The following is a 117,646-nucleotide window of genomic DNA, read 5'->3' as shown; positions in this document are numbered from 1 at the left end:
ATCCAATTTAAAGTCTTCATTGTAATGTTGCTTAATTTATAAATAGCCACAAATAATGCAATCACAAATCACAAATAATAATAATAATAATAATAATAATAATAATAATAGTTGAGTGCCACCACTAGAGGGCGCGCTTAGCGTTTTGTTTATGTTGTTTACTCTGATTCGCTTGGATACTGCTACGTCACCACGTTCAAGTTGAACGTGGAGTGCAGCGTGCTGTTTATTCTTCACACGCAAGTAGTAAAACTGCGCAACCAACCTTTACAACAACCATAATAATAATAATAATATGATCACTTATTTTTCTATTTTTCTTTCTTTCTTTCTTTTTTTCTTTCTTTCTTTCCACGGGACCTATTTTGGTCTCCCTCACTTTCCCCTTTAACTGTGTGACAAAATAAAGGGTGGTCCTCGGTGCCTTGTTATTACAGATGACTTTTCACCATCAGTCTTGGAAACCCTGGAGGGCAGCGCTCACCCAGGAAGACCCACATGTCAAGGAAGAGACGCGATATGAGGCTGGAGAAAAAGTGGTCTCGAAAATAAGCGGCTTTATTTCTGTTCTCGGCCACACCCCGCAGAGGAGGATAACATAATTACAGCCGCACAGGACTGTTTAGACCACATGAAGGGCAACAGAGGGGGGGCCACTGCTACTAAATTTGAGCAGGCTGGGGAGTAGGCTGGGAGGAGAAAAGCTGCAGAGAGATCATTTCCTGAGGAGCACATACACCGCCCTGCTCTAAACCAAATAAAGCACATGCAAACTTCCCAGTAGTTGCTGAAATATAGACAGTCAAGAAGGTTTCCTTAGCAAAGAATACTCATCAGGTTAATTTTATACTTTGACAGCTGTGGCCCTCAAGTATAATGGACCATCTCCAAGCATAATAGCCACTGTTTACTGTCCACCCAAGTTCACCAGTGAAATCTCTACCTTCTTCAATCACATATCCTCACTCAGCCCTAACATAATTCTGCTTGGCGATTTCAACATACTTTTTGACAATTTGAATAATTCTCTCACAAAAAGCTTCACTTCCTGTCTGGACAGTTTTGGATTACTGCAGTTTACTGACTTTCCCACGCATTCTGGACATGTTCTGGACTTGACCTGCTGTTCTGGTACTACTCCTTTCAGCTGTTCTGCATTTGATCTCCCCATCTCTGACCATAAGCTTATATCATTCAACGTCAAACTTGCATTATTCAAATCTAAACTGCCTCGCATCATATCATTCCGTAATATTAAGGACATTGACTTAACTGCTCTGAATACCGAAACCTTCCCCCATCAACTACTTATCCACTCTCGATGAACTGCTTTCCTATTATAACACTGGACTTCATAATCTTCTGTATTCCCTGGCTCCTCAGAAAACACGGACTGTCACCTTCGCTCACTCTGCTGCCTACTGCCAAATCACTTTATTTCACAAATCAAATCAATTCAACGGATGGGAACATACAGATTATTTTTTCTCTGGTTAACAAAACACCCCCCCCCCCCCCAATATTCACCAATATTCCCACTTCTCTCTCCCCTCTACACTTTCTAGCTTCAAACTTCCCTCGTTTTCCGACATATCTGACCTCATCAGGAAAGCCAAGCCATCCACTTGCCAGCTCAACCCTCTGCCAACTGGTCTCGTTAAAGCCTTGTTAAAACCTCCGTAAACTCTCTCCAACCATAATAGCCACTGTTTACTGTCCACCCAAGTTCATCAGTGAAATCTCTACCTTCTTCAATCACATATCCTCACTCAGCCCTAACATGCTTGATCACCAAACTGATTACTGCAATTATGGAATTTTTTAATACAAAGATTGACAGTATTCACCAACAGCTAGCTTACAGCACACACATACCTCACCCCTCCCCTCTCTCACACCTCTTATAACTGCCTTTGTTATGCAGATGACACCCAGCTCTACCTGTCCACCAAACCCAATTCAACCCTTACACCCACATACCTCTTTGACTCATTCATTCATTCATCTTCTGTAACTGCTTATCCTGTGAAGCTGTCATCGGGCGAGAGGCGGGGTACACCCTGGACACATGCACACCTACGGCCAATTTAGAATCACCAATTAACCTTACAAGCATGTCTCTGGATGGTGGGAGGAAGCCGGAGTACCCGGAGAGAACCCACACAGACACAGGGAGAACATGCAAACTCCCTCTCAGAACCTGGTTCTCCATCAACTTCCTCAAACTTAACAGTGGCAAAAGTGAAATTCTTCTCATTGGCATCAAAATAAAATAAACAGCTTCTCCATTGACAATTCCCCAGTCTCCCCCTCCCCCAGGTAAAGAGTCTGGGTGTCATCCTTGACACCACTCTCTCATTCCAATCTCATATTAACAATATCACCCGTTCAGCCTATTTCCATTGTTTTATTTTAACAATTATGTACGGTGACCTTGAGTGTCCTGAAAGGTGCCTATAAATAATGTATTATTATGATTATTATTATAAGACCAAGATATAAAGACATTTCCAATCCGTTCTGGAAAGGCATGGGTTACCAGGCGTTATCCTGGATGTTCACTATGGACATTTTGCCAAACAAATTAAACAAATGAGGTATCCAAAGGAGCTCTGGCTATAAAGGCAAATCGAAAGTTTGTTCGTGTTTGAAATCTGCCTGTTGTCAGGTGACAGTAGACTGTGTCACAAAGACAGCTAATTCCACTTGTTTTCAATTATTTTGCCTCTAATTAAAATTTACAGACACGTCATCGCGTAATGACACCTGTGCTCGGTTCTGATTGGCTGACATGTGTCACTTCTCAAACGGTCGAAGCGTCAAACCTCTGGCTGCCATGGCAACTAAACTTAAAATCTCTGGAAACTAAAACTAGCTTGAAAATGCGACCACAAATTTGATGTATTTTCCTGTTTTTTGTTTTTGTTTTTTACTTTTAGTAGCCTAAGTATAACTTACACTCAATTATATTATAAAAATTATATTCCAAGTTCTGTTGCTAATGAACACGTTGGAGGAAGGTTCGGTTCCTCTCCTTTAGTTTAACCAACATGTGCTAACACGTTAGCTTGTCAGTAGTGTATACTGGGAATATCAGCTTCAGTTTACATGCCTGACATGTGGGCATTTGGGTACAGAAACTGCTCGCCCCAGGCTCAGACTATTGGCTTCCAGTGTGGTGGAGACACTCCCCTTATGAACCTCCCTCTGTGCTGGAGTGATGCAGCAGCTAGCGGTCAGTAGGTGAAGGAGGGCAGCCTGCCGAGTCAGCTGCTTGGCTAACTGAGAGAGGAGTGAAGCAGAGTGGTTGGGATTTTAGGGAGGCGAGACAGAAATCGCCTGCCTCGGGATAAATATTGCTCCAGACGAGCTCCGATAGACACGGCTTGGCTAAACGTGGATCTCAACATGCGTCGAATAACGGGGAAGGCAGGAGGAGACAGTTTAATTGAGATGAGCCCGACGGACTCTTCTAACGGTGAGTAACCGGGAGCCAGGCCCGTCCTCACACTGCGGATTTATGTAAAATAACACTTAAAGTTACCCTGCATCAGTTCTTGACATTCATAGGTTCTCTAAGAAACTGAGCAAGACTAACCTTAGTGTAGTAGCCTATTCCCCAATCTTACAGCCTTCAAAATAACCTTGAAATTAGGATAAACTTTCAAATGATTACCAAATACTACAATCATTCCAGTAATAATAGCTTATTCATATTAGAAATATGTATAATTATTACAATTACTAATAACCTTAAGCCTTTCCCAGCTGACGACTAATATAAACATTTAAATCAATGTTAGGAAAGTTTCATTTTCACATATTAAAATCAATTTAGGTAACATGTGCGCAGCTGTTTTAAGAAGTGTCCACCCTGCTCATTTCCCCCCTTAACCAGCTCATACAGCGTGTCTTTATTTCCATATGACTTATACAGTAGACAGCCAGACTCTGACAGCAGCTGGCCTGCCTGCTGGAAACACCCTGTCACTTCCAGGCAGCCACTTTACCCACCAGCACAAACCCCAAATCCCTCAGTGTTCCCGGTTAGATCTGATTTTAAAACAAACATTTAGACATAGTTTTGTGCCGTGTTCACCATTTTTGGCTAGAAAAATATGCCGAGTGGAAGACGGTCCGCCCCGAATGCTTTCTAGCAATCATTATCAGCGTGAACTGATGGAAACGTGTAGTGTTACATCTGCAGCACTGAGAGCTTCACATTATAGCAGTCTAGCAGGGGCTAAAATGTGAGTGGTGACTACAAGATTATGGACTATAGTTACTGTTACCTTGGTGTGGTGTGTTTATGGTTTGTTGAGATAACAGAGGAAGCTGTGTCTTCCACACATCACACTCATAGCTGCACAGTAATACTTCTAGATTTTGATTGTATTAACATAGAAGTTTGTTTACAGAGTCTTTTAGGAACCACATGTGAACATACTGTGGGTGCTGATCACTAAGATTTTTGAGTTTGTGCTTGGATCGTGCACATTCACACTAACTTGGAAGAAGCTTATTGGGATTAGTGTTCCCCTTAACAGTGAATGTATTTGGTGTTGTGTTCTGTTATGTATACTGGCTTACTGAAACTGTCAAATTTGAAACTTGACAGGTGACCTCAGACTTCCTATCTCAGGAAATCAGACAAAGCCACAGTGTTTTAGTGACTGTGGCTTCCTTAAAATGATGGGTCGCGTTCAGTACAGCTACATATACGTGCATCTATGTTGTTTCAGTACACTAGCTATGTCTGTAGTTGCTGTTTTAGGATTCGTCAGGATTTGCCTTGTTAGATCATTTCTGTGTTGAACAGATTAACTCAGCGCTTGCTCCCTTGAGTCTGTTGCGTTGCTGTGGTAAGAGAAACAGAGATACAGAAGCAGCCTTGTGGCATTTCCACTGTGATCAGCTGCTCACTTCTGAACAAAGCCTTAACTGTTGAAGCTATTTAGTGGGAAAAGACTCTTGCCAAAGCTGACCGACTAATGTCGCACCCAGTACCGTGTCCAACTGTGTAAAAATATGCTCAGCTGCCCGAGAGGCTTTCTCATATGTTGTGAAAGAAATATATCCAAATCAAAGTCAGGATCATGTTGGTTATTTAAGATCACGAGGTTATTAAAACCTTGTAACATTAAAGGTTGGTTACATGTTTTAGCTTTATGTTTGCAGCAAACTACATTGAATACAGTTTATCTGACAGACCTGAGAGTCAAGGGATTAATGAAATTTCCCTGTCCTTCCACAACTTAAAAGATAACATGCTGTAAAGCACTAAATCAGTAAAACTAAGGTTATGAGTGTAGAAATTTACATGGAAGGCTGCGTTGAATTCTGTGCAATGCAGTTCAGCTTTTACAGTACGTGTAATTCATGTTAGTTTTGAACCACAGGTTTCAATGCTTGTTTCAGGTTAGAGTAAGAACATTTGTGTTGAGTCCAGACTAAATATAACCTCGGAGACCATCAATTAGAAACGTTGGGTTTCTATTTCAAAATGCCAGACAGACAGGCAGAAACCGTTTGCTTTATATTTTTAACTCCAACAATGGTGCAAGCAGTGCTCTGTGTTTGTCCTTCATTTCCCTACAGCCTTTCCATTTGTTTATGAAAATCTTTTCTCAGAATGTAATGCGGGAGTTTGTAATCGTATGTGACGGGCAACGAGGCAAAAGTAGAGCTTCGATGCCACAGGCACCTTGTAGTAGCACGCTAAGGGGGTTTACCACTTATCTATACCAACCTTATTTCCTGCAGTCACTCATGTAGAGGCAGAATCACGATAACATGGTCATGTATACTACTTTCATACCAACTTCTTCTTTGGCTGTTTGGTCACCCTGGCTGCCCCGAGGCACCGCTGCCACAAAATGCTGTACAAATATAGATCACAACACTGGCCTTCTGTCAGTGCTCCTTTCTTTGCTAAGGCAGCTGTTCATACTGCCACCAGCCTGCTTGTTTGAGATTCACTGTGATACTGATTATTATTTGTTATTTAACAGTTCAACAACAGTTATTTAACAGTGGCTAGAGAGAGATTATCCCTTAAGTTACTCTGTTAACATTTTTTTTAATCTTTAATTAACTGTGTTCTTTATCTTTATGTCTTGCAGATGATATAAATGGCTATGACCAACATGTCCCATCCAGCACAGGGTCGCTCCAGCAGGGACAATCATCGGTAAACACCAAAATCCTCTTCAGCCTATTCAATTTTAAATAGAATGATTTTTCTATCATTGTTATTTTTCTTACATATTTGCAGTTGCATTGGATTGGTTTGCATATATTTATTTGGATTTAAATCTATTTCAACATGTTAAATTTGTTAGCCAGACGAATGGAATATTTTAGTTTGACAGTTTTGTGTTTCCATCTCCATCTTACGTCCTCCAAACACGGTTGCAGGAAGTTCATTGTTTACACAGAAAAGGCTTTATTTAGATTTCCTTCCTTCTCTTTTCCACCTATATGTTCGTGTCCACCTCATAAAGCAGGACGCTTTGGTATGTGACAGTTTGGTTTGTGCTAGAATACGACCTACAAATGTCATGAGAGAGTTAGATTTAACTCTAATGCTCCTGTATTCTCCCCTTTCACACTGTACTTAAAGTTTCCTTTAACACCCGATGTGTGTCTAGAGACCTGTGAGTCTCTCAACTCGAGTCTGGCCTCCCTGGCCCCCTCTGACCACAGCGACAGTCCAAGGTTTGAGACACAGACCTTAGAGCAAATCAATGCTTTGACTGGGGTAAGACACCAGTCAGGGATCCAGATGCATGATTCTGTGTCTGTTTGTGTGTGTAATGTCACATCAGCTCTGAACTCAAACCCCTAACTCACCGAGACCTTGTCTGAGTGTTGTATGTTAAGTATTTTAGGACATAATCAGTAATGCAGTGTAAACATAATGCATTGGTTGCCATCATGATTTTTGCTATTTGTGAACATTTTGTTTACCTCTTTAAGGTCGCTTTAGCAGTTCTTCTTGTATGATGATGAATTTGTTGTGTTAGGCTTCCGCTCACTGTCCACTGGGTTCCTCCACAGCTATCGAGAAAGCGGGCTCTGTTCCTGAAGTTTCGTTCCAGGGTATGGCATGGTAAAACATGCTTGTGATGTGATGCAACCTTGTGCTTTATGTCCGCCTGCTAGCTGTTATTTCCTTCTTGAAGAGCGTTTGCTCGTTTGAGGCATTAGATGTTTAGAGAATAGGGCTCAGACATCAGAAAAAAATCAATACACATTTCTTGGTAGAGAGCTGTTGTTGGCTTTTGGGAAGCATGTTGTTTTCTGTAGAGATTAATGGAAACATGTTAGGATGACTTATGCGTTGGTGTGCCATGAGAGTTCATTAAAAATGGAAAAGGCATTTTCACTTGCTTTGTTCTCACCTGTGATAACTGTCTGCTTCAGTTGGGAGAAAGCAACAGCCTGCTGGTGTTACAGCATAATTAGAAGGTGCACACATGCAGACTGTCGCATGCACTCGAGACCATATTTGTGTGTGTGTTTGTTTCTGTGTGTGTATATTTTAAGTATATACAGTATATACTGTAATCGTGACCCTGCCCAGTGCTCATGACAGGACTGAACTGTGCTGCGGTTAACCTTATACTGTACTCCAGGCTTCTTCTTTTGAAAATGTGGTCTTGTTTAAACAGTGTTACACACTAATGAAAAGTGTCATCATAACTTTTTTTAACAGCAGCCAATCTTCAAGATGAACTTGCCCAGTAATCGGGCTCCATCCAGACTGGCTGAGTGTAAGATCACATCAAGGAGTTTTAAATGGGAGGCTGTTTCACATGTAGAAATGGTCTCTGTAATCGTTTTAGTCCATAAACAAGACATAAGTAAGCATTTTTAAACAAAGCTAGACAGCCGACAAGGCAAATCTTTTAAATAGAAAAGAAGAACACAGGCATATACTGCAGAAGTTGCCGTATATGCAGAATCAAACAAGTTCAACAAAAACGAGTGTCAAAATCACTGAATCCTTGAAAGTAATATTTCAAGGACCCCGTCCGTCCCTAAAGCTGGAAGGGTACTTACCTTATACCATGTTCTACATTTGCTCTCCTTCATTAAGATAAAAGCCATGTAGAAACACCCAGTAGTTAGGGGTTAACTTGTCGACGTATAGAAATCTGTGGCTGCTGCCGGCTTCAGTGGAGGCAAGACCCAGCAGATGCACTGATTCCATATGGCCGGTCTGTAATTACAGCAAATTAGAGAGTTTCTGCAGCAGCATCCCGGTTAAAGAAGGTACCCACCCTGCCATGGTCAGCATGGTCCAATCTGGTCTGGGAGGTAATCCAGACCAGTGGTTAGAGCGTATGCATAATTTGGGATGGGAAAACATGTTATACACGTTCACTGCTTTCAGTCGAGGGAACCAGGGTGGTGATGTTATTTATATATCTATACCAACCAATATGTAATTTGTGCAACATGTCTGGGACTGTTCACATGTATTTTGCATTGTACATGTGTTAATCAGATTGTTTAACTGATTAGTTTCAAATAGTCTCAGTTTTGGTTTTCTGTTGGTTCTTATCTGTCTTTTTGAAAAGGATTTTTTCATGTGGTCATGCGGCTTTTGAACTGAGGTTTTACTGGTTATCTGAAATATGTTTGAGAGATTGTTGTACAGTACAGTGATGCCACCTCCCCTTTTCTGACGCTCTGCATTTATTAGATTAGCTAGCTGGCAGCAGCTGTGCTACCCCCATGCTGATGTCATGTCCAGGACGCTCCTCTTGATTTCTCCTAGTCTCCCTCCTCCTGTCCCTCTTTTTCTCTCTTTTCGGGATGACTGTGCAAGTGAGGGCTTGTGCTGCTGGGAGGTTAGTGGATTGGTTGGAGCTCATCTGAGCGGAGAGTACAGTGGGAGTGGGAGAAGCAGTGCCTTCAGGGCTGCACTCTACTCCCGGGAGAAAAGGCAGTTTAGCTCTGTCGGGCAGCCAGCATTACTGCAGATGCATCATCACCATAAAGGGACTGGGCAATGGAGGTAAAGTGCACTTCCTTTCCTCCCTTCACCTCACAGCGTTGGACTGATGGACAAGGAAAACTCTGTCAGATTGACATTACAGTAGCCATACATGTGGCTGAGTAGGATGTTGTGGTTTTTGTTGTGCTAGAGGAACTTTCTGGAGTCCTGTGTAGGCAGCTACTGTAGTGAAGTGTAGAGGGAATATACACAGTTAATTTTAGCTTCCTGAACAGCTGAAGCAGCACTGACATCAAGCAGCCATGCCTTCTCCTCCTCTCTTTAGGCATTCCTGTGCAGTCAGGCCCGTAGCTGTCTGAGAGGCAGCCTCTGCAGGGCTAGCATTAGCTGATACACATACTTGGAATTTCTTTAGCCACAGCACCAGTGGTCTCTATGAACTCCATGATTTAAAGAAAGGCATAAACAAAAAAAAAAGTACAGTAATGTTGTAGACTTATGGCTGACTTAATACAAAGCATTCAAAGTTTCATTCTGTGACAAAACCAATTTCTTTAAAAATACTTATTCCTCATCTCTTTCAATAAATCTCTATTAAGGTGACCTCAGCAATGAAACGTCTTAGTCATAGCAGATGCCCTACATTTAGCATGGCAATTGTGTTTGGAGTGAAAATAGGTTAATCCATATTATAGTTTTGGGCAATAGTTGAGTGTGATGTGATGTGGAGGCCTTGTTCTTTAGGTTAGCCACTAAACACATAGCTTGGCTGTCTGCTCTGCTGCATTGGTGAATGCACCCCAAGGCTTGCTGATACTGTACCTGGTGTTGTGTGTGTTTAAATGGTGTGTCCTCTGTACTATCTTATTATAGATTGACAAACAACAGCACAGTAAAGACTCTGTGTTCTTCCGTGACGGAGTACGCAGGATTGATTTTGTCCTGTCCTTTGTTGACGAAAAAGATGGTGAGAGAAAACAGGTAAGAAATTATTTCTATACACAATGTATGTGTATACAAGTTGCATTTTCCCAGTTCGCTAACTGCAAACATACAGTATGTTTGTAATGTTTATGAAATGTCCTAAATTGCCTTAAATCTTAAAATATGACACAAACGGAAAGCTGATGTTATTTCCACTTCTTGATTCAAACAGTAAGAACTAGTTCATACAGGGTATAGTCAGAGTGTGTTATCAGTACACCCAAAATACCACAACACTGATAAAGATAGATAAACTTTTACTCTCAAGTGGTATCAGTAATTCTCTAAAGATATTTCCTAAGAAGATAACTTCTACATGGAGATCCACTTTCAAACTTATTTTCTTAAGTTGATCGAGCTGAAGTATTTCCATACTGTCAGTATGGAAATACTTCAACATATCTTTCTTTGGCCAGTTTCTTTTTATCAGCTGTGCAGCGCTGAAAGACTTAAGTGTTTCATACTGAGCTGATAAACCTAACGTTTGACTGTTACAACTCCTCGGCTGTGAGGACACAGACGACTCACATTTTTCCCCAGCCTCAGTCATCCGGTGAGTCAACAGTGAAACTTCTGGCATGGTCAGGAACTCGCTAATTTTTTTTTTCCACTGTCTGAGGAAGGACAAACGAGAGGCCAGTTCCTGTGATTTCTTCAGACGAGTTGTAAAATGTGGCACTAAATTTAATCCCTAACAAGGAGTTTTGTACGTCAGTTATCAATGCCAGGAATGCAGCAATCCTATTCTAAGCCCTATCTCAGAAAGCAGTACACCCCAGTGTCACTTGGTAGCTTTTTTCATACTTACTTTCAGTACCCCTTCTCATTGCCATTACTACTATTATCAAATCACGTGCACACACTTGTTTCAATTACTGTAAAGTACATTTCTAGTTGTTTTGTTGCACTTATATATCTTCTTCCTTGACTGTCTCTGTTGTTATCCTGTTTGTGTCCGACTAGATGTGCATTCTTCACTTAATTTAATCTCACATGACTTTGTTCATTTATGAAATAGTTTAATATATATATATATATTTTTACATAATTATATTTCCTAATTTTGTTGTTGTTATTATTCTTGTTCTTAAGGAAAGGAGGAAGGTATATGAGGCCAATTTGATGAAAGTTGGCCTGGAGCTGGAGACAGAAGATAAATCGGTATGAGCCCCATGTTACTGATGCATTTATGGGACTAATAATGTATTATGGCATTCAGTAATTTATCATGCGACATGCTTACTGTCACTGTATTCAGGAATCAGAGGATGGAAAGACTTATTTTGTGAAGATCCACGCTCCATGGGAAGTGCTGGCCACCTACGCAGACGTGCTGAAGATCAAGGTTCCATTCAAGGCCAACGACATCCCAGAAAACGGCGACATGCCAATGAACTGGCTGTCCACGCCTTTTCGTCTGCCGGAGCACATCATGCACCCAGAGCCAGACTATTTCACTGCTCCCTTCAGCAAGAGCAAATCCGACTTCTTCCTTATCGACAACAAAGACACGTTCTTCCCTCCTTCGACTCGCAACAGGATAGTAAGCATGCTTCTTATCTTGTTTTGGACCTTGAAATTCGAAAATTCCTTAGACCCACAAAACTGAAGTAGCTACAAACACAGCAGTTGACTTAAGATCAGATCAGTTTGCAGACATGTAGCTTGAAAAAGGTCTAACCTGCCAAAGGTTAGGCCCTTCCAATATAATAAGTTTATGTTGATTGGAAAAAATTGAACATCCACTCCATTATTGTACAACTGTTCTAAATACATTTTAAAGCCTTTAAACAATGAAATGCTAAGTTCTTTTGTTTCTCCCTCTGCCCAGGTCTACTACATCCTGTCCCGCTGTTCATACATCAGGGATGAATGTATAGATAAAGACAAGAAGGGAATTAAGAGATTGCTTAACAACGGCACCTACACTGCTGCCTTCCCTCTACATGATGTGAGCCTCCTTTAATACACGTTTGCATTACATTGCATCTTCAGTGGAATGTACTCTCATTGTTCTTGCTGTCCAACCGTAATATGTAATATGTTGTTGGGGTAGGGTCCAGCGTGATAAATACATTTGAATAAATCAATGATTGTGGCAGTGAACTATGTATTCTGGGTCCTGCAGTCTAGATACTGGACAAGATCAAAGGATGCCAACTGCGAAAGTGAGAGATTCAATCTCTACAAACACTGGGCCAGATTCTGTTGTTCCTTCAAGGAGCAGCCCCTCAACCTTGTCAGGTAAGATCTCAGACAATGTGTGTATTTACTCAACATCAACCTAGCAGCAGAATTAACGGCAAAATTTTTTACCTTTCTACAGGAAGTATTATGGAGAGAAGATAGGCATTTATTTTGCGTGGTTGGGTTTCTACACTGAGATGCTGATTTTTGCTGCAGTTGTGGGGACCATTTGTTTCATTTACGGATTCCTCACCTTTGATGACAACGAGTCAAGGTGAGTTTTACCAAGAATACTCGTCTGTTTCAGCTGTTATTTTTTATTACTCATTACTTTACTCATTACTCGTGTCCCCTACAGTAAAGAAATATGTAGTGTGGATATCGGAGGCAATATCGTCATGTGCCCACTGTGTGATAAAAAATGTACCTACTGGAAACTCAACTCGACATGCAACTCCTCGTGGGTGAGTCATTTTTGGTCATTATGATTCATGTTTTACTCACAACAATTGACATTTAAGAGTGGTTGCATATTAATGTCAACAGTTTAATTTTTCATCATCTCACAATGTTTGTAACTTGTTTTTGTTTTGTTTTTTATCAGCAATCACACCTATTTGACAATGTGGCAACTGTGTTTTTTGCCATATTCATGGGCATTTGGGGTGAGTAAACATGTCTGCTTGCCGCATTTTGATATTTTAAACTCAGTGCACCCCCTACTGGTATTTAATGCAACAACATTAATTAAGTTTTGGTTTCATCTGCTGAGGTCTGAAACCTTTGCCACCACACACATATAACAGAGTTAAATGGAGTCAAAGCAGTGGCAAAAATACATCTGAAAAACTCAACTACATGCATGAATATAGACTAAATGAAACAAATTTAAACGGACAAACAAGGTTATCATTTTGACAGGATAAACCTATTGTCTCTCTGCAGTGACGCTGTTTCTGGAGTTCTGGAAAAGGCGGCAGGCCCGTCTTGAGTATGACTGGGATCTGGTCGACTTTGAGGAGGAGCAACAGCAGCTGCAGCTTCGGCCAGAATACGAGACCAAGTGCACCAACCGCAAGCTGAACCGCATCACTCAGGTGTTTGTGTGCTCATAAAATACTAATATGTACTATGTGATACTGTTCTGATATACAGCTCTTGGTCTGTGTTGCTTCCACAAGGCTCCATTAGGCAAACATACTGAATGATAGGATTGAATTATGAATTATATATAGGTTGCACTCATTCGTAATTGCCTGAGCTAAGAAGCAGATGTTAATGGAGAGTCTTTGATGAAGAACAGATTCTGTTAAATTGACAGTGTATCTATCGGTTGCGACAGAAACACACTTGTAAAATGAGTGCTGTAATTTGCCATGACCACATCCCACCCATCTTTAGGAACAAGAGTTGGTACTTGACAGGACTGCTACAGATCTAATGGGACAATTGTTTCTGTGCTGGGCCACCGTGATCCTCTGGGTAAGGGTGGCACTCAGTGCGGAATGCCAGTTTGGTGTCGTCGGCTTAGACATTTCTGGAAGGGCTCGGAGGCACGAGATTCCTTCTGTCCCGCATTTTCCGTTTGTTTGGTGGTGGGTGCTATATTGTACATGATTTTCGCAAAAGCATGGGATCATCGGGAGGCCATGAGATGAAAGAATTGGATTTAGGCTGATACAAATACACACTGAAATTCTGATATGGCAAAGAAGCTCTGCCTTTAAAGGAACCTGTCCCTTTAGAGCTCTTTTTTCAGGATATAACAAAGGGTGACTGACTCCATGCTTTGCTTGCTTATAATTTAGGAAATGGAACCTTACTTACCCATAACAAGCAAGTGTGCACGCTCATGTCTGTCTGGAGCCACCGTCCTGTTGTGGGTGAGCAAAGTATCTTTGGTTCATTTGATGAGTTTAAAGTTAATTTTCCATCTGTTCCTCTATCCTGTGTCTTTTGTCTTTCCCATTATACTGTCCATCGTCATTACTAATATCGTGTGACCAGGGCTTGTATGTATAAAACTAAAAGAAATGGAGCTGCCTTAAAGTCTTAACACATTAAGTCAGTAAATAATTATCCATATCTACACTTTAAGAACGTGGACATTCTTCAAATTGTTATCCATTTAAAGTTTTACTCTTAACAGTTTTATGCCTACAGCCCAAATTGTATTACTGTTGTGTACTCCTGTAACATGTGACTTAGCCAATGGGAAGAATATGGTAGATTATTTTTCTTGGGGCATGTGTGCACACTTTAAGATTGACAATTAATCCTAACATTTTGTTAAAAAAAAAAAGCTTTTTGCACAAAAATTCGCTTTCACTTTTCAGTTGGTTTGGTGTTTTCACTGTGATTTTCTGTAGCTTGTAGTTGTTTTTCATGTCGTCACTGTTTTCTCTGTCCTGAAGATCTCATTGATCATTGCCTGCATCATTGGGGTCATAGCGTACCGCTTGGCGGTATATGCGTCCTTTGCTAGCATCATGAAGGACAGTTCCACAGCCAAACTGGAGGTAGTTGGCCCCTACATCACACCACAGCTGGCCACTTCTGTCACTGCCTCTTGCATCAACTTTGTCATCATTATGATCCTCAACCTCATGTATGAGAGAGTGGCTATTTGGATTACTGATATGGGTGAGGCCCTGAGAGATTACATTTCCAAAATGACTGCATTTATGTTTTATGTGTCCACATGTGTGTATATATTATGACAGTTCTTGAAACCATGAAATATATTTAAAATCCTGATGATTGTCTCTTTACTTTGTGACAGAAATCCCAAAGACCCACCTGGAGTATGAGAACAAACTGACGGTGAAGATGTTCCTCTTTCAGTTTGTCAACTACTACTCCTCCTGCTTCTACGTGGCTTTCTTTAAGGGAAAATTTGTTGGCTATCCTGGAAATTATTCTTACATGTTTGGCTCCTTTAGCAAACTGAGGAATGAAGAGGTACCAGACGTGACTACATTTTTTACATAAGTGACACATTTGAGTTCATGTTTGTTTCTGACCTGTCCTTTCTTTAACTGTATTCAGTGTGACCCTGGTGGCTGTCTGATTGAGCTGACCACCCAACTGGTGATTGTGATGACTGGTAAACAGGTCTGGGGCAACATCCAGGAAGCTCTGGTCCCGTGAGTACACACACATCACATTTCACCTAGAGACACAATACAGGTATACACAGGAGTTAAATTCAGACACTCTTTAAAGGCATTGCAATTGCAGCAACTCAAATGTGTCCACCATGAATGACACTCTGATTAATATGTTTATAAAACACTCCCTCCTAACAGCTAGCCGATTTAGCAAAGTGTGCAGAGTAATGTCAACATGCATGGGTTAACTGCGACTTAATACAAGCTAGTGCAGAATTCTGACGTGTTTTTAAGAAAATAATTTCTAGCTAACCTGGCTGCTAAGACACTGGAACAGAATATAATAATCATGTTCATTATACAAGTTCGCGTGCCACATTAGGAAGGCACACGTGTAAATAATACAGTTAATTATGCCTTTGTGTGTTTGGGTCAGATGCTTTGTTCTCTGATCTCATTTGAAGTGTTGTAAATTAAACTAAATAAGTTAGGGAAACAATTCATTGTATGTACTGTGTGTCTCCTAAAAACTGAACTGGCTCACTGTCATACTGTCATAACTTTATGGGATATCGCAACACAATAAAGTTATTAGTAACGTTACAAAGACAACCTGTACTTTTGATCCTTTTGAAACGACCACTGATGAACAGCCCCACTATTTATAGCTGTAATCATCTTACCATCGGTCATTTATAAATGCAGATATGAGCTGTACTCTGTGTACAGTCCAATAGGGCCTCCAGAGTGGCAGTCAGAGGAGGAATAATGTTTCAAGAAAGCTCTCTGTTGCCCCCTTGTGTCCTTCAGGTGGCTGATGAACTGGTGGGGCAGTAGGAAGGCACGAAGTCACCCAGAGAGTCTGTACAGCCGCTGGGAGCAGGACCACGACCTGCAGGGCTTTGGACAGCTGGGCCTCTTCTATGAATACCTGGAGATGGGTAAACATTCAGTACATAGCACTCACTCACACACTTGAAGAGACTTGAATCTTAGGATGAAATAAACAAATATGCTTTAAACTGTTTGTGGTTCCAACCAAGTAAATATAATTTCAGCCTCAGTAGAAGAATCCTATGTATTTCACGTGAGCTAGATAGATAGATAGATAGATAGATAGATAGAGCTGGCATCCTGCAGATGGTGCTATTTTCATTGATCTGCCTCTCACAAACACCTCTCCTCTCTATGTCATCCAGTGATCCAGTTTGGTTTCATCACACTGTTCGTCGCCTCCTTCCCGTTGGCACCTCTGCTGGCACTTATCAACAACATCATTGAGATCAGAGTAGACGCCTGGAAGCTCACCACCCAGTACAGACGTCCTGTAGCAGCCAAGGCCCACAGCATAGGAGCCTGGGAGGAAATACTCAGTGGAATTGCTGTACTCTCCGTTGTCACAAATGTGAGTAGTACCGGACTTTGCTCATTATAGTGCGTCAGATATATTGTGTTAATTTTGCTAACCATCAGCTTTTATCATCTTCTTTTTTTTTTTTTTTTTTAACCCCTTGCTCCTAGGCGTTCATTGTGGCCTTCACCTCTGATATGATCCCTCGGCTAGTGTACATGTACGCCTACCAGCCAAAGGGTGAGCTGAGTATGAAAGGGTACATCAACAACAGCCTCTCTGTGTTTAACATCTCTGGGTTCCTAGAGCCCAACAGGCCAGAGGAGAGCCCTCTCTGGTTCGACAGCTCCATCACTGAATGCAGGTATGTGAGACTTAAAAAAATCACTGTAGATATAGAGCAAGTTTCCCCTTCTATGTTAAAAACACTGTTGTGTTACAAGTAAAATACTTTCTGGTTGGGTTGTGGATGCATTTAATGTAGCGATTTGAGATAATGTAACCTATTGTCCCCCTCCAAAGTATCTTTGAAACTGTATCCCTCTAATAATGAACAGAAATCTCAGCATAGGTCCAATGAGCAACGGTAACACACCTGTGTGTGTTTGCAGGTCCTTTAATCCCCAATAAATCAACATATTATATAAGTTTATCATGTATTCTGCATAAATATAGTGGTAACTTGTATGATGTTGTCTGCACCATGGTACCAGAGTAAATATTTTGTTCTCCGTGTGACTGAATGGCAATGAACAAAGCTTGAATTTTCGACAAAGGTCTGTTTAAATATCTGCATGAAACTGAATTATTTTATACATCGTTGCTGTTTAGGTATCGAGATTACCGCTACCCTCCTGGACATGAGAAGCAGTACTCCCACAATATGCAGTTCTGGCATATTTTGGCTGCCAAACTGGCTTTCATCATCATCATGGAGGTAAATCCAGAATCACCAACACTTACTGACCATTTGAACTGAGATTCACATATTTACCCTGTGTAGCAGTGGGTTGTTGTATTCATAGAAATGCATCTTCTCCCACACACGATCAAATATAAATGGAGTGCATGCAGAGCTTCTGCTCCAGTTATTTCATTGAAATCATCCAGTTGTGACTAAAACAAAGGCAACTGGCCCTCTTTAGTTTCCATGAAGATGTTTGGACACTAATCCAAGTGGCTTCTGCAATTTTAGGTTTTCATTAAGAACATCTATGGGTGGTGACCAATCACCTGAGACTTATATGACTAGGCTGCAATCACGAATCACAATAATCCGCTGCAATTTGAGGAAGTTGTTCAGATCAACCTGGGTTGTGTCGTCTTTTTCACAATTAGTGGGTCTCTAACAACCCATAAGCGGCCATAAACTCTCCAGACTTGAAGTGTAAAAGAGGGGAGAACCTTTTATGGACACATTTTACAACTGTGTTATAAGTGGCTGATAAGTGATGTTTTGGGTTGCCTGTCTGTTTGAAGAAGGGTTCTCCAGTCTTTCGTCTCTGTCTAAATCCTCTACTCACAGGCCAGTACTGAGTAGTTAAAAGACCCTAGTCGTTGTGAACAAAACTCAAACAGTCCAGTTGTTTTTTGGACATACCGTGACCTGGATGACTGAGAATCTTCACAGACACATCTGATCGCGTCTTCTTCCTCCACAGCATGTTGTGTTCCTGGTCAAATTCTTCGTGGCCTGGATGATTCCTGATGTTCCCTCGGACGTGAGAGCTCGAATCAAGAGAGAGCGCTACCTGGTCCAGGAGCATCTCCACAACTACGAGGTGGAGAAGCTGAAGATCCAGCTCAGCCAACATGGCAACGATGAGTGTACCTGCACGCCTATGATCTATCCTTCTCTACCCACACACGAGGTGCTGTCAGAGTGCCTCTAGCACAACGAGCTGCTGGTCAATCAGTTGGACACGGTGATGTAGATTTCCCTGCTTGCGTATTCTAACACTGACCGTCACTTTGCTGTGTTGCCTCAGTTGTTTGTTTAGTACGGACGACCTTAATTAAAATGCAAGAGGTGTACTCAGTTCACAGCCACCCCTCTCCTGCTAACCTGCTGATAGTGGAAGGTCACACAGGTGGTAGTCTCCATGCATGTTGAAACTTTGAGACACTTGAATTTAGACGTCAGTCTCATATTTATGTTGTGATTATAGTGCTAATGATAATCAAAATGTGCTGTAAGGAAAGAAAGGGGAAATCTTATACACTGTGTCTAAACCAGGCGGCTTGCTCTTGTTTTAAGACAGGACTATTTATTTTAAGTGCCACTATGAGTAACCAAAGACTGGATGCCTTAATATATCACACGCTGGTCATTGAGTCTGCCGGTAAATAATATATAGTATCAGTTAATGAGAGTTTGCTTATTCTTTAGGGCTTGAATACGTCCCTTGTTTGTAGATATGAATCTACAAACACAATTTGTAGCTCAGACTGTGCTTGTAAAAGAACAAGCGATGAAGGAAAACATTGATTCCTTCCTGGTTGGTTGATCTTCATCGCTTGTCCTTTTACAAGCACAGTTTGGACTACAAACCGTAACTGTGCTGTGTTTGTAGATATATGAAGGGTTCCAGTGTCAATGTTAAACTCTATTACAAATGTGATCTTTGTTTATTTGGGTCCATTCACAACACAGATCTAACTAAATTTTAACAAATAATATTCCTTCCTCCACTGGCTGTTAAGAGGCCTGGATATATTTTGTTATAGTCTCATAACAGTCCAACCGTTTCCACTGGCCAAAACCTGACACGTGAAGTAGTTTTTCTTTTTTTTTTTTATGAAGAGAAATCTGTGCTGCTGTGAGTAAGGTCAGATACCTGTCCTGCTGTGGCCAGTTGTTCAGTGGCAGAAGCAGCAGCTGGTGCGTGTTGACTGTGAGTCTGGTTCCTGGAGATGAGAGGAGAAAGCCCTGAGAGAGTGAAGAGATCCCTTTTTAATGGGCCTGTGTTTACCAACACGTCAGTGCTAATGAAAGCCTGCCCCCACCTACTGAACTATGTTTGCTCCATTACACAAAGCACATCACCCATCACCTAGTTCTTGTGCGTCTGGTTTCCTCTGCTGTGTCTGTGTAGAGAAGGAAAGATAAACATTCTTTTACGTTATTTTGCACAAAGTACTTAACGCAACATGACTACCAAGACATAAACATGCCAAAGGAATTGTTGTCATGACACTAGGTATTCATAATCAGTGTTTTGAAGAGGACCTTTGTTCATTTCAGTGGCACAAGAGTCGCACTGTGAGGAAGAAGGAGTTCTAGTTTTGATGTTTATACATCAGCAAAGAGACAAGATGTAGCTTTTGTTTAAAAATATATGAAGGACATTTCACATGTATTAGGTCACCTTCCATATAAATATGTGTGAAGTATGAGTTCTTGATATGTGTAAATTTACAGTAGAGTAGCCGACTGGTTGTGCTACAGACTCTGACATATGAATCTGTGTTGAAGTTGTATTTAGATGTGACCATCAAAGACCAGTTCCTGTTGGCCTTATTTATAGCCCGCGTTCAGATGAACTAATGCCTGTTGATGCCTTAATACATGCAAAAGTATGTGGATTCTGTTCTATTACCCTGTATTTCTCTTTAAGGCTCACTTTTTTTCTTGATTATATTTTGTCACACTTTAGTAATTATATTTAATTTCACTATGTGTATGGAGGGGAAAAGGTGAACTTGTTGACTGTATGCCTACATGTTAAAATTTCATGTTTGTATTCATTTTGTTCTGTCATTTTTTTAATTCTTCTACTATCCAAATATGTAACACTCCAAGTCTCCAAAATAAAGTACCACTTCAACTTGATCGGCTGTGTGAGTTGCTTGGACCACCGGCTCCTTTCCTGAGGACATGAAAGTTGCTGTTCACGGAACAGATGGTCGGAGAGAACACTGATAGCTATTCAGTGTTTGTTCACACTGGTGGGTGTGTTTTACACCAAACTATGTTGGAATGGTTGTTTCGCTTGGCACAGCGCTGATGCCACTGTGACAAAGACATGGGCAACACTCTGGTCCAGGTAGGTCGTAAGGGCTCGGTTGTATTTTACACATGTCTATCAGGTTTGGATGAATCAACCAAAGAAAAACTTTTCATGCTGTTATATGGGCTAATCATGGCAAAACGAGATTTGATGAGCAGATGTTCTGTGAGGATGAATGCATGTCAGTGTCTTTTCTGTAATCGTTTTTGTGTACTGGAGGCATTGAAGCATCTGTAACTAGATCAGTCACTGTTTTTGGTAAAAAAATTATATTTCTACGTGGCAAATAATTTACTAGTAGGTGTAGTAGAGTAATAGAAAACCAACAGTCATGACATGCATGCTGCTGATTCTGTGTAACTGAATCATTAATTGAAAGGGTCCTGTTCAGAATAATAGCAGTGTCAATTAGTGAGGTCCTTCATTCTGTGGAAAAAAAAACAGGTGTCAAACTGGTGGCTGTTATTTAAGGATGCAGGCAGCAAATGTTGTACATGCTGGTTATAGTGAATCTTTCTCTGAAAATCTGCGTAAAATGGGTGGTTCCAGACATTGCTCTACACGTTTTGATTAAATAGTTGATTAAAGGGGGGGGGGGGGGGGGGGACATATAGGTGTAGAAAATGATAGGCTACTTAGCTAAAATGATCTCATATGCTTTAAAATGGCAACCAAAACCAGAAAGACGTGGAAGAAAACGTAATATTACCAACAGAACAGATCTAGGAATAGCCAACATGGCAAAGACTCAACCAATGATCCATCCCTGGGAGATCAAAGACGGTCTAAAGTTACCTGTGAGTACCGCAACAATTAGGAAACACCCTATATGAAGTCAAGCTATCGGCAAGAAGCCCACGCAAAGTCCCATTTTTGCAAAACCACGTGCTGAAGAGGTTGCAACTCACCAAAGAACGCATCGACTGGCCTGAAGAGAAATGGGGTAACATTTTGCAGACTAATGAAAGCAAGATTGTTCTTTTGGGGTCTAGGGACCGCAGGCAGTTTATCAGACGACCCCCACCCAAACACTGAATTCAAGTCACAGTGTAAAGCATGGTGGCGGAAGCATCATGATATGGGGATGTTTCTTGCACTATGGAGTCGGGCCTATTTAGACAGTTTGAATATATCAAAATACTTGAAGAGACCATGTTGCCTTGGGCCAAGGAGGAAATGCCCTTGAAATGTGTGTTTCAACAAGACAAAGACCCCAGCAAGGGTCCATCTTGATTCCAGACCAGCATGATAAATGTTATGGTGTGGCCAGCCCAATCCCTGCCCTTTAATCCAATAGAAAACTTGTGTGGGGACATCAAAAATGCTGTTTCTGAGGCAAAACCAAGAAATGCAAGAGGAATTGTGGAATGTAGTTCAGTCGTCCTGGGCTGGTATACCTGTTCACGGGTGCAAGAAGTTGGTCGACTCCATGCAACACAGATCTGAAGTGGTTCTCAGAAACAGTGGTTATAGGACTAAATATTAGTTCACTGATACAGAGGACAGTTAAATCTTTAAGCATTTTACAGTTCAAACAGTAAATGTATGTAGTTTGTAAAGAAAAATGCAGACGCTGCTATTTTTTCAACAGACCAATATTCCTTTTTCTTCACTTTCTGTAAAGTAATAACAGATTTGATAAATGTTTCTTCATGTATTGATTTAGAATAGAATGTGCAATGTTCCCAACACATTTGCGTGTATGGAAATAAAAGCTATTATAAAGATTTTGAGCTTTACTCACTTTTTTAAACACACTGGTATTATTCTGAACACTGCTCTGCTTATCAAAACTCCAAACTGAACTTCTGTGGTCATCCAGCCCCCAGAGCAAGCCTTCTGCGACCTGGACACGCACCAAGCTTTACCTGTGGTCCAGCTCTACATGATGCCCTCCTTCTTCCTGGCCGTGCTCATCCTCGGGCTTCCCCTCAACCTGCTCTGCCTGTGGATTTTCTACCACCGCCTGCGTCGATGGAGCCGCAGCACGGTGCTCCTCTTCAACCTGACCCTGGCTGACACCTCCTGGCTGCTGGCCTTGCCTCTCCTCATCCACTACCACCTGGATCGGCTGTACTGGAGGCTGGGGCTGCCGCTCTGCACGGCCGTGAGGGTGCTCTACCACAACTACTTCTATCTCAGCATCTTCTTCGTCACGTGCGTCAGTCTGGACCGATACCTGGCCATCGTGCACCCGCTGCGCTCTCTGGTGCTGCTGGGCCGGAGGCAGACCTGCCTGCTGTGTGCGGCGGTCTGGATCTTGGCTCTGGTCCTCAGCGTACCTGTTGCCACATTGACTCTGATCCAGACGTGCCCTGCGAGCAACCACACCGTGTGTACCCTGTACATGCTGCTAAGTAAGACTGAGGAGAGCCTCCCGTACTCCCTTGCATCCTCCGTTATCGGCTTTCTCTTCCCGCTGCTCTCCATCTGCTACTGCGGCTTGCACAGCGTCAGGGAGCTGCGCCGCCGGCCTGATCCCTTCCACAAGCGCCTGCGGCTCCGGAGGCTGCTGAGCGCGGTGCTGGTCTTATTTGCATTGTTCTACCTGCCCTACCACCTGAGCCGCAACGCCGCCATCGTGATGCGGACCGTGTACCCCGACCGCCCCGGCTCTTGGAGGCCTGCTGACTTCGCCTTCGCCACGGAGATGTGCTTGTGCAGCCTCATCACCTGCGTCAACCCGCTCTTAAGCTGCATCATGTGCCGCCACTTCAGGAATGAGTTTCTGGGTACTTTCGCGCTCATGCTCCCCCAGTGTCCATGCGTGCGGGTGGACTCACTAACATCTAAACGGAGCCGGGTGACAAGGCAGGGGATGTCCACAGTCACACCTGAGTGCGCGCTGCCTGCACCCTAATGATCTGCACAAATCTAAACTGACAATGTACTTTAACTGTCATCATAAAACTGTACAGAAAACATCTTTGTTTAATCATCTATAATTCGGATATAATTAATAAATACACTGTGAAGAACAATGGCTTCCTGTCTCCTCATTTTATCAGTTGAGGTTATCTTCCTTACACAACACTGCCTCTGCGTGGTTGCCTGCATCCTGTACTACAGTCTGGTTCCACATGCGTGACTCAAGCCTTTCTTTTTAATAAAACAAATAAAATTAGTCCCAGTTTATTCAATTCGCTGGAAGCAAAGCTTTTCGCAGATTCGTCGGTGTATTTCTTTAACATAGACTCTGGAGGTTAAACTAAAACCGAGAAATATCCAGATGTAAACGCGCTGTAAACCCGGGGATCACCGCTTTGTCCCCGCTGAAACGAGTGGAAATATACGTGGCCGGAGTTCATCCTGAAATCCTTTTCTCGCACCAGTTAGAAATTAGTGAACGAGAGAGGCCATGAAGCTGGCGTGTGCGGCCGCCGACAGATTTTTAAGCAGTAATTGAATTAGAGGAGAGGAGCGGTGGGCGCGGAGGGAGGAGGGGCGCTGCACGGAGCTGCTGACAGGTAGATGAGCTGCGCGCTGTCCGCGGTGCTGAAACCTCCTCCGGCTGCTGCCACACCGGAGATCCTCACCTCAGGTTAGACCGGAGCTCCCCTAACCCGCACCGGCTGAAGGTTTCTTTTCTTCCCAAAGATTATACCGAAAACAACCTCCAACTTCTCATTTGCTGATTTTCTTATCGCTGACTGGATCTTAAGATGGCACTGCACGGATTAACATTGCGCAAGGCAAAAGCGGAGTTATTTGACTGCTGTTTTGTGACTGTAGAAGCAGCCCTTTCAGACTGAACGCCTCTTTCTCCATTTTCTGGGCTCATCCTTTTTTTTTTTCAGACTTCTTCTTTCTGGACATCGAGGTGCTTTTTTTTTGTTTGTGCTTCAGAGAAAGAGGCGCGTTGTTTGGATTAACATTTTAACAATATGCTCATGAATGCTGCACTTGCATATGCCATAGTATTATAGTTTATTTTAAACAGCAATTTGGATATGGAGCCAGGCAAGGAGAAAGCTCTCCCTACCTCTAAAGAGGGGATAAAACAAATCGCAGGAAAGGCCCTGGGGAGTCTGTACAGGTAAGATTTATTTCATTTCTTTTAATAACGGGGTTACGTCTGTTCTGATCAATTAAAGCAGAAGACACCCACACGATGGGGTGATCCACAAAACGTGCCTTGGCTTTAAATGCGCTTATTGCTGAATTACAACCGAACGAAAGGGGGGGAAATCTCTTCTTTATGGGATGAATCACGGACGGGATGCTGAAAGCAGAGTCGTGTGGCCCGAATATTTAAGGATCAGATATTTCCCTGGAGGATGGTCCCCTCCACCAGCAGCTGTGGGTGTTTTTTAATAATTAATGAAACAGAACGCGTCGTGACACAAGGTCGGAGGATATCTATTACCTTATGTATCCATCTGTATTAACGCAAGATCGATGAACTTCCTATCAATTGACTTCCTATATTCTTTATAATCACTAAGAAATCACAAAATGCCCACAGATCAGACATTTACAGCAGGGAAGCTGCATGCAGTGGAACATGAAAGCTGATTTTTTTTTAAAAGCTCATTAGAAATGCAAATAAATATCAAGACAGCAAAAAACGAAATTTCTACGAATAATCTTTAAAATCTACATATTTTATATGACCTTTTGTGCAAGTCTTATTCGTTAATTCTTCGGGGCCTGCTGCAATGGTTTCCGGTTGATTTTCATTCTAAACTGCAACACAGAAAACGTGACTCAAAGCTGCAAAACAAAAAAAAGAAAAGAAAAGAAAGAAAGAAATCTGTTGGTTTCATTTAAGCTATGGCAGGCCTGCTATCTGCTATTTGACCGGATGAGGCCTTCACATTCCGATGTTTAGATTTATTTTTTTTTTTTCCAGATTAACCTCAAATTCCTCCGAAGAAATTTCGAGTGGGATTTGGGACAGAATTCCAGCGCCACATTTATGAGAGCTAATTAAAAAAATAAAAAAAGGGGAGTTAAAAAAAAAACAAAAAAAAACTGAGTCTAAACACGGGATGATGCTGATAATGCTGCAATGCGGTATGAAGGTCATTTTCTCTTCGGTTCACAGCCTGCAAATGTCTTTCAGTGAGGAACGGAAAAAAAAAAAAAAAAAAAAGAGACGTTTTGACTTTGTGAAGAATGTGCAGGCATTCAGGGGCCTGCGCCAGATTTAAAGCGTAAAACGGAGACATTGTCAAGGCCTGAGGTTGAACATGAAATGAAAGACGATTCCCTTTGTAGCGTAAAGCCTTAAATATGTGCATGGATTATTACATAAGATTTAATTATGTAGTTCAAATGTAAAAATCTATTAAATCTGATTTTTAACGATAAATACCCAGAGTCCTCTTTTATCTAAAAGCATCCAAATCTACCTGATGTTTGATTCTTTGCATCCAACTATGAATTTATCCTCTAAATAATAAAAAGAAGAAGAAGTGTTATATAATCGGCTTGTCGTGCAGGAGGATCGAAAAGCGGCAGCAAACAGGTGAGGCGATCGAGCTGACGGAGGATGGGAGACCCAGGGAGGACCAGGAGCGGAAGACGCCCCTGTGCGACTGCACATGCTTCGGGCTTCCGCGCCGGTACATCATCGCGATGCTGAGCGGGCTCGGCTTCTGCATCTCCTTCGGTATCCGGTGTAACTTGGGTGTGGCCATCGTCAGCATGGTCAATAACAGCACAATCCATCAAAACGGAAAGATCATCATCAAAGAGGTGCCCGTAAACCACGCCCCCTTTTCTTTAAACACCAGGAGCCCGCATGTCTGATGGGGGGCCGAGGGCCAAGAGCCACTAAACTGGTCGATAGATTTAAGTGGTTAAATACACCTGGAGAAATTAGTAGCACTTTTAAAAAAATCATTTCAAGTGAAATTATTGTAGTTAGAAACAAATTGGTTAATGTCATTTTATTTTTATTTGAACATTTTTAGATGGATTTTCTTTTTACGAGTTGATCGATCCACTCATGGGCTATTTATTTATTAATGTCCCTGCCAACACATTTCAATGTAATTTAACGATGTAAATTAAGAGTTTTCCCAAACATTTCCACTTAGAAAATAAGTATTTACTGCGATCATTTCCAGGAGTTACTCTTACGATTTTAAAAGTAACCGTCTTTATTTTGATTTGTCTGAAAGAAAGCGAAATTCAACTGGGACCCAGAGACTGTGGGGATGATTCACGGATCCTTCTTCTGGGGCTACATAGTTACGCAGATTCCCGGAGGGTACATCTCCTCCAGATTGGCTGCAAACAGGTACATTCAGTCGAGATTGGTTTTAAGATATCGGTTTTAATATCGGCCTTATTCTTGTACGTATTTATTGGTGTGTTATTCCGACATGAATGCATGTCGGACTTGGAGAAAGGAAACCGGCTGATGAACTGGGGATTTGGCTGATGGCCGCCAGGCGTGCCTCCTCCTGTTAATGAGCTCCCATGGGACGACCATGTCTAATCCTTTATGTTGAGAGGCATGGCAACCGCACTAGCCAAAAGCCCTGTGTGAGATCTGGTTCTAAGTAAAGGCTGCAGCATGACTTCAGCGACATCTACACCACATTAGTTCACCAGCAGCTGATTCGTCACAAAGGAGCAGAGCAAATAAGTCTGTAAAAAACTGGGGATGAAATCCAAACTTTAAAAAACAGATCTATTTAAGAGGGCAGTGTAAATACAACAGCTCCAAACGAGGAGGTTCAAAGCAGCATGAAGTGTGGGATAAGATCACAGCACGAGTCTTTATTAAATGAACATTATAGGGCTGTTAAAGTGTCCTTTTACGAGAGGGATGGAGTCTAAATAAGATGCAAATCTTTGAAGAGCTCCATCATGCCAAGTCAGCTGAGCCCACTGACGCCTTCTGCTGCAAACACCTCCTCTCCTCACTCCCCTAGAAACTGAACAGCCTGCTGTGTGTATGTGTGGCGCCCAATTAAAACCAGTCTATCTCCATTATCAGAGTCTATTCTTACACTGTACAACGTTGTGTGAGATCCGCTTTAATGCCCTCGCTGAACCTGCAGTTGATCGACGTTGCTGCCGTGTTTTGTTCTGCACAGGATGATTTTGCTCCGGTGATAATTTGACAAATAAACCCAACACACACTGTTTATGCAGAGTTTTCGGGGCTGCCATCGTGCTGACATCCATCCTGAACATGTTCATTCCCACCGCTGCCCGGTCACACTATGGATGTGTCATCTTTGTGAGGATATTACAAGGTTTGGTGGAGGTACTGATGCACGTTTTACTCCTTTTCTTTTTTTTTACATCAGGTTTTGACCTTTAAAAGACTCAAAAACAATGCTTCATTATCAATCCAAGAGCTGAACTTGAACCCCTGATAAAACTGTACTGACAGTCTCGTTTTGCAGAAAAATCCTCTGCTCGAATAGCCCTCCTGCTTTCTCTTTGCACTAGAAAATGGGGCCCATTATGAAGGAGCTCCATTCATTGCACTGTACACAGATTAGCACACAATCAGCACACAACATGAAACCCTGAATAGCAGAGCTCGTGTGTGTCCGTCTGCCTCGCTGAAACTGTGCAGTGCTCGCATAAAGACAGATTGAACAAAAGAGATAAAAAGCACTTGATGCAGGCGGATCCCACAGCTCAAGAAGAGGCACGATTTCATAGAGGGAGGGATGCTATTATCAGACTGAAGGTCATCCTCTTTTGTTATTTTGTTTGGCTGCATACTGCCGTTTCAATGGCAGCTCATGACCATTGAGAGAGCGCAAGCCGCCCGCGTACAGCGCCTCGACTTATTACAACAAATTAAACATTAGCATTTCAGGGTGTCTCCCACTGCAAGCCTCAGCAATTTGTGTCTATCAATAGTTGATTGTATGCCACTTAGTGCGTAATGAAGATTTAATGGGAGCAATTCAGTTTTTTTTTTCCATGAAGTGGGTAGTCCGCTTGAATTTGCTCTGACTCACACCTATGCCATTACTCTCTATTAGAAAGGTCAGCTGTAACGCATGTCAGTTTGTTTGTTATTAACTGCAATTTGTCACGTAAGTCTTTGGCAAATAAGAAGAGACTGCGTCAGTCAAGCGGGATATAACTGCGTTATGCAAATTCTATTGAGTGGAAGTGGAAAAATATACGTGTGCACTGATGAAATTAGCAGATGAAGCACCCTGTGTGATTGCAACATGACAGAAATATGTTGAAGTTGGTGGGAAATGACCTTTGTCAGGTGACACTGCGAGTCTAATATCATTTGTTAATGTGCAGGGAGTGACTTACCCAGCTTGCCATGGGATCTGGAGTAAATGGGCTCCGCCGCTGGAAAGAAGTCGCCTGGCCACCATCTCCTTTTGTGGTACAAAAAGCAGCACACACACAGTTGTTCTGTGAGGGAAAAAAACAAACAACATTGGCTCATTAGTGTTGTACAGATTTCCTCATCACATTACACTGAAAAGCAGGTTTAGGATTACGCAGTATTGTCCCTAAAATTTTTCTTAACGTGTATTGAACAGATTTGTAACCAAAGACGTTTGTGGGGGCAACACTCCTCTCTGGGTAAACAGCCGGGGATGCCTTTCTGCTTAGTCGTAATAGTTTGTCTTGTACAGGATCCTATGCTGGTGCAGTGATAGCCATGCCTCTGGCTGGGATCCTGGTCCAGTACACAGGATGGTCCTCGGTCTTCTATGTGTACGGTGAGTGTTGATGTTGATGAATGAGACATTTGAAAGAAGAACTAACATGGTCTCTTTCTTTTTAATGAAATTACTTAAGCAATAAATCGCATTCTTGTTCATATCAGTACAATTTGGATGTTGCCTTAGTTAATGTTGACAAACTGTTGACAGATCATGTTGAGTCAGGCCACTACATTCAACATACAAATTTGAATTCCTCTTAAATATCTTCCAGGTTGGAAAAATAAATCAGTTTCTTCAAACTCTTCAATTACACTTCATTATACCGATACTGAGTGAAATATTTAAACAAGGAAGTTATGGTTATATGCATTTTCTGTTTCACTTTGTGCACATTAATGTATTGTAGTATTGTTAAAAAGTTCTGCACGTCTTTGCGTCCATTGGTTCATAAACTGACTTTGATTTGTTCAGGAACCTTCGGGATAATCTGGTACATGTTCTGGATTCTGGTGTCATATGAAAGCCCGGCGGAGCACCCGACCATCACCGAAGAGGAGCGGCGTTACATCGAGGAGAGCATCGGTGAAAGTGCCCAGCTCATGGGCGCGATGGAAGTGAGCGTTCAGTCCGTATCGATTTATGACGCCACGCCAGGTAGTACAGCATCCAGCTGATTCTCTGTTTGTCATGAATAATTAACAGAAATACAAGACCCCCTGGAGGAAATTCTTCTCCTCCATGCCCGTCTATGCAATCATCGTGGCCAACTTCTGCAGAAGCTGGACCTTTTATCTGCTTCTCATCAGCCAGCCCGCTTACTTTGAAGAGGTGTTTGGCTTTGAGATCAGCAAGGTAAATAAATATATCCCTCACAGTGCCTGTTATTAGAGCTAAAAATATCTTAAAACAGCATCTGGTCTGATTTTCAAGATTTCATTTTTTGTCACCACTCAGGTTCTCTGAGGTTTGTGTTAAATGCAAATGAAGAATCTTCCTGATAACTAAACTCGCTCTCATATTTGCATGCTGTTTTACCATTAAATCCCTGCAGTCTAAAATCATATCTTTAATCTTGTAGGCTAAACATTTTATTCCTGTTCGTATTGTTTCTTATTTGGCGAAGGACAAAACAATTAAAGCGACTATCACCCAATATGAAGCGGCTGCTGGTACTGACGAACTTACAGAGAATGATCACTGAATTTGTAACTTCCTTCAGCTTTATGGCACAAGTTATACGTTAAATTATATTTTCATTCACTCTCATCAGTTTTGGCTACAGCTGTATAGAGCTTAAAACCTGTAAACCAGCTCAGCACCAGACACACACAGTTAGTAACTGACTGATGAGCACAGTGGAGCATGTAGCAGCTAAAGACCCAGATCAGGAAGTGGTGGAGACCAAAAAAAGAGACAAAAGCAAGCATATTTAGGATCTCTAAGTATCTGGTTACTACTTGCCACATAAACTTAATAGATGATAATATGTCACTGTTGTATTTATAACTTTTTGTTTGTTAAAGCGCCCTAGTATGAAGCAGTGCAACGGTCATAGATGTCTCATATCTCAGTGTGTGCTTCTGTTTTGTTCCTGGTGTTACTGCATTTTACGTCCCTGTAGTAATCAAAACTACATTGCAGTTGGACTGGACACTCCCTCCACAATATGATGCAGTTTAAAGATTGACCAAACGAGACTTGGTATCAATAAAACTTCATCCATTGTGCTGTCCTCGACCAGGACACTGAATTTCAGAATCGCCGCATCTAAAATGAAGCAGCATATTATAGTGTAAAGAAAAAGTTGAACTCTATTAGATGATTTATCTTGGAATCATATTTGTGCAATATGAAAATATTTAATAGGCATCATTACTGAATTTTATAAACTAATCAAGGTTTAGAAAAAAAAAAATGTGAACAACACAACCTTGTGATGACTTGGAGTAGAAAGTGCTGTGGTTTGGTAATTTTATCTTCCCTCCTAAATGGATGTGTCAACAGTATCCAGTAAATCCAAAAATATGCCAATCTTTGTGAGTGTGTGTGTGAAACATGACTCAAGCTGGTCTGACAGGTGTAATTCAGTGTCGGGATGAGATTCTGTTATTACTCAGGTGAATCATTGCTCACATGTGATGCCGGCGGGCCATTTGTTATCAGACTGAAAAAAAGAAAACAACACTCTGTAGCTGTGAGATTTTCTTTGTAGCTGTGTTTCAGACAAGTATTTGTTGGTTTCTCAGGTTGGAATAGTGTCGGCTCTCCCTCACTTGGTCATGACGATCATCGTGCCTTTAGGAGGCCAGCTAGCCGACTACCTGCGGACCCACAACATCATGTCCACCACTACGGTCCGCAAAATCATGAACTGCGGAGGTGAGGCTGCGTTCGTCAGCTTTCTGTAGAGCCATTATTAAAATGTTCTTCCCTGTTAACCCGTGACCTGTTGTTTTCAGGGTTTGGCATGGAGGCCACTCTCTTGTTAGTGGTCGGTTACTCTCACAGTAAGGGGGTGGCCATCTCTTTCTTAATCCTGGCGGTGGGTTTTAGTGGATTTGCAATATCAGGTGAGTCTCAGAACAATGGGTTCTTCTTCAAATTCTCCATTCATAAGAGCTCCAGACTGAGAGTTTTGACTTTTTTTTTTTTGCCGTAGGTTTCAACGTGAACCATCTGGACATCGCTCCTCGCTATGCCAGCATCCTCATGGGCATATCCAACGGTGTGGGTACCCTGTCAGGGATGGTCTGCCCTCTTATAGTGGGAGCAATGACAAAGAACAAGGTGAGTTGTTCCTGAACGTTAATACAATCCAGACTGATTCGTTTTAAAGACCCCGAAGACTTGATATATATCACTTGATATTAAGATGTTTCTAATTACGAAGGTTTGACTGGTATTTAGCTCCATTTTATCTCAGTCCATGGTATTTAATTCTTTTTTATTTTTTCTCATGAAGAACAACCATATCAGTTGTTTTAGCTAGTATCTAAAAACGATGTTTAAACTGAAGTGGTGAAATTGTAGTAATTATGAAAGAAGCAAAGACGCAGGGGTGATTCTATGATTTTTTTAAAATGCGGTGGCAGAGGGGAGACCGAGAACCAAACAGAGGGGGCCCATGGGAAATCAGAAAAAAAAAAAATCTATCAGAAATAACTGCAGAGTTGAAAATTGTCTCATTTGACACATCTTCTGTCTCCTGTGATTTTGCTTTGCTCCTTAATACAAGTGGTACCACACAGAAAGTGTAGTACCGTACAACGTTTGTAATGAATAACTGCTTTGCATGACAACTAAGACAACTACATTTTATTCTAATTTAATTTTACTGAAAAATTTAAAAAAAAAATCACAATGCAGTGCGTGCTTATGTATGTTCTCTGCACATATTCCTAAATATGTATAACAGAATATGAACATACCACGAACAGAGATGCAGTTGACAGTGCTGTGATCCAATGGTGTTGCGTCACCCCTAGACATGCGAAGAGAAAACCAGGTTCAATTCTGATTTGGAGGAGGTTGGGGAGGATGAACGGGTCAGCAAAATATCAGAAGCAGACTACCGTTTGTGTTTTGTTTTTAAAGTGTGACCACAGTCGTTTCTCATTCATGGCTGTAACCAGGAGGGCAAAGGTCCTGCAACATAAATGTATAAGTAGTCATTGTAACCCAAACCCAAAGGTCTAATCATATATTAATCATTAAATGGTCATTTGGAAGACAAGAGGCATAATGTCTTTCTAAAGGACTGTGCTTTTCAATGCATTTAGATAACAATGTTACAAAATCATGATCAGTTGATAAATGATAATAAATCTATATAAGAACTCCTGGTAAGAAGCTGACTGAGAAAACAAGTTCTTCAAGGCCTTCAGAAACTGACTCACCCTGGCTACGCTTTTCTGTTCCTAGACCCGGGAAGAGTGGCAGTATGTCTTCCTTATTGCTTCCCTTGTGCATTACGGAGGCGTGGTCTTTTATGGGCTCTTTGCGTCTGGGGAGAAACAGCCATGGGCCGACCCTGAAGAAACCAGCGAAGAGAAGTGCGGCTTCATAGACGAGGATGAGCTGGCCGAGGAGACGGGAGACATCACGCAGAGTTACGGCGCGATGGGCGGCCCGGCTAAAGGCTACGGGGCCACGGCGCAGCTCAACGGAGGCTGGGTCCAGGACTGGGATAAGACGGAGGAATATGTGCAGGAGCCAGCGGGAAAGATATACTCTGAGCGTGGCTACTCTTAAAACCAGACAGTCGTGGTGAGTCTGCCTACAAACAAAAAGAAAACAGACTCTCCACCACAGATTGCACAAATAAGCATTATATTAGATATTTAAATCCATTCTGTGTGTTCAAATAAAACTAGATTCAAAAGCCAATGTAAAGAAATAGTTAATTGCAAAGCAGAACAATCCTCATTAGAGTCTCACATTTGTCATCACATCTACATACGGTAGGGCTTCACTTAACAGACAGTGGTTGCAAAGAAAACTGCAGACCTATGTTGTACTACTTAGGCGCCACAACCTCATCAATCTACTTGAACAACATGAGCCAGATAACACTGCAGTTGACCATCATATAGGGTCTTTCTCTGAAATACCACCTCTGATTGCACTGAAACTACTAAGTATTCTAAAAACCAGATTCTGTTTCTCAAGCGTGTTTTCTGTACTGTACATACCTGTATACTGTTTCTGTGAGACTATTGTGGATTTTGGGTCGTTGATCTGTGTTAACATTAATATAAAAAGGCCATATTTTTCATGGACAGTACCTCTTCAGGGAGACGTCTGCTTGCAAAAAAGGTCTTCTCGAGCGAGGCCTGTAACACACTATAAGACAAAAATAGCGTGAGTGAAGTTGAACCGTAGAGTTTTAGTGTGTGTTTGTTGCATGAATTTGCTCTGATCAATGTTTCCGATGCAGTCGCCTCACAGTCACTGATAGTCTCATACAGCCTACCGCTTTCTTCTTAGATAAGTGTCTTCTGCCATTATAAATAATAATAATAATAATAATAATAATATGATGAAACTTTCAATAATCAGGTTCTGGACGTGACGTGAGACAAATCAAAAAGAGAAAAAAAAAAAAAGGTTTGAAGGCAACTGCTCAGAAGGCATTGTTTATTGATGTTTGGTGTGCACTGCAATAAATTCTGTGTACCAGCCGCCACCCATCACATTCTGTTTTGTAACGTAACACTGGCTTGCTGTAACTGTAATTGTTTTGGAGTCATGTGATGATCAACATTAAGGTGTGTGTTTTGACAAATTGCTAGTGTCTGGAGAACCCAGTTTTTAGTGCCCATCGCGCAGGAGATTACTGTTGCATTTTGACAGCGAGGAATGCAGTGCCGTGTATGAACAACCAGGTTTCGTGATCTCTTGGTGTCCCCTCGGTTGTCGTCATTGTCACCCAGAGTACTTTATTGACACATTGATATCGTCACATTTGAGTGGACTGCAAGAATTTAATAGATGGCTCTTCCACCTGACGTCTTCATTTTGCTATTTAAACACTTTTTCTTCATTTGCTGTATGAAATCTGCAAGGATGTTTAAAAATATATGAATATTTAAGAATGTTTAAGACGACCAAAAGATGCTATTACGGCTTTGTGCCTGAAGTAAAAAAGATAAATGTGATTTTATGGCTTCTAATATTGTGTTTAATGAAGAGGATGTTGATGTCAAAAAAGTGTTATAAAAATACTCATATCATTTTATAAAAAAATATATATATATCAAAAAAAAAAGGTCACAATTTTGTCATTTTTATCTTGTGTGTTGATGATCGGTATCTCACCGGTTAACCACCTTCTCCAGTCACAAACATCTCCCAGTCTCTCCACGTTCCTCATTAGTAAATCAATGGCCGACGTCTCTGGAGTCCAGGTGACCCGGCGTCCTGGTAATTGGTAAAAGGAGAGAGGAACAGTAACGTTAACGCTATTACCCGACTTGACACCGCTACAAACCAGGACTATTGTCTGCCTACGCAAAGACTTAGATTCTAATATGCAGCGATAAAGCTGCTGCCGAGGTGTCGTGTAGGTGTGTAAGAAGTGTGATGAATCTGTTAAACGTCGCAGCAGCACCTCAGGAAAAATGAGGATCAGATGTTTCACTAAAAAAAGAAACAGAGCGAGAATGGAAGGTGTTTAAGGAGGAAGACGCGTACCGGTTCTCTTGTCTGCACGTCTGGGGTCAGCGGTGTTGCCTGTAACACGTTCCACTATTGACCCAGCTCCTTCATTAAGTCCAATCACATGACAGATCAATAATGTTTAACTCCTGAATTCATTAGCGTTCAAAACATAAATGCTCCGACTGAAGGTTTAAACTCAAATTAAAGGTGCTGATGACCTGGAGGATCACGTGGCTTTAGTACGTATCATTGTACTTTTTAACATTGGACTAAAGAACAATCGCACACATGGTATTAAAAGGGTGGCATACACTGTGAGAACGGCCAATAAGCTCTGTACACAGTTCATTTCCATTTTAGGTTGAGGTTTTACGCATCAACTGCACTAAAGGCAACCTGAAACGACAAGAAAGTTATTCAGCTGTCAGTCTTAGCTGATAAAAGTCAAGCAAAATAAGAGATTGTGAAAAAGAGAATTGTGATAAAAATATATATAATACATATATATACAAATATAAATAATACATAGCACTTTAAATGAACTATGCCCTACAATCAATATGCCCCATACATTGACATTTTGATGTCTAAATCCCATATGCATAGAGGATATTTTAAATGGGTTTGCTGAAATGACAATTAACAGATATGAAACTATATGCAAACCAATTTGATTATGGATTAACGGTTTACATCAGTTTATGAAGTGAATACGTGTTCTGCATGTGCTAAAATATAAATATAAACGTTTCCCTCCATGCTGTATCACACGTTCAGAGATGGAGGCCTTACAACAGTTAAAGCTGATGTCAGAGGTGTTGACAGTGAACCAGAGAGGTGATATTACCGTCTGTGGCTGCTCTGTGCTTCTCTGCAGCGTGTCCAACACATCGCTCTGCAGGCTGACTAACCCAATCAGGGAGGTGGTAAATAATTCAGGGGGAAAAAAAAAATGGCGTCCATCGCCGTGCATCGCTCCGGGCTCCTTCCTAGGAGCGTGGTGGTGTGTAAAACTCTGGATACATCAAAGATTTTTTTATTCTCGTTGAGCCTACTCAGCCTCTGCATGTGGGAATGAGTCATGTGGGGCAGATACCAAATATAAGAGCGATACAGTCCATCGTGTGTTGACCAGCTTCTCCTCTCGCAGCAGTACAGGTTGAATATGTGCTGTAAAAACCTCTGCAGCCTCCTGCTTAAGAAGCCTTTGCGGCTCCCCTCTTACCTAAGGGAAATGATAGACAGGCATTAGGTTTATAGGGGTGGGGGTTAAGGTGTCGACCACTGGTTTTACGCACATGATGGACAGTTACCTTTGACTGATGGTTGGCTCACAGGAAGCAGCCTTGTGTCTGAATCATCCCCAGTAGCAGCAGTGGCAGCGATTACAATAAATCTCAGTTTCTCCCCTGATGAGCTGCCCAGCTGAGGAGGGAAGCCATTGGCCCGGCTCCTCGGCTCACATGTTAATTTGACAGAAAACACGATCGTGTCACCACTCGCGTGGAACATGTTTTCTCATGCCTAACCAGCCGGAGTGGTCATGGCTGTTACCCCGGTGAAGCGCCCGTTAGGAAGCACGGTAATTGGGCAAAAATCTGGTGTCAACATTTCATTCATAGGCGTAATTTCCCTCAGTTCAACCTGCCTGTAACATGGGCCTTTTGTACTTTTGCTGCATCTCAGACTCAAGTCATTGTGCTGGTTGTGTAATCCTGAGGATGAGTGAAGGGAGATCGAGTAGTTGTCGGGCTGTGGGGCAGGTGCAGTTTGGCTCCGGGGGGACTGTAATAGGATGAGGCCCAGCCAGAATGAGTGTTTGATGACGGGGCTGCACGCCTCCCCAGAGACTCTGCCCGCATACAATTATCCTCCTGATCCTTCCTCGTCTGTCTACTCTGCAGCCCAAAATGTCCGCAGAAATCTATGCACATTGTTGCCTCAATATCCTTTAATTTAAAATGTAAAAATTCCACTCCCCCATATGCTAAAACATCAAGTAATTATAAGGTAAAATTCAAAGCAGCATAGGAGTAATTACTGTTTTATGACACCCGCCAGCACGACATTACACCTCCTCGGGGCAGATGAATTTACACACACACCTCCTTCTCCCTCCCTTGTTAATTGCTTTATTAATGGAGAGGAGAGCTTGCCGGCCCAAAAATTGGATTCACCACAAAATAACATGCTACACTTCACCGGCCTGCGCCCACCGCTGCACATGTGAAAGGGGAAATTAATTTTAAAAGATTGATCCAAGCTGACTCCTAAACCCATTCCCTGCTCTACATCTCCATCTTGTTCAGCTTCTACCAACATCAGCTATCGTCGCGTTCATGCGCTGATTTTCCACCAGACTAGGATTTTCCATCATCCACCGCTGTAAAAACAAGAGAAACAGTGGATGCCGACTTTTTCAGACCTGCCGTAAATCTGAGATGAGGACTGAATCAGAGGAAGGAGATTGCTACAATCAATTGGTTTTCCTCCTCTGAGCCACCAGCTTCCTACAGTTGCATGTGAGGTAATGTGTCACAGGCCCCCTTCCCCCATATCAGATTACACTGACAGCTTCATACATGCTCACATCGTATCGCACACAAACAAAGGATGATAAGATTTTACATGATGCTCTCAGTGTTGGCGACAGCACTGAGAGCTCTGAGGGAAATCTAGATAAGAGAATGATGTGATGATCAGCAGAAAATGCAAAAACATTTCGCTCTTTGAATTTTGATCTTCTTTCCCGTGTATGTAAGAGAATTTGTACGAGGTGCTGATTATCTTCTCAAGTAATGAATTTACTTGTTGTGTCCAATATGTAATCATCATTTCCTGTGTAATCTTTTCCAGCAATAAGATATTTAGCTCAAAATAATGTTGAAATATTTGATTTAAAATACTGTTAAGACCAGAAAAGGGCAATGTTTTACTTTTAAAGTTTACTTTTTGTTTAAGTTAAACAAACTAAGATACTCTCCTCAAAACACAGAAATGTACCTGCAGCTACAGCATCTGACTTGAGCGTCTGACGGTGCAGTTTTCGTGGGATGTCATGCAGAGGACGATGAGGATATCGTCTTCACCACCTGCACCCACATTTGATATTACTATAAGAACACTATGCACGTTCACTGCAGCAAACCAAATGAAGGCCTCTGTTGCTCCCTGCACGTCTGATCGCCAGCGTGCTCCGAGTGGGACACAGGTGTGCGGCGGGGTCCTCCCGTCTCTGTGTTCCGTCACCGGGGCCACATAAGGGCCAGGCTGGAGCGGCTTAGGCACGTGCCGAGGGAGGGCTCTACCCGCCCACACCCACCCCCCCCGGAGGACTCCCTATTCACACCACCAGATGGTGGCTGGATCTGAGTTTTAATGAATGTTATCCTTCATGACCCTCCAGACGCAGCAGAACAGCAGTCCCCCTCAGCACGTCTCACTGCAGTTTGTTACCCCACACTGACAGAGGACAATACCACACTGCTGGAATATGAATAAGAGAAATGAATAAATATGCATGCAGTTGTAATTTAACAGCCATACATGCTATTTTCTTGCTTAGAGGAAATGTTTGAAAGACGGAAATTCTACACATTTATTGGACAGTACATGATATTTAAATGGTTATATATTAAATGGCTGTCTTCAAATTGTGTTTGCAGTGACACAATTACACTTACGGTTTCACATTTATGAATTAAAATAACTTGTTGCTAAATAGATACTTTTTTTATATTATTCAGACTTAACTTGTTATTTGCATTTTATAGCTAAATAGGATGATTGCCTATCAAAGGAAATTATTTAGCATTTCTTAGTAATAAAGTTTTCTTTTTTGTTTCTGGTTTTCACACATGTGGGTATTTTATCTGCACATATAAAGGGTAAAACAAAGTTTCTGTAAATAAAGACTGATACAGACAGAGCATTAAACTGATGCATTTCTTTGTAGGCTTCATGGAGTCAGACAGTAACACGTCTGAATCATCACCATGGCTGCTCAGCCGCTCTGCTTGTTATGTGTAAGGCTGTGAATAAGAGTGAGAAAAGCAAAATCTAAAAAGGAATCCATCAGCGGTAAACTCCCAAAGGCTACATGCTAACGTCCTCCACGGTGGAAAGTAGATGTTGAAAATTATCTTTATTTTGTGGAATAAACCTCAAAAAATCGTCTTTGTATTTTAAATAAAACAGAATCCAGTAATTTAGATGCATGTATCTGTAACACAGGAGCAGGCAGCAGTTGTTGGTTTCCATCCAGCCTGATGCATATGTTCTTCATTGGTTGGAAATAAATTGGTTGTGTACACGATGCCCTTTACTCAGTGACCCTTGTCTGTCTCTACGTGAATTGCTTTCACGGTGTGTTAAACGAGCCGTGGCTGTGTTGGTGTTTCCCTCCACACGGCGGCCGGGTCTCTAATCCGCTGTCTGACAGAGTTATGTCACACACCGGCTATTGTGGTGGGTTTGATTGAAGACGCCTGATCTGACTAATTGATCCCTCGCCGCGGAGGTGCTCCGACACATGGGCAAGGCCTGAGACGTGTGAATTGGCAGTCGAGTCACGTGACTGGCATTAAGCCATTTAAAATTTATAGGTTTAGATCGACACTGCACACGGCAATACTGACAGATGGTGTGAGAGAAAATCATTTTGTACAGTTTGTACAAATGATAAATTTGATCTACAATGCTTTGGCTCCCTTTGCTTATTGCTTTTTCTGTATAACAAGAAGGCCACCAGTTAAATATGAACAAATCTCTCGACAGATTTATAGATTTTGTCTTGTCCCCTTAAAATTTCGAAATTTAGGATGCTGAACGAAACCTTGAATCTTCAGTGAGCTGTTTAAGTGGGAATTATTCACTGCTGACAATTAATTTCACTTTGATTCAGTCAGATCACGTGTTGCCAAGGCAGCATGTGACGCTACCATCTGTCTAAACTCAGTAAGCTGAGCCGTTTAACAAATATCCAATTGAGTATTGAGTACTGAGTAAAATTAAACAAAATCATTTAAAAAAAAATCATTAACTACCAGCATCACAATGCAAATGTGTAATGTGAAAACATAGTACAGAGGAAAAATAATTTCAGCCTCACCAGAGTCACAGATTGGACTTATTTATTTGTCACGTTTCATTCCAGAAAATATACCCAACATGTTTCAGTTTGTGTGCATACAGTTATATTTCATGAACTGAAAAAAGTACAGAGTAAAAAATGTCAGTGGAACAAGTAGAAGCAGTGAAGCACAGCTAGTGGACGGGTCAACAAGCTGGCAAGTGTCTTTTGCACTGAAACAATTCAAACATTTGAAAATGTTTCAGCACTAATGTCGATATGACACCTGAGTTTTTGTACTGATGCCGAATAAATAGCTAGACCCGCTCCTGTGTTAGAATATTGATATGTTCCTTTTAACAAAACCATCTTTCTCACTTTACAAAAGGAAACAAAATGTCTTAAATACTAGTTTAGGAAATTTAGTTGCCTTCTATGTTGCCTAAACCTGCACGAAGGTTGCTTAAATAAATAAAGACTAAAATGTGATTGCACATGTCTGATGAAGAACACGACTATGAGCAGAATACCAAGTCAGGCTTCCACGGACACATTCTGTTAAATATTAATGTTCAACTCACACATCTAATCAAACGCTGCATCAAAATGTAACTTCAGTCACTTGTTTAAAGCTGACAGGAGGTCTCCCCACACGCTCAGACCTCTAACATCAAAGTCTCCATCAGAGGCCTTCAAGGCCTTTAGCTCTTTTTCCGTGTTCCCCCTCACAGTGGGACAGGCCTCAAACAAGGCCAGAAAGTGCTCAGTCAGTCTCTGGAAGGTCACTGTGGTGTTTGTGCTGACTTGAACCCATTCACCGTCACTTAGGTTGTACTCCATTTCCGAGGCCCACTTTTTCAGCACGCTGCAGTACGTGTCTCTAAACTTCCGGTGCTTTTTTGCCAGGTCTAAAAGGAGTGTAGTAGGTAGTGCAGAACACATGCTCTGCAGCACGCTGTGTTTATTCTGCAGCCAGTCCAAGAGAAAATCCTGTGCAGCAGTTTGTGCATTAGAGTTTTTTGTTGTCAGCAGAGCTGCAGCGATGACTCGACAGAAGTGTTGTGCTGCTCCTTCGCAGTCCTGGAGGACAGAGGCTAAAAACTGCTCTGCCTGGCAGGTGTCGCTGCTTTGGCTTAGCAGAGCGCCCAACCTCTTCATCAGCATCTCCCCCTGAACCTCAGCATCAGCACCAACAGCTGACAAGTCTGCGAGAGGACTCAGGATTTTACAAGCCGATTTGTAACGAATGATGCGGCTACAGAGGCCGGTGACATCCTGATACTCACTGTCCGTGGTGTCCACAGGACTTGTTGTGTCAAAGAGTGTCTTCATGATGGAGACAGGCAGTTCAGGGTTGTTCAAAAGCCCGACCAGTAGCAGGTGCTGGCAGCAGGAGAGGTCCGAGAAGGAGACAGCAGTATATCCAGGGACAGCATCTCGCAAAGTTTGATTTGTGATCTGCAGCTGCTTGTCTATAACCCTCCTTATGGTGGAGTTACTGTGAAACCTGGAGTGGATGTGCTCGCAGTACCGAGCCCACTGAAAGGCTCTGGTCAGGGTTTGTTTATCCCACTGCTTCACCACGCTGCTCTGCGCCGCCACAGCCAACAGCTCCGCAGTGCTCGTCAAGTTTTTCAGCACCGCCTCCATGTGGCGCTCTCTGCTTTCAAAGTCTCTGGGTACCGAGGTTGGACACCCAGCGAGGAGTAAAGACTCAACCTAAACATTCACTTTAAGTGTCCCCTGAAGCCGAAAACGTCTAGCTACTAGCTTAGCCACGGCTTAGCCAAAGTCAACAAACTAACACTGTAAACAAGACTTCCGGTACAACAATTCAAAACTACTTCCCTTTTCAGCGAACGTGGTTTTCAGTAGCAGCTGGTGCCACTCAAAAGACGGAATATGACACATTTGCATTAGTAAAGTTTCTGTTGTCATGAAAACTCACTTTTGTTTCTCGGTGTTCCGGGTGCATTTGTGCCGCTTTCATCTGTGCGCATGCGCTTTAAAGGAGAGCGCCACTTCAAAATAAAAGCCACCGACTAACTAATTATCACAGAAATCAGAACCACGCGTTCTGCATGATCTAGTTTTGTTTCTCTCCATTGTAGAGTAAAACTTAATAAAAAAGTAAGTTTCACTTCTAAAGTTAGAGGAAAACATCCTGTTGTGGATTTCTGAAAACAGATATTCATACCTGATGTAAATGCGATTTTATAGGCACCACAATCATCGCTATAAATTATGTTAATTCAGTTAAAGTTAAATCAGCGCCGTTCAAAGTTAGTTTGCTGCTCGGGATTAAAAAAAAAATGTACCTGATTTCTGTCTGTTTACTAGATCAGACTCCATAGGCACATCATATACCAGAGAGGTGCACACACAGTAAAAAAAAAAAAAGTTCACCGAAATGTAATGAGGATAGGATAGGATAGGATAGGATTTAATGGGCTGACCTGCTTAATTCAGCCCAGAAGCACAAGAGAGAAGGAAGGCACTGCCAACAGGATCAAACTTCCCTCCCATCATCATCATCAGCAGCAGCAGCAGCAGGAGCAGCGTGCTGTGAGTATATGTGTGAGTGTGCAGTCAGATCATTGAACAAATGCGCAGCGAGAAAGACCTCCCCGGTCTACACCGGTTCAGTGTTTTTGGAGCCTAACCTGTGGGTCGGTGCACTGCTGTGAAAAGCATGAAAACTGGGATCCAGCCGCTCACAGGACGAGTGAGAGGAAGGTGCGCATCAACGAGCTGAACCCTCAGGGTGAGCACAGATAAGGAGCTTTTCTGGACTCATTCAACACATTTCGCTGCTTTAATGATGTCATATGAATTTCAGACTGCGTGCATAGTCTAATGTTGCATACTCTTGTGTTGAGATTGTGTATAGTAACTTTTTTTTTTGTCATGATCTCTTGCTCTTCTCTCCAGATGAGGGTGTGTTTTGCAGAATAACAGCCTCCTCTGAATTTTATTTAAAGTTGATGCATACTTCATGCAAATCAACAGAAAGACCACACTTACTGTGCTTGCTTTCTATTTATATTAAAAGTAATGTAAGGCATCTTTAGTCACATTGAGTAGACAGACATATCTTCAGGTCGACAGTTCTTCAGTAGCAGCTCTCAGTCTCTACACTGGTTTTAATTAGTGGGCGCTCTGCTGGCTTTCAGTCATAACTCATCAGGCATCCTCCCTTGATCCTATTTCCAGCTGTAAATTGTCTGTTGTGGCCGTTTTTAATTGTGGCGGTTGTAAAGAAGGAGACAACTTAAACATCTTACGGCAAATGGGAATTTAATCTGTCGTTGAGTGTTTTAAGAGGCCAGTCCACTCCAGACCAATGTCAGTGTATTTAATTCAGACAAAACTGTCTTTCTGTTTTCATGACATTGTCTGCTGCTGGTGGTGCAGATGGTTCAGTGCTTATTTTAAATGAAAGCCTAAGTTAGCCTATTAGATATATATTAGATTATAAAATAATTTAATACATTTTTAAATTTAATAAATCAATGCAGGTTTAGAAAGCATTGCACTGATGAATATCTGTTGTTGGATTGATTTGATATTGTGACTATAGCTTTCTGCCGTTGAAAGGTTTTGCATTGCTTTGTATTTAATCATAATATTCTGCTTTGGTTGATATTTTCTGCTGGTGGCTTTATACATTACTGACAAGAACATCTGATTCACTCTGACACCTGAATACAACCCTCACTCACAACACTCCCAGCGCTTATCTGCAACAGAAACATGCTGAGTGCCCTTGTTTAAATGGACAAATCGGCTTCCAGATCAGTTTACTGTTGCAGAGGAGAAAGGCATGAAGGGCGGCAAGGGTTAGGGGAACAGAGACACTCTTGTGCTTTCTAATTGATGTGATTCAGCAGTCAAAATTCCCATCCATATGCCTTTCCTGGAGCAATCTTCAGCCAGCCGTGGCGTGTTGTGATGGCTTTGCCAAAGTCATGAGGCCTCTCAGACCGAGAGAGTGTATATTTGTATGAGCAATAATCCGTATATTTGAATACCTTTGGACGTGAAAGGTTATCTCTTCCCAATTCCCAAAAGCCTAACCTCAGACCCTGGAGCTGATTCTGAAAATAACATCCACAGGTTCAGAGGATGGTACATGTGGTTTAGCAGAGTGGTGTTGGCTGAGATTAGGGCCTAAAGTTGAAGAGGTCAGGCTGCAGTATGGTGAGAGGAACCGGGTTTGTTTAACCACAGCTGGTTGTTTCTTTGGCTATTTTTCCTGGGAAAAAGTGAAGCAAATTAAGGGCAGTCTTTATTCATGATTAGTTAAACATGTGCAGAAAATAGCATACTTATTAGAGATGTATTTATTAAAAGAACGACGGGAAAACACACATTGCATTTTCTGATAGTTACGTTTTAAATAACTTATGGGAAGCCATATGAGAATACAAATCACAAATTTGGGACGCATGGATCTTAGGTGAGAGGTCCTTTGCTATATGGCCCACTGACTCATGTTTGCAGTTACATACAGCGCTGGAGTAAGGGCTTGTATGAATGGGTCCCGTACTGTGAGACGCTGAGATGAGATGTTGTCCCAGTGCCCTTGTTCTGTCCGTCAGCCGTCACCACTGCGTACATGGGAATGTAGCACCTGTGTGTGAGTGCTGAGCTCCAGAGTTTAGTGTGTGTACGCAACGAGCAGCTGTTGTCTTCACAAAGATAAGATGACCTTGGTGGGACATCAAGGTCCTGATGTCCAGTTTTGCGCCACAGTGTGATTTGGTTACAGCCAAACTCTGGAGGCACCTTGAAAAGTTATGCAGCTCTAAAGGTCAGATTCCTCACATTGTGCTACACTCCCTCGGTATTCAGAGGAAATTTTCAGCCATCAAACACTATGAACTAATTGTTCATTGCAGCTATACACTTCCTTGTTTGAATAAGCTCCTCTTGCAATTTGCATCAGATATCGTGTTGCTATTTGCCTTCCGTGTAAAAAATGTTCCGGCTCGTGACAGACCAAAACCTTGAAAATGCAACTAGATTTCACTATGGGAAACTGAACTGTATTCAAGCAACTTTCTATTTTCAATGCTGCTCGAACAAAGACTTTAACAATACCAAAGGAAAGAAAGTACAACAAAAAGTCACATCAATCATGTCAGCAGTGTGTCATCTGTTCTTAAATTAAGATGTCTTTGTCAGCTCACATGTAGTGCACTAAACATTTTTAAAATAAAAGCCTTTATTTACGACAACGGCCTTTGGAGTAGGCCAATAAAAAACATAATTTGTATCCTCTGTGATGCCACCATGTCTCCGCTCTGTCTGCCTCACATCATTTTTTGCAGTAATCTCAGTTTAAACAGTGAATATTAGCTGCAGAGCTGTTGATGTGTCTTGTTACTCTGCTCAGGTCTTACATCTGGTGCCCAGTTGTTTTGTCAATTACTCCCTCTTCTCGGCAGCTAATCCATTAATGGAGTGACACTGGACTGAAATCTGAAAGATTTTCACATTACTGCTCAGACAGTGAGCGCTTGGCACGCTGCAGCCCGGTACTGGAAAAGGCTGTGAGAAATGTCTCATTTACTCAGTGACTTCACTTTACAGGAAATAAGCAGCTGTTAAATATCACTCTGGATATTGATGTCACAAGCAATCTCTCTGTCAGGTCATAATGCAGGGCTGACTGCAGTGCATACTGTAATGGATTGATATAGACTTTTGATAGACTGCATTATCAATGGTATAGTAATCTGAAAGGGCTCTTTGTTTGTGTCTGATGTTTGTTGAATAAAAGTCCTACTGTACGACTCTGGCTGGTATAAAAGTGTAGCTTGTCCACTGAAGAAGTCAGTGGTCTAATGTCATCATCAGGTGGATTGTAATCCATACCGGGATTTAATCAGGATGTATTCAAATCCCATTTCCCCTGCATTAGTTTAATCCTGATACTACTGAACAATATCATGTAGATTTATTATGATCACAAATATAAAACAAAACAAGACAAAAAAAAAAATATCTAATTTCTGTTGACTTGTTTGCCTTTTTTTATGGTTCCTAAAGAGCTTCATCGTGTTTAAAGTATATTAACTACAACTAAATGATGAAATTATGGAGGGAATTACGTGCAAGTTTTTGACCTTATATTGGCTGGAGGATGAATCTATTGATAATTAATGAAAATTAGTGAAGGCCTCGAAGTGCATCATTTACATTACACAGATACTGCTGCATACAGTATATACAAACATACACATAGTATTATGCACCAACACATGCATGTGCAGGGAAGAAAATTCTGATTTGAATGCCTGCATAAAGTAAACAGTGTGGCTTCAAAAACATCTGTGAAACATCTGTCGGAGGAAGATCTTGATGCACCGAACAATATCTGCCTCACAAGTGCACATTTTGCAGATCTGCTGTGCCGTGTTACACTGGTGTCCACTTACTGATGACTCCGTCATGCACGCAGACATGTATGAATCTCGTGCCTTGTCTTCTTCCTCTCCTGCCTTCAGGCTGTCGGTAGGGAACCATGTGCAGCTCCCTGAGCCCCAAACAGCCCAGTGGCCCCGGCCTGACAGACATGCAGCAGTACCAGCAGTGGCTTTCCAGTCGCCATGAAGCCAGCCTGCTGCCCATGAAGGAAGATCTGGCCCTGTGGCTCACTAATATTCTCGGTAAGTCACATTCACAAGTAAAACACCTCTACACTTGTCAAGGAAAACATTTAACATTAGTCCACAACTGTTTAGCTGTTTAATCATAAGGCATAGTCCAATTAGCAATGTTGTAAAAATGTACACTGACAAAGAAGGTCTGAATTATAGACAGTAGTAGTTTTAGTCCATATTCTTGCATCTTCATGCCTCAGCATGAACTAAATGGGTTGTGTTTGCTGAAAAAAACGGGGTGTTGTTGCTGAGAAACTGCGTCCCAGAAATAGCTCGGCTCCCTGCAGGTTCCCTCGTCTTGTTTTTTAACTTTAATTGAACAGGTAGGTATTGCTGATGTAAACACCTCTGCAGGAGACTGGAATCAATCTGAGCCTCATTACCAACTATTTTAAAGTCACCAGACTGTGTGAACCAGTCTCAGCGCTCCCATAGAGTTACCTTAAATGAGTAATGGACGTCATTACCGCTTCTTAAATAATGCACAGCCAGCGGCGGAGAAAACGCAGCACAAGGGGCATTAGCATTGTGCAAGGCTGCTGTTACATAGTAAATCAAACTGTGTGCAGTGTAGTCACCAAAAGAAACGCGCGAAACACTCTGGTCTGATCTGAATTTAGAAAGATAACGCTACTAAGCAGAAAGATGCGATTTTTGCGTGGTTAACATGGAATAGTTGTTGATTTGATATTTGTAGAAGCGCAAGGTTAAAAATGTGCAGCCCTGTATTGGATTAAATAAGATTATCAGTGGTGAAAACACCCATTGAAATACCATGTGGCACAAGTAGCCAGCTGACCAGAGTCAACACAAAAAGTGTTATTGTTAGCAAAACACAAATTCTCAGGATTCCTCCACCAACATAAGAATTACTCAGTTGTTTGCTGAGTTTCTGAGGAGCAAACTTTCTATTAGTCAGTGTTTTATCAGCAGTTCAAGATTTGTTAAAGCTTGGATTTTGAGAGAAGAGGAAAAGCCTTCAAATAAATAAGTATTTCTCATATATCTATGTGTATTAGAGTATGTAAAACCCAACTATCTGGAGGCTAGTTATTAAAACTGACCCCTGCCTGTGTGTAAACAACTTAAAACAACTGCACTATCTTTGTTATCTCTGGCGGTTTCTGTGTTTGCACTGGAACCAGCTCAGCCAGAAACCTCCGGCCTGGCGTGGTGAAGCATCAAAGACTTAGAGACCTCAGAAGCGTCCGTGTGTTTCCAGTAAATACACGGCGCTGAGCTAATTTGTTGGTTTAAGACAAGTTCTGCGTGATCGGTGCATTAACTTTCTGAGAAAAAGAGGCGCTGATAATGTTAATTACAGTTTCAGGTGGGAGGAGTGATGCGGCCCACTGATTGCGCTGGAAGCGTATGCCTGCCTATACTGATGAGTCACGTTGTTGTTGAGAAGTGAGGCCGAAGGAACTGAGCGGCTTATATGACGTCTGAGTTCAAATATTTCTATTAGAGCCCTCTGGAATATATTTTCCTCACACAGCGTGGAGCGAGGGTCCAAGCGTAGAGTATGAGCATGAGACGGGAGCTCGCTGAGTGTTTCTCAAGATTTCAATCTCTTTTCTGGGCTCAATTGCAACATTTGGAACTCATTAAACATCGAACCCCCAGACCCCTCCTCCTATAAGAAACAGAAAGGGGATAAAAAAAAAAAAAAAACAATCTCTCCAGTTTCTTTCCACAGACACCCCCCTGCCACCACCTCCCATTTCACAGTGATCTAACTACGAAAGAATGGTCCTCTGGAAGTCAGTCAACTGGACACCACATGTTGATCACCAATGCATCTCCGCAACTGTGCAGGATAATGAGGCATTGCCGTGCGCAAACAGATTCCTCTTTTTCGAGTGTCCTTGCCATGGCCACCCCACGGTGCACTACCAGGAAATCCCCCTCAGATTCTCCCAAATCTTGTTATAATATTTCAACATGTGGCCTCACCAGAGCTGCCACAAACCCAGCAAAAATGAGGCTCAATCATTAAAGACAGAATCGACAACATTACATCAGGTTCAACTGGGAATGGGCTGGGGATTCAATTTTATTTCCATATACTGTATATATTTTTTTTCAAATGAGGAATTTATGGTGGATTTATGGTGCTGGGCTGTCTTCTGTCTTTATGTGTCCCCCGCTCAGGTCTGGAAATCACTGCTGAGAGTTTCATGGATCGCTTAGACAATGGCTTCCTGTTGTGCCAGCTGGCTGAGACACTACAGGAGAAGTTCAGGCAGAGTAATGGAGACGTGCCTGTCCTTGGCAACGGCAAGGTACAGAGAAATCCGAGGACTCCTATGGTCTGGCGTGATACAGGTTACAGTGAAAACACTAATCTCAAAGCTAAATTTTGGTTGAAAGGGTTCCCAGACTACATTTGAGTGATTTTACAGATGATTGTTTCTGAGAGGGAACACATCACATTCAAGCAGTGACATATTAGGTACGATTGACTGACAATCACTTTGGCCTCAAATGTTTTAACAGCTCCCCTCATCAAATCCATGTTTGAAATCATCAAATTATCCCTCATAAGCCTGTTTTTCTGTGCAATTTATTGAGACCAGCTGCTTCAATGCATCACTATTGAACTCTCACTGAGACAGGAAACAGCTATACCATGATATTAGGTTTCCCCTTTAGAAGATCAATAAAGGGAACTCCAATAAATCGCTCACATTTCACATTTCTTGGACATAGTGAGTCTTATTGGATATTGTTCTAGCGACTTGGAGAGTAATGTAGAGGTACTCTGAAAATGAACAATGGCAGATATTTGGTGTCCACAATATCCATACATCTTACTTCTTGTCTGGTTTCGAGACATCAGCAGCATTAATTCCTGCTTTGCAAAGAGCTCCACTGTTTCAGAAAGGATTGCACAAAGAGTGAGTTGGGGGATGGGGGCTTCAACGGGGCAAAAAAGGAAAAAAAAAAAAAAAAGTCTAGCAAGGATACATTAACTGATGGGGCCCCACAAGCCCCAGTGAGAATTGGGAGAACCACGTTAAATGTTCCTTTCTTGTGAGTCTTGAGTGAGGGTTTTATGAATTCAGTTGAATGGTAATTGTTTGACCAAAGCCATATCTGCAAACGTATATATACTGGCTCAGTGTTCAAGGAAACAAAATGACTGAGGTGCTAATCTAGAGACGGTATTAGCTGCAGAACTACCTCAAGACAGATATGATGTCTTTATCATTACTGACTTTTTTTTTAGCTTTTAGCTTTACTTAACATCCAATATATAGATATTAAAGACACATATTCTTAAAGATATCTGTGTTGCTCACACACTGAACTGACGCCTGGTGCTGAGTAGGATGATACGGTTCCAACAGAGGAAAACAATGATTAGGTTATGTTTCTGGAGGCAAAGAAGCAAAAGACTCTTTTGTTGGTTCTTCGGCGAGAGTTGTTGATGTTTGCACTGAGGCATTGCTGATGACGGTGGGTCTCCTGATCTCAGTGTGAGTGCAGCAGCACAGATGTGAGGAAATACTTGAGGTCAATGACCGTGGGACGGCGGAGGAGCTACTGAAATAGAGGAGCCTATTGATCATGTAGACCGACAGTGAGGGAGAGCAGAGGAGTCCTGGGACAGATGAGCAGCTCAGCTGTTCTGATGAGGATGATCTATCGCTGCTTGTGCATGTTAACGTCACATACCTCACATTAAGCCCTTTAAGCTATGAAATATTAATCATGTTTTCCATGTCCGATACATCGTGTCTCATCTTATGACACTTAAAGCTCATCACTTTGTGAGCTGTGGTTGTTTACTGTTGCATTTTACCACTTAAAAGCGAACTTGCATCTGTGTTCAAGCCCTGTTTTAAATTGATGCGGTGTGTGCAGAGGGACTACCGTATAAATTACACTTCGTAGATGCTGTCTCTCAAACATCTTCCCATGTGTTTACATCAATCAATATCAACTGCAGATGAACGAGGACTACATTTCTTTCTTGTCACAATACTACCGTGTGCCAAGTTCAATACAAGCATCTCATTAACTTTTAAAATTTATGTTTATGCTGCTCAAATTTAAAGCAAAAAGTCAATGTTTCAGGAAATATGCATATTTGGTTTCTGCCAGAGAGTTATGAGAAGATCAGATATCCAAGAGAAATAACAATGGCTGAAACACATTTTTGAGTGGAGGAAGACTGTAGAGCTGGAGCCAGCAGCTGGTTTAGCAGAAAGACTGGAGGCAGAGGGAGAAAACTAGCCTAAAGGTCACAGGATCTGCTAGCTGATTCCCTCTCTCGAAGCTGCATGAAAATCGAGCTGTTAAAATGATAGGAGAGATGCTTTCCCTCTGACCTCTAAAGGTGCTGACAGATGACTGATGGATTATAACCAGTCAATCTATGTGTTTCCCCTTTTTCTAGTCTTTATGCTAAGCTAAGCTAATTGACTGCTACAGATCAATATGACTGTGGTTTATTCAAAATATGTTCCCCCGAAATGTCCAACTATTCCTTTAAAGTGTGCACGTTCCGCTGTGAAGGTGGACGTCTTTATAATATTTCAAAATGCACGTAAATTAAATGATTGTAGCTGTCACTGCTAATTTCAAGCAAAGCAGTTCTTTATCCTTATTGTTAGCTCCCATCTGTGTAAAGATAATGTTTTCCAGAAGTTCTGTACCTTCTGTGCAATTATTAGACACACAAAGGTGCAGTTAATTCAGCAAGCCGCAGCTGAAATAATAGCACGTCGTTCTGACTGTAGATCAAACAACGCTGGCACCGCAGCCAAACCTATTTCTTTAGGAATGCAAAGTAATTCAACAAACACAAAAGATCCCAGCAGAAGTCAAAAGGAGAGCCTGGAACGAAAAGAAAAATACCCACAAAAGCGTGCATATTTCGAGCATGAGCTCATTGCACCTTTCTCAAAGCACAGACACACATATCCTGTATAAAACCACAGTAAGGCGCATAAATCTCCCCGAACAGACCGTGTGGGGGCTGAAACCCATAAGCTAATGTTATTTGATCCCGAATCACGGAAGGCCTGGTGAAGTAGCCCCAGTTTTCTAAGCCGTCATCTCTCGTATTGATCTGTGTGGAAAAGGTCCTTTAGACTGGGCTGAAACCAGAGCCTCAGCAGATGGAGTAGACATTGATATAGATAAAGAGTGTGTGGCTCTATGTTTTGATGGAAACTCTGGCTGAACAGGTCGCTCTGGTAGACGTTTGTTTTGTCTAAAGTGTTCAGATCAGTGTCCATGCCCTTTTTAGTGAACGTTGTGGATTATCCCCATGCTGCAGTAGGTTCGCTTCTGTGCACTAACTTCTCTATGTCTGTGGCAGAGCATTCCCCATCGGAGGATACCATGCCGACAGAGTGCTCCCTCTGGATCTTTCTTTGCACGGGACAACACAGCAAACTTCCTGGCCTGGTGTCGCGAGGTTGGAGTTGGAGAAACCTGTCTGTTTGAGTCAGAGGGTTTAGGTAAGTCTGATTTTTCCCTGACACAAACATCACAGTGCTAAAAACCAGAATGTAGGACAATCCCTGTCCATAGAGAGGCATCGGTCTCGTCACAGAGATACAATACCGACGGCCCTTGGTTGTCACTGGCACTGCCAGGGCAACGGACTCAGATTTCCGTCCTCGGTGAATGGCCCGATTGTGCCGATACAGTATCACACAGGTTCACCTTCCTCCCCTCTGAGATTTTGCGGACTCACGTCTCCAGGCTGTGCTTCACCTCCAGTGACACGCGCACAAAGGGCTTCGGTCTGCTGGGAGGACCACGATGGGAGCAGCTCTACCTGACAATAAGTGCATCTCGAATACTGAGCTCATGCCCAAAATGTCAGCAGGGAAACAAAGCGAGCACAGGCAGACGGGCGTGAGTTAGAGAGAAAGTAGGCCAACGTTATGCAAATGTTTTCCTCAGCTCCAGTCATGATACTTGCTTCTCTTCCTGATTCCCACAGTTTTATCGGTGTCTCTCTAATCTATTGCAAAGATTTCTTGAATGTTATTTCACTGAATTCTTTTTGCAGCTAAAATATGCCTGGGCTGAAATCTTGTCCTTACACTCAGATGTTCAATATGTGACCGTGCCAATAGCAGAAATACCAAGCATATGCACACATTGTTGTAATTTCTGACTACAGGGTTGGTCAACCCTCACTAAGCAATTTTAACTATGCAAATAATTTCTGGAGGCCACGTAAGACACCCACACTGACCCATAATAGACTCCAAGTGCAGCGAACATTTGATTATGATAAAATGTTGTGAACAAACAGATGACAAACATATTTTTTTTCTTTATTTCTCCTTCTTTTCCTCCCTCCTTCCTTTCTTTCTCTGGATGGATTAATCAGTTCAGCAGTAGATGTAACAACACCAGGTTTGCTCTCATGCAGTGTCTTTAATGCATGGTGTGGTGTGTCACATTTATCATACTCCTTGTGTCCACTCTGTCTGGTCTGATATTTGGCAAGGTTAAAACAAACATCTCAAGTCTGAACGACGCTCCTGCTGAGGAGAGACGTGTTTCAGTGCATGAAGTTCATGAGCTTGTCTTTATTTGCATCTCACCATCATTCAGCCGCTCATCCTCACTCATCACCTTGTCCCAGATACAATAATGTGCGCAGTGCCATCACCCGCTGCTAAAACTTCATCTCTTCTTGTAGTTCTTCATAAGCAACCACGAGAAGTGTGCCTCTGTCTGTTAGAATTGGGACGAATAGCTTCAAGGTATGTTGTTCTTTTTAGGATTTCTCTTCATCTGTTTCCGTTCATCATATCTTTTTATGTTTTGTAAATCATTTATTAATTTTACACTAGAGGACTAACGGCGCTCTTCGTTTCAATTCCCAGGTACAATGTGGAGCCTCCTGGCCTTATAAAACTGGAGAAAGAGATTGAACAAGAAGAGAAGGCACCGCTACCTCCTCCATCACCTGTATCCCCAACTCCGCCCGTCCTTGCATCTCCTTCTTCATCTCCTATCCCGTCTCCTACCCCCTCCCCGACTCCTGCCAAAGCGACTTCTGCCAAAAAGAGTACAGGGAAGCTGTTGGATGATGCTGTAAGTCACCAGGGATTCACTCCTGGTTTGGTTTCGATATCTGAGGCGAAACATCTGTAAAATTGTCAATTTTTTCCGTGTGTTGCAGGTAAGACACATCGCTGATGATCCACCCTGCAGGTGTCCGAATAAATTCTGCGTCGAGAGACAGTCGCAGGGCCGATACCGTGTCGGGGAGAAGATGCTCTTCATCCGGGTGAGTATATTATATTATTTAACAACATGACACGAGCTTTGTGCAGCATCCTTCAAAGCAAAATGTCTCTTTAGTTCTTAGTTTTGTCTAAGCTGCAGAATCAAAGCAGAGTAGAACAGCAGCATATGCTTTAAGCGCTCTGCTAAATACTGATTTTGAAATGGCGTTTCCACCTTTATTGATCAATATTTAAGCAGGAGTATATTTTTTTAAAGAGGGTTCCAGCTGGAACTGAATCTGTGGTATATTTACAGTATTGATCTTGTGTATTTAATCTAAATTTTGGGATGCTTAACTTGAGTACCTCCATTTGATGCTAGTGATTTTTCTCTATGTTTCAGGGACATAACATTATACTTTTTATAGAATAATTTGAAACATGTCCAGATGAATGTGGATACACCTATGTTATGTGGAGAATTGGTATAACTATCTTATGGAATTGAGATTTTTAGAGCAAGACACATAAATGTATATTATAGTCCATCCTTTTCGCTTTAAACCCAGTTTTCCATAGATAACAATAAGGTCTGTTGCATTAAGTCCACCTTATGCTCACAATAAGTCTCCGGTATCTGCCCAGGAAACGTTACTCCACTTTCCCTGAGTGGAGACGTGAAGGATATTTGAGAAAGATAAATGGAGGCTAACAGATTAGAGAGGTTGCATCGGTCCCCTTGGGATGCTGGTTACCTGGCAACCCACAACCAGGACTCACACCTCCAAGAATGTGATTCATGCCTACAGTATGTTCAGGACGTGCAGATGGAGGGTTTGCTCCTGACTGCCCCCTGTTGTCAGCCCACTGTGTTGCAACAGTAATGTCATATCTGAACCGAGTAAAATCTGAATCCTTGAGATGTTTTGATTAAGTAAGTTGTGTTGTAATGTTAGTGAGGACAATAAGACTCTAGTTTGTGGCATACAAGTGTTTTCCAGCTGGAATAACACGGGAGCTGGTGTAAATGTGAATATTTACCAGCATTTGATGCCTTTTTCATCACCAAATGCTTCAGTCTTTCTCGTGTTGCTGAGCAACCAAGGACAAATGGTGAGAAGCTCCAAGTGTCGGTCCACTGCAATCTGTTGTATAACTCTGTTGCACCTTACATGCAAAGTCGGGGGTAGTTTTATCCATACGGCTGACATCACAGTTAAGTTTCAAGTCGCTTGGTGTGTTCGGACAAAGAAAACCCTCATAACCTTGAATTCTCCCCTCAAAAAGAACCGACTGTGTTAGCTGAGTTAACATTAGTAAGTTGACATGCATTTCTATGTGTCTTTGTGGGCGCTAGTCGCAGTTATAGTGTGTGAGATTCATCCTATGATGGGGCAAAACAAAGCGAGAGTCGAACCTCTAATTCCTCTGTCTCTCAGCCAGGGCTCTCCACAGTGAAGATGCTTTAATTAAAATTCCTCACATGCTCCCCCCCCCCCCCCCCCCCCCCCCCCCCCAGCAGCTGCCTGTACTGAAAAGGCCTGAATACAGTAAGGCCGATCTTTGTCTGCAGACAGCTGGGTGCTAGGACCGCAGTGACGTGAGGCAGATGTAAGAGTCTCACTTCACAATAATCTGCACAGCCTGAGAGACTGACCTTCTCAGCTCCTGGAATAAATGAGCTGTTTGTAGCGTCAACAAGAAGCCAGAGAAACATCATAGCATTTGAGAGAAGTGCTGTTCCAACTCAGCCTCAGGCCTATACCCTTCTCTGGGCTGCTGAGGAGGGACTCGCCTCCAACGAGGGTCTCGTCCCAAAGCAGGATGATTGAAACCACTCAGAGAGGCACAGGTCCATTAAATCCGCAGTCACAGAGCCGGAGGCCTGGTGTCTGTGATTGGAGGCACTGCCCCGCCGCTGCCCTATAGATTGATTCTTTTAAGAGGCTTATAAATGTTGTATGTTATGCAGCTGCAGGGCAGGAGGCCTCATGTCCGGCCAAACTGAGTGGACAATCTCATGAGGTAGTTTACTCTTTCTATCAAAGTCTTTGGTTCAGCGTCTAATTCTCCTACTGTTTGCATTTTTTATAGACAAATGCAAGAAAATAATTGCCAGTTTATTTACTCTTCTTCAGAGAGGGGCATTCAGTAAACAAGCGTGTTTCTGCAGAGGACTAATGGCGTGTTAATAAGGTAGAGGGGCGATAAGTCTCCATAGTGAGGCAGGCATGTTTTATGCGCACGGCCTCTGGGGCACGCAAGCGTCTGATTTTCCAATATACCAGAGCCTTTTATTTCTACTCTTTATTATAATGGGGGATGTTGCCATGGTAGCCAACCTTGAGAATGTGCCCCGGTGTGGCAGGTGGCATCATTTTGAAGCAAATGTGGTTAACTGGAACGCATAATGTTAAGGCTCGGAGCTTTGTAGTTGTCATAACATTTCGGAATTGAATCCTACTGATATTAAGGCATTTCTGTGTTTTTCATCAAACGTCTCAACTACAGCCGGGGTTACATCGGATACAGTTCACAGTTCACAGAGGATGAATCCTGACGACTTTACTGAACTCCTGATCGTGTCCTCTGCGCTACCGTGCACCATGAGTGAATTTTTAATGAACTATTAGATTAAATTACATGTAGCAGCAACATATGCGCCCTTCCTGATACATGTATCACCACCATCAAGTCCAAACTGTGGCCGTTGCTTTGGTTTATGAGCCTCCAATGCTCAGTTTTATATGAACACAGCGAGGATTTGGTACAAAGTACCTGGTATGGCTTTAGAATCAAATAAAGAGAAGGCTCTGTGTTTGTCAATAGCCAAACTCAACAAGGTATTAGAGTGGATGAGTGGAGAAAGTGTCCCTCCAGGGATACTGTCTACGGCATGGCCCCCCGCATCAATCAACCAGCCTCGACATCAAAGCCACGCTTAACTGTTCATCCAGCTTCAACTCAAAGCCTCAATCAGGGAAATGACATTAGTCCTAAAGGAGGGCTCATCTACAGCCCCCCCTTTGACACACCGACATCACAGGTGACGCCATAATCCTATTTCCTTCCCACAGATGCTGCACAACAAGCACGTGATGGTCCGAGTGGGCGGAGGCTGGGAGACCTTCGAGAGCTACCTGCTTAAACACGACCCATGCCGCATGCTCCAGATTTCCCGGGTGGAGGGCAAGATGTCCCCCGTCAGCAGCAAGTCCCCCAACATCAAGGACCTCGCCCCCGACAGCTACCTGGTGGTGGCCGCCCACTACCGCAGCAAGAAGTGAGGACTGAAAAGTGCCGTTAATGAAAGGACACAGGGCAAGACTTTCCGTAGCTAGAGGAGATGGAGGCTATGGCTTTGTAACACATCCATGTACTCATAAATATTAGAGCTACAGCACAGCAGAGTTGTTGAAAAACACACTTGTGTGATAATACCTGGGTCAAAGATCATGTGTGGGTGTTTGAGATTAGATTAATCCTGGACTCTGGATATTGCTTTTTTTTTTTTTTTTTTTTTATTTAGTTGCGCAAAACTGCTTAGAAACATGTGTTGATCTTTACAATATATAATGGGCTGACTGGGTGGAAGAGAAGTTGTAGATTTTCTTGAAAATTGTTTTTGAATCATTAATTAATCGTATCTGAAGCAATATATCCCACAGTAGAGCGAGTATTTGTCTGTCTTTGACACATGCTCTTTTTATGTACTGTTGTCACGGAGGCCTGCGGTGCATATGTGTATTTTTGTACTTGGTAAAAACAGCAAAGAGCAACTTTTTGAATAAAGTTAGGCAACTGGGTGGGAATTGCTGCACATTTAGGACGCCATCGATCTACTCCTTGGCGACCTGATGTGTGTTTCTTGATTTGTTTGTGTGCTAGTAGAGAGGAAGTAGACGTCCCCCCCCCCATTTTAAAAATTGAAACTAGACAGATAACGTTATTCTGAATGCCTTGTGGTACATTGGCTCTTGTGACAAACAGCTTGAACTGAACAATTGAAAACCTTTCATCTCAAAGAAGATAACCACAGCCTCACTGCATAAAGTGTGTTAAAGTATTGTTGTAAAGTCTGAATCTCAAAATCTCTCATAGAACTGAACATTTATTATAAAATGTTTTAGTATGTCTTATAAGGCTGACAGAATAAATCAATGCTCATGTTGTTAATATCTTGAATAACTATGCAATGCATTTTTATACTTTTATAATTTTAATTGTATTATTCATTATTAGAAAAGCTCCTGTGTTACATAATTTCTAATGTAAGAACACAGACAATCACTTGTACCATTCAACCTCATTGTTTTCTGATTCTTAAGCCTACAGTTGAGTTACTCATTTGAGGTTCTGCCAGTTTGTTGCATGGTACTGACCTCTAGAGGTAGTGAAATCATTTAAACATGAGAATAATCTGTTTCCTGCCATTGAGAGATATACTGTAAATCACTGCATTGTAACTCAGTTTAGTAATTTGATTATTACTAAAATAAATCTAATGTTGGTTTGGTATCACTGGTTGAGCAAATTAACACGAAACCCTGTAACATGCAGTGCTGAGATTGCATTTCTGTTTTTGTTAGATGTAAAATTAAATAAATGTAAATTCTCAGATCGTGTAACTTCACAATTTCACTTCTCTCCTTTTGCCTGAGTATTTGAAAAAGAATTTTGTTTTACGAGCAAAAGCCCAAATGTCACTGAGGACTCAGCTGCTTCAGAATTTAAAGCTTTTTCATTTACATTAGACCGAAGCGTATTTGGAAAAGAACTCATTTTTATTTATTTTTTTCATAATTTGAACCCAGTGGGTGATTGTTCATTCATCTGAGTCACAAGATAAAAATGTCTCTCTCTCCTAAGCCTCGTGGGAAGCCATAACCACGTCTCTGATCACGGACAATCCTAAAACGTGAGTAATGTTTTGTCTTCGGGGCGACGTGTAACCAAGAACACACACGTTCAGCTACTGTTTGTTTAAATACGCCCTGAGCACAGCTTTAGTTCAGGAAGCCTCGCTGCTGTTCATCAATAAGACAGCCCACCTCAGCTGACAGCTCAGCTGATCTGTTCACTGGATAATCTCATTCTGGGGGGGGGGGGGGGGGGGGGATGGGGGGGCTTGTGTAAACTTCCTCTGCAAGCTGCTTTGCAACCCACCTCCACCCAAGCACCTCCTTTCCTTGCTGTGTCTTTCTTAATCAGATTATTTCTGTGTTTTTGCTTCTGCTCTCCCATAACAGAGCGATACTGCCAAAAAATAACTTCCTGCAGATGGAAATAAAATGTTTTCTTTTTGACTTAAGCGATGCTGACAGAATCAACGCTGTTCTAAAATGTTTTGGAGATCGGCCTTTCTCCTCCGTATTGAACATCAGCAAACACTTAAAGACATCTGGGTCTCAAAGACTTCTTCTGGCAGGAGTTTATCCGTTGACAGTACTGGGTCTATATGTGTACTTTTGATGACATATAGTCTTCAACGTTCACATCTGAGAGAAAACATTCAATGTACATTTTTGTCAGCTCTACACTGTATCTCAACTCTGGTATACTACAGATAATACCACTTAGTATTTTAGGCAATTGTAAGAATTATACGTATCGGAAACACTTTTCTATAAAACCGTAAGTCTACACATTAAATCCACACTAGAGTAGCAGAAACGTGATTTATTGTAGCAAATTACATTGGCTAGATTTCCTGTCCTACAAAAAGGCAAGAGCACCGGAAGCATTTGAGAATCAAGAAAAGGCTGTAAGAAATGCACTCAATGAAGAAAGTGGATCAAGTAAATATTTCATACATATTTTCCTTCCTTCGGCTCCTTCCTGTTTCTGCTGTAGCTGACATGAATCTCCCAACGTAAGAGCGTAGGCAAACACATTCGACAAATATTGACAGGCCGTGTGCAAATATGTGTCCAACTAAAGTTTCACTTTGTATTGTGGCAATTCATAAAAACACATTTCATATCCCATTTAAATTAAGCAGTCATCATCAGTCGTAGTGTGAATACATTATACTTCAATGCAACAAACTCAAACTGTGCAAAGAAAAAAAAACCAAGGGCTCTGTTAAAGCAGGGTAAAGACTAATGTAAAGTGCAATAGATGTGCACAAGGTTAAAATGAGAAGTTTCTCAACTTCTCATTTTTATTGTCTGGAGAATGTAACAGTGTTGTTTTACATAATTCACCAGTGTCCCGCAGCTACTGCTCTTTTTGTCAACTATACAGTTAGTGCTTACAAACTGAATCGCCCTAATTAGCAACTACATGATGTTCTGCCGCGTACAGACCCAGTTGTGAAATATGTGTTCTCAGCACAATATTAGAAAGACACTGGAAAAGTGATTCCTGTGTGGCGGGTGTAGTGCAGCAAAACCGTAAAGTTACAACACTGCTGCATTAGACTTTGCGTTGGCATAAAAACAGAGCCCTGAACAAAGTGAGTGAGTGTTATCAGGGTGCTTAGTGAGTAATAGATTTTGTGATAAGTCACACAAAAAGTAATGTGAGCATTAACAGATGCAGAGTGACTCCTGATCCTTTGTGAAAACCAAAAATGTTGAGAACTGCTCTGTCCTCAAATACAACCAGACTTCATAGTCATGTCCTTCCATATTACCTAATGCACATCACTGCTACGTCTAATAAATTGTCAAATGAAACTAATACAATAGGACACATGTTTGTTTGATTATTTCGTCATCCCTAACTCGTCCAAAGGTCCAAACTGGCTTGTATAACCTTGCAAGTACTGCTGTGTTGTGTCTGCAGTAACGTCGTTTTGCATGAAGCTTGAAGACCGTATCTGTTTATCTCATAACGCAATAAAAATAGTCAAAAAAAAAAGAAAAAAGGGTAAAATGGACAGCAGCTCCAACATCCTTCAAGTCATCTTACAGCAATACTTCATGATGTTTTGTACATCAGACTTCAGCATCAACATTTTCAGCCCACCTGCCACTGTAGAGAAAAACAAACGGGAACAAACAATTACAACCATATTTACAGTTCAGGAAATACCCCTACATAAAAATGTATATATATGTTTCCTTCAAGCTCTGTGCATCTGCATATATAAGCTGAAATTAATAAATAATGAATTCCACATTTCACTAAAAACATACAAAAACATCTTCTTTACAGGCATGATCACGCTCCTCATAAGACAAGTCAACTCAGACCACATGAGTGAATAATAACAGTGAAACAACACACAGCCGCTGAAGAAACATTGTAAAGTGTAAATTTGCAATTCAGAGAAACTGACCCTCAGCCCACCGCCTCCCGACACGGAGGAGGTCATTACTTGCTTTTCTGCCTCTTCTTGTTTTTTTTTTTTTCTTTCGACTGCTTCCGGATTTTTAACACCCCTATACGCTGTCTGGAAAAAGAAAATGACACGTGATCAAGAAGCCAACACGGGGAACAGCTTTAAAGTAAGAGTGTTTATGTTGTTTGAGACCTTTTTTTTTTTTTTCTATGTTAAAAATATATACAAGCAGTCTTAAAAGCATGCAAGTGTTTTTTTTCCAAGAGCACTTTAAATCAATTACTTTACAACAACCTTTTAAGAAGCACAAGGCATGTTCAATCACAACTAGCAAGAGGGCATCCAACTGCCAAAAAAGGCAGTGCAGCTAGAGGATGGAGCTGTTTTCAACGGTGCTGTGCCATTTACTGAAACTGTGGGTTAGGGTTCAGTGTGTGAATATTCAGGGTGTCAGGAGACTTAAATATGAAAACAGTGACTTGGAGCAGAAAGTTGTGGTTATGGTTCAGATCATCCTTGCCAAGAAGAAGAGCTTTCATACTGGTCCATGACATCTTACCTTTCTACAACGCTCTTACGGGTTTGCAAGTGGCTTTTCTGCACAATAAAGAATTAAAGTAGCTCCACCGTCACTACAAATAGTTTATCATGTCAGAACAATGCAAGAGCAATGCAATAAAAGCTTTTGGCGAAGCTTTTGTGTTAGTTTGTATGGCTGTTGTGTGTTTTTAACTATTCAGTGTAAGGAGCTTTTAATTAAAAGTGGAAGAAGTGCCTCTGAGCATATGGCATTATACAATTCAGCAACACCAGAAATTATAGTGAGCAATAAACCTTACATTTATGATGGCACGAGAGATTGCAATGTTTACAACACATGAGGTGCTGCTATGTGTAGGCTACTTAATAATGTGACAACTGTACAGTCTTATCAGTGTTTCATCATCACACAGGGACAACAAAGCGTAATCACTCACCTCTTTCTGTCTCTTCTCGGCAGCTTCAGCTAGCTGTCTTCTCCTTGTCTCCTGTAAATCATACAGTAAACGGGTGAGCTAAAGTTAACCATGCTGGGCCTGGAGCATAGTTAACATGCCGCCGTCCGCAGAGGCTAAACAAGAGACAACGCCTCCTCCACATTACCTAGTAGGGCCTAATAGTATGCCACAAATGATGAATCTGGTCTATGCGGGATTTAATTAACACTTAACTTTTTATTCATACCGAAATACAAGCAAAGCATCCAGAATTATTTAGAGACACGGCTGGTCGTAAAGTTGTAGTAAATGAACTTACAGGATCTGGTGTGTCAACAACTTCGTCCGCTGCTCCACCAAGGCACGGTAAGCACATCCCCATACTGGAGTTATAATTCCAGGCGGTAAAAGGCAACGTAGAAATTAGTTATCAGTGTATCGGGTTAGCCCAACTAGCCACCTAACTAGCTGGCGGGTAGTATTTAATAGCTGGGTTGATAATTAAGACAACAGAAGCGGCAGCTTCTACTCCCAGCAGCGGCTGCTGTTGGGTCATCTGGCATAACGTTACCGTTAGCTGATAGCGGCTTCTGTTAGCTACGGGGACGTTAGCATCCTAGCTAACGGCTAGCTTATGCTACCACTACAAGCCAAGTTCCCTCTCCAAGCCGCATAATAAATTACTTCTCCTCACACCTCTTGTTTAGTCGCAGCGGCATTTCGGAAATTGCAGTTTGAAAGTTAAACGCCCAAGCGAAATATTTTCCCCTCCGAGTTTGTTTGGTTGGTTTGGGTACCGCTGTCTGGCAAATCCACTGAGGTGTGTTCAACAACCTTACGTTAGTGAACGATGTTGACGTCTGCTGCTACTAGCATGTTATAACCCAGAGAGTATCCAGACTGTCACTTCAACGATTAAAATAAAACATTGCTACATGTCTTCATCGCTGATTCAACCTGTTGTTGCTGTTTTATTTATTCTTGTTAATTGTAGAATAACGTGGCTGGCAGGGCTTTGAATGTAACTCGCTGACAAGGGGCGTGTCGCTGTCGTTCTCGGATGGCTGGTCCAACAGCGCCGCCTTGTGGCGAAAAACGAGACTGAGCTAACTATCACCATGGTAACAATAATATAATACACGCATGTGCTGATGGGGATTTCAGTAAGGTAAGTCACCTATTAACAACACAGTAAGTGCACATATAATCAGTGTAACCGATTAAATAAACTTCCTGGATTTATCAACTTATAAGTACTATACTGGGGTAGGTTTGAGGTAAAAGAAAAAAAATAAGAAAAAAAATACTAAATTTACTTATAGTAAAATTAATAGAACATGTGATTTTTCACAAATGTATTTATCTTTCAAGACAACAGATCAAGTCCAGAGAGAGTGGATAGTCTTCTCTTGTTGGGAGTTTGTTGTCACTTACATATTGTAGACTAACGAGAAATCCCTGTGTGAAATGAGTGATTCTCCATACAGCAGTCCGGTCCAATCAATATTCTACAATCAATAGTCTGAGAGTTTAATGTTGTACCCTTCTTTGGCTGACAACATTTTAAACTCCACCCATTCGTCTTCGCTGCAGTGCCCGGGCTATTTCACAGCTCAAAGTGCTGCACTGTGGGAATGACAGGTCCATGAGATTACACAGCTTTTTTTTTTGCGGCTGAACTGCAGTTATCATACAGAAATTAATTGATGGGGCGTTTATAACTGGAGGTGTGAGTACATGCGATGGACGTCTCAGTGTCACAGGCTCTTGGCACCTCCTCAGGTAGGTATCAGTCACTTCTGAATGAGTTTATAGTTCTGGGATGTTTGTGAAGCTGCAGAAGTAAAACTAAAGTGAGTTATTAACTGTGGAATACTTCATTTGTTCTGACTTTATCTGGTTATTTATCTCCAGCATGTTTGTTTAGAGGTTTGGTCTTTGTTATTAAGTGTTAATGTAGTAACTTTATTTGAAAAAAATATATTTTAACAAGCTGCTCCTCTGTAACATTTTGTATAGTATTGAGATTTATTGTTGTTCCACAGACTTATTCCATTATGCAACTTAAACTAAACTAATCTTTTTACACTAATTTATTTATTATGCACTGACATGTGATCAACTAGCAACCTGAATAACACCCAATCTATTGCAATAAACACTTGAAAAATACTGTAACAGCTACTGATGAGTGCAGAAAACTACTTGATGAAAACTGATCTTGTGTAATTCATTTATTAATGAAGCGTGACATTGAATTAATGAATGACGGGGCAAGTCAGCAAAACAAGGAATAGATTGGTTGGTTGTCCTCGTTCGTGTAAAATAATAGCTACATACTGTAGGTCACTTTATGTGCATTTCTGGTGCGTGTATTAATTTCTCGCTGACATGGTAGAGCTCAGGAAAGCTCACTGTAATCTCGTCGCTGAGACATGAAATCAACCAGAGACTGGAGAAAGGAGAGCGTGACTGTTTCTTGGGGAAATCCGGGAAACGTGTCCAGCGTCATTCTGTCTAATGTGGTAGCTTAATGCATGGATTCTTTGGCTTTTATTAGCTGCTGTACATCGTCACTGCCCCGGGGCCGAAAGAGGAAAATGGTAAATAATGTGTTTATTTTCTAAAGGGGTATGTTTTCATCTGTGTTGAAGCTTGTGAGACTCTGGGAGGGACGTGGAGGCGAATTGTGATGTGTCTGCTCTGCAGGAAGTTGCATGTGGTATAGGACCATAAAATAAAGCCTTATTAATTTGCCATACATTTGTAGGACCATCATATGTATGGTGGACTGCTGGGGGTCAGGTCAATTTATTTTTTTGAACCATAATATTTAATCACTTGCATGCTGTTTTACAACCCTGACTATTGTTTAAAAGACTCTCTACAGCCTCTAATTTCTGCTTCTTCGTGCAGTTTTTTTATCCTTTAAAAGGAGCCCACACGCTGGATTAGAGAAGGATGCAGGAGTGATGTGACTTTATAGAAATGTTTATAAGTACTTAAGTGATCTGTGCTGACTAATGTAAGCTGTTAAAGCATTATAAGGCGCGCGCACACACACACTTGGGTTAACCATCATATAACGGAAATACTGCAGCATAAATGCCATCTACAGTTTAGACACATCCTCCTTTAGCTTACACGTATTAAGGTGATAAGCAGGTTATGCCCCTTTTATTCAATTAACAGCAGGAGAATGTGCACACGAGGCTGCACTCAAACTATTATTCAAAATGATTCTGTACATATATTGATTACATTGTACAATCTCCTAAGCTTATTAAAAGTCTAATATGTTTTTGTTTGTTGCAAGGTAGTCATTTACCAGACAGACCGGCTGTGGTGATTATATGTATGGATAAATGATCATTTATCTGGTTAATGGAGTCGTGCCTTCCCTGACGTCTCGTCGTGGACCTGCGGCTATTGGAGTGACTAATTGAGTGACCCGGGCCTCCGAAAAGTATTTGTTTAAATAAATAATCAATATGCCAGGAAGTTCCTGCAGGAAGTACCTGCTCATCAATCGATCTACCTAATGTCTCCGTAGTTCTGAGACTTTCGGGACGGTGTATTATTGCACTTAGTCCGCGCTGTTTTAATGGACACAAGCACAAGTGGTGTTTTGACATGACCCCCTTAGAAGCAGACATTTCCTTGATCAAGTGGGATGATCTCTCAAACGGCAATCACTGTGTCTGTCACTTACAAAAAAAAATAATAAAAAAATGGCATTGTAATTATCTGGCTACCAGGTTTACTTTTGTTGCGGGCTCCATCGAGGAGAGATCTTGAAGTGGGATGTCTCTCTCTGTTGATCCCGTGTAGAATGATTTCTGAAATGAAACTCTGCATGTTGGTGAGTCATGTTGTTTGGATCCCAAGTGCAGCCCTGTGGCTCTTCCTGTTGGTCCTAATAGAGCTGGATGAGCACACGAGGGAGGGGGCACACATCAGCACACATCAGTGACTGAAAAATCTCCGACCGCAGATCTTGTTTTTCCATTTTAAGCTAATTAAAATGCATTATTGTATGCTGACCTCGGCAGTGACCTGGGTGCAGGACTATAAACTCACTATTATGTAATAAAGGCTTCGACTATATGCACAATTCTTAATCATTTATATTTATAACATGCCTAAAGCCATTTTTCTTTCTATCGTGCTCATTATTCCCGTTCTAAACAACCACGTGGTTGAAGGAGCTTAGCATAAAACACGATTTTATATTTATGGAAGTAAATTAAAGAATAAGCATCTTATTAATATAATTCTGAGGCCTTTATATTTACTATAACACGTGCTAAAGTTGGAGAGTTGAGTTGTGCAAAACAATCCCTTGACATTTTGTTCTGGTTTTCTGAAGCTGTAAAACAAACTCTGAGGTAACAAATGTGCAGTTTGGGCAAATAATTCCAGAAATGAGTGAAAAGTCTCCCTCAACAAAATTATTTGCCTCCCACAACATTGCTGCCACTCTACTGTTTCCCATTAGTGTCGAGTATCAGAGAGCAAAAAGGAATTTTAAAGACGCTTTAAAAATTTATGAGTGCAGTAACATGAGAGGATTAAGCAGGCAGATGGACTGTTGTGATCACCTGAAAAATTTACTGATCTGAGCTGCACGAGCTGCTTTTCTCCAGACACAACGTGCACCATCTGTATTATTATTAGACAACACTTCTTCAACATGGCATCACTGTCTGGTGTCTCCTGATCTTGTTTATGTGTGTGTGTGTGTGTTTTGCAGGATCATGTCACCGAGACAACTGCATGTTCCTCCCCCTGCTGGAGAGTCAGGCCTCCAGGTCCTCTGTAGCCGACAAGCACACCCGGGCCAATCCCACCATCAGCCACTCGACGTCGTGGAGCTCCTCGCTTGCCAACAGTTGCAACTCTGGAGAAACAGAGACGGAGACGGACGAGCACTCTGGTGAGTTGGCCTGCAGCTCCTGGGAAACCAGACGTTTACAATCACTTCACCCACTGAGGCACTGATCCTGTTAGTTGAGCGTTTAGCTCCACATCTTATGTGTTTATAAATCGATATGTTCATGATGAAATATGAGGCTGCATAATTAATACATATAGACTTGCTGATTGTGCCACTGAGAGTGTTAATAAAGCACATGGGCATCACATATCTTCAGTTAGAGTGGAAAAAATCATTGATTCATTTGACAGCATTTTAGTCAAAAAATAAGTAACTTAAATAAAGTTTATTTCTCTAATTTATCTCTGTAAATCGAATAGCCTTCAGTCTGCTTCCCGTGGGGTTTGTCAACAAAAAAAAGCAATCTGTACACTTCAGCTTGACATTTTTGACCTTTTACGTGATTTGACATTTCATAAAATGAACTACTGAAAACATAATTTGATCAGGTCGACACAGTGGTGCAGTGGTTAGCGCTGTCACCTCACAGCAAGGCGCCTCTGGGTTACAACCTGACGGCAGATGTGGTCCTCCTCTGGGTTTTCTCTGGGCGCTCTGGTCCAAAGGCATGCCTGTTAAATTAACTGATCATTTTAAATTCATGTGAGGGAGTGATTTAAACGGGTGTGAGTGTAAATAGCCCCTCCGTGTTAGCCCTGTGACAGACTGACGACCTGTCCGAGGTGTGCCCTGTCTCTTCCCCATCAACCCTCTGCAGGATAAGCAGTGATAGAGGGATAATGGATACATTAATAATGTAAAGAATAACATCTTCCTCATAAACACACTAAAGATGGTCTTGGTTGACCTCAGTATTAAGAGAAAACGTTTAGGGCCTCGGCTGAATCTGTTGGAGGTTGATTATTTGAACAGCATTCAAATGAGATGTGTTGAATATTACTGATTGTTTCTGAATGGGATTAAATAATTATACGCTTCCTTGTGACCTTCTATTTACCTGGAGCATTTGATAGCTAAATTTAGTATTTCAGTTCATATTGACTCCAGGGAGTCCAGTTTGCTGTCTGAGATGCATCTCGCATGTGCAAATTTTTGGAACTTGATGTGTTTTTCTTGTTTGGCTTTTAACTCATATATAACACGACTAATCATTTTATTTGGAAGCTGCCGGAGTATAATTCAGTATGCTGATCTAGTGAAATGTTGTTTGTAATTTTATATTTACATGTTTATGAGTGAAAAAAGCACTTATTGCACCTTTATGATTATTGGAGCTGACAGCGCAGTTTCTCATCTTAACCACAGGGTGGCAGTATTTCATTCGTTTTGGCAGGGCTGTCATCTGACCTACATCTCAACTATCAGGCAGCAATGGAAAAGATGGGATTTAAAATGGGTCTGACCCTATAAGAGCTGATTATTTATTTATTAATCACTTCAATGGAAGACATGCCTTTGCGCGGTACTTCAGTGGCCTGTTATAAGGGTTGGCTCACACAGCCCTGATACCAGTCCACAATAAACATCAGAACAGAGGGAGGACTAGAGGCATGCTGAGCTGCAAGAAAGCAGATGGTATTTGCATCTATATGACAGATGCCAGACTACTCCTCGGAATATCCGCACAGACAAAGATTGGTTTACAAATCGAGGGCCATGGATCAAACTGTGTGACCATGGAAATCACTGACCGTGTCCACAGCGGTTGTAGAAACAGTGTGGGCAGCTCAAGGCTTTCTCTGCCTCTCTCATGGGTTTCAGATCCTGATTGTAGGTCTGCTGCTGTAACTCGTGTGTGCCTGACATTGAAATAAGAGCAGTGACCTTGCGGATAAACCACGATAAGATCTGTGCTTGGTTAACACAACACAACTGAAGCTCTGAGGAAAAGGATGCGGGGTGTTCTGTCTCATAAATTGCCCGTGTGTTTAATAAAAATGTGCATCCTACTTGAATGTTCTCCCCCATGTCTCATATAAATGTCAAAGCAGCAGTGAAATGTGCAGGTGATAACACTCGAGTTAACACCGCCACTGAAGAAGCATACGTTTTGATCAAGCAAATGGAAAGGTCGAGCAGCAAATCAGAGAGATATAATATTTCAGGACAGAAGTGTATGTTTTCCTAATACATTCTGCGCTCTATGGCTCCGAATACAATTTCTTTACCGTTTTATCTCACTCCTGTTGGGTCAGACATGACAAATACTGCCCTGGTTTCAATATTAAGCAGTAAAAATATATTTGCTGCCACTTTAACACCCTGCTCGTCTTCCTCCTTTTATGACTGATGTAACATTTACTCTCAGAAAAAGGGATCCCCTGCCTCTGTGTGTCAGCAGCTGAGCTGTGAGCCCTGTAGGCTAGCAGTGAGCGATAGTATTGATTGTTTGAGTTTTCCCCACAGCCTCTCAGTATTAAATGTCTGCCAAAGCAAATGGCTCTTCCTAAGAAAAGTCAGATGGTCCCTGTTCACTTTATTGCTGTTTTAGTTTGAACTTAGTTTTCAATAAAGTTAAAGTTATAGGTCTGACTGAGACTGTTGTCCAACAGTCTGATTGACTGTCTTTTTTTTTTTTTTAGTTTTGTGTTTAACCCTCTGGAGTCGACGGACGCGCCGGCGCGTCCAAATCACATGACCAGTTTAAGACGATGTAGCAGCAAGACGAAGTCTCACTGAGACTCTGTTTCAATTTGTGCAGAAAGTGCTAACTTCAAACTATATACCAGTTTTTAAATTGTGTTGATAGGCCAAGTAAAAGTGGACTTATGAAAACTAATATACGGCATGCTTTTTCCTGAATATTGTCATCATATTTGGTGCGCGTTTAGTGCAGTAAGATACGGCGAAAAGGAAAACGCTAGCAAGCGGAGATCGCTAGCCGGCTTCAGGTGATCGAAAAAAAAAAAAAAAAAAAAAAAACATGACACCCTCTTTCCTATTGGTGGAAAAATGCATCACATCAGCCAATCAGAAAATTATATGGTAATGGTTGCTAAGGAAGAGGGAAAATTGGTGGGAGTGACGCTATATACAATCTATGGAGTGATGACGGTGAAGAGAGAGAGAAACGAGTTTTGAGATTTGAGACATTTGTGACCTTAGTTATTTACTTACCTTACTTATTAGACATTACTTATTGTGACGCCTGATAGTTTTGCAGATGGTTCTAAATAGTTGTGCAAAAAACGCCTGATGCATTTCCTGTATTTCAATGTAAATAGTTGTAAATAACTTTGTTGTTTGCTAAATTTTTATATAAGCTTTTGAAATTTACAGTTTAGATTTGCATTCTAAGTTATACAAATGGTTCGTTAAATATGTTTGTGGTTTTCACAGTGAAAAATCTAGGTTTTTCCTACTCGGATTTAATATTTTTAGTGTGGTTTTAGGTCCACTGTGTTAATACAGTATATCAGAATGAAAAAATAACTGTATAATCACACATGTGAGGTTGTGTTGAAGAGAATGACACCCAACAAGGCAAGGTAAACTGTTTTTAAGATGAAATATAAAGGTAAAACCAAAAGTAGAAAAAAACGGCCAATTATACTCTGGACCCCAGAGGGTTAAGATCCCATGATCCTTTCTTTTGGTTTAGACAAGCAGGAAAAACATTTTTAAATAATAGAATCAAGGATTTTTTTGTTATAATAATAACTTATATTTAGGGATGCACCGAAAAATTTCGGCCGAAAAACCGAAAATGCACTTTTGGGCCATTTTCGGACGAAAATTGCTGCGGTTGTTGCTTGCATCATCACAGCATCCTGTTTCGGCCGTGTTGTTTCGGCGATAAATTTTCGGTGCATCCCTACTTATATTGCTGGAAATGTAAAGAAAATTTTAAAAACTAAATTAGCCTGGTATCCTCAGCAATGAGGACAATGTTTGGCACCAGTATATATTCACTGCAGTGTGTTTTATCAGCACAGTGGGATATAATAGTTCATTATGGTACAGACAGCTTTCTGCGCCGGTGATGATTGACGAGCGAATCAATACGCGTCCTTGTCGGTCCATTTTGAGATGTGCCGCTCCTGGTAATTTCCCGCAGCTTATTTGGAGTCAGTAAATCAGGACGAAGGAGGACGTGTCCATCTCAGGACCTCCCCTACCGCCCGTCACCATGACAACAGCCGTGGATGGTGGCGGTGGGAGGTTGAGGGGAGGGGGGGGGGGGAGCATGCGGAGCTGAGACAGGTGTTGCTGGGGTTTGCGCATCGCGCCCGTGAGCTCGTTTGGCAGGATGGGAGCTGAGGGAACACCTACACAAGCCCTCCACAGTTTCTCATGTATTCTGCAATTTTGCTTTTCGGAATACGGGATTTAATTAACGCTGGAAACCAACTGAACGCCGCCATGGTGCACCACTCGGGCTCCATCCAGTCCTTCAAGCAGCAGAAAGGTTGGTCGCGTTAGTGTGAACGTTTCGGCTGTGATTTGTTTTGGAGCCGAGCGTGACGCGCCGTGACTTTTCTCGTCTTGTGAAATAGTTTGTGCGTGAAATGGTACTCGGGAGCTGATGGTGTCTCCACTTGCTGTGAGCGTGACGCAGAGTTGGAGGCTCTGCTGCCTCCTTCTCCCGGGATGGAGCCTGTTTCTGAACCCTGTGCGCTTTGATCATTTATCCACTGTGTTGCACTGACAGTCGTGTCCAAGTCATTATTGTTAGAATCCAATTAAAACACGTGTATTCAAGTAACACCGTATCTAATGGTAAATTAATGGTTTTATAATAACGTGGAAGCTCAAGGTGCATGGCATGACCTTCCTTACCAGAAATACATTTAAAGATTTTTTTAAGTAGTATTTTAACTTGCGGTGATTTGACCTGCAGTCACAGGGGTGATATTATGTTGAGCTTTAAGGACCGATACTGTTCCACACACATAGTTCACCTGCCAGGAATATGTGCCTTTGAGGTTCTGTCTGTAACAAATAATGGTCTGAGGCTGTTAAAAGTTCCTGTCATGCAGTTGAATGGCAAATGTGTTTCCACTCGGCAGCCTGTTGAAAAAGCAACATGAGACATCAGACTTCACTTCATGTGGGTGTGTGTTTGGCTTATTTACATTTTTGGCCAGGCGATGATTTTACACAGGTTCAAGAAACATTTCCACACACTGGGGCAAATTTCATTCCTCGTTTAAGTAAACACAAACTCCAAATAGCACTGGTTCTGAACACAGCTCGATTACACTGTGTGGCCAGTATTGATTTTTGACCATAAGTAGGGCTCCTTAGAGGAAAGTAGTGTGTCTTTAACGCGTTGTGTTGCTGGCTGTCTAAAATTAGAGGAATGGTGATGAAGGGTCTCGTTTTTCATGCTGATTCAGGCTCATAAACAGGGGATGTGTGTGGGGGGAGGGTTTTGTGTTTATCTACACTGGTTGAGATTAAGAAGGTGTATGCTCTGGCTTCTGATGAGAGGATGCTGAGCTGAGCGGCTCAGAATCTCATGACCGAGCGGAGTCCTGCTGAAGAGGGTCTTCTTAGCTTATCTGCTTTTGCTCACCTTTCTCCGAGCTTGGAGAGAAATGTGGACAAGGGGTTTATTTTGCCTCTAAGAAAATCTTATGTTGTGACGTATGTGCTCCTTATGGATTGTAACAGATGGACCCATAATGTGTCTACATTTAGTTTTTATGATAATCTATTACATTTTTATTCTGGTTTATAGAGTTGTTTACCATTCAGTGATTATTATTATTTCAGAAAAAAAATCTTCGCTCAGAATAAACTACTTCCTGACTTCCTGAAGAAACACAAATCAGCAGATGATATCAGATTTATGTTAAGAGTCTGACTGAGGGCCCCAGGGCCCGGCTCGATAATTCAGTCGCTAAGTGCACCATTAAAATGAAAGCAAAGGGGGTGAATTTGGCTCGCAAAGTCTTGCCGAGGCAAAATTTGTAAATTATACTGCCCTTCCTCAAACACAATCAACACTTTATGAGAGCTTTTAAAAAGGCTCAGAGCTGAAAATGCTTGTTCACCATTTGAGAGCTTTGTGTTTGGGGTGAAAGCTGGAGCCGAGCCATTATCACTGTATACTGGAGGGAATCAGTACAACCTGAAAATGGATTTTAAATTCTCCTGGAAGTCAATACAAGATCGTTCATGGGGGAGATAAAAGGCTGAGCTGCAGGTGAAAGGGCATTTTCGGTTGAAGAAAAGGAGATGATTATGAGACTGTAAAATAATCTGCATGTGGACATCAAAACAAGATGAATCATCCGATGTTACTTCTCAGGATCTGAGTGAATTTCAAAGTTCCTTGGCAGACTGATCATTAGCTCAGATTTATCAGCAGCACGTTGATGAAAGTTGTTGAAACTGACACCTTGAACGCTCAGCATGAAATTCTTGCTTTAGGTATTTCAAAATATATACATAACCCGGATCTGCAACCTTAGATTTGAGCTTTGTTCATGTTTCTTCTCGTATTATTCTGCAATTCTTAGGCAGCATTCAGCAACGAGCCAACTTCTATTATAGTTCATAGAGAATCTACATTTTATATCAAGCTATGTTCTGCTTATTTTCCTTGTGGAATACCTTAGTTGTTTGGACTGTCCTCCATTAGACTGTGTTTTATGTGTGTGTGTGTGTGTGTGTGTGTGTGTGTGTGTATAGAGTTGTGTGTGTAAACCTTTGCTTGCACAGTCCGAGGCAGGCCACCTGTCCTGTTATGCAAGCAGGCAGATGGTTTTATAGATAGAGACATTAATTTCATGACAGATTTGGGCAGAGCTATCTAATCTGTTGGTTACAGTATATATTTAAACTGGCTACTGTAAGATATTAGGCAGGCATCGGTTTTATGTAACGGTGAGTCGACCATGATGTGTAAAAGGTGCTTTTTTATCGAATTTGTGCGTGCTGAGAAAAAACAAGCAGTTTTCCAAAACGACAAAACAAAGAGGCTCCTTTGTTCTGTGTGTGTGTGTGTCTGGTCTGGCAGTTACCAGCTTTAACACTTTCACAGTCTTTAAATAGTGAGTGATTGTTTTGTTGCTAGGTTATGAAAACAGTCCAGGAAGAAGTTCTGCTGGGACCCAAGGATACTTATCCGTGTCTGTAAAACTCACAGCTTCTGTTGACTATCTTGTGACAACTTTAATATTGAAGACAATGAAATTTGCCTTCTCCTTCCCTCAGGAGGTGTGTATGCGCAACGACACAACACAGGCTTTGCAGAAAATCCTCTGACGTGGTAGGAATCGCAAACAATCAGTGGGCTTAAGAAGATAGTAAAGGACAGGGGACATATACAGATTGAAAGAGAAGGAAGATGTTTAATCTCCTCAAATGATGAAACCCAGAGGTTGTGCCAGGATTGTGTAATGGGGTCCTGAACTTCATAAACCGGTGGTAAAACCTGCCATCTGCTCTGAGGTGTGTTCACGGTCAGGATGTCTGGCTCTGCAGACACGTGACAGACAGACAATAGACAACAGTGTCTGCGGAGCAAATCATTTAATATTTTAGTTAATGTAAAGTAGAATAGTGTTTTTTTTATCAGTTGTTCACATAAATACAACCAAAGTGTTCAGTGCTGTAACACTTTGGTATCTAAGAAAATAACACTGTATCAATAACCTGTTCAGCTAACTCTGTAAATATACACTGATCGGCCACAATATTAAAACCACTGACAGGAGAAGTAAATAACATTCACCATCTTGTGACAATTCAATGTTCTGCTGGGAAACATTTGGACCTGGCATTCATGTGGATGTTATTTAGGGTGTATTCACACCTGCCTTGTTTAGTTCGATTAAAACGAACTCAAGTTCGTTTCCTTGCTTGGTTCGGACCTTTTTGACTGGTGTGAATACAATCACTCGAACTCTGGTGCGGACCAAACAAGCGGACCGAGACCCAGCTGAGGAGGTGGTCTCGGAGCGGTTCCTACCGAACCCTGGTGCGGTTCCTTTATGGTGTGAAAGCAGCCCGACCTCGATCCGACCCAAGTTGAAAAAATCTACCTTTTTGGATTTGACGAGCTCCCGTAGTTTTCGCGCATCTATCAAGAAGCGTCTGTGTGTCTGTCTGTCTGTGGCACGCATATGTCGCGAACCGTTGGCCCGATTGATTTGAAACTGGGCAGGTGTCTCGCTACGGGCACGAAGATGTGCACTGCTAAGTTTGACGTTGTTTGGATAAGAAATGTAAAATATATCGGTAAAATAGATTTTCTCCACTCTAACTGATGACAGTTCTAAATTATTGCGCTGGCTCAAACGCTAGATGGTAACCATGGCAACGGAGACTCAACGTTATTTTACAGTTTACAGACAAAACATGAGTGATTTGATCATCTATCTATAAATCAAGAATTTCTTTTAACTTATTTGGTGAGTTTGTGTCTGTCTGTCTGTGGCACGCTGATTTGAAACTGGGCAGGTGTCTTTGTGGGGAGGAGACATGGGTCACGACAATGGTCACAACTGAAAAATCTTCTTCAGCTCCCACTATAGGAATACATACTTCCGACGGGCACTGCACTAGTTATGGGAAATGTAGGATAGCCCAGTGACACACACAACAGAGAGAGACACGTGAAGCAAACAAACGCAGGTAGGTTAGGTAGAGATGAGCCGTGGCTTAACCGAGCTCTGAGGAGACACGCTACCTCCTAGATATCTGGGCAGATGTCCAGATATCTCAAATGCTGGAGAAAACACATAAAAATGCAGAAGTATATAAGATTTTTAGTAAACAAATGAGAGAGAGGGGATTCCAGCGCTCAGTTTATAAACCATATTGCTAGCATAATAACAAGTAGACCTACAGTACGCAAAGTCTCCATTGTAGCCTATTTACGTGGGACATTTGGCTTCCTTCTTTACCCCGCCTATACGTTTACCAGCCAATGGCTGAACGACCTTAGCACATGTGTTTTTGTTTATAAATTCTGGTCCGGTTGCAATTAATCACAGTGTGAAAGCGAACCGCACTAAAAAAAAAAAAAAAGAAAAAAAAAATTGGTCCGGACCAAAGCAAGTGAACTAACGGACCTTCCTGGTGTGAATACGCCCTAAGACATGTACCACCCACCTAGACCAGACCAGACACCCCAACCCCATAGCAATGACATTCCTTGATGGCTGAACCATCAAAAAAAAAAACAAAAAAAAAAACAGCACAATGTGTTGACCTGGCCTCCAAACTCACTAGGTCCCAAACTGATCAAGTATCTGTGGGATGCACTGAAACAAGCCTGATCCACTTCCCTCAACCCATAGGACCCAAAGGACCCCCACTAACAATATTCTGTTACCAGACACCACAGGACACCCTCAGAAGAGCCATGTCCATTCTCTGTTGAGTCAGAACTGTTTTGGAGGCACAAGAGAGACCTACACAATATTAGGAAGGTGGACATAATGTTCTCCATTGCATCCCTTACAAATCATTCATTCATCTTCTGTAACCGCTTGTCCTGTGAAGGGTGGCGGAGGAGCTGGAGCCTATCCCAGCTGTCATCAGGCGAGAGGCGGTGTATGCCCTGGAAAAGGTCGCCAGTCTATCGCAGGGCTCCGTTACAAATCAAATAATAATTTCTTTTCTCCACAAAATCCCACATTAGTAGAACAAGTGAAGAAGCTGCAGTCGTGGTATCACTGATATATTAGTTTTTATGCTGATTTAAGGTTATCAGCTGTAGTTGTTGCATACCTCTTCATCCAACGTACTCTATCATATACACTATATTACCAAAAGTATTCGCTCACCTGCCTTTACTCATTCTATGAACTGAAGTGCCATCCCATTCCTAACTCATAGAATTCAATATGATGTCGGTCCACCTTTTGCAGCTATTACAGCTTCAACTCTTCTGGGAAGACTGTCCACAAGGTTGAGGAGAGTGTTTATAGGAATTTTTGACCATTCTTCCAAAAGCGCATTGGTGAGGTCACACACTGATGTTGGTCGAGAAGGCCTGGCTCTCAGTCTCCGCTCTAATTCATCCCAAAGGTGTTCTATCGGGTTCAGGTCAGGACTCTGTGCAGGCCAGTCAAGTTCATCCACACCAGACTCTGTCATCCACGTCTTTATGGACCTTGCTTTGTGCACTGGTGCACAGTCATGTTGGAAGAGGAAGGGGCCCGCTCCAAACTGTTCCCACAAGGTTGGGAGCATGGAATTGTCCAAAATGTTTTGGTATCCTGAAGCATTCAATGTTCCTTTCACTGGAACTAAGGGGCCAAGCCCAGCTCCTGAAAAACAACCCCATACCATAATTCCTCCTCCACCAAATTTCACAGTTGGCACAATGCAATCTGAAATGTACCGTTCTCCTGGCAACCTCCAAACCCAGACTCGTCCATCAGATTGCCAGATGGAAAAGCGTGATTCATCACTCCAGAGAACGCGTCTCCACTGCTCTAGAGGCCAGTGGCGGCGTGCTTTACACCATTGCATCCGACGCCTTGCATTGCACTTGGTGATGTGTGGCTTGGCTGCAGCTGCTCGGCCATGGAAACCCATTCCATGAAGCTCTCTGCGTACTGTACTTGGGCTAATCTGAAGGTCACATGAAGTTTGTAGCTCTGTAGCAATTGACTGTGCAGAAAGTCGGCGACCTCTTTGCACTATGCGCTTCAGCATCCGCTGACCCCTCTCCGTCACTTTACGTGGCCTACCACTTCGTGGCTGAGTTGCTGTTTTTCCCAAACGCTTCCATTTTGTTATAATAGAGCTGACAGTTGACTGTGGAATATTTAGGAGCGAGGAAATTTCACGACTGGATTTGTTGCACAAGTGGCATCCTATGACAGTTCCACGCTGGAATTCACTGAGCTCCTGAGAGCGGCCCATTCTTTCACAAATGTCTTGTTTCACAGTCTGCATGCCTGAGTGCTTGAATTTATACACCTGGGGCCAGGCCAAGTGATTAGAACACCTGATTCTGATCATTTGAATGGGTGAGCGAATACTTTTGGTAATATAGTGTATATGGTGTCAGATTGTGTCAGATAAAGACGACACTAATTTAAGTGGATTAAAGTCAAATTCCCACTTTTTCAGTATTTTGCTGGTGCAATCCTTTTCCATGAAATCGGTCGCCGTCTCTAGTTTCAAATACAAATCATTGAGACACAAAATGTGAGGTGAATATTAAGCGGCTGCTAAATGCCGCTCTTAGCACTCCATGTGAACTTAGCTCCATGTGTATATGTTCTTTGATATGCTGCCAGGAGGAGGATGAAACGCGCTTTAAATGCTTAGAGAATGTTTCTGTAGGAGAGGCTGTTAGCCTCGCCTCCATCTAGCCTCGATGGCGTCCTGGAAGATAAGCAAGGGAGTGGACATTTAGTGTTTAAAGGTGGGCCAGCACAGTTTTAATGCAACAACAAGACTATCGTGAAATTATCAGCTCACTTAATTTTAATGACGACACTCTAGATTCATGCCAATCTGTTATTAGAGCTAAAAAAAAAAAAAAAAAACTGAAACAACATAACACTGTGACGCTGGTACCAGCGGCATGGACAGCACTACACATCAAATGAAGCTCTTATTACTTGGTATTGGCTAAAAGCTATTAAGACTATTGAAGATGTTTTTATATGACTAGTATAAAAGTGGCCACTATCTACCACACTTTAGTGTCAGGACTTGATAAAGAACTGAGTGGAATCTCCTCAGTAAATCGTCTCCGGCTTGAATTTCTTGGTCAGTCCTTTTCATGAGCCGGCTGAATTAAACCGTCTATCTGAGGGTGTTACGTGTTTCTACGGTTCTCTGTGAAGTAGAAAAAGACTTCTCGCATTAAACCGCCGAAGCTCCAAGTTAGGGCAGCCTTAAATACCATGAGGACACAGAGGCCTCAGGGACTAAGCCGTGCTTTAGTGTTCGTTTCTCATAATCTGGAAGACTGAGATGAGGAGCGCACCGTGGAATAATTTTCCCAGGTTTTCGCACATATGTCAAGGCTGTGTCCTGCTGCACTCCAGTTTTGTTGGTTCTGACTTCCGTGGCTCCTCATACTTTGTGAAGAAAAAACATCGTACACCGATTCATATGTTTTGTACACTTATTTGACGTCACCTCTTCTATAAAATACAACTTCATTAATCTGTCGCCACAATTTGGCAACTGATTCAAGGTCTGTGTGAAACCAGTCTCTAGGAAGACATGTCAGTTAAAAGGTGAATGAATTTGTTAACTTAGGTGATTCCTACAAACCCAAATATAGCTACGAATTAAAGTGAGTTGGACAGAACATTCATTATCATTTCCATTCATGTCTTCTAGTCACCAGGAGAGTGGTCGTGCCTTTTCGTAGTCTGTAAGATTAACATGTCAGCTCTCAAAGGCACATATGCAACGTTGAGAAAAACGCCAGCCCTGCCAATAATCACGTTTGTGTTGTTGTTTCACGGCAAGGTCTCACCGTCGCAGCCCATTGGGTGGTTCAAGAATTGGCAACGAGCTGGGACACTGTGTTCAGACACATCTCCTGTCTCCATGCTTGTGTCCACTGGAAATGACGCTGAGTATCATCATGATGCGAGATGCTCTACCGTGGCCAGTTTGTCCTGTCTAGCACCGTTTAATTAAACACTTCAGCGATCACACCTGACACTGGGCACAAACAGTGGGTTTTTGTGTGAACCTGTACAGAACATTACAGATACTGAATAAACCCTTAATGTGACTGAAGCTCTTCACGGCTCATCCTGAAGGACTCTTTGTAGATTCCCCACCATATACTTGACTTGAGTATTTTGTCTGCACTCAGAGCAGCCACTGTTAACCCACAGATGAGCGGTCTCAATGCACATTTGTTTTTCACTCACTAGACGCTTATTAGCAGAGGTAAATCCGTTCATTCCCTGAAGAGTTTCACTGAAAATCTTAAATTTGGTGATGCACGCTGTTTGTGGTACAGTGGTGGCTGCATTTGTGCTGTGACCACTTGCTTTGGAGCAACTTTAACGTTAGGTCCTGGATTATGTTTCTGGCAGCCCCTGCTAAATGACTACACTTCTCAGACAAGCTGTTCTTGTTGCTGAAAAAGTCTCTCATATATTTTTCCTCTAAGAACGATGTCTGCTGGAGCTAAACCAAGCTAGTCAGGCGCAGGCTGAAGTGAAGAATCACACAGACTTAAATATAACCTGCAAAACTCTCAGGAGGTCACAAATCGGTGTTGCCACTTGCTAGCAGAGAGCGCGCTTAGGCTACATTATCAGGCAGTTTTATTCTGCAATTAAAATACGAAACACGATAGGCTGCACTAATTGAATACATTTGCAGCAACAATAGAAGCAAATAAGTAACTGATAATGACGACAATAAAAATGCTGATTTCTCTAGGGATGGCACACGGGACCTCAACGTAACACCACTTCTGCCTCCATGGGACAGTTTTTATTAACGCACCACAACAATGATTTTGACCTGCTTCTCTGAACCTTTGGTGCAGTATTTTGTTTTTCTTCTTTGACCACTCTTTTATAGCAGGGATACCCTAAAATGATCTCTTCAAGGGGTAGATGGAAACAAAAAAAGTGTTGTGTTTGAAATGGTCCTGATGCTCAATGTTCCTCAGTTAAAAGCTGCGATGCTCAGAGTGCTATGGGCTGAACACAGATGAATAATTGAAGGTATAGAAAGAGGGAACATAGAGGCATGATGGGAAACAACCCACTGACCTGAATTCACTTTGTGCTACTTTCTTGCCTCTTGCAGATAAACTATGTGTGTGTGTGTGTGTGTGTGGTCGCTTCAGGTCTTTCGCGCCGAATGGGAGAAATGTGACTAAAAGCAGCATTCTCGTACAGTCTCTACCTCGGTTTCACAGCACTGTTTTGCTCCTTCTAAAATGTGACAGCTTGTTACTGATCATAACATCCTTGACGTTTTTTTAAATTAAATGTTTGTTCCTCCAGCTGGCTCAGAGTAGATTGGCTGCATTGGCACGCAGACACTTCGAGTGGTAGTGCTGTGACAACACCAGAGAGATGCCAGACATTTCAAATTCTGACAGAAATAATCAAGGGGGGTATAATGAACTGATAAACAACCTCAGTTCTTCATTTACATATTTATCTCACACACACACACTCACATTTATAAGCTAGTATGCAGAACGGAGTTTATTGTTGCCTACAGTATACAAATGTATACAATGTTATAACCCCACAAACGCACTGATCAAAAAAATCCTTTTAATCTGTTATCAGAACACCGTCATGGACAAGCCAAGCTGCACAAGAGAAATCCAAATCCCAGATCACAACCTTTCCTGAAGCTCGTCCAGCTCCATGTCAGATGAGCCTGAGTGGGTGTTTGTGAGACTGCCATCAAGAACCTGTGTAATGCTGAGGCAGAGAAAATTCAGAGGTGTTTTTTAACCGCATCACCTCACAGCAACAGTGTCCTTTTCCCCTGGACTCTCAGTGACGTCCATACCACAAACACGTGCACGTACAGTCCGTGCAAACACACGCGCGGGATTAACTTTCTCCTCATAAACCAGTTTTAGCCAGAGCACAGCGAGATTAAATGCAGGATTTCACATTAGATGAACCCTTTATATATTTATATAGACTTCCACAATGGACTGTCTTCAGACGGTACTGCACAACTGCTCTGACAGTGGGGCAGAGTTCACAGTCTGGCTGCATGAGAAAACGAGGCCACAGCTTTGGAACGAAGCAGCGATTGTCAGATAACTATTATCATAGTCTGAGGTGAGTCTGATGTGACCAGAGTTTTTTCTTCTTTCTCCTGAAATGTTCTGAAATTTCCATGGAAGCAATTTCACACAACACCAACCCCGTCCAATTCTTCTATTTTAAACTTGAGGTCCCTCCTGGGACAGCTAACCCGTGCCCCTACAGACCCATTAGCTTCCTCTGTGCTAATGCATCATCTCAGACATGTTGAGCTTTGTCGTCTGCTGGGATTACCTGGGCCGTTAAATGTGCATTTCTGATAATATTTGTAGCTACAACTCAAGAGACATTCTTTTTTGATAAGCCCAGTGGTGACATAGAGATCACTTAACTAGACAGGTATATTTAATAAGAATACATCCATAATTCAGTCTAATCCGCAGTGAACAGGAAATTATGACACTTTAGGAGCCTAGACACCTCAGTGGACGCTCACTGATTTACTTCTCAGTCATAAAGCAAAGCTTATTGCAGCTGCTAAGTATTTGCTGGACTATAAAATATCTGGTTTCTGCAGCATTACTGCAGATGTAGTTGGCACGGTATGCCTCCTCACAGAATAATTGTTTAACAAGCTGCAGCTTGATGTTGATTTAAAATATTGGATTTAATAAAATTGCCTGAAATATGAAAACCAGCAGGGAAGAACACTGTGTGTATGTTGGCTGTGAAATGAAAGCACTGGGAAATCAACTGTTATGAGCCTGAAGACAAATTACATGACAAAAAGACAAATAGATGCTTTAGTGGTTGTAATTTGCAGTGACTAATCAGGCCTTTATATTTGAAAGATTTTTATTTTCAAACTATTTTTAAAAACCAATGTCTTGAGCAGAGTGGATTCTAGCTGCAAGAATAAATTTGCTTTCATGCACATCCATTTATTTTCTTTCTTAGTTATTCATTGTACATGCAGTGGGGCTCACGACTTTTATTCTTTTCATATGTGTGGGGCTGTGCAGGAAGTAAACAGCATGACTTGTGGTTCCCCTGGGTCTGCGAGCGAGCATCTTCGGCTGGCACCGTTCTCACCCAACAGCACTGGGGAATCCCATTGAGATCAATGTCATTAAAATGAGTTATTGCGCAGCCTGCAGCGCAGACCCTCTGGGTGCAAGGAGCGGATTATCAATTCATGTTTCAGCTGAACGTTTCGGGAAGGTCGTTGAGAGAATTCCTCACTGGAGGTGAACGTAAGTCACGTTCCCATTTAGAGAGGGTGCCTTTATTTCATGTATATGTATGTATGTCAGGAGCTGCGGCACAGAAGCTGCTGCCTGGTGTGAAGGTCGGGTCCAACGTCCTCCTTCTATTGCTGGACATTCATTATCGTTATTAACCTCTGAGGTTCCCTTTTCAATTCATCATCACATCGTCGTTTCAACAGTCTGTTAGCCCCATCAGCATCATCATCATCATCATCATCATCATCACCATCATCACCATACTGCTCTGTTCTTGCTTTAAGAACCCTGAAAATGACCTGTAATGGTTAATAAGACAATGACATGCTAATGAGAATGCAGACTATTGCTATGTATCTCTGAGAAATTGGTTCCAGTAGCAATGTCAATGTTTGTAGTTCAGCTCTGTGATGCACCATCGTGCTGCTGATCTTGAGCCACTGAAGTGAGGGATTTGATAGAGGGGGAGTGCTGATGGTTTTAATGCACTCCTCTATGAAGGACACACATTATTGCCAACACTGTAGCCCCTAAATGGATGGACCGGTTGATGACTTGAAGTGATTTCTCCCTCCCTCCCTTTTTCCACTCCCTCAATGTCAGTTAGTGCTGGTTCTGTTAAATCCTGGATTGAGTTTTTGTTGTTGTTGTTGCTGTTGTTGTTGCAGGATATGATGGCGTATAGGTGAAAAAAAAAAAAAAAAAAGAAATCACAAAATACAAATAATAATACGGTAAAGGCAGTTATTTTTTGTAAACATGCTACCACCACAAGTCTGGTAGATCTTAACATGCTGTTCTCATTCATATTTTACTGCCTCCACATGTATTCCTAAATATGCAATATTGGATATAGCCACAGAATAAATACATAAATACAGTGCCAGTAAATGAAGTGTCATATTAAAGTGCTGAGGTTGAACTTGTGTTATATGCTGACAGCTGCTGCTTTTATTTAAGAGGTAATTATCCAGTGATTTAGTTTTTCACTTCCACAAAGTTGTCTACCACTTAATAAAACACAACAGTTGGAATGAGGGCAGACGCTCAGATCCTCTGACTTTTATTCCCCGGTATTGATCCAGTTCCAAGAAGCCCTTACAGATACTGAATAAATCCTCAGTAGCTATGTTGCTGGACATGACATGAGCAGCAACCAATTAAAACCAGATTAGAGCAGTGAACTTGTGTGATTTCACATCACAGCTGACCCTGAGTGACTCTTCGTACCCCATCAAGACTCTCTGGTGTTCAGACAGAGTATTTTGTTTGTGCTTAGACCAGATCTTTTAGAGCTTGTTGTGAACTCCCAGGTTTTTTGAGCATTTGTTTTTCACATGATATACTATAAGAGGTGTATCTGTTTTTTTTCCTTCTTTCTGAAGCGTGTTATTGCAAATGTTAAATTCACTGATGCACTGCAAGGAAAACTGCACGATACATCATGTTTTACCAGGTTTCTTCTCTAATAATGAACAAACTTAAAAACTATGCCAAGTTTAAGTTCATAGACCTTGACATAATTTAGCATTACATAGCTTTGTGGCATTTTGAGAGAGAAAGGGCAAACTGTGCATAGCTATCATCACGTCCTGTTGTGCTTTAGCTGCTGGCTACAAATGGTGGTAGCGCATGAGAATGGTTATGGCCACAGAGATGTCATATTGGTTGCTAAATAGAAATGCTTATTAGTTGAGCTTTCCTTATTGCTGAACCATTGTCTTATGTATTTTAACAAAAAGAAAGGTGGTTACTAAAGTCAAAGAAAGACAGTCAGACACCGGATGAAGTGAAGAATTACAAAGATTTAAATGTTCAGTGTTCAGGCTTTAAAGGCATCGTTGAGGAGAAACATAATAAGATATTCATGATTGTGTTTTTATTAGAGCTTTTAATGACCTTTAACTTTGAATGAGTCCTTTACATCTACAAAGAGAGCAGATTCTTTTCTACGAAGGCCGCCATGTCATATTTCTATGGTAACCCAGAATGGACAAACCAAATACACTATTGGTACTAGAGAGGATAGAGCGTTTTTAGAGTTGAGTGAAGGAGTGTTATGGCGGCACAGTGGCGAGGTGATTAGCACTGATGCCTCACAGCGAGAAGGTCCCGGGTTCGAATCCATGGGCGGACTGGGCCTTTCTGCGTGGAGTTTGCATGTTCTCCCTGTGTCTGGGTACTCCAGCTTCCTCCCACTGTCCAAAGACATGCTCATTGATTCTAAATTGGCCGTAGGTGTGCATGTGAGTGTGAATGGTTGTCTGTCTCTCTGTGTTAGCCCTGCGATAGACTCGCAACCTGGCGACTTCTCGCCCAATGACAGCAGACCCCACGACCCTTCACAGGAATAAGCGGTTACAGAAGATGAATGAATGAAGGAGTGTTATTCATTTGGTTGCAGTTTGCACTCTCACCACTAGACTCACCACTACCTCTTACACATTGGTCCTTTAAAAAATCTGTCTTATTACTGCAGTATTGTTTGTCTGTTAGCCCCATCATCATCATCCTGTTATTGTGCTGCAGAAAGAAAGAAGAAATGACCATTAATGGTCCAGTAGTATATTGAATTCTGTTAGTGTGCTGGTCCTATTACGTACTAGCAATGGGTTTTCTTATTTTAATTTAACTTAATTTATTTGTTTAATTATTGTGTTGTTAATCATTTTATGTAAATACAGCTATTACTACTAGTATGGTAGACCTCAATATGAAAATCAATCTTAAAAAGATTATTATGGGTGTACAGTGTGTCTTCTGTATGTTATTAGTATTCATATTTGACTTCTTTCTGCCAGTGTGTACTGCATATTTTCTTGAATATGGAAAATATACTGCATGTAGCCATAGAATAAATACATAAATATTTGTGAATGTAGTGTTACATTAAAGTGCTGCAGTTGAACTTGTATTAGCAAATGGGCTTCAGCTGCTTTATTCCAGAGTTAAAACTCTGGCTGACTCACAACAGTCAGATATAAAACAGCATAGTCAAAAGTACTGCAGCACAGGCTGAGATATTCATATTGATCAAGGTCCAAAAACTCAATTATTTTCAATATTGTAACTCAGTAGGATGTAGTTATACCTACCACTCCTGCTGATATAACACAAACTACATCACCAGGGTTATTTTTTTCTGATTTTAGAGGCCTTCAGACCTGCGTCATACAGCTGTTACTCACAGGCTGAATACTTGCAACGTCATAATTAACCTTGTGTGGTGCACAGCTATTTTTATACGTTCTTAACACTTATTCATCATCTGTCTAGCTGCAAGATCTGTTAACATCCAGTCATACTCACTGACTTTACAGCCAATATATTTGTGACGGGGCGGCACAGTGGAGTGGTGGTTAGCACTGATGCCTCACAGCAAGATGGTTCCGGGTTCGAATCCATGGGCCGACTGGGCCTTTCTGTGTGGAGTTTGCATGTTCTTCCTCTGTTCTCTCCGGGTGCTCCAGCTTCCTCCCACTGTCCAAAGACATGCTGGTTAGGCTTATTGGTGATTCTAAATTGGCCGTAGGTGGGCACGTGTGTTCGCCCTGCCTTTCGTCCAATGACAGCTGGGATAGGCTCCAGCGTCCCCACGATCCTTCACAGGACAAGCGGTTACAGAAGATGAATGAATTAATGAATATTTGTGACTGTGCCATTTGTTAACATAACTATTTTAATCACGCCAGCCTCCTTCTCAACCACCTATTTTAGTATCGTTTACTGAGGTATAATGGATGAAACACTGCAGCTTTGTTCATACGTTGATACAGGTGGTTCTAACCACACTACTGATGTCTGTGTTAGTGAACAAAAAAATCTCCTCTAAAACTATCTACTTCACTTTTTTGTTGTTCAGTTTTTAAATGCAAATTACGCCTCAATGAAATGTGCATGTTAATAATGTGTAATGAATTTACCGAAATGTCTACAAATTTAGCTACAATCAAACTTTTAAGCAGTCTGAAACAAGCTCTTAGTAAGTAAAGCAATCAGCTGAGGCAGTGTACCTGAAGCTGACTGTTCTTCAAGACGTACTGTTCTTCAAACATTGCTTTTCTTTAGTTAATTTTCCATTTTAAACATTTTTTCACAGATCTTTTTTTTTCCTCCTTGTCCGCCTCCTGCAGTCTCCTCCTCCAACTTTCATCTCCTTTTGCTTGGAGAGCTTCCCAACTGCTCTTTACCCCTCTGAAGCACCTTCTCTGTTTTGGGGGGTCTGTAAAGAGGCTTTACAGGAAACTTGCTTTTTTTTATGGCCGTCTTGAACTCCTCGTCTTTTTGTTGTCTAGGAGGATAACCTTCATCTTAAGAGCTTAATGTACTCTGTCAGGGACTTCATCTCTGTGATGGCATTGTACAGAGCATCTCTCAGTCCCTGTATGAGATCAGATGGAGCTGTAGACATATGTAGGTTTAGTCGATCGGAACAATAGACACACAGAAAACACACAACCTGTACACTTATTCTCACAGATGTCACTGCAGGACTCCTTGTAGCTCTCCTCAACTCTTACATATTTGATGAAAACCAGACATGTTCGTACAGCATTCTTACTTACAAATGAAGTGACAGTTGAGTTTGTCTGGGGTTAAGTTAGTATATTATTAATGTCGTGACACAAAACATTGAAAAGTTAGGAGACGTAGGAGAGGAAATGCACAGTAGATAGGATGTAGGAGCTTTGCTGCTGAAAGAGGTGGTGTCAGACTTCTACAATGATGAAGGACCATTTTCACTGAGTGTCATTTTACTTTAGATAAGTTAGAGTGCAGACCAACACCTAAATATTCCACAAAGTATAAAGACTAAACTATCGCATGGCCCCTCACCTTAGTGACTATTCACAGCATGACAGTCAGTCTTTTTCACTATAGACATATTGTGATGATAATATTAATAAAGTCTGTTTTCCATTTATGTTTTACACGTCAAGTATAGGAACTTAGTGTTGTGCATGTTTTAGAAATATACATTTTTTTTTATTTGTTACTCTACTGTACAAACTCGGCAAAAAAAAACGACTTCAGTTTTTTGCTTTCTGTACTTCGAGTGACCTGTGTAATGAGATGCACATTTCCTCTGTCGCTTTGTTCTCAGGCATGCACACCAGCATCAGCGAGATCCTGAAGGAGAAGAGCCTGAAGCCGTCTCGCCGCAGCCTGCCCTGCCTGGCTCAGAGTCAGACTCATCCAATCAACCTCAACCACTTCCTGTCTGTCCCTCTGAGCCCGGAGCCCAAACCGGAGGTCGAGGTTCTGAGTCAGAGCATCAGCACCTCCTGCAGCCTCCTCCCCCCACAGACAGGTCAGTCTGCTTACTTTCCTATGCCCATTATCTGAGTTTCCTACTCCCATTAGTGGATGAGACGGTGGCTGCATCAGTTTGCATGTTTAAGTTTTCTGTTGTGGTGTCTGCATTGGTTAGTCAGTGTTACAACAGCTTGATGGAAAACAGGATAATACTGAATTTCACACTAGTAAACACAGTGTCAATCACTTAGGGTATATACTGCTTGATTTTGTGTTATTATCCCTCATGGATGGTTTCAACTTTTAACTTGTTTTCCCTGTAGATGACTTCTGATTTAATGTAGATGTGATATAGTCATTTCAAAATTATTTCACAATTTGTTTAAGATATTTATTTTACTGACAAGGTCTATGTGTGGCGTTATTTCCCCGTTGTGCTTTTTATTTATTTATCTTTGCCTCCATATTGATTAATTTCAAACATTACCTGCAAGAATTATTTTCTTATTGTCTGAGCGGTGCGGTAATAATTTGCTGCTGTCTCTGCACTGATGGTACTGGTTACGACACCAGTCTTCAAAATCGTGGTGACATTTAAGTCATGTGCAGAATATTGACTGAACAGATTGTGTTCATGCTGCAGGGGTTTTTAAGAAAGCAATGGGCGAAGTTACAGCTGTCTGGTGCACATTTAGAGGCAGTGAGAAAGCGTGTGAAAATGCATTTGAATGAAAAACAATACGCCATTGTGCAGATACAGTACCATAGAAAAGCCGTCAGAGGGAAGATTATTCAGTCTTATAAATATCTTATTAATATATTCAGGGGCGGGTTGACAGTGAGAACACTGTTTTCGTTGCAGCACAAAACTAGCCCAGCACGCTTCCTGACCATGAAATGCCCTATTTTCGACCCTTTGGTATTTTGGTGCTGAGTGCAGCGTCCAAAACTGGGAATGCATCCAGATGAGACGGTGCAAGGTGTTTCTATTTTGGTGGGAAGTGGCTGTTTGGAGCTGTGCTGCGAATAGATGTCTGAGGAACAGGTCTGATTTCTTCTTTTTTTTTTTTCTCTCCTGCCCCGAGGGGAATGCAGACAGAAGGAGAGTGTGCGGACAGAACAACCAGCCGGGGGTTGATGGACAAGGACATGATCCTTCAGCAGCTTCCGACCTGTGGACAATGACAGATTTGTTCAAGCCAAATAAACCGCTGCTGGAGTTTCACTGTTACCTTAAACTGGAAAATCAGTTAATCACATGATGTATAGTATTAAACATTTGTTAACTTTGCATATGAAATGATGCAGAGGTATACAGAGGTATAATTAAGAGGGTGACTCACATCACCTACAGTTTGAAGCTTCTTAAAGATGCAGCTGATCACTGATTTTTATGCCAGTCCTTAATTGATTAAGTGATTTTATATTCAAGACTTCTTCCTTTCTCTGTGCTTTAAATGTGAAGACGTGGTGTGATCTGGTATTCAGTCTCCCTTTGGATTATTTTCAACGCCACATGTTGCCCAGACTTTATGAGTCATTTGTCAGCTCAGTGGACGCTTTCATCTCCAGATCTAAATGGATTTAGAGGAAACTGTGGAGGAAACTAATATTTATGTCTGCAAAGAAGACATATCACCCCACGTCTTTCTGGACTAGATACGCACAGGAGTGTTGTATGTTGTATACTGGAGGGAAGTGCTTTTGGTGTTTAGGATGGTCTGTGGTACAGCTTGAAACTATTCCTCTTTCTGCTAGTGCCAGTAAGCAGCAAGGTGAGCTCAGCAATAGAAAAAGTAGAGCTCACGTGGCAGCTCTTCTCTTGATTCCTTGATTTCCTACACTTGCACGGCAGCATAAAAGGTTTTGACTGTGATAACGCCAGGGCTGTCACAAATGTATTTGACATAATTTGTGCTGCACAAATTTGTGATATGTGTCATCTCCCAGGTCATGAAATTAGAGTGCGTCTATTTTAAGTTTTACCCACGCACAAAAGTTTTCTCCATATAAAAGCAATGGATTTCACACAATATTAAAACAGGAAAAACTGTGTCGTAAAAGAGTTATTGTTTGTCAGCTAGACCCACTTCTCCAGAAAAGAAAATCTGCAAATTTTTCACAAAACTGAGCCTCTGGAACAATTTTTGTACAGTATGTATCTGTTTACCTTGCCTCGCAGTGTTTGGGCACATCAGGGAGATGAGCTAAGATTCAGAAAGGTAGGAAGCTTGGAGAGAGCTTGGCACTCTTTCAAAATCAGTGCATGGACCTGTTAAATTGCATCAGTGTGTTTTTCTGCTGGCACAACCATTTAAATAGCTATTTTTTAAATTTAGCTCAGAGCTATTTTCAGTGCTGGCAGTCAGATGAAGGAATATATTGATTTGAGCAACGACAATAGCTCAATGCACGTGGAATACTATAAACGGGTCCTCGCTGGTTCAATAATGGCCTCATTGATTGTTCCTCTGTCTGTGTGCAGCAGAGGATGGCAAGGATCACTACGTGGAGGAGTCTGAAGTGAGCACGTGTGAAACAAGGGCAGACGAGTCATTTCTGCTACAAAAGCCTGTCACTCGAGCTAAACTAACGGCCCGCACAGATTCGCTGCAGGTACCACGCTCCCAGAAATTCATTTGTAACATTAATAACACAAATCTCCAATCACGATGCCATGATGTTGTTTTAGCTCAGAGAAGCCTCAAGCATTAGCAGTTTTGTCTTTGAAAACATCTAAAGTTCAGAGGTGAACCATTGCAGGGAAAGAATCCAGCTGCTTCTTCGGGGCTCTTTTTCCGAGATGGGAAAAAGCGTATTGACTACATCCTGGTTTATAAGAAGTCCAGTCCGCAGGTGGAGAAGAGGTGCACGTTTGAGAAGAATTTACGAGCCGAGGGCCTGATGCTGGAGAAGGAGGTAGACAATTTTTGTTTGATCTTAGAAGACTTTTAGTTCGCTTGATCTTTCAATGTTACTCCGCTTAGCTGTCTAACTCCTGTGTTCCTTTTTAACTTGAAAGCCCTCCTTGACAAACAACGACATCATGTTTGTGAAGATCCATGCTCCGTGGGATACGCTTTGCAAATACGCAGAGCAGATGAACATCCGAATGCCTTTCAGGTAATTTAATCTTAAACCCTGGAGGGTGTCAAGGTGAGTTTTTTTCAGCTGCTGGAAACTTTCATTGAGTCTCTCTAACGTGTCTCCTCTCTTATTTTAGAAAAAAATGCTACTTTACAGACTGGAAGAGCAAAACCTTGGGCAGGTAAGTAGATATAAGGTGTAGGTTTATTTAACTCAGTGTTGAAGCTGGATCCTTCACTGTCTTTCATGAAATTCATGAACAACTGCATTGGATTCAGCAGTAATGTGAGCTGTGTATTATATTGTATTATTAAATTTATCATTAATCAGTGATGCACAGAGACAGGATGTTTCTATCAGCCCTTCAATGTCCTTTGTAACCCACATACTCACTATTATACAGTCTAATTAGTACAGACGGTTTGTGAATAGATTCAAAGTATTTAAGAATTTAAATTATAACATCAACCAAATATAGATAAGCAGAAATAACTGAAGTTGTTGGTAAGGAAGTTCTTTGAAAGGAATAAATCTATGATTAAGCAGAGTATTTAATTTCTCCGGGGATTTTAATGCTTTGTTATATTAAATGAATTGAGAGCACGTCATTCAGCTCATCAAGCACACTGACGAAGGTTCAATACAGCAGCTCACCTAATTTCTATAAAATACTTTCCTATAAAGATAAATGCAGCGGCTCAGGCTCATTTGCATACTATTTATAGAGACCCGCACTTGCACTTTGATGTGATGTTCAAGTGTTGTCCAAGCTCTGTGCAGGACTCCAAATTTCCATCTTTTCATCTCATCTTGATGCAGATAGAAACAGTCCAACAACAAGCCACTGAAATAGATGTAGAGCAGTGTCAGTGTTTTGAAGAACAATTTGTCTTCCGAACCCTGTTTTGGTTCAATAAACAACAACAATAAAAAATAAATAAATCTAATTTTACACTCAAGATTAAACTGTCTCTCGGAGATAATATTCCTGTACAACAATTACATTAAGGTGCAACATTGGCTGAATTGTTATTATTTTCTTAATGAACCACTATATTAATTAACGGCTTCACAGTCAGTAGGAGGAGGTTGGGGTGGATGGTGGGTGTACAGAGGGCACAACTCTCCCCATCGACTGGGGTCTGCATCCAATGTCCAATTTTTGACTACTCTTAAGCAAGGAAGATATTTTGATTAAATGTGTTGTGCCTAAACTCACAGTCTGCTTTTCTTGTACCAGACTACTAAATACTAATTATGGTTAGATCTGGAGTTGCAAGACCTTACCGTCCTTGCTCAGCAAGTTACAGTATGTTTGGATGTTTCACAAGAGACCTCTTCTTAAAGGTTTATAGTGGGCAAAACTAAACTTGTTTTTGTGTTTTTAAGAAATACTTAAAATCTGAAACTGTTTCCAGATGCTTTAAACTTGTTATTGATGTAGATAATTGGTGCAGAGTTGAAGTTGCAAGCAAACCACTGTAGGGTTTTATCTATTATAATGCAACTGCTGAGTTTCTGCTGCACTTTGCTTGTTCTGTTCTTTATCGACATAGTACACAAAGATAATTAGACCTGAAAACTAACTGCAGTAAAAGTGTCCATTGTAGTGTTTAATGATACTTCTCCATGCAGAATGATTAACAGTGTCTATAAACAAATACATTATGGATGGACACACCGGAGTCAGTAGAATAGCTAGAATAGTTAAAGGGGCTTGTTTGTTATTTCACTTTACATATCATGTACGTATTAATTGTTGTTTCTAGATTACACGCACAGAGAAGAGAAAATCACACGGGCACACTCAGAAGAAGAATCACTCGCCCACCCGTTCAACTGAGAACAAAGCACTTGAAAACACTTTAAATCCTGTGTGAGAGTGATAGTCATTGTGAAGAATGAGGGCCATTATATTTTCCTCAGAGCTGCTGCAGTCTTTCTCTAAGCCATTGTTCTTTAAAGAAAAATCCACCCGAGCAGTAAATAGGCTTTATGTGTTTACTAATGGTTTGTTACTAACTCACGTCCCTGTAAAGATGAACAAATGGGCCATGTGCCGGTGATGACAGCTTGCTGGTTTGATATCATTACTCTGTGTACAGTACCTGCAGCCTTTATGACAGCATTCATCAAATCCTGTCTGCAAACGACGTGTTTTCTCCCAGAATTCCCATTTATACTTATTCAGTCCATATCAGAGCAGCAGCCTGGCAATTTAGCCAGAGACTTCTCAGCAAATCCCAGGAAGCAGCGCGTGCAGTGCCAAGCCAACAGATATTCAGCTGCATGGTGATGTGGCTCTAAGAGTATCAGTGTATGTGTGTGTGTGTTGGTTAATCACTTGTCCAGACTGCGATGGCTCAAAAACTACTGGATGTCTAGCCATGGCATTACGTAAAGCGATTCATGGTCCCCTGAGGTGGATTCCAACTGACCTTGGTGTTCAAGTCAAGTTAAATTCGCAGAGAGGCAGCCTGTTCTTACGCTATGTTCGCATGACGTTATAAGAGATGTCGTGATGTTGTCAGCTGTTTAAAAATATACATTGCAGACCCGTTAATCCCACAATAGCTGCTCCCTCCTCTGCCAAGCTGTTATTCTTGGTTCATGTTGCAGTAAAAAAGGAACAGTGGCGTTAAATTGTTGTGGGATTACCAAGAATAACTTTGTCTTACATTTTACAGACAAAACTGAACACAAAACTTTGGAGGACAGGGAAAGGAAGTGGAACTGCTGAAACAAATGTGTAGGAAACATAAGTTGTGGCCGGCCAGACTCTAATTTGTTGCTTTTGTCGGTTTGTAGCTTGAAAATGACTGGTATCAAGTTGCCTTTTTACTGGTGGTCTGAAGAGACCATATGATCCTCAGTTTTTCCACTAGTATCACAGTGAGTTGGATAGTTATTGTTTTTAGCTTAAATATATGCCCATGATGTTTTTATTACATATTTTTATATATAAATCCGACCACCGGTGCATGGACATGTCCAAACGTGTTCTCAGTGGTGGTGTCAGGCTGTCGGGGTTGCGTTAGGTGAAAGGTTACGAACCACTGTCCCTTATCGAAGAAAACAGTCTTCGTGTTGGTCTGCGCCGTTAATCCTGTTTCTCTGTGCTCCTGTGCAGCAGGTTTCAGCTGAGATGTCGCCAGATAAAAAGCTGGTTTCCCAAAAACCCCATGAAGCTGGACAAAGAGGCCCTGCCTGACCTGGAGGAAACTGACTGCTACACAGCTCCCTTCAGCCGAGCACGCATGCATCAGTAAGGAGGACTGTGTCACATAATGGAAGTGTCTGTACCAGTAATATTAGTGATATTTGTCCCGCTCTATATTTCTAGATTCCCTCCCGTCCACCGCTTCCATTCATGTCCACCACTTTAATGTGACATTTAGAAACCAGGAGATGAAACTTGCTCTGTGAGGTCTTGTATATTTTATAGAGTTGAGCCTTAACGCCGATGATTTGATCATAAATAAAGATTGAAGTAAAGCAGCAGATGCCAGTGAAAACGTTTCTCCCTTGTTTCCTCCTGGGTTTTCATTTTTCAAAGCTTCTCCGTGATGAAAGGCATCGTCTAATCTCACTTGTCAGTGAATCATTTCCACTTTTCTTTTGCTTGTCAGCTCAGATGTTTTAGGAGGAAATAATGATGCTGGAGAAAAAACACACACACACCACGAATGGACTTTTAATGAACTTCCCTCCAATACTGGCTCAGCTCTCATTAAGGGTTGACTGGATGATATTGATGTACTGCTGCGTGATGTTCAACTAAGGGAGTGTGCTTTCGTTCCCTCCCAGTTTCACGATCAACAATAGGCAGACGTTCTTCTCCAATTCCACCAGAAGCAGAATAGTCCATCATGTCCTGCAGCGCACCAAGTATGAAGATCAGAGATCAAAGATGGGTGAGCTGGCTTCTTCCTCTCCTTGCTACTTGTGTTGTAGCTGCATATATTTCCAGCAAAATCACACGAGGACAACTTACTTCACAGAGAAGAGTCTAGATTTATAAAAATAAACTGATATGTGTTTCTGTTCATTTGACTTCAGAGAGTGATGAGAGTGGGAGGAATTATGTTGGTTTGCTGTGGGGTGATTAAGTATGAGCTGCCACTGAGCTGCTGGTAATGTGCGACTTGTGGCTGATCTCTCCTCTTTTCTGCTGTCTTACCAAACTGCCCAATCACTCCCACTCCGCTGCCTTGTCTGGCGGCTGCCAACATGTTTTGCTGATTAGATTTTGGCCTTAAAGGGCTGGCATAGGATTCACGTTAATATATTAATGCTGTTGACCACTTAACTCTCCAACAAAGATCAGCGCGCGCACAAGAGAGGAAAATCCTTTTCAAATCCACCCATTCCTCCTCCTCCTCCTCCTCCTGCTCCTGCTACAGTTCAGGGACGACAATCCAAATCCCTGCACAGTTGTCCCGTTGAAATAAGGTTTAGTGGCTTTTATACAGTACAATACGCGCTGCCAAGTCACCCAGTTTGTTATGACCGTGACAAGTTTTGCAACCTGCTTCAGCGGTGATACAGAGAGAAAGAATGATGGTCCTGCAAAAATGAAAAGGCTATTTCCAAGTGCTTGTAGCCATTTGAAATTCTACCCTGAGTGTCTGATGCCTCTAATGCGGCTATAATATAGTCAATTGTTATGACTGCGGGTTCAATGAGTCTTTAAGTCGTTCAGGTACTGAAATTTTAATGTGGTGTCGTTTTGCTATTCTGTTGATGAGATGTGCTTTATGTTACTGCAGGTATCAACCGGTTGTTGGGCAACAGCACATATGAGGCTGCATTTCCTCCGCATGAGGTGAGCTGGTTTTAATTTGGGATCAACGGCCGTAGAGATTCACAAACTAGCAATAACATCTTTTATTTATTCAGTGCTTCATTAGACACAAGACGGAGGGTCCTTTAAATCATTTGCAGTGGAAAACAAAGCAGCAGGAACAACAGAGTGTCAAAGTATTAAACTGTAATATTCCTCCTACTCTTTGGTTTCATCAGGGTGGCTACAAGAGCAGACACCCCATCAAGACGCACGGCGCCCAGAACCACAGACATCTTCTGTATGAGCGCTGGGCTCGCTGGGGGATGTGGTACAAATACCAACCTCTGGACCTCATCAGGTAACCAGCTTTAAAGCAGACGTCACACAACAAGCTGTTCATATACACATACATTGAGCCATTGTGTCCTGAATCTGTATTTGATCACGTTCAGCTTGTGCTGCTTAAATGGAACAGGGAGTAACCCAGCTGTTCATTTTGCTGCACGATTGTAGGTTTCTGATGTGGAACAGTCTCTTCTCTCTACCACTCCCCCTTAAATGTCTGTCATTTCTGAACTGCTACAGGCTGGACCCATTTTGGTTTGCTTTTCCATTTTATCGCTTGTAAAGAAACGTGTGAGTGACAAGAAGAACTTTTTTTTACTTTAAGTAGACAAAAAGATTAACACCACTGTCCTGTGGGTTAAGGGCAGCACAATCCTAGGAAGCGACAAGCCTTTCTTCATTACACTACATTCCTGAACCATGACTTGTCATTTTAACAGTTCTATTTTCTTATGTGTTAAACAAATGAGAGACAGCTGGTACGCTACTAGATGCTGGAGCCAGATTTATGGTTTCCCAGTTTCTAATCCTTGCTAAGCTAATCTAATCACCTCACAAATCTATCTCTCCATGCTTAAAGCACAGACTCTGGAGTCTATCGAGCTCCTTGTCTAACTCCTGGGCGAGAAAGGAAATGAGCATATTATCCAAAAATGTTAAGTGGCATTTGGAACGTATTCATTTAGGTGTTCGTGCGTGTCCTTGTGTGTGTTGAAGTTTGTAAGCCATTCAGAGAGTTTGTCAAGGTGACGGCCTGCTCTGGTTTGTGGGGAATGTAGCAAATCGATGAGCACAACTGCTTTGTAGCAGTATTGGATTTCCTTGACTTTTAAGGTTTTAACTACATTTGGCCAAAAAAAGAGAAATTAAATTATTATTTTTTTTATTCTTTAAATGTTCTTGAATTTAGTACATCACAATGTACGCTGATATCATGGACAATTACACATTTGTAATCAAATAATAATCAAAGTATGAAGAACAATAAAATCAAATGTTTTATTGTCTTTGCCTTTATCCTTGTTTTAAGACACTGCGGATGCTACTAAGCATATAAAAATACTTCAGGGAGCGATCTCTTTCTTTTTTGTTAACGCAGTGCTGCGTATACACTTGTGTGTTGAGTTAAACCACAAATCGCAGCTAAGCCTCTTTGTAAGAGAGGCTGTGAAAGGCGTGTCTTGCTCAAGGGTACCTTGACAGTTGTGGTTTAGGAAAAACATACAGTTATTGATTAGTTTCCCACTACAACATTATTCTGTGTGACCTTTCAGTCTATCCATTAATCCACCACGACCACCTCGCAGTGCTCTAACTGCACACCCAAATGCGCTCTGAATGAACATGGACATGAACATGTTTAATTAACAAGCAACGCAAGTAATTTGTTCGTTTTCTCCACCCTGTCTCTTTGTATCTCTCCCAGGCGATACTTTGGTGAGAAAATCGGCCTCTACTTTGCGTGGCTGGGCTGGTACACTGGCATGTTGATCCCCGCAGCCCTGGTTGGCGTTTTTGTCTTCCTCTACGGGCTCTTCACGATGGACTCCAGCCAAGTCAGGTCGGCTCACACAACCAGCCTACCACGTATTTATATTAATGTTGAATGTTTCATTTAAAAGTGCACGTTCTCAGTTGTTGCCGTCTTCTCCTGATTGATTGTCTCACCAGTAAGGAGATCTGCGACTCCAACATTACTATGTGTCCTATGTGTGAGGAGTCGTGTGAGCTGTGGACGCTGAATAACAGTTGCGTCTACGCGAAGGTCGGTGCTGTTTTTATACCATTCATAGTCACCGCAGTCTTACAGTGAGACTTTTTACAAACAAGATACGGTGCAACAAATCTCATGACCCCATGAACTAGAGAGCTGTCGCTGAATTCTGATAGCAAACATAGAAGAACTTGAAACATATTTAATTCAGTTTTTATTTTAGGAAATAAGCTTTCAAATGATTTATTACATATTTCTGGAAATACATTTAATGACTTTCTTGTGAAGCCTTTAATAAGATGATGATCTATACAAAATCATAATGTATATGTCTGTTGTAAATGAAACAGCGACCAGCAGCAGTGAAATCAGAACTCTTCACTTCTTATTTCATTTTTTATTTATTTATTTTACTATTTGTGACATTAATGAAATGTATTTGGTATTTAGTAGTGAGATTTGGTGCCAGTGGACCGAACCAGGCTACTAGTTTCTACCTGATTCCTTTCTTTATGATAACAGCTGTTGCTTCATGATTACTGTACAGATGGGAGACTGGTATCAATCTTCTTAACTGAACTCAAGGGCGAAATGCTCTGAAGCAAATTGTCAGCTGTCACAGATCCCCGATATGTATTTGATTAGGTACATACTGTTTAAATTGGCTATGCATCAAACGTGTAATTGTGTTCCATCGTTAAAAGCAGACGCCACGCTTTGTTTTTTTGTTTTTTCTCCGAGCAGCCCTCATATGCTTGTGTTTCTAGGTGACCCATCTGTTCGACAACGGAGGCACTGTGTTCTTTGCGATCTTCATGGCAATCTGGGGTAGGTGGAGGCTGCTTCTGTTTGTCTGTTCCCCTGATTTTGTGGATACTTGTTATTTTCCATCAGCGTGGCTCTCTGCCGGGCACAGTCCCTACTGGAATTCAAATCTGTTTATACATTAGTGCGCCGGTGCTCGTGCTTCCTCTACCCTCTCAACTCCTCCAAACACATTAACTTTTTCAGTTGGGAATTTGGCACGGTAAACGCACTTGTGCAAATACAAAGAGATCTTCGCTCTGTAATGTGTCTGTCAGTGAATAAATGGTCAACTCTCTCTGATTTAACATCAGCACTTGTACTTCCACTGCTGTCTGGGTGTAATTAGTCGGGTAATTAAACATCTCCCTGCAGGGAGGTTATCATTTGGCTCTCAGGGTTGTAGAATTGCACCATGATATCTGCATATATATTTCCTACAGCCATAATCTCTTTGTGATGTAGAGAGGGAGCACTACTGTGCTGCATTTGGCCCAGATCCATTTGTCTGCCATGATGTAAATAATCACCTGTGCCTGAGGGAGCGCTTGGCACATTGTGTTCTCCGTTGGGGTTAAATGAAGGCTAAGGAGAGTTAGAAAGGCGAGGAAGGTCCAGTCAGCCACGGCCACCGAGGTCTGTAGCTAGGAATGCTACATGAGGGCTTCTGGCAATATAAACCAAAGTAGCAGCACTGCACCACTGATTGAGTGCACTCTGGTAGTGAGTGTGAAAGACATGAAACACTGGTTAGCCTAAGGGACTGAACGTAGGCATCTGAACAGGCTGCGTTTCGCTCTCTAAACAAAAGTGGGTCGAGCTATATTAAACTTCAACATCTTTTGCAGCAAAGTTGCCCTGACTGAGGATTCAAATCCTGGTGTTTTTTAAGGCCACGGTTTATTTATGTAGCACAAATGTGTCTTTATCGTTTTTTGATATGCCTTAAATATATTCACAGAAACATCACACGGAGGGCAGAGTAGCGATCGTTTTTATAATGTCGTAATCTGCAGATTATTATCTTGATGAATAATTTGGTCTTTACAGTGACATAAGTAGCACAAATGTCCATTACACTTCCTGAGACCTCAAAGTAGGATCCTGGATTTGCTTGTTTTGTCAACCAACGGTGCAAAACCTTCAAATATTCAGCTCATTATCAAATATAACAGAGAACGGCAATCAGTTATCGTAACTGAGCAGCTGAAACTAATTCATTTTGGTATTTTTGCTTGAAGAATGACTGAAATAGTTGACGGTTGTCCTTCTGATGAGCCGCTGCGCAATTATCTGTCTAATCATTTTGTCCATAAAATGTTAATATGTATAAAATGTCCATAACTGTGGTGAAGCTGCACCGCGCTGATCGAATACTCACGTCAGTTTTCATTAGAAGCCAGTCCTGCTAAAAAAAAAAAGAAAAGTATTCCATTTATGTCTGATGAAAACCGACATGAGGACTGAATCAGTGGTGTAGTGTTACACTGGCTGTCCATCACACATCACACATGATTACTGTGTTCTCATTCGCTAGTTTGAGGATGAGCTCTCCCTCACACACCGAGCCACGTGAATGTTTTGAAAGTTGAGCGCAGCTTGTATAAAAACCTTTTGGTTTGTGGTGTCATGTATGTGCAGCGAACCAGAATTCTTGAGAAGTCTTGACAGAAACCAGCGTAATTTCTTGGTGTTGTCTGCAGCTCTGATCACAATTAGTGTCTGACACAAAGGAAACTATGCCTCCAGACTGAAGTCTGCCCACAGAAAGCTTTACTTCGTTTAACTAAAAATGGATCTCATCTGACAAAGACACTATTTGTGGGTGAACACTGTACAAGTAAAGGCTATTTGCTGTCAACACTTTTTCTTAACTTCCCCACAAAAGCAAAGCGGTGTGCGGACTGATGGCTGTAATCAGTTTCCATAATGGGCCACTGCAGACTGTGTTGCAGTCAGGATATCTGACCATGATGTGCAAATGGCTTCTGCAGTGCTTTCTCGGTGAATGGCCCTCGCGCTGTCTGTCACGCTTGGTAGCACATATCAAAGTTGATCAATAACACGACTGTATCCTGATCCACTTTGCAGCCACAGTATTCCTGGAGTTCTGGAAAAGGAGACGGGCAGAACTGACTTATGATTGGGATCTCATTGATTGGGAAGAAGAAGAGGTATGTCAGTAATATCCTCAAATAGATCCGATATAATTTGATTGCCTCGCAGGTTTGACATATGTTCTTCTTGGAAATTTGATCGTGATTCAGTAATTCATGATGTTGTATGTGTTGCTTATCAGGAGGAGCTGAGGCCTCAGTTTGAAGCCAAGTACTCCAGGGTGGAGAGAGTTAACCCGATCTCTGGCAAGCCTGAGCCTTTCCAGCCCTTCTCAGACAAACTCAGCCGGCTCATGGTGTCTGTGTCCGGAATATTCTTCATGGTAAACCCTTTGATCTTTGAATAATCTGCCCTTCAGGGATTCAGGCTGAGAGTGAGTTTACCGTTACTTTGTGTGCCACCTTTAGAGTAGTGTGATGTGTTAGCAGTGGTGTAACACCTCCCCCTGTTGGACAAAGAATGAAATTAAAGGAACTAGTGTATGGGGCCTTGTAATGTCCTTATTTACAGTATTTTTACATGTGTGCTGCATATAAATTATTTTTTTTTTATTCACCTGAATAGTTAATTGTTTCTTAATAAATACATTTTAGTTTTCTCAAAATTTAAACCTTTTACAGCCTAAACTAGAGTGTTCATTTGCTCCTGCGCAGAGAATTTATCATATTTTTCAGACTCATTCATCTTCCTTTCTTCACTGCTTCCTTCATTCCATCATCTCCGCTCAGATTTCCCTCGTTCTGACAGCCGTGTTTGCGGTAGTGGTTTTCCGTCTCATTGCGATGGAGAAGTTTGCTTCCTTCAACTGGAATTTTGTGAAGAAGAACTGGCAGTTTGCCACCTCTGGCACTGGCGTCTGCGTCAACTTTATGATCATCATGTCCCTCAATGTGGTGGGTTTCTGGACGAGCATCAGCTGGCGTGTTGATGTCTTCTGTCCCAAGAATGTTTCATAAAACGTTTATTTAGTTCCAGGAAGTATAATATTTTATTTGGATCTCTTTCTCATGACCATTACCCTCTGCATCCCTTTTTCCCGCTGACACCGACGACTGCTATTTTGACAGGTGTATGAAAAGGTGGCGTGTCTACTGACTAATTTAGGTGAGTGTTTCGTGCATTTGTGTCTCAATTGACTCTAGCTTCCCCAGTAGTTGCCAAGTATTTGTTCTCCCCTGTAATTCTCTGTTCCTCCCTCTGTAGAGCACCCACGGACAGAGTCTGAGTGGGAGAACAGCTTTGCTCTGAAGATGTTCCTCTTCCAGTTTGTAAATCTGAACAGCTCCACATTTTACATCGCCTTTTTTCTCGGGAGGTAGGCTGGCTGCCATGAACTTTACACTCCCTGTTTATAGTGAATTTAATGAAGGATCGTGCAAAGATGTTTTGTTTCAAACTCTCTTGCTGTGACATCTGCCAAGACTCCTTTCCTTTCCCTCCTCACTGTACTTTACTCTTAGACCTCGTGTTTCAGCACATTTCTGAGACTGTGTCTGAGCTGCGGACATAATTAGCACCTTTGAGTGTCTTTTCTTCCTGCCACAATGTTGCTAGTGTTTCACTGATTAAACTGCGCCGCTAATGTTGCCAATCTCAATTTGCCCAGGTTTGCTGGCAGGCCTGGAAAATATAATAAACTGTTTAATCGATGGAGACTGGAGGAGGTGAGTGCAACTAAGCATCAAAATAAGTGTGTGATTATTTCAGCAATAACTGGGCCAATTACTGCCTTCTGTTTTAGGATATATTAAGACATTTTCATACAATTCATCTTCTTATGTGAACCGTTAATCTTCCCGGTAATTACTGGGCTTTTCAGTTTTAATGATCACATAACAGAATGGGATCAAGTGTGTCCTACGATTCGCTCGTAGCTTTGAATTATCAGGCATGAAATTTGGATGTTACAGTTTTTTTTTTTAAATTATCTATTATTTTTGTCAGTGTCACCCGAGCGGCTGTTTGATTGATCTGTGCTTGCAAATGGGAGTCATCATGTTCTTCAAACAAATCTGGAACAACTTCATGGAGCTCGGTTATCCGTGAGTCACACCTTATTATGAGTTCTTTCTGTGAACTCTAGAAATGTCAGTGAAGCTTAATACTCCATATTCAGGGCATTTTACAAACCATTCGTAATTGTTGTACAGTTTTATTTTGTCCTTTAGCTCCTTGGCATATGATGAAGCTTTTTCTCGCAGAAACGCATCAAAGCCTTTTGTGGGGGGTTTAGTAAAAAAATTCCTGCACTGATCGTAGCATTGTCGGAAATAATTGCATTGAGTTGACAGTAGCTCCTTCATTTTCAGCTTGCTGCAGAACTGGTGGTCTCGTAGGAAGATGAAGAAAGTAGGAGGAGGAGGAGGAGGAGGGGGAGGGCAGAATGTGGAGAATATAACCCAGCTTCCACAGTGGGACAAAGACTGGAATCTGCAGCCGATGAACACCCATGGACTGGTGGACGAATACCTTGAAATGGGTAAAACATCACGCTGCTTTGAAGTGTTACTTTTGTCTTGAGGAAGGAAATAATTTCTCTAAATGGTGGCTGTTATTCAATCCTCAACGTTGTCCGTGCCAGTGTTGAGTTCCAGATGGTTCTCTTCCTTTCAGTCCTCCAGTTTGGCTTCACCACCATCTTTGTAGCGGCGTTCCCGCTGGCACCGCTCCTAGCTCTGCTCAACAACATCATTGAGATTCGCCTCGACGCCTACAAGTTTGTCACTCAGTGGAGGAGACCCATGCCTGCCCGAGCCACTGATATAGGTCTGTGCGATGCTCTGTGTAACTCACACTGTGTCTGTTTTGTTTCTGGATCGGAGCTACGGTTTTCCACCAGTAAAATGTTGGTAGTCACCCAACAATGTTCATCCTATGGAGATGGATATTTCTTTCCATATCCTATCCTTCTGCCCTGCCATATGCTGCGCCTCCCCCTCCCATCGGCCCACCTCCCCATATGATGACAACCCTTCAAGAGCCGTACAATATACGACCAAATGCTTCATGTGGCGTGTCGCCCTGTAATTAAAGGAAGAATACACCCTGAAACATTTAGAAATTCCTCAGCTGTAATGAACACATTATGTCAGTTGCACAGAATCAAAGAGCAAAGCTTCTTTGTACTTCTGGATGACATTTTCAGTTCATTCGCAGACAAATTGAATACAGACGAGTCAGAAAAGTGTCTGTACCCTTAATCTCAACTTTAAACTCAACAGTAATCCTGACCAAAATATATAATGAGTGAAATGTTTGGTTACATAGAAATCAGGGTGTCCTTGCACCATTGGAGGCTATTGAATCACCTTCTAGCAAATTATTAAGCCGCAGAGAAGTAAACAAAACACAGTGAAGGAGAGTGAGCATAATGGAGAGGCTCTAAGCCTTGAACGCAGAATAATACTTCAGAGGTGCTGAACAAATCAGTGCTGATGGGCTTTTTCATGTCAAAAAAGGGTCATATCATACATTGATGTGGCTGTAGGTTTAGACCATCATACTAAACATTCAGTTTTCTCACTGCCTTATTTCAAACAGAATACAGTGTTGAATATGTTTGCCTTCCTCTGTTTTGTCTGTCAGGTATCTGGCACGGGATTCTGGAAGGTATCGGCGTGCTGGCAGTCATCACTAACGCCTTCGTCATTGCCATAACCTCAGACTACATCCCCCGCTTTGTTTACGCCTTCAAATACGGCCCGTGCGTGGACAAGGGTCACCACAGAGTGTCGAGCGACGAGTGAGCATTAAAAACGACGCGAGTGTGTGTGTTTTAAAATGTATCCGGGAGCATCTCGTTTCAGCGTGATAGCATCTTCTTTGGCCCGCAGGTGTTTGCGAGGCTACATCAACAGCAGCTTGTCGGTGTTCGAGCTGAAGAACAACAGCCAGACCATCGAGTGCAGGTACAGAGACTACAGAGCGCCGCCCTGGAGCTCGGTGCCATATGAATTCACCCTTCAGTTCTGGCACGTCTTGGCTGCCAGGCTGGCGTTCATCATCGTCTTCGAGGTCTGACACCCCTGCTTATTTCTCTTTTGTGTGTTTATAAGCAAGGCAGGCAGCTAAAACTAAATCCTCTTACAGTGTGCAACTTTGAGTCACCTTTAATTTAATTTATGTGCCGACACTGTAAATAAAAACTTCACAGCCTTAACTTAGGTGCCTTTTAACAGTTTTATTAAAATGCTCCCAAAGAAGGGTGAGATGCCCCTAAAACAAAAACAGAAAATCAAATGACATGGTGGACCCTTGTTCTTTTTTTTATTGCGGTGCATAGACTGTTTACCTATGCATGCTTTATGAATTATGCAGCACACGCTGGCAACTAAACAGAGTTCTGTGATAACTTCTGAATGATTAATGCCTCTTTCAGCACCTGGTGTTTGGGATCAAGTCCTTCATAGCGTACCTTATTCCAGACATGCCGAAGGACCTCTGCGATCGCATGAGGAGGGAGAAGTACCTGATGCAGGAGATGATGTACGAAGCGGAGCTGGAGCATCTGCAGAAGGAGAGGAAGAAGAACGGAAGGCGTTATCACCACGAGTGGCCTTAGCTTTACCCCCATGTCTCCTCTACACAGGCACAACCTCCCCTGCCTGCTTATTTATGTGTTTTAGCTTTGAGAGTGTAGCTTCACTCGGCTGATTCTGTACACCAAAGACACCCCCTTGAGATCCTCCTCCTAACCTGCCTAGCTTCACCAGGAGCTCTTTCTCTGGCCGCTCCCCTCACCATCTGTTCCGCGTCCTGGTTTTCTGGCTCTGACCTCTCCAGCCCCGCCCTGATTTCTTCACCTGGCTTCATCCAGGAGGCTGCCCTTGGGTCTGTGCTGCGTCATGGCTTCAGCGGGAAAACCTTCGCAATTGTAATGTTTACTATGCAGATCAAGGGCTGCAGATCACCACTGTTCACTTCTCGGCACCCATCCTGCACTCTCTCTCTGTGTGGCAGCTAGCACTTCGCTTCAACTCTGCAGTCTGGCGCATGGCCGTGTTTTTTTTTTCTCCCGTGAGCATCAGCGAAAGCCACTTCCGTGTGACTGTGGCGCTCAGCTTTTTCTCGTTGCAAAGTGACTCTGGTGACGTGGCTACCAAATAAAACTGACACTGTTCTTGCAAAGTAGCTGTATATTGCCGTTGAAGCATGCTGATTAGTATTTGCGGATTTCATTAATCTCAAAGAAAAAAAAACTTCATTGTGGAGGATGTTAACGTCCATTCAGTGCATCTGACAAAGAATTCTCTCTGAAATCATATAATAGTGCATGGTAGTACTGATTTGTACCTTTTGATAGACAAAGTCTCCGTCTTGATGCCTGGTTGCCGTGTGTCAGTGCTCAGTTTGTTAATCTCTGTGCTACTGCTGAGCTTGACTGTCTTGAGTTGAGGAAATGTGAACTTAGTGCAATTTTGATTGTGCCTACACTGTAACAATATGACCGCGCGCCACAATAGTGTCACCAACATCACGTGTGCCTGTGTCGTGCAGCACGTGCTTTTTATAAGTGCAAGAAATATTCTCTCTCTCTTCGTTGTGTTGTCTGATCTGCTGTAAACTCTCTGAACTCTCCCGTCCGGATTTGTTTTGGATGCGAGTCACACCACAGTACCTACTCGGGTCTCGGCTAGCGTCGACGGTGTACGTTGTAACGCGACTCCGGTCATGAACAATGTATACACACACGCATGCGGGATCCACAAATCTGCTCTTCCGTTCAGCCCTCGCAGTCTGGTTTTCATTTGCTGTTGGAAGCCCCTGGAGCGTGGTCGAAGCTTGGATCACTTAGAAATACCTGTGGCTTGGATGTTCAGTTTGCAAAGAACGTCCATCCACTGTTCCTCACTCACAACACATAGGCTTCTGTTTCAGTCTTTTATTAAAACACACTGTCAGACAGAGTCTTAGCTGCTCTCTGACTTTCATCAGTGGGAAATTGAGGAACTTGGGTCTTCTTAAAAGCGGAGTGATGACATTGCCTTTTTTTGTTGTGGTCAGTTCTGATGCCACGGATTAGAGCAGCAGGTTTTTGCCCAGTGAACTCAGGAAAATAGGCATCCTGACCGATACGTCCACCCATCTGTGAGGCTGAGTCAGGATCATTTCCTACTTCATTCATGCTGAGGTGGAGACTTGTGGAGTAAAGAGTGTTAATGAGCAGGTTTTGTATTTGGCGCGAGATGGGGTGACCCAAACACTTCAGTACAGGTCATATTGATCATATGATGGTAAATGTAACCATGTTATGCACAGTAGAAGTGAAAGCTACACCGGTCCAACATCTGAAGGGAATATCACTACCCAGAATGCATCGCACAGCACTCAAACGTAGTCTTCATTTTAAAGGAATCTGTTCTTTTTTTGTTTCTCCCTGCTTTTGTATATACATTTTATGACATACGTGACGTTTTTATACTTTTAAATCTGTGCTATCAGTGTGAGCTCACCTGTCCTCACCCTCAGACTGACAAACCGACGTCCACATTTCTCAGGTGTCCTCTGAATGTTTGCAGATGATCGAATTTCTTATCATATTTTCTAAGATGCAATCAAAGGTGTCCTGCTTTATTTAGATATGTATATTTTTGCACTGCAGTGCTTTTGCATGACTATGATGCACACATAGTAAAAGGCATGTTCCTTTTTGCTTTTACGGTAGTTTGTAGACGAGAGCGGATTAGAAATCGTGGAATACATTTTGTTGGTCAAAAGTCACTTTCGATACAACGTCTCATTGTTTCATTCACATAAGAGAGAGATTTGCTTTTAGATCTTGTTCTAATTCTTAGAAAACTAGTCCAGGTTTTCAGAATATCTTCCCTGCTATGTGAACACTGAAAATCTATGCATGTTGTTATCCTCGAGTGCTACGTTTCTTTTGAAAAGATGCAGTTGTAAATGTTCTGGTACATTTGTACTGTAGCGTATGCATGACTTTAACACCTGCTTTGAGCAGAGCTAACTTCTGTAAAGTAGTTAACAGCGTCTTAAACATATCACCTCCCCCTTTTTTCAGTGTTGATCATTTATGGAGGTCCGACCAGGACATAGGCTCGTTGACGAGACGGGATTTTATGCTGCAAGAGAATTTTCCATTTAAACGGCCCTAAACTGATTAATATAATCTGTCGTGGGATTTCAAGGAGAGCCTGATCGAGCATGTGAGTCCTTCTTCTGTTTGGACGCTCAGCTGGGAATTATTATTATGTTTACCCCCAACAGCTTAAGTGTTTAACCCAAGGGGATAGCATTGAATAATTACATGACCTTGGATGTCCAACTTGGCCAGCGACTAATTATTTCCGGATTTGTCTTTGTCCGTTCACCTTCTCGCTGATACATATGCTGCACAGTGGTGGAAAGGTGTTCCTCACGCCTTCCACCGTTGGCAATAGCACAACATGGGTATTGTATAACAAGTAATAACGGCGTGACCTTGCACATCTCCGAAAACAGCAGTCTAGAGGGAGATTAGGCTTTCTGTTCGACGCTAATAGGATTGTGCTTGAGCAGTGATGTACTCGACGTGGAAGCACAGCGACGTTAGCCCGTAGATTTAACTGTACAGTAGGATGATATCAGTTGTGACATGAAGCGTATCAATGACATTGTTTACTTGGCTCCTGTTTACATGTAAAAACATATTGAGATGTATAAAAGTAATGTAACATAAAATTATTTGGTTATCACACTTTTCTGTAATAAATCATGGATTGTATCTTTTAAAACAAATCTCTTCTCTTTTCTTTTTTCTTTTTTCTTTTTTTTTTTAAAGTAAACTTGGAGAAAATGCCTCCTCCGTGTCTAATATCATCTCCACCCCTATTCAGCTAAATCTTCCCATGGAACGAACCGGAGCAGAGCCTGGATTCTTTTTTTTTTTTCCTTCACTATCATCACAAACCACAAATCTTCTTGCCAGAGACGGTTCACATAACATATTGTTAAAAGGATTTTGTTTCTAGAACAAACCCATTATCTGAGTATCGTAGGAGTTTCCCCACCACGTTAATGCCGCCGCTGCTGCTCGGCCTTCACTTCTAACTGCTTTTCCATTCATGTCATGTCGGTTAACACTAGCGTTCATTTTTTACAGTGAAGTCTAAACAGTCCAGATGAAATATGCAAGGATTTGGTTTACGTTGAGCTCCGATGACAGACGGTTGGTGCTTTTATTATTTCCTCTGAGATATTTCCTTTCTCCTCTTTGACTCACAGACGTTACATAGTGGCCTAAAAAGCTGTGGTTTCGTGTTCCCACCACTGTTGGCCCTTATAGAGAAAACAGCAATGCAGAAGAGGGTTTATACATCTTCATTTTGCAGTGTTGTCACCCTGCGTGCTGGGAGTTGCAGAACTGGAGGTGAAAACTAATACAAAAATAAGGAACTGGAAGCAAAACGCGACAAAACAACTGAAAATGAAAAGAAAAAAGACAGCTACTTTCCTACAGTGAGGGAAAATGTACTCAGATCATCATTTAGTTTAATAAAAGTAGCCATGACACACAAATTGAAAGCTCTGCAGTCCAGTCTGTAGTCTATGATTGTGCTGAGTGTTTGTGTTTAGAGATTAGAGATGTGTTTAGAAATAATTCATTAAAATGTCATTTTGCCAACCATTTATATTCAACTGTATGGTCTGACTGACAAATGATCTGGAAAAAGAAAAAATGAGTCTGAGTGAAGCAGCATTTTAACATTTTTGCGCCTAGCTGCGTCAGTTAGTGGTATTCTGAAGGGCACAAGGTTAAACCTGTGGGCTGACTGCTAAAACAGAAGCAGCTTTATTTAAATTTTTGAGCTGAGTCGTTTTCCAGGTTGCACGTACTGCACATCAGATCCAACCACAGCATCATGTGTCAGTGAATTTAACCACCTTTCCACTCACACAGACTGCAGACATTAGATATCGGTCTCTAAGAGCACCTTCATGTGACTGATGTTATTCATTCAGCACGGATTTACAGTGCACGTTAGGAAGGTGATCAATGGGCCCGCCGAGACTGTAGGCATAAATCCAACAGCAGCACTACACAGGACAGGGAGCGGAGGATGGCCAGCGGGGGACAAAGGAGTCACAAAATGACATCCACATATCACCAGAGCACTCAGGAAAATGTTACCAACATTTGAAAGTGTTTACTTCTCCATTGTGTGTATTGAAAACGATTTGTTTTGGAAATTGGCTTTTTTCACCAAGACACGTTGTGTAAAATAATTTTCTGCAGATTTTTTTTCTGACTAGTGAGTGTTTAGTCATGTTGACAAGATGATTCAAACACTTCAACCAGACTAAACTGGTCACTGTTAGCTCACATTGCGGTGGGTCTTTCATGACATGATCATGTTTCTAGGAGTTTGTTTAGCACCATCAACCAATAAAAATGTCAAAAGTTTAACTAACACGCTTAACTAGGAACAATGCTCAGTGCACAAATACGGCCTTACAGCAGCTAGCATGGCAGCAGACTCTTACATGCATGCTTGTACAATGGCCACAAAGGCTGTCATTATGTTTGTATCAGTCCTTTATTTTTTTTTATTATTAAACTCTGAGAGCTATCCAAAACCTATTCTAATGAAATATTCACAGACGTTTTTTTTATTTGTTTGTTTTGTTTTTGAGAATAAAAGAACCATTCAAAACAATATCAAAATAATATATAATGTGAATCATGCATTTGCATCGCAGCTGGTGAAGAAAGGGGTGCAGCAGGCATGGCTGTAAATTGCACAGCTGGGCGACAGAGCGGTAAATTCAGGTCTGAAGAGTGAGCGACTGCAGTGGCAGATGAGCTTGGCTGAGTAAAGCCTTAAGCCTTGAAAAGCAGCAGCCTTGAATTACTATGCTGGATGGATGAAGAGGCAGACACCTGTACAGAGGGTCAAAGTCAAACCTGCTTTCATACAGCACCGGGACTTTAATGAGTTTGTTTGATTCATTGTGTTATCTACTGGTAAGACTTCTGTTATCATCGCAGTCTTTGATATTCTTCTTATTTTTATTTGAGTTTTGCAGTAACAGCATGCCCGCTGTATGTCTAAGAGTTTATGATTTCAGAAAAGTATTGTTGTACATCTGTGCCTCAGAATGAATGTTGAACATATTTTCGTTTCTCCGCCTATAGCTGTAGAAAACACTGTCTCTAAAGTGGGAGCTTCTCCAGAGCAAACATTAATTTGATTTATTTTCAATGATTTATTTTCTTGTCCCCTGGCTGGAGCCTATCCTAGCTGTCATTGGGCTAGAACCAGGGTACACCCCGGACAGGTCGCCAGTCTATCGCAGGGCTAACACGGGCATAGAGAACATACGAACTTCACATGGAACGGCCCCAGTAAGCCGATAGAGTTGAACCCAGAACCTTCTTGATGTGAGGCATCAGTGCTACCCCTACACCCCTGCGCTGCCTCCAGAGCAACCATGAACCGATGAATCCAACCTTGTTGTCCTGTAAAGCTGTGTTCTGTTACATCTGCTTGGCCACTCTAACACACACGTCTTACTGGTTGGTGTTGGAGGTTTAATCTGTAAATAAAGTTAATCAGTTTTTGTGTTTACATAAACTTTTGTTAGTTCATGTGCAGGTTCAGTATACGCACCACAAAGTCCTGATAGAGGTCACTGTTGGACATGCATCACAGTGAGTGGGGTAATCAGTAGTCTCTAAGGGATTTTCTTCATCATCAAAATGTTCAGTTTAAATGACAGACATCCACTGAGATGTACAAATAGTCTAGGAAAACACGAGAACTTTACCAGGAATTCAATAAATCCTGATCGGGTGAAGCAGAGAACTTGAAATAGCTTGCAGGACATTTGCTGTCACGCCAACAGTCCTGCTGCTGCGGACATGTTGAACATTTTGCGCAAGAGGAATCATTATTAGAGCCGAGGAGTGTTTCAACAGACAACTCTGGTTTCTTTCTGACTTTATCTGCAATTGATTAGAATAGTCTGAAGATAATTAGAGGAGCAGGGTCAGGGATGAAGCATGAAGGTTGCTGCTTTCACTGGAGACAGTCCAGAGAGTCGGGGTCAAAGCTGACAGATGAGATTATTTTCCATCGACATTGTTCCATTTAATACTATCGGGGGCTTTATGAAAAAAATATATATATCTAAATTGCACCACTGAATACACATTTGTAACTTTTCCGCTGGTGCGTTTCCAGTGGACTCATCATTTGATGCTCCCACTTTCCAGAAGAGTTTGTGACCTTGTTGCTTTTAAACAGCGTTGAGTGTGTGGGCTTATGAAAGTGTCATTATTCAGCTGCGTAGGCAGAGAGAACAAAACTACTGTGACTGTGATTGTAAAGCTACAGAGACTGAAAGAAAGCTCAAAATGTTTTCAAGCTGAATAACATCGTGATCCGTTGAGGCTACTGACATTACTTCCTCTGCTTCGGTTGATTCCACAGTGACAGATATTTTTATGTCAAGAGATCTGTCTGTTTTTGACGTGCCACATAAACAATACTGCTTAAAAAATATCCCACGTGTTTACAAAGAACCATTTGACATAAAACCTTTTTTTGTTTTATCTTGCATTTGCTAATCTGTCCATTAATTTGAAGCCTAAACACACAAAGTTTCAGTTTTTCTCCACTTTTTATTTTATCAGTGTTCAGACACATGACCAGTAAATCCTCTGTTAATCGTTTTGTACTGTTTATATATTCAGTCAAGTTTTCCTGAATATTTCTGCCAAATTGCTCATTTGAACAAACATCCATGAACAAATGTTAATGTGGAAAAATGCTCCAAAATACAAAGTGGAACTACGGCAACATGTGGGTGATTAGGTCGCATCGCTTTAATTGAATTTTTAAGTTAATCCCTGCTGTTTCCAGTCAGGATTTACTCAAAGTAATTCCAAAACTCATGGCCACCATCTGCAGACGGCGTCCGTGCTGAGCGTTTTCCAACTGATTAATGCTCAGCAGGCCGGTGTAATACATGTGAATGAACTAACCGGTTCTTTTGACTGACATGTAATGAACATGAAGTCATTAACATTCACTGTGAGACTGTGAGTCAGCTGCCTGTTTCTCCAGCCTCCCACACAGCCTGCAGGCCCTCGACCTCCTGCTCCCTCAGATCGGCGGCGCGAGGAAACCCATCATCATCTGAAAGGCCTCGGTGCAAACTGCAGACTTTAGGCCTCCTTAGTCACACACAAACAGACGCTCACACACTCACAAACAAACACAACCTTACACAGCAGAGGATCAACGAGAACATCCCTTCCAACGCTGCTAAATTGTGTTTGTTGTTACATGTCCTACATCTGCTTTGAGGCGCCTCTACCCTGCAGTACCCCGCTCTGCCTTGGCAAGCCGGCCAGTTTACTCTATCGGTGTTTACGCTGAGAGACGCTGTATTTATTCAGGTGGGTAACTCATGAAGACACGGAGAAGAGAAAGCCTGCGTGTCGAGAAGCCTCAAGCTGTCTGTGCTCGTATCCTTCATTCAACAGTGTGTTCAGAAGGGCAACGGTGGTTTTTAAACTATGTCCTTTTCTCTCATGCTTTCTTTTTCTTACTACACTGGTTGTCCAAGGCTGATGTGAAGTGGAAAACATGTGGATTTACAACATTTCTCACACTTGTTTTAATGCGCAGCTGAAGCAAACTTCCACAAATTCATAACGAATGTTAAGATCATACAGTTGTGCTATAGCAGTGGCGCCACAGTTTTTAAAATTGTTAATGTGACCCATATAGAAAACATGTCCTGGGACTTTAACAATAAACGCAATCAGTGGTGCAAACTGTGTCAAATGATATGTCAACATAGAGAACAGCAGCCTCAGTTCAGGGTGTAATTAACAATTGATCAAATTATGTTTGTAATGTTCTGTGGCTGAACAAAAGATATTTGATCAGCCACTGAACACCACACGCTCAGGAGCAGCTAGCAGGTAGCAGGAGAACATAGAGTAGCTTCCTAAGCCGGGGGTGAAGATCAAGCAGCAAACTGCAACACAGAAGTGCTAAAAACTGCCCACTCCTCAAATTTACAGCAGAAATAAACATGTTTACAATCAGGTACAAGAATACATGACAGCTATGTGGTGTATTTGTTTGTAACTCACCTGTTTAAATTGTTTTAAGGCTTAAAGTTATACATAATTAAAGGCGTGTCTGCTCTAAGAAACAGGTGGGTGTCGTCTCATGTTTCTAGCCGTCTGCCAAGGCATCACCCGCGCTCCACCTGGTGTTGGACAGAGACAGGGGGTGGCAAGACGACGACAGCCTTGAGCCACACAATCTGAACTTTAAACCCACTAGCCAGGAACCCCGTGGGTGACGTGACAGAGGGTTCATCTGTCTTCATATGCAGTAATCCTATCAAATCCTTCTACCATATCAGTATAAAACCACATCAGTGTAAAATAATTCAATAAATCAATAAGAGGTGTGAGCATGCAGCACCAAAATCAGTTACTGTTGCTTTGGAAACAGCTCATTGTACAAATTACATAGTCGTGACTTTGTAGTGATCTGACAAAAATAGTTTTTTACAAATATGTACTGAAAAGTGAAGATATCACGAGGGCTCATCTATCTGTCTGGTCACCCTGTTTACCCCCCAGCCATCTCCTCTGCAGACCTCAAGCAGGAGATTTGGACGTATCACAGCAGGATAGGGCTGCACTGCGACTATAGACATAGAGACATTACTAATTAACTGTATCTGTGACTCCCTTGCGGTGAAAAGTCAAAAAGATTAATTACCTTGTGAAGCGGCTGTCCCTCCTGTCCCCACCTTCCAACATCACTTGACCTCAGCAATCACCTGAACACCTGCTCCCATTTCTCTCCACGGCTCCCTGTAGTCTACATATGTATATCTGCCCAGATTTTAAAAATCTCACACACGAATTAATTCAGTCCGTTGTGTGTTATACTTAAAACTGTCTTATCATCTCTACCATGTTGTGTAGTAACAAAAACACAACCTATCAGCAGCATCTCCAAACATGTTATGGACCATGTATGAACGGCTAAAACAGAGGAACTAGGTATTTCCATCGCCGGTGTTTACCGTTCAACATATGTTTCCACTTTGTGTGGGTATTTCTGAAATACTGAGAGCCATATCTGAGACCACCCTGCGATGATGTAATTATCCCAGACAGGATGTGCAGTGGAGGGGATCATAGCCCAGGGGACTCACCCTCTGAGCAGTAATGTAATCACCTGACTGAAGTCATCAGAGTGTGCTCTAACTAGACCCTCACAGGGGTAGAGAATACAAAAAAAAAAAAGGCACCAACCAGCTATATGAATCTACGCGGCACTCAGTCAGACAAGCATGAGAAATGGCTCATAGTTCCAAAGCTTCTAAACTGAAATGACCAATGCAATGATGGCATTTTTTACATTCATTTAATTTCGTACTATCACAACACTGATACCCCTGTGTGCAGGAGATCACATTCAGACAAGTCCTGTATAACCACAAAACACTGTATAATAATAATAATAATTAATGAAAAAATAATTTAAAATTTACGTTTTGACCATAAATATATCTGGATTGTTGGACTATTATTGCTATTTTTAACAAAAAGTCAAAGAAATTAACATTAAAAGATCTTGTTATACAACAAATATTAACTACTTTTGTTGGAAAGCAGCTTTGTGACTCCGCACTGACACCAGGGGCCACCAGGGGCCCTTCTGACTTCAAAAAGCATTCTGTGCCTTTTAGCTGACGGGGGACTGTGTAACTTGAGTCGGGATGAAAACTGCGCGCTCGATCCTGCTGCCAGTCCAGATGCTGCTCGCCAACCAGAGAGGAGGTGCATGATGGATCCCGTCCCACTGCTGCTCATCTTAGTCACATCTTGGCCACTTTGCTCGGGAGTCTACACCGGGCCCTTGCAGGCGGAGATCTCCAACGGGACTTTCCATCACTTCTTTGTCCCGGATGGAGATTACGATGAGACGGAGGACCCCGAGAAGTGCCAGATGCTGTTTAAATTCTCGGACGTGCACCCGTGCCTGGCCTTGGAGGAGGGCGACACCGTGGTGCGGGAGGACTTCGTCATCACTAAGCTGCAGGCGGAGGACTCGGCGCGGCTCCTGGAGAGCATCGGCCGGACCGTGGCGCACGACCTGGACGGAGAGGACAGCTACGGGAAGTTCCTCCAGCGGGAGATCTCCCAGATAAGCGAGGCCTTTTCAAGCGTGGACAAGTCTCTGCTGGAGCTGGAGGTGAAATTTAAACAAAGCCAAGAAACTGAGCTGAGAGAGGAGCAGCAGCTGAACGGCCATGTGGTGAAACAAGTGAGTGACATCAGGGGCGCTCTGAGGGAGACCACCGACATCTCCCTGGGACTCAGAGATAAACACGAGCTGCTGTCCCTCATCATTCGTAGTCATGGCACCAGACTGAGCCGCCTGAAGATCGAGTATCTTAACGTTGGCTCTTAGTGTTGTTATGGCAGCTTAATGTGTGCATGAATGTGTGTGTGTGTGTGACACAGAGACAGGGAAGGAGAGAGGACCCTCCAGTTCGGAGAAAGTGGCTATTACCATTCCTTGGAGCCGTGTCACTGAAAGGAGCTCTTACAGATATATCAACACATTCCTCTGAGTCGGGAGGGAGAAAAGAAATGTGAGCATAAATTATGTCTGCAAGGAGTCCCCTGTGCCACCTCAGAGAAAGAGAGTATGAAAACAAAAGCCCTCTAATTGGATTTATTGTCTTCCAGATCATTGAAAAAAACTACCAGGGTGCATGATTTAAACTGTGTTGTTGACAATTTTAGGTTAAAATAACTGATGAAATAAATGTTCATTACATATCTCTGCTTTCCCGTTTTCTTACAAAGTATTCTTCACTGCCTGAAACCTAAAGTGTGTGTTCTTACTTGTCCTGAGTCATAAGCGCAATGTCGTATCACAAGACATCCTCCGTGATTTGGAGGATTTGCCGTGTCTCACCGCGTTTGTTCTTGGCTCTGCGAGTGACTGTCCCTTCAAGTGGCCCTGGTTAATTGTCTTCTGAGGTCTGTCACTGCCTCAAACTTCCATCTGGCAGTAATCTGCTCAAGTATGAAGTATGTTTGTTTGAGGGCAGCCACGGTCGTCATGATCTATTCCTAAGTCTGTCACAGTCCATGGAGTTTGATGTGAATC

At 41.9% G+C, this 117,646-nt stretch overlaps 8 protein-coding genes across 10 annotated transcripts; 6 read left to right on the top strand and 2 right to left on the bottom strand.

Annotated features, from left to right (window-relative positions):
• The first annotated feature begins 3,195 nt into the window (after nt 1-3,195).
• Nucleotides 3,196-20,520, top strand: ano5a (anoctamin 5a). Its single transcript, XM_084554802.1, has 20 exons — nt 3,196-3,478; nt 6,123-6,190; nt 9,839-9,946; nt 11,042-11,110; nt 11,208-11,492; nt 11,781-11,900; nt 12,078-12,193; nt 12,276-12,410; nt 12,495-12,600; nt 12,741-12,801; nt 13,082-13,233; nt 13,945-14,019; nt 14,551-14,779; nt 14,919-15,097; nt 15,185-15,282; nt 16,057-16,187; nt 16,446-16,651; nt 16,768-16,961; nt 17,429-17,534; nt 18,259-20,520. The coding sequence occupies exons 1-20, from the start codon at nt 3,409-3,411 to the stop codon at nt 18,487-18,489; spliced, it is 2,739 nt and encodes a 912-aa protein (XP_084410928.1). The 5' UTR covers nt 3,196-3,408; the 3' UTR covers nt 18,490-20,520.
• Nucleotides 20,521-20,622: 102 nt separating this feature from the next.
• LOC311495384 (succinate receptor 1-like) lies at nt 20,623-23,517 on the top strand (the record flags this gene model as incomplete). The annotated part of the gene is made up of 2 exons (XM_084554808.1): nt 20,623-20,643; nt 22,430-23,517. 2 exons carry the CDS (start codon nt 20,623-20,625, stop codon nt 23,465-23,467), a joined length of 1,059 nt encoding a protein of 352 aa, XP_084410934.1. The 3' UTR covers nt 23,468-23,517.
• Nucleotides 23,518-24,519: 1,002 nt separating this feature from the next.
• On the top strand, nt 24,520-34,105 carry slc17a6a (solute carrier family 17 member 6a). Its single transcript, XM_084554807.1, has 12 exons — nt 24,520-24,643; nt 26,052-26,307; nt 26,736-26,854; nt 27,718-27,832; nt 28,846-28,933; nt 29,190-29,276; nt 29,694-29,836; nt 29,925-30,074; nt 31,469-31,601; nt 31,682-31,792; nt 31,882-32,009; nt 33,144-34,105. The coding sequence occupies exons 1-12, from the start codon at nt 24,558-24,560 to the stop codon at nt 33,471-33,473; spliced, it is 1,746 nt and encodes a 581-aa protein (XP_084410933.1). The 5' UTR covers nt 24,520-24,557; the 3' UTR covers nt 33,474-34,105.
• A 6,335-nt stretch (nt 34,106-40,440) lies between these two features.
• fancf (FA complementation group F) lies at nt 40,441-42,420 on the bottom strand. Its single transcript, XM_084554809.1, has 2 exons — nt 41,739-42,420; nt 40,441-41,657 (listed from the first exon to the last, which is right to left on the bottom strand). Exons 1-2 carry the CDS (start codon nt 42,100-42,102, stop codon nt 41,071-41,073), a joined length of 951 nt encoding a protein of 316 aa, XP_084410935.1. The 5' UTR covers nt 42,103-42,420; the 3' UTR covers nt 40,441-41,070.
• Nucleotides 42,421-46,946: 4,526 nt separating this feature from the next.
• On the top strand, nt 46,947-59,022 carry gas2a (growth arrest-specific 2a). Its single transcript, XM_084554810.1, has 7 exons — nt 46,947-47,126; nt 49,275-49,405; nt 52,453-52,594; nt 53,797-53,860; nt 53,984-54,194; nt 54,283-54,390; nt 57,406-59,022. Exons 1-7 carry the CDS (start codon nt 46,982-46,984, stop codon nt 57,613-57,615), a joined length of 1,011 nt encoding a protein of 336 aa, XP_084410936.1. The 5' UTR covers nt 46,947-46,981; the 3' UTR covers nt 57,616-59,022.
• A 764-nt stretch (nt 59,023-59,786) lies between these two features.
• On the bottom strand, nt 59,787-63,854 carry svip (small VCP interacting protein). The gene is made up of 4 exons (XM_084554811.1): nt 62,913-63,854; nt 62,594-62,644; nt 61,614-61,727; nt 59,787-61,306 (listed from the first exon to the last, which is right to left on the bottom strand). Exons 1-4 carry the CDS (start codon nt 62,973-62,975, stop codon nt 61,292-61,294), a joined length of 243 nt encoding a protein of 80 aa, XP_084410937.1. The 5' UTR covers nt 62,976-63,854; the 3' UTR covers nt 59,787-61,291.
• ano3 (anoctamin 3) lies at nt 62,884-109,133 on the top strand (the record flags this gene model as incomplete). Of its 3 annotated transcripts, XM_084554803.1 has the most annotated exons (26): nt 62,884-62,959; nt 67,347-67,529; nt 88,478-88,684; nt 91,115-91,245; nt 91,393-91,548; nt 91,652-91,752; nt 91,853-91,897; nt 94,847-94,981; nt 95,524-95,630; nt 96,486-96,541; nt 96,739-96,860; nt 98,274-98,408; nt 98,519-98,612; nt 99,329-99,389; nt 101,457-101,539; nt 101,665-101,805; nt 102,212-102,376; nt 102,551-102,587; nt 102,687-102,798; nt 103,090-103,147; nt 103,428-103,525; nt 103,793-103,962; nt 104,097-104,249; nt 105,069-105,225; nt 105,317-105,497; nt 105,862-109,133. In XM_084554803.1, 25 exons carry the CDS (start codon nt 67,370-67,372, stop codon nt 106,042-106,044), a joined length of 3,048 nt encoding a protein of 1,015 aa, XP_084410929.1. In that variant the 3' UTR covers nt 106,045-109,133. The 3 variants fall into 3 exon arrangements, with proteins under 3 accessions (XP_084410929.1, XP_084410931.1, XP_084410930.1); XM_084554805.1 differs by lacking the exons at nt 62,884-62,959; nt 67,347-67,529 and adding an exon at nt 71,853-71,898 and having other exon boundaries at nt 91,118-91,245; XM_084554804.1 differs by lacking the exons at nt 62,884-62,959; nt 67,347-67,529 and adding an exon at nt 71,853-71,898.
• A 6,977-nt stretch (nt 109,134-116,110) lies between these two features.
• Nucleotides 116,111-117,483, top strand: fibina (fin bud initiation factor a). Its single transcript, XM_084554679.1, has one exon. It carries the CDS (start codon nt 116,309-116,311, stop codon nt 116,936-116,938), a length of 630 nt encoding a protein of 209 aa, XP_084410805.1. The 5' UTR covers nt 116,111-116,308; the 3' UTR covers nt 116,939-117,483.
• Nucleotides 117,484-117,646: the final 163 nt, after the last annotated feature.

Source organism: Chelon labrosus (genome assembly GCF_963514085.1).
Source record: "Chelon labrosus genome assembly, chromosome: 11".
NCBI classification, from domain to species: Eukaryota; Metazoa; Chordata; class Actinopteri; order Mugiliformes; family Mugilidae; genus Chelon; species Chelon labrosus.
Note: the sequence above shows the minus strand (reverse complement) of the source record. Positions and strands in the feature narration are given on the sequence as shown.

What these genes read in the sequence shown, in the direction of transcription:
- fancf (XM_084554809.1), bottom strand. Translation starts at nt 42,102, where the DNA reads ATGGAGGCGGTGCTGAAAAACTTGACGAGCACTGCGGAGCTGTTGGCT. An exon ending in TCCTGTGGACACCACGGACA is followed by an intron (nt 41,658 to 41,738) that starts GTGAGTATCAGG and finishes GTCCTCTCGCAG; the next exon opens with ACTTGTCAGCTGTTGGTGCT.
- svip (XM_084554811.1), bottom strand. Translation starts at nt 62,975, where the DNA reads ATGGGGATGTGCTTACCGTGCCTTGGTGGAGCAGCGGACGAAGTTGTT. An exon ending in TTGTTGACACACCAGATCCT is followed by an intron (nt 62,645 to 62,912) that starts GTAAGTTCATTT and finishes TATGATTTACAG; the next exon opens with GAGACAAGGAGAAGACAGCT. An exon ending in CCGAGAAGAGACAGAAAGAG is followed by an intron (nt 61,728 to 62,593) that starts GTGAGTGATTAC and finishes TTCTTTTTCCAG; the next exon opens with ACAGCGTATAGGGGTGTTAA.
- gas2a (XM_084554810.1), top strand. Translation starts at nt 46,982, where the DNA reads ATGTGCAGCTCCCTGAGCCCCAAACAGCCCAGTGGCCCCGGCCTGACA. An exon ending in GTGGCTCACTAATATTCTCG is followed by an intron (nt 47,127 to 49,274) that starts GTAAGTCACATT and finishes TCCCCCGCTCAG; the next exon opens with GTCTGGAAATCACTGCTGAG. An exon ending in TTGGGACGAATAGCTTCAAG is followed by an intron (nt 53,861 to 53,983) that starts GTATGTTGTTCT and finishes TTCAATTCCCAG; the next exon opens with GTACAATGTGGAGCCTCCTG.
- fibina (XM_084554679.1), top strand. Translation starts at nt 116,309, where the DNA reads ATGATGGATCCCGTCCCACTGCTGCTCATCTTAGTCACATCTTGGCCA.
- ano5a (XM_084554802.1), top strand. Translation starts at nt 3,409, where the DNA reads ATGCGTCGAATAACGGGGAAGGCAGGAGGAGACAGTTTAATTGAGATG. An exon ending in CTGCCTTCCCTCTACATGAT is followed by an intron (nt 11,901 to 12,077) that starts GTGAGCCTCCTT and finishes TGGGTCCTGCAG; the next exon opens with TCTAGATACTGGACAAGATC. An exon ending in ATCCAGGAAGCTCTGGTCCC is followed by an intron (nt 15,283 to 16,056) that starts GTGAGTACACAC and finishes TGTGTCCTTCAG; the next exon opens with GTGGCTGATGAACTGGTGGG.
- slc17a6a (XM_084554807.1), top strand. Translation starts at nt 24,558, where the DNA reads ATGGAGCCAGGCAAGGAGAAAGCTCTCCCTACCTCTAAAGAGGGGATA. An exon ending in TTGGCTTTGAGATCAGCAAG is followed by an intron (nt 30,075 to 31,468) that starts GTAAATAAATAT and finishes TTGGTTTCTCAG; the next exon opens with GTTGGAATAGTGTCGGCTCT. An exon ending in GAGCAATGACAAAGAACAAG is followed by an intron (nt 32,010 to 33,143) that starts GTGAGTTGTTCC and finishes TTCTGTTCCTAG; the next exon opens with ACCCGGGAAGAGTGGCAGTA.